This window comes from Saccoglossus kowalevskii, chromosome 10, assembly GCF_978046115.1.
Source record: "Saccoglossus kowalevskii chromosome 10, keSacKowa6.1, whole genome shotgun sequence".
Classification (NCBI taxonomy): Eukaryota; Metazoa; Hemichordata; class Enteropneusta; family Harrimaniidae; genus Saccoglossus; species Saccoglossus kowalevskii.
This window is the reverse complement of record NC_140650.1, coordinates 33,247,606-33,391,784: the sequence shown is the minus strand read 5'-3', so window position 1 is coordinate 33,391,784 and position 144,179 is coordinate 33,247,606. Positions and strand designations below refer to the sequence as shown.

At 35.2% G+C, this 144,179-nt stretch overlaps 6 protein-coding genes and 5 long non-coding RNA genes across 11 annotated transcripts; 3 read left to right on the top strand and 8 right to left on the bottom strand.

Annotated features, from left to right (window-relative positions):
• Positions 1-42,147: 42,147 nt before the first annotated feature.
• On the bottom strand, positions 42,148-53,092 carry LOC100370223 (oxaloacetate tautomerase FAHD1, mitochondrial-like). The gene is made up of 3 exons (XM_002737386.2): positions 53,011-53,092; positions 46,542-46,638; positions 42,148-42,666 (listed from the first exon to the last, which is right to left on the bottom strand). The coding sequence occupies exons 1-3, from the start codon at positions 53,076-53,078 to the stop codon at positions 42,181-42,183; spliced, it is 651 nt and encodes a 216-aa protein (XP_002737432.1). The 5' UTR covers positions 53,079-53,092; the 3' UTR covers positions 42,148-42,180.
• An 816-nt stretch (positions 53,093-53,908) lies between these two features.
• Positions 53,909-54,862, top strand: LOC144359485 (uncharacterized). Its single transcript, XM_078012679.2, has one exon. The coding sequence runs from the start codon at positions 53,909-53,911 to the stop codon at positions 54,860-54,862; it is 954 nt and encodes a 317-aa protein (XP_077868805.2).
• A 1,690-nt stretch (positions 54,863-56,552) lies between these two features.
• Positions 56,553-83,071, bottom strand: LOC144350433 (oxaloacetate decarboxylase, mitochondrial-like). Its single transcript, XM_085504527.1, has 3 exons — positions 82,881-83,071; positions 80,376-80,472; positions 56,553-58,029 (listed from the first exon to the last, which is right to left on the bottom strand). Exons 1-3 carry the CDS (start codon positions 82,946-82,948, stop codon positions 57,541-57,543), a joined length of 654 nt encoding a protein of 217 aa, XP_085360653.1. The 5' UTR covers positions 82,949-83,071; the 3' UTR covers positions 56,553-57,540.
• LOC146738023 (uncharacterized) lies at positions 68,395-69,257 on the bottom strand. Its single transcript, XR_014930734.1, has 2 exons — positions 69,011-69,257; positions 68,395-68,532 (listed from the first exon to the last, which is right to left on the bottom strand). It is a non-coding gene; the product is annotated as an uncharacterized LOC146738023 (long non-coding RNA).
• LOC146738022 (uncharacterized) lies at positions 72,949-73,811 on the bottom strand. The gene is made up of 2 exons (XR_014930733.1): positions 73,565-73,811; positions 72,949-73,086 (listed from the first exon to the last, which is right to left on the bottom strand). It is a non-coding gene; the product is annotated as an uncharacterized LOC146738022 (long non-coding RNA).
• On the bottom strand, positions 77,173-77,982 carry LOC146738021 (uncharacterized). Its single transcript, XR_014930732.1, has 2 exons — positions 77,790-77,982; positions 77,173-77,310 (listed from the first exon to the last, which is right to left on the bottom strand). It is a non-coding gene; the product is annotated as an uncharacterized LOC146738021 (long non-coding RNA).
• A 3,505-nt stretch (positions 83,072-86,576) lies between the features above and the next one.
• Positions 86,577-88,691, bottom strand: LOC144350435 (uncharacterized). The gene is made up of 3 exons (XM_085504677.1): positions 88,657-88,691; positions 87,999-88,027; positions 86,577-87,792 (listed from the first exon to the last, which is right to left on the bottom strand). Exons 2-3 carry the CDS (start codon positions 88,013-88,015, stop codon positions 86,577-86,579), a joined length of 1,233 nt encoding a protein of 410 aa, XP_085360803.1. The 5' UTR covers positions 88,016-88,027; positions 88,657-88,691.
• A 4,785-nt stretch (positions 88,692-93,476) lies between these two features.
• LOC102808338 (uncharacterized) lies at positions 93,477-94,208 on the top strand. The gene has a single exon (XM_006815583.2). The coding sequence runs from the start codon at positions 93,477-93,479 to the stop codon at positions 94,206-94,208; it is 732 nt and encodes a 243-aa protein (XP_006815646.2).
• Positions 94,209-94,407: 199 nt separating this feature from the next.
• Positions 94,408-98,349, bottom strand: LOC146738020 (uncharacterized). The gene is made up of 2 exons (XR_014930731.1): positions 95,433-98,349; positions 94,408-94,949 (listed from the first exon to the last, which is right to left on the bottom strand). It is a non-coding gene; the product is annotated as an uncharacterized LOC146738020 (long non-coding RNA).
• Positions 98,350-101,505: 3,156 nt separating this feature from the next.
• On the top strand, positions 101,506-102,094 carry LOC146738019 (uncharacterized). The gene is made up of 2 exons (XR_014930730.1): positions 101,506-101,570; positions 101,849-102,094. It is a non-coding gene; the product is annotated as an uncharacterized LOC146738019 (long non-coding RNA).
• Positions 102,095-107,776: 5,682 nt separating this feature from the next.
• LOC100366908 (uncharacterized) lies at positions 107,777-126,108 on the bottom strand. Its single transcript, XM_078008624.2, has 8 exons — positions 125,987-126,108; positions 120,322-120,651; positions 119,748-120,047; positions 119,115-119,444; positions 115,680-115,709; positions 109,472-109,948; positions 108,398-108,439; positions 107,777-107,961 (listed from the first exon to the last, which is right to left on the bottom strand). The coding sequence occupies exons 1-8, from the start codon at positions 126,054-126,056 to the stop codon at positions 107,882-107,884; spliced, it is 1,659 nt and encodes a 552-aa protein (XP_077864750.2). The 5' UTR covers positions 126,057-126,108; the 3' UTR covers positions 107,777-107,881.
• Positions 126,109-144,179: the final 18,071 nt, after the last annotated feature.

Genomic DNA, 144,179 nt, shown 5'->3' with positions numbered 1-144,179 from the left:
GTTACACTTGCTATAAGCTACACCACTATAATTTGTAGTGTTCCACTTGCTATAAGCTACTCCACTATAATTTGTAGTGTTACACTTGCTATATGCTACTCCACTATAATCTGTAGTGTTCCACTTGCTATAAGCTACTCCACTATAATTTGTAGTGTGACACTTGCTGTATGCTATTCCACTATAATTTGTAGTATTGCACTTGCTATATGCTACTCCACTATAATCTGTAGTGTTCCACTTGCTATAAGCTACCCCACTATAATCTGTAGTGTTCCACTTGCTATATGCTACTCCACTATAATTTGTAGTGTTCCACTTGCTATATGCTCCTCCACTATAATTTGTAGTGTTCTACTTGCTATATGCTCCTCCACTATAATTTGTAGTGTTACACTTGCTATATGCTACTCCACTATAATCTGTAGTGTTCCACTTGCTATAAGCTACTCCACTATAATTTGTAGTGTTACACTTGCTGTATGCTATTCCACAATAATTTGTAGTGTTACACTTGCTATACGCTACTCTACTATAATTTGTAGTGTTCCACTTGCTGTATGCTACTCCACTATAATTTGTAGTGTTCCACTTGCTATATGCTACTTCACTATAATCTGTAGTGTTCCACTTCCTATAAGCTACTCCACTATAATCTGTAGTGTTCCACTTGCTATAAGCTACTGCACTATAATTTGTAGTGTTACACTTGCTATATGCTACTCTACTATAATTTGTAGTGTTACACTTGCTATATGCTACTCCACTATAATCTGTAGCGTTCCACTTGCTATAAGCTACTCCACTATAATTTGTAGTGTTACACTTGCTATATGCCACTCCACTATAATTTGTAGTGTTCCACTTGCTATATGCTACTCCACTATAATTTGTAGTGTTCTACTTGCTATAAGCTACTCCACTATAATTTGTAGTGTTACACTTGCTATATGCTACTCCACTATAATCTGTAGTGTTCCACTTGCTATAAGCTACTCCACTATAATTTGTAGTGTTACACTTGCTGTATGCTATTCCACTATAATTTGTAGTATTGCACTTGCTATATGCTACTCCACTATAATCTGTAGTGTTCCACTTGCTATAAGCTACCCCACTATAATTTGTAGTGTTCCACTTGCTATATGCTACTCCACTATAATTTGTAGTGTTCTACTTGCTATATGCTCCTCCACTATAATTTGTAGTGTTACACTTGCTATATGCTACTCCACTATAATCTGTAGTGTTCCACTTGCTATAAGCTACTCCACTATAATTTGTAGTGTTACACTTGCTGTATGCTATTCCACAATAATTTGTAGTGTTACACTTGCTATACGCTACTCTACTATAATTTGTAGTGTTCCACTTGCTATATGCTACTCCACTATAATTTGTAGTGTTCCACTTGCTATATGCTACTTCACTATAATCTGTAGTGTTCCACTTGCTATAAGCTACTCCACTATAATCTGTAGTGTTCCACTTGCTATAAGCTACTCCACTATAATTTGTAGTGTTACACTTGCTATATGCTACTCTACTATAATTTGTAGTGTTACACTTGCTATAAGCTATTCTACTATAATTTGTAGTGTTGCACTTGCTAAAAGCTACTCCACTATAATTTGTAGTGTTACACTAGCTATATGCTACTCTACTATAATTTGTAGTGTTACACTTGCTATAAGCTATTCCACTATAATTTGTAGTGTTCCACTTGCTATAAGCTACTCCACTATAATTTGTAGTGTTACACTTGCTATATGCTACTCTACTATAATTTGTAGTGTTACACTTGCTATAAGCTATTCCACTGTAATTTGTAGTGTTCCACTTGCTATATGCTATTCCACTATAATTTGTAGTGTTCCACTTGCTATATGCTACTCCACTATAATTTGTAGTGTTGCACTTGCTATAAGCTACTCCACTATAATTTGTAGTGTTACACTTGCTATATGCTACTCTACTATAATTTGTAGTGTTACACTTGCTATAAGCTATTCTACTATAATTTGTAGTGTTCCACTTGCTATATGCTATTCCACTATAATTTGTAGTGTTCCACTTGCTATATGCTACTCCACTATAATTTGTAGTGTTCCACTTGCTAAAAGCTACTCCACTATAATTTGTAGTGTTACACTTGCTATATGCTACTCTACTATAATTTGTAGTGTTACACTTGCTATAAGCTATTCCACTATAATTTGTAGTGTTCCACTTGCTATAAGCTACTCCACTATAATTTGTAGTGTTACACTTGCTATATGCTACTCTACTATAATTTGTAGTGTTACACTTCCTATAAGCTATTCCACTGTAATTTGTAGTGTTCCACTTGCTATATGCTATTCCACTATAATTTGTAGTGTTCCACTTGCTATATGCTACTCCACTATAATTTGTAGTGTTGCACTTGCTATAAGCTACTCCACTATAATTTGTAGTGTTACACTTGCTATATGCTACTCTACTATAATTTGTAGTGTTACACTTGCTATAAGCAATTCCACTATAATTTGTAGTGTTCCACTTGCTATATGCTATTCCACTATAATTTGTAGTGTTCCACTTGCTATATGCTACTCCACTATAATTTGTAGTGTTCTACTTGCTATATGCTCCTCCACTATAATTTGTAGCGTTACACTTGCTATATGCTACTCCACTATAATTTGTAGTGTTGCACTTGCTATATGCTACTCCACTATAATCTGTAGTGTTCCACTTGCTATAAGCTACTCCACTATAATTTGTAGTGTTCCACTTGCTATATGCTACTCCACTATAATTTGTAGTGTTCCACTTGCTATAAGCTACTCCACTATAATTTGTAGTGTTACACTTGCTATATAAAGCCACTCCACTATAATTTGTAGTGTTCCACTTGCTATATGCTACTCCACTATAATTTGTAGTGTTATACTTGCTATATGCTCCTCCACTATAATTTGTAGCGTTACACTTGCTATATGCTACTCCACTATAATTTGTAGTGTTGCACTTGCTATATGCTACTCCACTATAATCTGTAGTGTTCCACTTGCTATATGCTACTCCACTATAATTTGTAGTGTTACACTTGCTATAAGCTACTCCACTATAATTTGTAGTGTTCCACTTGCTATATGCTACTCCACTATAATTTGTAGTGTTCTACTTGCTATAAGCTACTCCACTATAATTTGTAGTGTTACACTTGCTATATGCTATTCCACTATAATCTGTAGTGTTCCACTTGCTATAAGCTACTCCACTATAATTTGTAGCGTTACACTTGCTATATAAAGCTACTCCACTATAATTTGTAGTGTTGCACTTGCTATATGCTACTCCACTATAATCTGTAGTGTTCCACTTGCTATAAGCTACTCCACTATAATTTGTAGTGTTCCACTTGCTATATGCTACTCCACTATAATTTGTAGTGTTCTACTTGCTATAAGCTACTCCACTATAATTTGTAGTGTTCTACTTGCTATATGCTCCTCCACTATAATTTGTAGTGTTACACTTGCTATATGCTACTCCACTATAATCTGTAGTGTTCCACTTGCTATAAGCTACTCCACTATAATTTGTAGTGTTACACTTGCTGTATGCTATTCCACAATAATTTGTAGTGTTACACTTGCTATATGCTACTCCACTATAATTTGTAGTGTTCCACTTGCTATATGCTACTCCACTATAATTTGTAGTGTTCCACTTGCTATATGCTACTTCACTATAATCTGTAGTGTTCCACTTGCTATAAGCTACTCCACTATAATCTTAGTGTTCCACTTGCTATAAGCTACTCCACTATAATTTGTAGTGTTACACTTGCTATATGCTACTCTACTATAATTTGTAGTGTTACACTTGCTATAAGCTATTCTACTATAATTTGTAGTGTTCCACTTGCTATATGCTATTCCACTATAATTTGTAGTGTTCCACTTGCTATATGCTACTCCACTATAATTTGTAGTGTTGCACTTGCTAAAAGCTACTCCACTATAATTTGTAGTGTTACACTTGCTATATGCTACTCTACTATAATTTGTAGTGTTACACTTGCTATAAGCTATTCCACTATAATTTGTAGTGTTCCACTTGCTATAAGCTACTCCACTATAATTTGTAGTGTTACACTTGCTATATGCTACTCTACTATAATTTGTAGTGTTACACTTGCTATAAGCTACTCCACTATAATTTGTAGTGTTACACTTGCTATATGCTACTCTACTATAATTTGTAGTGTTACACTTGCTATAAGCTATTCCACTATAATTTGTAGTGTTCCACTTGCTATATGCTATTCCACTATAATTTGTAGTGTTCCACTTGCTATATGCTACTCCACTATAATTTGTAGTGTTCTACTTGCTATATGCTCCTCCACTATAATTTGTAGCGTTACACTTGCTATATGCTACTCCACTATAATTTGTAGTGTTGCACTTGCTATATGCTACTCCACTATAATCTGTAGTGTTCCACTTGCTATAAGCTACTCCACTATAATTTGTAGTGTTCCACTTGCTATATGCTACTCCACTATAATTTGTAGTGTTCCACTTGCTATAAGCTACTCCACTATAATTTGTAGTGTTACACTTGCTATATAAAGCCACTCCACTATAATTTGTAGTGTTCCACTTGCTATATGCTACTCCACTATAATTTGTAGTGTTATACTTGCTATATGCTCCTCCACTATAATTTGTAGCGTTACACTTGCTATATGCTACTCCACTATAATTTGTAGTGTTGCACTTGCTATATGCTACTCCACTATAATCTGTAGTGTTCCACTTGCTATATGCTACTCCACTATAATTTGTAGTGTTACACTTGCTATAAGCTACTCCACTATAATTTGTAGTGTTCCACTTGCTATATGCTACTCCACTATAATTTGTAGTGTTCTACTTGCTATAAGCTACTCCACTATAATTTGTAGCGTTACACTTGCTATATGCTATTCCACTATAATCTGTAGTGTTCCACTTGCTATAAGCTACTCCACTATAATTTGTAGTGTTACACTTGCTATATAAAGCTACTCCACTATAATTTGTAGTGTTGCACTTGCTATATGCTACTCCACTATAATCTGTAGTGTTCCACTTGCTATAAGCTACTCCACTATAATTTGTAGTGTTCCACTTGCTATATGCTATTCCACTATAATTTGTAGTGTTCTACTTGCTATAAGCTACTCCACTATAATTTGTAGTGTTACACTTGCTATATGCTATTCCACTATAATCTGTAGTGTTCCACTTGCTATAAGCTACTCCACTATAATTTGTAGTGTTACACTTGCTATATACAGCCACTCCACTATAATTTTTAGTGTTCCACTTGCTATATGCTACTCCACTATAATTTGTAGTGTTGCACTTGCTATATGCTACTCCACTATAATTTGTAGTGTTGCACTTGCTATATGCTACTCCACTATAATTTGTAGTGTTCCACTTGCTATATGCTACTCCACTATAATTTGTAGTGTTACACTTGCTATATGCTCCTCCACTATAATTTTTAGTGTTCCACTTGCTATATGCTACTCCACTATAATTTGTAGTGTTCCACTTGCTATATGCTACTCCACTATAATTTGTAGTGTTACACTTGCTATATGCTCCTCCACTATAATTTGTAGTGTTGCACTTGCTATATGCTACTCCACTATAATTTGTAGTGTTCCACTTGCTATATGCTACTCCACTATAATTTGTAGTGTTGCACTTGCTATATGCTACTCCACTATAATTTTTAGTGTTCCACTTGCTATATGCTACTCCACTATAGTTTGTAGTGTTCCACTTGCTATATGCTCCTCCACTATAATTTGTAGTGTTACACTTGCTATATAAAGCCACTCCACTATAATTTGTAGTGTTCCACTTGCTATATGCTACTCCACTATAATTTGTAGTGTTCCACTTATGTGCAAGCAACGTCCCACATACATACTGCGGTCAGCTATTGTTGAATAAAAATGCTCTCGGTGGAAGCAGGGGCAATTCTCAATATACCAGTAGTATTTGCTGTGACAAAATGCAATGAGACATGTAATTGGCAAATCAAACAGTAGCATCAATGTGAATCACCCCTGAGGGTGAATGGCAAACAGTTAAAGCATATGTCAGAATAACTGGCATGTCAAAAAAAGACACTAACATTAAGAGCAAGCTAGGATAGGCCAGATTCAAAAATGTCTAAGCATGTCCAATCACGGAAGGTACTAAATTAGTAACTTCCATGGTCCAAGTTATCACATTTTAAACAAACAAGATGGCCGCCAGTCTGCCATATTTGATCGAATTGCAAATTGAATTGACATATACCCATTTATGACATGCTAAATATCAATGAAAATGATACATGGGTGACAGAGATGTAGTAATATGGCCAAAAATAAAAATAGCCTTTATTCGGCCATCTTTTATCTGATTATGAAACAAACTGACATGTATGATGTATGTGTCAAATACACATGAAAAACGTACATAAATCTTGGAAATATAGTTGTAAGGCCAAAAAGTCAGATGGCTGTCAATGGGCCATCCTTGATTCGATTTTGAAACAAATGTCATGGACATGTATCCTAACATGTAAAGTATGTGCCAAAACTGACAAAGCATGTCCAAGATAAGTACCACATTTAAAAAAACGAGATGGCTGCCAGTCGGCCATTTTGAATCGAATCGCTAAACATATGACCCACATAAAGTACTTGGCATATGCAAAGAATAAACAAAATTGGTCCAAAAGATTCCGAAATATGACTGGATGGACAGAGGACATATATCCTAACATGTATAATCTATGTACCAAATTTGAATGAAAACTGACAAAGCATGTCCAAAATACAACATTTTTAAAAACAAGATGGCTGCCAGTCGGCCATTGTGAATCAAATCACTAAATCACTGCATGTGCACATGTCCCACATAAAGTACTAGACACATGCAAAGAATGAACGGAATCTGTCTGAAGGATTCTGAAATACAAGTCCCCGTTTTCAGACTTCGTCCGAATGGGGACTAATAAAGGACCTGTGTGAATGGCCAAGTACACTAGATTTCAGTGTTGAAAGAGCTCAATTACGTTCCAGAATACAAGGGATGTCCAGCATCCACAATGGATATACAATACATATAAAATTGAATACGAGGTTTATGGCGATATGACGATGCACAACTGTATTTATTTGACAATTGGTAAACTCGTTAAATTACACGAATAATAGAAAACAAAAATATACTTTTAAGACGAGGATATTTTGTTGATATTCCCACAATGCACTAACAATTCAATGGTTGTCAGTAAACACAAGGGTCACTAATACAATCTTGTAATATAACAATATAGACGCGTTTTCAACAATTTTGATCTTGGCGCAACATATTGTGGATATCGCTACCAGTACTTCTAATTTTGATCATGTTATATTTATTCAATTAATAAAATGATTTAAAATTTACAATATATTTTTAGGTGGAGTTTCCTTAAGAAAATCAAATTATTAATATTGATTGCAAACTTATTTACTCGACACGTCAGTAGTGTTACTTAGAACACTGTTGCATTTATTAGTCACTTCGCAGCTTAGTCACTTTGTGGTTCAGTGATGACTCAAATGAAATATTTCATATTTAATTACCGGTAGCATTTCTCTGGATTTGTTTCCATTAAGTTTCGGTAGCACGTCAAAATATTGTTAAGGTAAGCTCAGTAGAAATGAAGTCATAACAAGTGTTCATCCAATAATAAACAAGTTACAGTTCTACTCAATTCACTACTGGTTCAAGAATAAATACTCAATGTCTACAGAAAAAGCACATTTTCGTTTATTAAAAACAAATACAATTCTTGCTAAAAATGGCAAATAAACAGCCGTCTTATTCAGAATCTGAAAATTCATACATATTAATCACTGTAAGAACATTCTTTTATTCAACTGCACTTACAACAGTGTTATAATTTATGTAGGCCTACAGTCTCAATTTAATACTTGTTGCAAGTCACTATTAAACAATTTATGCATATTCTTTCATGAACTCCAACAAATTTATTGGAAGCTGTCATACATAAAATGATACAATAAATTACTTTTTCAAAACATCAATGGATTTGTGAAATAAGTTTAGTTCGTGATTCAGGAGTTTTCAGTAATCCGGTTAGGTTATTGATCCATATATGGTTACCACTCACATCTTTGCATTGTTAATGTGATAACTCTGCTTCCACTTAAAGTTAAATAGTTAATTGCGGCACCTGATATTACATCATTTTTTGTTTTGCCAGCAAAACTTGATGTTCATTTGGAATAATTCTAATTATGCTTGCCACGAGACATTTTCAAGCATTGAACCTATAACACTGCTATTCACTACACTGCTTCAATTCTCAACACACTTTGTAATAATTCACTGAAGTTGAACTTGCCAAGTACCAAGACAGTCAGAGAGGGATATTATTTGAAACATAGCTTAACTTTTACAACCTTGTCCATGGAGGACCTAGACTAAATATCAAATGTGTGGATGGATAACAAACAATGCAACACTTTTCCTCCCATGGCAAAGGAGAGTATCCGGAAAGAATGCAAGAACATTATCTAAGCATTTTTGCATGGAAAAAATAATTAATATCCATGTTTCTCAAATAATACTACACATACTGTATTAATCTTAATGTTCCTTATAGAATAACACAACATGAATTGTATAAAACTGCCTAAAAAATAATAGTACAGTATAATATCTGAGCAAAATTAAGCAAGCAAAATACAATGTGTTCAAGTAATACTACATACACTTTATTACTGATAAGACAGCATGAATTGTTTAAAAAAGAAAAGTTCCCAATGGTGCAGTAATATTTTTATGCAAAATAAAATACTAGCCAGATTTGAAAATTTTGATTTTTACACTAATAACATTGGTTTACCAGTTATCTAATTGACAGATCTTGGAGAGCATATTAATAACATCGGGTTCTATTTATCAGCATTATGGTTTCAATGTGTTCATTTATTTCTACGTCTAAAACTAAAACTACACATGTTGAAAATTGCACTAAAAACTGTTGTAACCACAAAAAGAAAGTCTACAACGACAACAAGTTTACCTTCATATACATTGCTTTTCATTTACAATAATACAGACAAGGTAAAAACACATTGGATGACTTAACAGGTTCATACATTCATCTACCTACAATATCAATACATTCCAGTGCTTAAAAAACTTCAATTTAAAACACAGTACAGTTTATACAGTTGTATTCACGTATCAGGTTAAACAAATTATTTTTAAGAAAAAAACTACAATTTGAGCCTACTTGTACCAAAATGTATTAAACTTTAGCCGACTAAAATTGTTTTTAACAGGAAAAATATTTTGGGGTAGATATTTCAATTTTAGGTTGATGTTGATATAGATTTTGATTCAAGTCGATAACAGTTTAATTTAACCAAGGACACAATGTGTCCATTGCATGCAGCATTCTGCTAAGAAATGTGTAACACGTGATACCTACATGTATCAATTCTGCATTTGCAGTTTATTATTTACTGCTGTATCTGTGTAAGGCAGTCAAGCATTCCCCAGTCAGCATGTACAAGAAAGTGTCACACTACTGCATTTGCTATATTAGTAACATATGCAAATTACAGAAAGGTTTTTATATGGTCAGAATAAGTAACATTTTAAAGATTCGGTACATAACAAATGTAATTTCTGGTTTATATGTGCATCAAATGCACTTCTTATTGAGCAAATATGGTAATACAGTCCTGGGAGGACAAGAAGCAAATATGAAGGCAGAATTTTTAATTTATGATAAAATAATTGTTTAAATACTAATGACAACCGCATATAAATATATATAAATAATAGCAGGAAGAGTCTTTGTTCAAAAATACTTTCAGGTCACAATTCAAAGTTCACAAAGGAAACCAGATTTGAATATTAAGTTACTGCTATTCATAGATACAACATTGGTTATGCGAGTCAAAATGGTTCCACAAATGTCAATGAGGTCAACCATTTTATATTTACCATAAACATTCAGATAACCACATATTAGCTCTGTTCTCACTTGAAAACTAGATAGATTTGAAACTGGGCATGCATGCTCTAGAACCTGCGTAGGAATATTTTGAGCAGAATCGGCCAACTTTTGCAAATACGGTAATTGAAATTACTGGTATGCAGGAACATTTTCAATTTTACAGATTTTCTAGCAAACCATGTATTATCTATCATAACTGATTTTGCCATCAAAAAATTATGGAGCCCGAGATGAATTCTACTTTAATTTTGTGTGATAATTAGGTAAATTCACCGTGACATTCATAGATTGTACATAGTAATTTCAAATTTCTAGTATTGACATTTGTCAACTTCTGTTCTACTTTCTGTCAGGGAATATAACCATTGTTGGTGGAGTATGTTACTTCATCACTGCGGCAAATGAAGACACTATGCCAACTAGGTCTTCTTCCCGATATGAATCCCCACACAAACATGATCAAAGATTAACTCTTGATCCGGACAGTGAGAAAACAGCTAATCAGTTTGTGCTTTGAAAAACTATTTCAGAAATTTACAAAAGTACAGAAAATACAATTCTACTTTATGATTAGTAAATACAATTACCAATTTAAAAAAAAATGGAAAATTTATAAAAGTACATTCTATTTACTAAATTTATTTTACTACAGAGGTAATGTAACACCTGAAAGAATGTCTAGTATTCCTACTTGGGAAACCAAGATTCAAGTGTTCAAATCACTACTATAAAGTGGCAAATTATTTGAGAAAAAAACAGCCACAGTACAACAAAAGACAAACATTATTCACTTAATAATTAGCTTCATTCCATGGCTGCAAATGTCTGAAATGATGTCGCTGATATTCTTCGGCAACGTTGAAACCTCGTTCACAAAACTTACAGATATAAGGCATCTTTGTTTTGTTCTTTTTCTGTGCATTCTTCAGTACCAAATTGTGGACCTCTGAGTAGGGAATTGTGAGAATTTTTTCTTCCTCCACTTCTTTCTTCTTCTTTCTTTTCTTTTTCTTGACTGTCCAAGGGCAATTCTGCTTTGCTCTGGGTCTTTTACTTGACTTTCTGTCAGTTTTCCCATCTTGAGGGGCACTTGAAGGCTCTGTTGTTGGGTTCAAATTACCAGCACTTTTATCAACACATGTTACATCAGCTGTGGAGTCAGAAAACAGTACGGAAGGTTCCTCAAGGATCTTTTGTTCTTGAGATGTCATTGTGGCTGGCCTGTTCAAAAGATTTATACACGGTTCAATCACACTCTCATTAGATTTGTTCTTCTGATGAACTACCTTCCTCCTTTTTTTTTTTCTCCCACTAGATAACCATGGACAGTTTTGTTTTCTTCTTCTTCTTCTTGGTGCCAGTCTTTTTGTACTAGATGTTTCAGATGCACTGGTCAGTCCACTATCAGACTGCCGGTTTGAAGTGTTACCTTCCTCATCACAATTTGAACTTTCTGCAAGAGTCTCTGAGGAGCTTTGCAGCGAATCTCCAATTAGCGCATGCCTGGTTTTCTTTGAACCTAAACCTACAGAAGGTGGAACAGGATCTGTCTTGGCAAATTTCCTCTTTATACAGAGTCTAGGAATCTGTTTTCTAACCATTGGAGAATCACCATCAGATAGTGTGCATTGAGTAAACTGTGGTGAACCGGCATGTTGGTCATTCATACCAATGTTATCAGTGGTCAAAGACAACATTATTTCAGGAGAACTTGAGAATCCACTGTCACAATGCCCATAATTAGCTTTCGTTTTCCTCTTGAGAACTTTCTGGTGCAATGCAGAAGGTTTACTTTTATGCTCTGGAAATGCTGAAAGTGTAGCAGTATCATGCACCTTTGAATGACTTGGGGAGCATGCACTTGTAACTGTTGAACTTCTTTTGCTTGGAGTTCCAGTTTTCGACAAATTCCCATGTACCACATTCCTTGTTTTCACTTTAGTATCCTTTATCATATTCCTCCTACTAAGATATGTAACTGATGAATCAGGTGGTGAAGTTGCATGTAGAATTTTATGTCCATCTAGAATGATTTCACTATCAACAGAGAAGAGGCATATGTCACACTTATAGAAGAAATCGTCACAATGCAGTTCCTGATGTTTAACTACAGCAGCCAGCTGGGGTGCCTTATATGGACATATCTCACACTGTATTTTATCAGCATGATGGGTAGCCATGTGCTTCTCATAATGATCAACTCCAACTACGCTGATCTTACAGATTCTACAATGCATCAGTCCATCATTCTTTATATGTTTTTTCTTGTGAGTTATCAGCTCTTTTATGGAGCTCAATGGCAGGCCACATTGGTAGCAAGAGGGAGAAACTGTTGCCTGTTCTACGGGCGGTGTTTCACAGTGTATTTGTTGATGTTCCAAGAGATGTTCTTCACTACTACAGTAGTAAACACATTTATTACATTTATGTGTCTTACATGTTCCATCCTGGGTCCAATGTTTCTCCAACTCTGATACTGACTGAACTTTGAAATTACATTCTTCACATCGAAATCCAGCACTTATGTCAATTCTCACAATATGTTCAGATACAGCATCTCCGTGTTTAATGTGTATATGCCGGTTAAGCTGTGTCTGTGATTCGAACAGCAATGTGCATTTCGCACATGCTATAGTCTTTAGAGAAGTGTGATTCATTTCCATATGCAGATGAAATTTGTCTTGCACCATTGTACAGTATGTACAGAAATCACATTCATAAACAGGGGCATAATGCTTGACAAAATGTCGACGCAGATTATGCCGGTATGAGGTACCATAGTTGCATTTTTCACATCGAAAAGGCTTTTTGCTTTGATGATTTGACTGTAAATGTTTTTCATAAGACCACCTCTCAGTTGTGGAGAAGCTGCAGTGTTTACATTTGTACAACTGGCCAGTCCTGTGCTGCTGTTCATGCTTAATCATTCGGTAGGGTGATCTGGTAGAGTATGGGCAGAACGGACACTCTATGCTTCGTCTGTGAGAAGATTTAGTGTGTGTCAAATATTTTTTGAGTGAGTAACTTCTAAATGAACAGTATGAACATTTGTGAAACTTCTGATGTTTAGCTCTCACATGAAGGTGGAGAGATTTCTCTGAGGTGGCAAGGAAGTTGCACTGGCTACATGGGTGTTTTGGTTTTGTTATATTCGTTGCAGCTGAAGTGATCGAGTCCTTCTCCGGTGCTACCTTAGCAGTTAGTGAGTGTTTTGTTTCAACCAGATGAGCTATCAAAAGTGATTCTTTGTCAGTGGTGAACGGACATTCTTTACATCCATATTTATGCAGCGTACCAATATGTTCAAATAATTCCTCTTTGTCTTTGGATACAAAGCTGCAAAAGTTGCACAATAAACCTATGGTGTTTACATGAACTTTCTCATGGTCCAGAAACTCTGACTTATCATGAGTACTGAAGGTGCACATGTTACATTGAAGATCCAAGTCCATACTGTGTTTTTTCTCATGCAACTCTCTTAGATAGTTGATGGAAAATGCTGCTGGACATTTACTGCACACAAATTTCTTCTCATTGTGAAGATGCAACACGTGTGTCACTAATGCACCGTTGTTTAAAAACTCTTTTCCACAATATGTACACCAGCATGGACCTTTATTTGGAGACTTTGTGTCATTTACCTTTTTGGGGTTTTTCACAGCATCAGGATTCGCTACGGATTTAGCATCAGGATATTCCACGGACTTAGCATCAGGATACACCACGGACTTAGCATCAGGATACTCCACGGATTTAGCATCAGGATACACCACAGATTTACAAGGCTTTTCTGTTTCGATAGTTGACATTTTTCTTTTATCACATTTGTGATATTTCATGTGTCTAGCATATGCAATCAGAGTATCTGCATAAAAAGAACAAAGCTTACATGGGTAGAACTTCCTAGAGCTAGCACCTGTTTGGGCTGACCCTTTATGTGTTCGCATGTGCCCTGCATATGCATGATGGCCAACTGAAGAAAATGAACATAACAAGCACTGGTAGGTTCTAAGTGAACTCTTGAGTGAGTGAACAGATGTCTTCTTTCTCCGTGTTTTAAAGCCAGTTTCTTTCACAAATGCAGTTTTTGTTGAAGATGAATTTACTTCCTTCACAGTTGTAGTTTCTGTTGGAGATGAATTTACTTCCTTCACAGTTGTAGTTTCTGTTGGAGATGAATTTACTTCCTTCACAGTTGTAGTTTCTGTTGGAGATGAATTTACTTCCTTTACAGTTGTAGTTTCTGTTGGAGATGAATTTACTTCCTTCACAGTTGTAGTTTCTGTTGGAGATGAATTTATTTTCTTCACAATTGCAGTTTCCATTGGTGATACATTTATTTTTTTTACAATTCCAGTTTCCACTGGAGTTGAATTTACTTCCTTCACAATTGCAGTTTCTGTTGGAGGTGAATTATTATTACTTGCTATCAGCACATTTCCTTTCTTGACAGGAGACTCATTGTAATTTTTTTTATGGATCCTCATATGACCAGCATATGCCACTTGAATCACTGTCGAAAATGAACACTCTGTGCAATTATATACTTTGCCGGAATGGTTTGCGATATGTCGCTGGTAACTATGATTTGTATAAAACCCTTTATCACAAACTTCACAATAGTATGAATAGTATTTCATCTTCTCTTCTCTGTTTTTAAAAATCTTCGGTTTGATCCAAAGCTTCTCAATAACAGCGTCCGTAACAATCTCATTTGTGCTCACTTTATTTTGACGATTCAATTGATGTACATTGCTCATGTGCCTCTGTACAGTGTCAAAATCCCTGAACCGAAGTGGACAGAACTCGCATAGAAATGGACAGACAGAAATGCTATTAGAAGAACTAACATCACTTGAGATAAGATCAGCAGATAAACTGTTTTTATCTGCAGAACTTGTAATGTCAAAACTTGCTTCAGATGAATCTTCAGTTTTATGTAGAGGTATTTTCCTCACTTCCTGTGCATTTGTCAACTCACTATCCTCATCTATGTCAATGCATACAACGGTAGATGGCAAATTACTGTGCATCGTCTCAAGATGTTCCTTCAACCGTGAATGATAAGGAAAGCTCTCACAACACACTTTACATATAAACATCACTTTGTTGGTTTGGGGATCTGTCTTCACCCTTACCAACTCGGACACTAGTATTTTGCCAAAGTCAGTACGTATGTTTTTTCTCGTAACACGTTTAGGACTCTGTTCAACAACTGGTTCTTCGTTTACAGGTGTATCTAGAGTATGTACTTCAAGACTCTTTTTAACAGTTACTTCTTCTATTTGAGGTTCATCTTGTATGTTCTCCTTAACTAGTTTAATACATGATTGTACTACTGGTTCTACTTTTTCTGGTGAATCTAAACAGATGAGTTCTGGAGAACTGGTATGATCAACCTTTGCTGGACAAGGTTTACTTTTACCCCCACCAGAGTCAAGATCTTTTATACCACTATCCACACCAATGACAATTACATCTTCTGAATCTCCAGGATCATCCATCAAAAGACTTTCTCTCTTCCGTTCTGGCATATCAATTATTACGCAATCATTTTTATCATCATCATCATCATCATCATCATCTTGAATTGAAACAGGTGGCACATTTATGGGTTGTGATGATTTTTCAACAACTGCATCTATTGCAATACTACTCTCTATCAGGTCACCATTATCTTTGAAAACATCAGATGTTTGCAACTCTTTCTGGTTTGAGATTTCCCTAACAGTGGATTTAGTCTGATTTGTGCTGCTATCTGTTTTAGGTTTAACAGTGAAAGGTTGTAAGACATGGTCCAACATGGGTAAAACCAGTTTTTTTACAGCACCAGCTATGTCTTCATCTTTCACTGTACATTTGGGAATCTGCAACTTAATTTCTTTGTGGTACACCTTGCTTTCACCTTCTTTTTTGATGGGTATTTTTACTGTGATGTTGAATATAGAAGTAAGTTTTTTCACATGTATTACAGTTCCCTGAGGGAAGCTTTTTCTTTCTGCCATTGGTTGTACATTATGCTTTATACAAGACGAAGATGACAGATCTTTGAATCCTGACGTGTTTTCTGTACAAGTTTGATCATTTGTAATGTTTTTTCCAAATTTACTTACAGGTGGTACACCTAATGATAGTGTGTGAACATCATGCTTACAAGTATCTTTGTCAGTGGATCCTGCTTTCTTTGAATTGTTGATCTTGGCTATAAAACCTGATTGCTCCACCTTACCTTTCTCTGGTAATTTGTTAGATCCATGTTTTGAGTCTTGCGTAATTTGACTGTCTGGCTTACAGATTATGACAGATTCATTAGAGTCATGGCATGAAGGAGCTGTACTAGATACAGAAGTCTTCATAGCAAGTTGTGACATACTTCCTCTAGAGTGAGACAATGAGGGACTGCTTGAAACTTTTGTAGCTGACGATAACTTCTTGGTTGCTGAAGGCTCATCAGATAATTTAGTCTCAGGTTTTTGTGATTCAATTTTTGAATCAGTTAGCATCTCAGTTGATGTTGAAGAGCTTTCCAACAGTTTAACATTAGAATTTGCAGATGTGCTTCTGCAGATTTTAGTTGTTTTATAAAATGGAGAAACAAGAGGAATTATCGGTGAGCTTCTGCCAGAGGCTGATGTCCCATCAGAAGAAGAATTAGACGAGTTACTATGACTACATTCTTTTAAGCAATTTAAAGAATCATCCACATCAACAGTTACACTCGTAGCCTGCAAAATCTTTGCTTCACCTACGTTTGCTATTTTCTCACTGGCAGAGGGTTCGTCTATCGCATGTGAGCTGCATCTCTCAGCTGTTGGTGTATCATTGTCTGGCAGCTTTGTACTTTCAGTGTGAGAAGGAGGATGTTCTATAGACAATTTTGAATTTAATTCTTTGTCAGGAAATTGTTTTGCTTCCTCATGACAAATCTTTTTCTTTTCTGGATCTTTCAAACTACAATGTTTAACTTGGGATATCTTGGCAGTCAGTGTCTCTCCAGAAGTTGCTTCAACACTCCTCTCAATAACATGCTCTTTAGCTGCACAATCTTGTGCAATACCAACTGACGAACTATGAACTTGGAAAGAAGTAACTGATGCTGCAGATGAATTACTGCTTCCCAGAAGGGGTGGAGTAATAGTAGCAGGAACTGGCAATTCCTGCTGAATTGATTCCTTTTGTACGTTGCTTGCTTCTTTCTTGCGCCGCCTTCTTTTTTTTTCAGGCACAGTGTCTTTTATGATGATTATTACTTCAGTGGTGGTAATTTCCTGACTGCCTGAATGCATTTGTAATCCATCAGGGATATCAACACCAGGCATCAATAGTTGTTCACCAGAATTTGCATCTTGGTGACCTACTGGGACCCTGTCTTCTAGTCCTTGGAGATCGCTCTGCGAAACCAGAGATCCAGATGATGCATCTAGTGATGGAGTTTTTGATTTACGCATCAGAATGGCTGGCTTTCTTCTACTTCTCCCATCAGCCATCTTACTTGCTAACATATACAGTTCAATTCAGAATCACAGAATCTGCTGTAAAAGAGAACGAATAATTAGGGTATGAGTGTAAATAGATTGTACATTTAACAAGCAGCCTGTCGGCTGAGATAGCTCCGCTGTTAGCAATGCACATTTCAATTAAAGAACAGAAGACATCATTAGAAAATGAACAATATGTATAGTATCAAAGCAATCGGACTTGCAGTTTTTAACAATAAGTCGAAAATATCACTTTCTACCAAAAATGACAAAAATATTCACCAAAATTAGAGAATTGAAGATATCATCAGGAAATGAACAAATCTGAGAAAGGTCTACATGTAGTATCTATATATGTAATATCAAAGCAAATGAACTTTTGGTTTTTAACAAGAAGTCGAAAATATCACTTTTTACCAAAAATTACAAAAATATTCACCAAAATTAGAGAATTGAAGATATCATCACAAAATGAACAAATCTGAGAGAGGTCCACATGTAGTACCTATATATATAATATCAAAGCAATCGGACTTACAGTTTTTAACAAGAAGTCGAAAATATCACTTTTTACCAAAAATGACAAAAATACTCACCAAAATAAATTAATTAGAGAATTGAAGATATCATCACAAAACGAACAAATCTGAGAAAGGTCTACATGTAGTATCTATATATGTAATATCAATGCAATTGAACTCTTGGTTTTTAACAAGAAGTCAAAAATATCACTTTTTACCAAAAATTACAAAAATATTCACCAAAATTAGAGAATTGAAGATATCATCAAGAAATGAACAAATTTTAGAGTGGTCCACATGTAGTACCTATATATGTAATATCAAAGCAATTGCACTTGCGGTTTTTAACAAGAAGTCGAAAATATCACTTTCTACCAAAAATGACAAAAATATTCACCAAAATTAGAGAATTGAAGATATCAACATGAAATGAACAAACCTAAGAGAGGTCTACGCAAGGTACATATACACCAAGTATCAAAGCATTCAGGCTTGTAGTTTTCAAGAAGAAGTCGAAAAAGTAAAACATTGACACGGACGGCGACGACGGACGCCGACGGACAATCACTCATATGATAAGCTCCGCTCGACAAAGTCGACAGCACAGCTAAAAATCATATACAAGCATAGAATTATGTTGTTTGTTATAAAGAGAGAACTGTAAAATCTGTATTAGAAGCTGTGGCTTCTATTAAACTGGTACAAATGTGCAACCCAACACAGGCGATGCAGCTTCTATTAGAGCATCTATACATATGAGAAATGGTGAATTTTTGGTTCTCAATTGTTCAAAAGGAATGGGTGCGACTGCTAATACAAATTTTACGGTAATATCTAAAATATGTAAAATACTTTATTTTAGCTGGACTTCGCTGAAAAGAATTTGGTTGATTTATTATGAGTTGAATGTAAAATAAAAGAAAAAAAGTATTTTCACTGCATTTTATTTTCACTGATTCATCCCTTCCATGTTCCAATTGTGCAATCAGACTCCTTACTCTTTTAAGTATCATGTTTCTTATGAAATACCAACATTATCAGTTGTGAAATAGCAAAATTACAACATTGAGAGTGCCATCTGAAAAAAGTAAGATCGTCGAGCATGTGTGCTCTAAGGGTGTGAGAGGAACATAAAGTAGAAATTGGAATATTTAAAATTATTTGAAAATTTAAGATTAGCCTTTCAAACAAGAACCTGTCACCTAATATAGCTATGCTCTACTAAATGCAGAATCTGAAAGAAATCTGTTCCACAGTATTGAAATTTATAGTACACACATAAAACTCAAACCTAGTTTACAATACATGGTGTATTCCAAAGCACCTATGAACAAAGTACAGCTACATGTATCAGGAATACTTAATTTTCACTATTTTCCTTCCTTCAGCGAAAAAAACAAAACAACGAATATACCTTTTTTTTCATATTTCACATTCAACTCGTCAAAAATCAGTGAAAACAAGCCATGCATGGCACAGTCCCCGTTAGTTATCAAACTTAAGATATATAATTTTGTTTATAGTAATATAGTTCAAACATAAACATGTCAGATATGGATACAGAAGCTATTTTTTAGCCATCTTGTATCTGATCGTCAAACAAGTACTAGTCCATTTTGAGATATTGCTGTGAGACAGCATTACCCCATAAAAAACAAAATAGCCACAAGTCGTTCATTTTGAATACCTCTGTATATCTACAACATTATGTAGAATGAATATATAAAATTTTAACATAATCAGTCAAATAATGTCAGAGATACGGCTCTAGAACCACAGTCATTTAAACAAGCCGGTAGGCTGGTTGGCGATCCACTCCGCTCAAAAACAAGCAATATGTTTTTGGCTGTTTCCATGGTGTGACATAAACATGAAGCTAACATCGGTTTATAACGAAATGGGCCCGTATACGAAGTTCTTAAACACCATTCAGTCTTTAGAAGTCACTTACGGTAGTTTATTACTAGGACCACAGTCACTCTACGAGTAGAGTGATTGTGCTAGGACATATTCTGCTGTTACATTTATTATTTCCAACCGTTTTGCGATAGGATTTTCTAGAATGAAGGCAGCATTTACGATTCATTCAAAGTTCCAAGTTGTGTTGGGATTACGTTGATACAGTGTAACAATGTCGGCGCCGGTGATCTCCTACCAGTGGGCATCGTAGCCAAAATAAAAAGCATGGTCATTTGAACACTGCTATCACAAAACTGGTAGGAGGCAATACATTTGGGGCGAAAGTATTCAAAAATCAGTTTTTGGATGTTGCAATGGCAGTGGTGGGCCAGATTTTTTTTCAATTAGTGACGGTACAACCTACCTGTGAAGTATGAACAAAATCAGCCGAGCCGAAAAATCACAGAGGAGTTAAAAGCCGTTGCTGGTGAAACATTACCCCAACTTTGGGGTCAAATTGTTCGGTAATGAAAAAAGAAATCAAAAATTCAAATAGTAACTTTGTGCCCACACTCAAGCTGAGTAGAATGAGCTATGTCTGAAGTGTTTTATCCTGAATTTGTCGGAGGAGATACATTTGGTGCAAAGCTATCCAAAATTCAGTTTTTTGGCTGTTGCTATGGCAACAGTGGGCCAAAACAAATTTTCTGATTTTTTCTAATAACTAGGGTATAGGTGTGACCTACCTGCCAAGTTTGAAAGAAATCGGCCAAGCCAAAAAAAACACAGAAGAAATCATATGTGAAAACACTGAAAATCACACAAACAGACACACACACAAAACAACAAGCCGGTAGGCTGGTTGGCGATCCGCTCCGCTCAAAAACAAGCAACATGTTTTTGGCTGTTTCCATGGTGTGACATAAACGTGAAGCTAACGTCGGTTTATAACTAATACGAAGTTCGCAAACACCACTCAGTCTTTAGATGTCTTTAGAAGTCACTTAGTTTATTACTAGGACCACAGTCACTCTACTAGTAGAGTGACTGTGCTATGACGTATTCTGCTGTTACATTTCCAACTGTTTTGCAATAGCATTTTCTAGAATGAAGCGTTTCCTGTAAATGCTGGAAAGCGAAATAATGAAATAACGAAGTAGTAAATATTTACCTAAATTGCAGTGTGTTGACCTTCATAACAATATACTTCATAATGCAAAACACTAGTCACGGTGAGTTATTTAAATATACGACTCCTAATCGAAAAATATGACCACAGTCCAGAATTTCAGACGGATATTAAGCAATGTAAGAGCATATCAGAAGCATTTACTCTAAAATATAAAAAAGAACTGCAGTCAAAAGTCAAGAATGCCAGCAAATAAAGAACTCTGTCCCACAATCCTTTGTGCGTGTTATTACGGACACGCGCAAAAAACTGTACCACGCTTGTCAAATCTGGGTCAAATATACAGAACGCTACTATCTTGCCACAGATTGTTTAGTAGTGGAGTGTTCGGTGACCATTGAATTAGCCCGTGATTCATATTTTATGTGTATTAATTTATTCATCAATTTTCGTGACGGACAGTACTGCCCAAATTGTAGTAAAAAAAAAACGCAACTGGTGAAACGGAAGAACATCGCCAGGCGATGGACGCGGGGCTCTTTGGCAACGACCGCATAGAGGTCAAAATACGCGTTCTATTTTTACGCGTTAAATTTGGCTCTTCCGTTTCGCCCCCTCCGGAATGTTCTACTTTCGCAGCCTAATCGCAGGTTTTTCGAAAAACGTCGAAAAAAACCAAGAATTAGTAGAAATGTTCCTGTTTTGGGCGGATTATTGATAGAGAATAATGTCTTTATTACAAAAATGCTGAAAAACCGTGAGTTGTTGCCTTAGTTATTTTTTTATTGGCGAAAAACTGCGAACTCGGCAAATTTGGTTGCACAACTTCCCTTTGTCATATACACCCAGCGACACCGATGCCAGCTGACTGTGTACAAAACTGGTAGGAGGTAATACATTTGGGGCGAAAGTATTCAAAAATCAGTTTTTGGATGTTATAATGGCAGTGGTGGGCCAGGATTTTTTTCCAATTAGTGACGGCACGACCTACCTGTGAAGTATGAACAAAACCAGCCGAGCCGTTGCTGGTGAAAAGTTACCCCAACTTTGGGGTCAAATTTCTCGGTAATGAAAACAGATATCAAAAATTCAAATAGTAACTTTGTGCCCACACTCAAGCTGAGTAGAATGAGCTATGTTTGAAGTGTTTTATCCCAAATTTGTAGGAGGAGATACATTTGGCGCGAAGCTATCCAAAAATCAGTTTTTTGGCTGTTGCTATGGCAACAGTTGGCCAAAAAAAATTTTCAGATTTTTCCTTATAACTAGAATGAAGGTGGGACCTACCTGCCAAGTTTGAAAGAAATCGGCCAAGCCAAAAAAATCACAGAAGAAATCATACGTGAAAACACTGGAAATGTACACACACAGACACACAAAACGACAAAAGTGATTATAAGGGCAATCCTAGCGGAGCGGATCGCCAATAACAAGATACGCATCATTCTTCTGTAACATGTGTGAAGTCACATTCGGAACATAATGTGCGACGGTCTGTTTGTAAACAATTCTTTGTCTCGGACCAGGGCGCACAGGAAATATAACAGGGCACTGTTGATTTAAACAGAGCACCAATTTTAGATAACAGCATGTGACACACCGTTAAAACCCCTCGTAGAGAACACTGTATGTGAATGTCTATCTGCAATAGTGATCAGTTTGCCATTTTGAGTAAAATTAGTGAAATAAATTATATATAAATAAGTTTACAACACTATAATGGTATTATAATAATAATTGCTACTGCTCATGGAAACATAAATAGTGAACCAAATACCTTACCTTTCATTTAAGTTAAAAACAGATCTATGCCAACTTACCATTTCAAATAAATTCAATGTTTCTTTTTACATAACAGGTTTGGATGAACACTGTGGGATCGAATGAGAATTGTAGAAACACATTATTAATGGTAATATTATTATACATCTGTCACGGTAATGCCGCAAGTAATTCGTATTTTCATGGACACGAATTCCAAATATGGAACGATTTCGTGCGTAAGCGTCCTCTAATACAGTCAAACCTGTCTTAGCGGTCACCCTCAGAGAACGGTCACCTCTACGGAGCGGTCACCCTGCAGCAGTCCCGTGCAATTTGCCATGTAATTGACACTGCATAGAACGGCCACCTCCACAACGCGGCCAGCGGTCACCAAATATCTAGGTAACCGGCAGCCACTACTGTGTATAACGGCCAGTGTTTTGGTCCAAAGCAGTAAAAATGGGGAAGAGACGATAAAAATGCGTTAAATCAAGACGGTCTCTCGATTACTAGTATACAATGAACAGTTGCACTGACCGGCGACCGCCGTCAATCATGCAGTTCATTTCACACGTAGGGTACTTACACTAGCAGGGAACAGACTGTTTATTTCCTCTGACATGCCAGTTTGTTTCAATTGAGTAGCCCATTTGTAATTAGGTGTTTTAACACCTGAAAACAAAACCTGAACAGTGACGGGAATTATAAAAACAATGACCACGCTTTTACTGTTGACTGGCATTGTTCACGTGATCAATATGCTAATTTGGATTGTAAGTACGAACAAAACATCAATGTTTACATTAACATAACGATGTCTAGAGTGTAAAAAAATTTAAAAATTACGTTGAATCAAGAATATGGCGAAAATTTTTAGGAAGGCACTGACGTTTACAGAGAAGGTTGAAGGTTGAAAGAAATGGCTGTAAAGAGGTATGCCTAAGGTACGACAGGGTCACGACCATTCCAACGCTACTACGGCAGTGCTAAACAAGGCCGGGCAGTCTGTTTTATTTCCGTTGAGATGTCTACCACATGGGGGATTAGTTATTATTGGATGTTTTAACACCTGAAAACAAAGCCTGACTTGTGACAGCGATCGCAAAGTTTTACGTTTGAAAGACATTGTTCACGTGATCATATGCTAATTTGGCTCACACGTAAGAACAAAACATGTGAACAAAACGATATCTTCAAACTTCAATCACTTTATTATTTACTCTCTGGCTTACAACATCTACGTATAACATTGAATCAAGAATATGGCAAAAATTATTAGAAAGACGCTGACGTTAACTCAGAAGGTGGAAATGATAAACCGTTTCGAAGCAAGTGGTGGTTCCTTGGGATCGCGTAAATTGGCTGTCGAATATGGTGTTGGTCGCACCCAGATACAGAATGTGCTGAAAAGGAAGGCCGAAATTCTTGATGAATACGAAAATAATGCACCCGGGAATCGTAAACGAAAGGTTCGAAAGACCGGCAATGAAGAAATAAATCGTCTGACTTGAGAATGGTTCAAGGATGCCATGGCAAGAAAAATTCCAGTCAGCGGGCCTTTGATGCAAGAACGCGCTCTTTCCTTCGCAAGCGATCTCGGAGTTGACGACTTCAAAGCATCGAATGGCTGGTTGGACAGTTTTCGAAAGCGTCACAACGTTGTATTTAGTATGACTGGCGAAAGCGGTGACGTGAATAATGAAATTGTCGAACAATGGAAAGATAAATTACCATCACTACTAGATGGCTATGAACCCAGAGACATTTATAACATGGATGAAACTGGACTTTTCTACCGGGCGACTATGAATAAAACTTTATTTGTGAAAGGCGAACAGTGTCGTGGTGGAAAGAAATCTAAAGAGAGACTGACAGTTATGTTATGTGCAAACATGGTAGGCGATAAAGAGAAGCCATTAGTTATCGGAAAATCCACCAAGCCACGCTGCTTTAAAAACATCAATCTAAAGAATTTACCTGTTGATTATTACGCTAATAAAAAGGCATGGATGAACTCGAAAATATTTGAGGACTGGCTTCGCAAATTTGATCGCAAGATGAGACGCCAAGGAAGAAAAATATTGCTCTTTGCCGATAATGCGCCATCACACCCAACGATCAACCTCAAGAACATTAAACTTCAATTTTTACCAGCCAACACTACGTCTAAATCACAACCGATGGATCAGGGGATTATTCAAACCACTAAGCTGAAATACAGAAAACGTCAGCTCCGTCACATCGTACGAAGAATGGACGAAGACAAGGCAAAGTATGGCAGTGAATTTTTGAAAGAAATTAACGTGCTGGATACAATCATGTGGATCAGCCAGTCGTGGAAAGAAGTTGAAGTCTCAACTATAGAAAAGTGCTTCAGTGCCTGTGGTTTCACCAGCAATGCAGAAATTACTGGTAAGTTATTTTTTCTTTTTATATTTTAATGTTTTTTTTTGTGTGTTGTTTTTTAAATTCGTGGACATTGTTCACTATGTTGGTTTATAAACTCAGGAGACAATAAGAAACAATGGTGATTTTTCAATAGAAATTGACTTGTGTTGTGTAATGCTATTTTGCATAAATTAAACAACAGAGTTTACCTGAAACAATAGAATATTTGCCTCACTTTTCCTGGACACAGGGAACTGATCAAATGTTTTCCAGAATCATTAACATGTTTAACCTCCATGGTAGAATGGAACACAGTTTCATATCAACATGATTGGTGCTATGAATATTTTTCCCCACTTGGCAGGTTTGTTTCATATTTCATTAATTCCCCCTAAATGTCGCCATTACATTTTTTTAATCTTTAATTTGAATTTTCTCTCTGCAGATGAATCCAGTAATGATGATAACACAGAGATAGCACAGTTGGATGAATTGTCCCATGAGTTGTTTGGATGCAGTTTAGATGAGATTGTCAATATAGAAAGAGACCTAGCAACATGCAACACAGACAATGTTAACTGGGAGCAATCAGCAGTTGATATTTTGAGCCAGATGGAAGAAGATGATACAGGTGCAGAAGATAGTGATGATGAGAACACCCCACCACCACCACCAAACCCAGAGAAACCATCCATCAATGATTACAGCCAGGCAGTCCAGTCAGTCTCTATCTTGAAAGATTTCATGTTGAGACAAGGACTGGATGACATGCTACTTGCTATAGCAGACATTGAAGATATTTTGGGCAAAAAATATGTGGAGAAAATATCATCTGCAAAACAAACAGTTTTGGATTTTTTTGAACCTGCCAATGACAATGGACAATAAATGTACTTTATTACCTGTACGTGTATAGTGAGCCATTCAACTACAAATACATTTGTATTTTATTTACAAATATTTCATTTTGATCCTATTATTTATTTGGTTATCATTTGGTTATTAATTTCTTTATTCATTAATGACATGTGTATGTAAATATATTATCCCAAGACTTAACACATTTATGTCAATAAAACAGTTTAAATTGTACAACTTTTTGTCTCTTGACACAGAATGCCCCGCCCACTTTGAAAAAAAAGTAAAATATACCCAACCTCTACAGAAAGGCCACCTTTATATAGTGGTCACTTTAGCCTGGTCCCTTGGGTGACCACTATACACAGGTTTGACTGTACTAAAAAACAAACATGGCTGCCCCTAGGGTTTGACAAAGATGTTTGCTAAATCTGTTCTAAACTCAAGACAGTATGAGGTAACATCAAGGTGCAACAGGGACGAAATGAGAAGTCTATGTAACATTATGTTGCACTTTCTATTTATTGTTGGTCAAAATTTTCTGTGTAGGATGGATGCATTTGGTGTGTATTTCAGTTATTTTCCCAAACCAAGTGCAAGGTAAAAATGACATCATACATTTAAATAACCAGTACCCGGTATGAGTGATGGACTATAGACAATAGATCAAATTTTCATACTGACTGAAGCAATTCAAATAAGTAATTGCATTACATAGTCCCACAAGTTTGAGAAATATATAAAGTAACATGGTAGATATGGTTAAAAAACTGCATTCACTCAAAATGTAATTATCATAATTTAAGTCAATAAATCAAATACGAGTTAAAAATTTTTTTTTTCAAGTGTTGACTGCTGTAAAGAATGTCTTTTTTTCACTGATTTTGTTTGAGATCTTGGATAGGTCAAGTAACTGGAATCTCATCAACATGTCTAGCACATCGCCATGCGTCAAGTCACTGCTGTCATTGCAATTTATGTCATTGTTGTCTGTAGATTCATGGTTTTCTTTGGCTGCAATAAAACTAGCCGTCATGCGTTGCTTCAGTCAGTGTACATTCATCAAAATTGAGGTATTCGTCAATGCTACACTGTGTTTGCCGGTCTGCAACTTGCTGAATGAGGTTTTCAATTTCTTCATCGTCGTTGACCAAAAACAGAATGACTGAAAGTCCGAACTTGTGCGATATTTACCAAAATAACACATCTGCATCATTATGAAACAAGCCATGACATGGCACAGTCCCGTTAGTTATCAAATTTAAGATATATAGTTTTGTTTACAGTAATATAGCTGGAATATAACCATGTCAGGAATATGATTAAAACATTAAAATGATTGACATTTGTATCTGATCGTCAAACAAGTACTTGTCCATATTGAGAGATACTGCTCTGGAACAGCATTCAAAATCAGCCATTTTGAATACGTGTATAAATATATAACATGATGTATAACAAATACATAAAATTTGAATATAATCAATCAAAGCATTTAAGAGATATGGCTCTAGAAGACCAATCATTAAAACAAAATGGCCACCAGTCAGCCATTTTGAATCCAATCTGAAAAATAAAATGATGTGTATCAGGAACCTGTAATTTCTAATTACAAGTTATAAGTGTGAACGAAATCCATCAATAAATGCCAGAAATGCTTGATATTTGATGATTGTTTAGCACAAAAATGACCACCATTTGGCCATTTTGAATAGGATCGTCAAACCAATATATCTGTATATCTATGACATGATCTATAATGATTATTTAAAATTTGAACACAATCAGTCAAAGCAAGTCAGAGATATGGCACTAGAACCACATTTATTAAAACAAAATGGCCGCCAGTCGGCCATTTTGAATCTTATCTGAAAAACAAAATGATGTGCATAAAGATTCTATAATGTGTATAACGTATATACCAATTTTGAACAAAATCCATCAGTAAACAGCCGAAAATGCTTGATTTTGATGATTTTTAGCACAAAATTGGCCGCCATTCGGCCATCTTGAATCAGATCGTGAAACAAATCGACGTGCATATGTATAATATCATGTATGATGTATGTGTGAAGTTTGTTTGTGATTGGTCCAGGCATTTCTAAGATACAGGTCCAGACGCACGCACCGACAGACGCACGAATGGACGGACACACGAAGGTCAAAACATAATTCCCCGTTTTCATACTGCTTCCGAACAGGGACCAAAAAAGGAAATGCAGTGTCTTTTGCTCGCTGAAGAGGTGATAACGCTGATCATTTGTCCGGGGTCATTATACTGTCCAGACACTGTGACGTTCACAGTAAATTGAACACAATGCATAATTTTTAGGTCAGGCAGACCAGATTACTAGACAGGTGATGTGAAGCAACTGGTCAGTTGGTCGATGTATCCAGTGTGAATATTGGACTTGGGACCGATCAATGCATGTTCGGAGTAGATGGGGCTACATAAATCGGTCGGTTCTGATATAGGTTTATCCAGGGGTCAATTTTGACAGATTATACTGTATAATATTATTTTCTTTATCATAGTTGGTTTCAATATGAATATGCATTGTCATAATTAATTTTGAGTACAAACAAGTTTTGGGGTTGAAACGGCAGTGGGAAAGCAGTATATCAAAATTGCTTGATTGATGTCAACATCTTACAAAAACATTGGTGCCTAATTTAAATCTCATCGCAGAAAAGTGCTGCATTTAAACCTGAACATAATCTTGAAGCATGCAAGATAACAGAAAATCTTAGCTGTTTTTTGTATAGGTATTTCTGTCAAAAATTTAATGATTTACTGAGACAAATATGAACTGCTTCATTATATTCATTGTTCGATGACTGTATTATTTGAAAAGCAAAAAACGCCCTCTATGGATAACAATCACATTACAAGCTCTGCTTTGTATGCAAATCAACTGTAAATGTACCATGTTATCTAAAATTAGTTGGTGTTCAGTGGAGAAAGATGCTGCCTAAAGCTAAGAATCTACATCTTCAAATACTGCAATTTTTGTCTTTAAAGTGTTTTTGAATTATTATTATTATAAAAGATTTAAAATTGTGTTCTAATAGCTGAAACAAATTCCTGTAAGTTTAGATTTTCTAAATTTATATACTTTGACATTTCTTTGTCGAATACATATTTTAAGTACCGGATTCTGACGTAAATTCACCCTGGGTCGTTAAACGGCAGTTGGGGTTTTTAAAAAAATGAAATGGGCGATTTTTCGTCAGTTTTTAATTTAAAAAAAAAATATTTTGGCTTAATTTTTCAGACATTTCAATCGTTCCCGACGCCTAAAATAGTCCATCAAGTTTTTATTCAAAAGTATGTTCATTGTCATTAGCGTGAATGGGTAAGCTTTCGTTTCGACAATGAACTGTTATCACTGTAAACAATGTTAATTATTCTTCTAATGCTCAGTTTATCTTTCGAAAACAAATATATTTTTTTTATTTGAAAAAAAAAATCATGTCATTTTTCCATCAAAATCCAAGCCAAAAGATTGTACTACAACATCAGAAAATCTCTTCCGCGTTGTGTTCAATAACATTAACATATTTAAATGAGCTATGGTAATTTGAACACGTTGGCATCGTCCAGCATTTTGATTGGTTAATTAGCGATTTTACCAATTAGGTCATTTCTTGCAAAAGATGGCGAATACCCAAGGGCATCGAGCGGAATACGACCGAAATCATTTGCTTACGATGAAACTAAGTTGCATTTTATTTGCATTTCATAACAATTCAATGAATTTATTTTTTGTGCGTTATATAATCACTACTGAGTAATAATCAACAATTGTGTAACGCAGCATGACTGCAAATGTGATCGTTTGCAACTACGCAATGCAGTTGTTTTCGTTTTTTATTTGAAACTTCGTTTAGAATATACTTTCGTTACCAATAAAATTTTAAAAAATGTATTTGAAAAATGACACTGGGTGACATTGGAATGATATTTCAGGTGGTCTACTTTTTAATTTAGCAAGAGAAAAAAATGTATCAAATTTGAGATTAGTTTCTGCAATACTTCTTTCGTCTTGGGTGGCCCAACTGACGGCGTAGTTGGATTTTTCAATGAAAATAGAAGTCCCTGAAACATTTTTGATGATTATTTGTCAAAAATTTGTTCCCCAAATAAGCACCCACCGGCCAAAATTTTTTTGGATGGGCGAATTTATGGCAGAACCTGGTAGTTAATATAATTTTTAATACATGAAATGCACAAAAATTTTATTGAATTTCCAAAAAAAAAAAAATCCGACCGACCGACCGATTTTTCAATTTTCCGACTTGAGGGCAACATAATTTTTTTGGCTTAATCGCCAATCTAGTTGTTTTGGTTTCAAAGTCACAGTAAAGAAATAGTATACAAGCCCCAAGTGAGTGCATTATACAGACTTCCTAGAGTTTACGACAACCCTAACCTAATAATACCGATGTCGTCAAAAATAATATTTGTGCTATGATAAATTGATTTTCTTACTTATTCATTGAATCCAACATTTTCATTCTAAATTTAAAACAAATCCTTGTCCAATGTACTAATAAAACTAATACAGTCACAAGCAGTCTGTGAAAAGTGGAACAAATGTACTAACACTATGAATAAATTATGCAAATTAGTAACATTTGCCTCTTGGTTTATACTTTTAAACATTCTCACAAAAATGTAAAGAAATACAAATTATAATACAAATGTAGAATGAAAATTCAAATGTGTTTGTTCAAAAATTTGAGTACACTATCTGCACCACACGAGGAAGAAAATACTTCATGTTTCTAGTTCCATGTAGATGGCTAATTGTCTCATACTTTCTAAACTAACAAAACATTTCTGCCCCACATATTCATTTTCCAGTGGGAATATTCAAATTACATGCTAATTAATATGTGCTCTCATACAGTATGTGGTAACATCTCTGCTATGTGTTGTCAATACTAATGTTTTATTTTGTTGTATCCTCCATAACAAACAAACTTGATCCAACCATAGACCTAGGGTCTATGATCCAACTTTGATTATAAACCAATGCATCATGGGTAATGTCATTTGAATGGCTCACCCATTCTCATTTTTACTACAATGTATGTATACTGTGCTAACATCTTATACTCATTGAGTATAAATCACTGCCTTCAAACAAAGCATTGCAAAAAATAGTGATATTGATTTCCACGAATCAAAATTTGTGTATTTCGAAAGTATGTAATTTGTAATCATGTTTCAATTAAATGAAAAAAAGTGAATAAGTACAATTATTAACAAATGAATAAATTCTGGGTATTTGAAATCATGAGTAGGCTTCTACCCCAATTCAAATATTTAATAGAGATTGGCTAAACATTGTTTATGTCCATAATTCGTACAAGCCTTCACCTAACATAGCCCACTTATTCAAAATCAGGACTGATTGGATAATGTTGAACTATAATATTAAATAACGATGATGTCACAATACCATTTCTGGATTTCTATTTTGATTTTTAAAAATGTATATTTATATAGAGGGGGGGGGCAAGGGTTATTTTCGTTCAACGTAATTGCAATATTTTTTTGTTCGTACAACGTAAATAGAAAAAATAAATTCCGTAATTCTGTAATCACAGGCTAGACGTACAACGTAATCAATCAAATATTTTTTTCGTACACAGTAAAAATGTGTCATTTTTCTCGTACGTACAAGAATTTACATCCAAATAAAACAATCGTAAAAAATAATCCAGGGAAATTACATTTCAGAAACTGTAAAACGACTAGATGACACAATTCACTACAAAATTGAATGTCAAGACGTAAAAGGCCCTCTAACCGAATGAAGAGCATTACGAGGGTAATATGCGCATGCGTCTCTACACACGGCACAGTAATGGCGGAGAATTTGAGTCGGAGAGCTCTTCGGACCATTCAATTTTCAATTTTTTAACACTGTAAACTGTAAAAACGTCTTTTTTTCCTTGTAAATTGTAAAAAGCCCTTTTTATTTCTCGTAAAACCATACCAGCTACCCCCTTGCCTCCCCTCTATATAGGCATTTTAAAAGTACTCCATACAATCTGACTATCAAAAAGAGCCATTTCAGGAGAACTCTCACTAGATAAATCTCCATGGAGTGAGATTTGCATACTAAAATCTGGTCGCCATCTTTCCTTTTATATGCCCCCGAGGAAGCAGTTTAAAAATTTGCATATTCTCCATCCATTTGGACAAGACGCCTTGCATCACGTGATCAGGGCGCCAATTCAGAACATTCTCTGACAGATTTGCGTGTCAGAATAAAATTCACATGAGGAGATACTCTGAACACTAAATGGCTACACGGTGTGTACTTATTGACGTAGTCGCAACACACGAGGTGACTCTTGGGCGTAATGCACACACTGTTTACAAATGCCATCAGCTGAGTAGCCATTGTCATAATAATGGCGACATTGAATTTCAGCAGCCATCGAGTGGTATCGACGCTCTGCTACGCTTAAAACGTGGTTTTCCATTTTGTATAATCGTGATTAGGTTTTAGCTAACCATCAACATGTTATATTTGGTGGACACCTACCTTTTAGACGCAGGGTTTGGCAACGAATGTGCTACCTGCTATTGACAATCAAATCTGACCGTGCTGTCGAAAGTAGCCGCCGCCATGATTCTTCTTAAATTTACCGAAGTACCCGGATGTTGTGCAATTTCGTTTGTTTTTGGTATGCGCCTATCGTTTTCATCGGAAAGACCAAGCTTTAAAGGAGAAAGAGTGTATGTACGTCACTTTGTTTTTACAATTGTACACTGAATTCTGCCGCGCTTATTTTTCTCCACTCGCAACACACAAACTGATGTATTTATTTCCATAACCTGTCACCCAGAAAGCTAGTGATGGCGCTGTTCAACGCGTTTTGCGAGGGACATTTGAAAACTAAATATCGGTCACTGAGATGCCTCACGGACATATTGTTATGTGTAGAAGGGTAGTGATAAACACGTACAACTGTTATTTCGTCACAACAATGCATGTAATATCATGTAATTTGTGTAATTTCACAAAACAGTGTTCTTTTTCGCCTCGTAATGTATGCAATTGCAGTACTTGAGAGCGATTCATCATAATACAACTTGAATATATATGTGGGTGCAGGACTAATTTTAAATACTTTATTTTCGCTGGAATAAATTTTCACTGAAAAGGCTTTTTGGTTGTTTTGTATGGAATTTATTTTTACTGATTTTTGATGAATTTAATGTGAAATATAGGGAAAAAGTATATTCACTGGATTTTATTTTCACGGAATCATCCCTTCAGCAAAAATAGCGAAAATAAATTCCAAGCGATAATTTAGTATTCTACAGTATACTGCCCAAGTGATACATGTGATAGCTCTATAACTATAATATAAAAAAATGAAACCCAGGGAATAGTTAATGCGTTTACTGTATTCTCGCCGTGAGTATTCTCCAGTAGTAGTAGATTTTATTAAATCTACAAACGCAACACATTTACCATCTTGTTAGGGGGGGCAAGGGTTATTTTCGTTCAACGTAATTGCAATATTTTTTTGTTCGTACAACGTAAATTGAAAAAATAAATTCCGTAATTCTGTAATCACAGGCTAGACGTACAATGTAATCAATCAAATATTTTGTTCGTACACTGTAAAAATGTATCATTTTTCTCGGTACGTACAAGAATTTACATCCAAATAAAAAAAATCGTAAAGAATGGTCCAGGGAAATTACATTTTCGAAACTGTGAAACGACTAGATGACACAATTCATTGCAAAATTCAATTTTCACTGTTAACTGTAAAAACGTTTTTTTTTTCTTTGTAAATTGTAAAAAACCCTTTTTATTTCCCGTAAAACTGTACCAGCTACCCCCTACGCCCCCTCATTGTTACTAACGAGTCCGCGGCCTTTCCGAGATAGGTACTAGTATGTCCCACTGTTGACATCGTAATTCTCGCGGATTTGCCACACTGTGTGTAAATTAACGAATGGTAGCGCCTGTGATTGCAACAATGAGAGCCGTTCAACGGCGACGTTGTTGGGCAATAATCATTCGCTGCATCCTTGCTTGACTTCTTTAAGGTTGTTGAATTCGACCGGACAATTTCCGCTTTATTTTCGACCGCGCAAGCCCGGAAATATCACCGACCACTCAATCGCTCGCTTGCATTTACAATTCAGAATATTAAAAATGTTCTCAGGTTCACATCGATCTATAGTTGTCTTTCTGGTTTTCATAGACGTTGAATAGCCGTCAGAAATTTTATACTTTTTGTTTTTAACTATCTATAATTATAAGATAAGATAAGATAAGATAAGATAAGATGACTTTATTGACATTATTCTTTCTATAGAAGATGAACATAGTCAAGTAAAATAAAATAAAAAGTAAAGAGGATAATCAAAAAATTAAAATAACAGATTAATTAAAAGGCAATTACAAGGTAGTACAGAATCAGGTGTTTTATTAATACATACCTGTTTGCATTATAAACACACCAAGCTTAATGTGACAGTTTGTCATAATGTAAATAAATTTATCGGGATGATCCATTGAAGTAAAATTAGGATTATACTTATGTAAGTCTGTAAAAAGTATCTGCCTCATTTTATTGTGCTGTGAACAGTCCATAATGTAATGGTACTCATCCTCAACTGAGTTATTGTCACATCTTGTGCAGTTTTGTGTTTGGTCTAGTATACCTCCCTTTCTCAATCATAAGCTGATGGTCACTAACTCTTAATTTCAAAATATATTTTCTATATTTTGAATTATTCACATCCATCAAATACTTTTCCAGTTTGAAGTTTGTTTTAAACTTCCTGTAGGTGCGAAGTTTGTTGAGCTCTCCTGAATCAGATTTTTCTAAATTAATGTAACTCTTCCGCTTTTTAGCTCCGCTGTCGACAAAGTCGACACTAACAGCGGAGCTGTACATATTACTGATTGTCCGCCGTCGTCCGTCGTCCGTCGTCGTCAACTTTACAATATCAACTTCTTCTTTGAAACCGCAAGTCAGAATTTTTTTCAAATTTGATATGCAAGTACGTTGGATGGTTCTTTCTCAGATTTGTTCATTTCATGTCAAAATCTCAAATTCTCTAATTTTGATGAATATTTTTGTTATTTTTGGTAAAAAGTGATATTTTCAACTTCTTGTTAAAATCGGCAAGTCCGATTGCTTTGATATTACATATATAGGTACTACATGTGGACCTCTTTCAGATTTGTTCATTTCGTGATGATATCTTTAATTCTTTAATTTTTATGAATATTTTTGTCATTTTTGGTAAAAAGTGATATTTTCAACTTCTTGTTAAAACAGCAAGTCCAATTGCTTTGATATTACATATATATGTACTACATGTGGACCTCTCTCAGATTTGTTCATTTCGTGATGATATCTTTAATTCTCTAATTTTGGTGAATATTTTTGTCATTTTTGGTAAAAAGTGATATTTTCGACTGCTCGTTAAAAACCGCAAGTCCGATTGCTTTGATATTACATATATAGGTACTACATGTGGACCTCTCCCAGATGTGTTCATTTCGTGATGATATCTTTAATTCTTTAATTTTTATGAATATTTTTGTCATTTTTGGTAAAAAGTGATATTTTCGACTTCTTGTTAAAAACAGCAAGTCCAATTGTTTTGATATTACATATATAGGTACTACATGTGGACCTCTCTCAGATTTGTTCATTTTGTAATGATATCTTTAATTCTTTAATTTTGGTGAATATTTCTATCAGTTTTGGTAAAAAGTTATATTTTCGACTTCTTGTTGAAAACCGCAAGTCCGATTGTTTTTATATTACATATATAGGTACTACATGTGGACCTCTTTCAGATTTGTTAATTTTGTGGTGATATCTTCAATCATCTAATTTTGATGATTATTTTTGTCATTTTTGGTGAAAAGTGATATTTTTGAATTCTTGCTGAAAACAGCAAGTCCCATTGCTTTGATACTATACATATTGTTCATTTTCTAATGATATCTTCTGTTCTTTAATTGAAATGTGCATAACAGCGGAGCTATCTCAGCCGACTAGCTGCTTGTTTGAATAATCATCTTCTATTTTTTCTAAAACTCCCTTCACACTTTTACCATCCCCCTTCCAGTAATCATGTACATTATCAACACCAGTTATTTGACTGATTGTTGTTGCCTCTTTGTTTTGTTGTCGATATTGTAAGACATTGCCTCGTGAATTAAAGTGTTTTCTTTCACAGTGCATGATCTATGCCAGTATTTTATCATCATTTTATTAATAAATACTGACAGTGGATGTCTACCCAGTTCTCCTCTTACAGCCAAATTTGTTGCAGACTGGTTAACTTGGAGGAGTACAATTTTATGTTAATTTTTTCGATGACTGTTTTGTCTGTATACTTTTCTATCCCCCAAATCTCACAGCCATATATTAATATAGGCCTAATAACATGATCAAAGACATTCAGCCAAGTTTTTATATTAATTTTGGTAGACCCACTAAGAGATTTTTTAATAAAGAAAAATGCTTTGACTGCCTTTTTATATAAATTTTCTTTTGCCAAATCAAACTTTCCATTTGGCTTAAACTCCATACCTAAATATTTATAACTACTGACAATATCAATTTCTATATTATTATAATAAAAATTGTATTTATAATTGAGCAACCTGCCATTTTTATTAAAGACGATTACTTTGGTTTTGGGAGTGTTTACTTCCAAATTCCAATCAGTGCAATAGGAATGTAGCTTAGTAAAACAATTTTGTAACCCTTCCTCTGTTTCAGAGAGTAATACTAAATCATCTGCATAAAGTAGGCTACTTATTGATGACTTTCCAATTTTAACAGGCTGACATGTCTCATCCAATTTATCTGGGAAATCATTTAAGAAAAGATTGAACAATATGGGGCTAATGTTACAACCTTGTCCGACACCTCTGAGTGATTTAAACTGTTCAGTAATACCATTATTTAGTTTTATGTCATAGTTGACATCTTCATACATATTTTTAATTACATTATATAATTTACCATTGATATTGTTTTTTAGCATTTTATAATAAAGCCCTTTACGCCATACACTATGAAAGGCTTATTTAAGATCTACAAAACCAACAAATAGTTTACTACCCTTTTTTTTTATTCTCAGTATTGTTGATATATTTGTCAATGGCAGTTTTAAGAATAAACATGTTATCAGTTGTTCTGTACCCAGGCCTAAATCCAGTTTGACAAGGGCTCAGAATATTGTTTGCCTCCACATATTTATGTAAACGTTTGTTTAGTACAGATGTAAATAATTTTGCTAAACAGCTCAAAAGAGCTATCCTTCTATAATTATTTGGGTTATTTTTATCACCCGATTTAAAAATAGGCTTAATGGTACTAGTACGCCAACTATCCGGAAACTTGTTTGCATTAAAAATATCATTGAACAATTTTTTAATTGGCTCTAACAGAACTGATTGACCATAAATAATCATTTCATTTATGATTCTATCTTTACCAGCGGATTTTTTCTTTTTAAGCTGTTTAATAGCCTTAATAATTTCATCTGAACTAATATTAATGTTAGTTTCATTATTTTTCAACCCATTTATTTCTGTATCTATTTTGATTTGAGAAATGATTCACCCATTCTTCTACACAAATACTATTACTGATATCACTATTGGAGGGTAATGCACTATTAGTTTTTAACTCCTTGATTGTATTCCAAAATTCCTCAAGATCATTTTTCTCAACTTCTATAATTTTATTTATAAGTTCCTCTTTATAATCCCTTTTTTTGTGTTTAACCAATTTTTTATAATCTTTCTTCAACTGGAAATATCTATTTCTAACATAGGGTTCTCTGGGGTACTTAGTTAGAAGCTTACCCATACCAATAATCTCACGTCTTAAAATATAACATGACTTGTCTGACCTTTTTTTAATTTTCTTCATATTTTTCTTATCATTGGGACCCGTTTTTAATGATAGGTCAGCTGCACTGTAAATAATCTCATTCAACCCCAAGACAGCATCATCAATATCACCCGTCATGTAATTCATGTGCAAGTATTGGGTTAATTTTGAGCTGATAGATGGATTTTGTAGAGTCCCACATATATTAGTCTTGAAATGGTTTTAACCCTGTGTTTAAATCAACATTATTGATTTTATCCTTCACTGTCAGTGAAAATGACAATGGACAGTGATCAGACAAATGGGTCATTGAATGCACTCTCAGGTACTGGATTTTAGGAAACAGGTTTATTTGTGCGATTACATAATCAACCAGACTGGAGCCATTGTATGCATGGCAAGTTAAATTCCCATATAAATCTCCTATTTTTCTTCCATTCACTATTTTCATATCGGTTGACAAACAAAGATCAATAAGCTTTTTACCATATGAATTAGTTGTGTTATCCTTATTGAGTCTTTTTCCAAAGTGATACATTTTATAAATATTTGGAAGTGGAATATGGTCAATAGTGTCATCTGATATATAATCATCTAGTTTTACTGATCGTGCATTCAAGTCTCCCATTATAATTACATCCCCATCAATAGAATTGTTAATGATCTCTTTTTCAATGTCTTCAATTCACAATTCCTGAACACATGATTGGTAAAATGGGAAAAAAAGTGGAATTGTTAGAAAAAAAGAAACTCTACTACTAACATGGCTGTATTGACAGTATTATACACCATTTTATAGAATTTATAACATTTTTTTCAAAAAGTTAATTAATGTATAAACTAACTGACCATCTTTATTCTCTTCATAGCCATATCGGTATCTGTTTTTACTGTTGAACTGTCGGCCATCAGTGTTCTCTTCATTGACATACTGTGTTCTGTAGTTGAGTTGTCATCTGTCATTGTTTTCTTCAGTGTTGTATCTACCTCTTCTGTTGAAATGTTGTCGTCTGTTGCCATTATCTTCAGTGTTGTATCTGTTTCTGCTGTTGAATGGTCTGTTCTCACTTACTCCATTGTGTCTACTTCTGTTATTTGGTCTGCGCTGGAAATGTTTGAGTTGATTCTCTCTATGGTATTCACTGTTGTGACTTTGCTCTTCTTTCTTTGATGCCATTGATCGTTCATGTCTGCAACCAGAAGTTTTACACCATCTTTCTCAATGTGGATACCATCCTTGGCAAATAATTGTCTACTTTCTGATAATTTTCTGTGTGCTATAAACACAAGTGACTCATCCTTATTACAGTATTCTTTGATGTTATCATTAATATATTTAATATCATCATCGACTGTATCATCTCCTCTGTGCAGTATGGATGATATTCCGATTTTAGCAGCTGGAAATTTGGTTTTTGAAGTCGTTGCCATCTTCTTGAGTGAATTAATGATAGAGTCCCTGTCTTGGTTTATTAAATCATTAGTTCCCACATGACAGATCAATGATGTTACCTTAGAGACGACGTCAAAAGATTGATGTCAGATAAAAAACATAATTCCTTTAGTTTTTTTCAAAAACCCCCCACCCCCCACTGAAACTTAATTGATAAATATTGGTCATGGAGTCAGACTACATTCACCATTAAATACAAATTGATAATCGGACAGTAGTATTGCATAGCAGTTGGTTGTTGGGTGGGTGTAAAAAGACTTTACAAATGCACCTCATTTGACGCACATATTTAAACTCAGACCAAACCATTTTCTCGTCTTGGATGTTTGTTTTTGTAGGATGAAAACTTTTTGAGGTCAAAACCCCCCACCCCAAACTAAAGCAAATAAGTTTTTTATCCGACATGGATCTTTTCATGTCGTCCCTTAGTATTGTCAAGTGGCACATTTTCCAATTTCTCATTAGCTGCTTTCACTGTGTAGGTGGTATACTTGATACCTGTTTTTGGTCTATACATTTTGTCAATGTTAACATTTTTTATAATGGAGTCACCAATCAAAACACTCTGTATTTGTGGTGTAATTTCTTGTGGTGCCATAGAGACATCTACCTTCTTTTCCGCTACTGGAGTTGATTTTGTTGTTGGTGCTATTTTGATAATCTCATTCGGTAGTTCTTCATTTCCATCATCACTGACATTTTTTAGCACTTGAAAACTGTTGTTGAGTTGAATGTCTTGTGATTTCTCTTCAGGATTATTGTTGGCCTTTACTGGATTGTGGGGATTTTCATATGCTTGGCTGTTTAACTCACTGACATGTAATGATAACTGTTCATATGCTTGGCTGTTTAACTCACTGACATGTAATGATAACTGTTCATATGCTTGGCTGTTCAACTCACTGACATGTAATGATAACTGTTCATATGCTTGGCTGTTTAACTCACTGACATGTAATGATAACTGTTCATATGCTTGGCTGTTTAACTCACTGACATGTAATGATAACTGTTCATATGCTTGGCTGTTTAACTCACTGACATGTAATGATAACTGTTCATATGCTTGGCTGTTTAACTCACTGACATGTAATGATAACTGTTCATATGCTTGGCTGTTTAACTCACTGACATGTAATGATAACTGTTCATATGCTTGGCTGTTTAACTCACTGACATGTAATGATAACTGTTCATATGCTTGGCTGTTTAACTCACTGACATGTAATGATAACTGTTCATATGCTTGGCTGTTTAACTCACTGACATGTAATGATAACTGTTCATATGCTTGGCTGTTTAACTCACTGACATGTAATGATAACTGTTCATATGCTTGGCTGTTTAACTCACTGACATGTAATGATAACTGTTCATATGCTTGGCTGTTTAACTCACTGACATGTAATGATAACTGTTCATATGCTTGGCTGTTTAACTCACTGACATATAATGATAACTGTTCATATGCTTGGCTGTTCAACTCACTGACATGTAATGATAACTGTTCATATGCTTGGCTGTTTAACTCACTGACATGTAATGATAACTGTTCATATGCTTGGCTGTTTAACTCACTGACATGTAATGATAACTGTTCATATGCTTGGCTGTTTAACTCACTGACATGTAATGATAACTGTTCATATGCTTGGCTGTTTAACTCACTGACATGTAATGATAACTGTTCATATGCTTGGCTGTTTAACTCACTGACATGTAATGATAACTGTTCATATGCTTGGCTGTTTAACTCACTGACATGTAATGATAACTGTTCATATGCTTGTCATGATAACTGTTCATATGCTTGGCTGTTTAACTCACTGACATGTAATCATAACTGTTCATATGCTTGGCTGTTTAATTCACTGACATGTAATGATAACTGTTCATATTGGTTGGTCATAATGATGTATTTTTCGGATAAGGATTCAACCACTTTCCTTAGATCATTGTTGTCTTTCCTTAGTGTATTTACAGTGTTCGTATTAGATTCACTCTCCATTTTAAGTTTGTTAAGTTCTTTTTCTAAGACCATATTATCTGACCCTTTGACTAGGTTTGGAGGTCTTAAACACTATTCTGACGTGACATACTGCCACAAAAATACAACACAAAGAGTGAAAGAAAATATGCGTATGTTTAGTATGACAATATCTAGAAAAATCTTGTATTTCGATTATAATTTGTTTGGAATACCTATCGACCGTGTCCCGGTAATAATTTTTTTGAAATGCCGACTGCCGTTGAGTTGTCCATATCGAGTTTAGGAAGGCAGTCGGTACCGACGTCTGTCATTCAAAACAATCAGCCGAGACAGGACAAACATTGACCGTAATTTGTGGAGATCATATTCAGTAACTTGAGGGCTGAAAACACAAATAATTAAACAAGTACTATTTATTATATATATATATTCTTTTGTTTTTCATCACAAAACTACAGAAGACTTGTCCTGGTGAAAATGTCGCCTTATATTTGCTTGGCGAAAATTTTGGCAAATTCATCATTATCCCTAGACAACCAAAGTAACATCTGCATAAATCAACTTGATTCATTTGCTTGCTTATATATCCACACATAAATAAATAAAAGATCAACACACAATAGTTACCACACCATAGTTACCACACCATAGTTACCACACCATAGTTACATTCAGAAGAACTGTTTTATTGCACTTATTTATTTGTTAACAGTGAATGTCATTGTTGCCAAGCCAGTGAGGCCACATGTAATAACATCACCCGGTGATACCGGACCAACACCAGATGGCGTTCCAGTTAAAATCAAATCACCAGTCTCCAGCGTCATGAACTGGCTAATAAAACTGATCAAAAATGGAACTTTAAAAATCATATTCTTTGTATTCCCCTGCTGCTTCATTGCATCATTGACCTTGAGCCATATTTCAATGTCATGAGGGTCAGGAATTTTATCAGGTGGTATGAATGAACCTATGGGACAAGACGAGTCAAATCCTTTGGCCAGCGTCCAAGGTAGTCCTTTTTTCTTCATCTTATCCTGGATGTCCCGTGCCGTCATATCAAGGGCTAATGTATAGCCACCAATATGCTCCATAGCAGTAGACTCTCTGATTTGAAATCCCGGCTTTCCAATTACAACACCAAGTTCAACTTCATGGTGTAGATTGTCACTACCATGTGGGAACTGAAACAGTGGAAAGTTATAAATTAGACTGTTAGTGAATTAAGTAAATTGATACATAATTCAAAGATAATATTGAACATTACAAAACCTGGCCTTTTGTATAAATCTAGAGATGGCCTGCCTAAAAGACACCTAAAAACAAAGTCAAATTTTCAAATGAATTTCAAAAAAAATTACAGTCTTGTGACCTTATATATATTTATATATAAGGTCAGATATATTTATAGAATGAACACAAATTTGAAGTGATGGTACTAGAAGCAATGCACAAACACAAAAGTCGACATCTTGTCTTTCATATCCCAGGAATTTGGTATATGTGGTTGGCTTTAGTGCCTTGTCAAGTTCAAGTGTAAATTGATTTTAGACAAATGATAACAAAGGGAAAAATCACAAAAATTAATTTGGCACTTACTGAAAACAGACTTTGGCATAGTCAAAAACACCCATCACAGGTCATCAATGACAAAATTAAGAATTAGTGCTCACAGACTACAAATAGAAACTGGGAGATATAATAACACAGATATATATTTGACAGAAAGTAGATGTATTCCAATGTTTCCAGTCTACGCAAATTTGCATACTTTTTAAAATTCACATCTTAACGTATCTCAAAAATCCAATTTGTTTCAATGCATGCATTGATGTGTTCCAAGTCAATGTTGAGTGATGATTTGTTTACAATAATTTCAGATTCCTTGTGAATGTGGTCACGACTGCCATATTCAATCCCCATACTTGATTCAATAGACAGTGATGCAAAAAGAAATTTCAATAACAAATTTCAGCCTCTTATTAATCCCTATTCAGACAAAGTCTGGAAAGGGGGACTTATGGATTGACCCCTGTGTGTCTGTGTGTCCATGCGCCTATTTGTCCATGTGTGCGTCCAGACGTATATCTTAGACATGCCTGGACTGATTACACTCAAACTTAACACATACATCATACATAATACTATACATAATGGCAGCCATTTTTGTACTGAAAAATCATCAAGATCAAGCATTTCTCGGCTGTTTAAAGATGGATTATATTTTAACTTGGTATACATACACTGGTCATTATGGGACCCTGTACATATTTTTAGTCCCTGTTTGGTTGCAGTTTAAACTTGGTACATATGTTGGACATTATGGGATCTTAATGCACAACATTTTGTTTTTCAGATCAGATTGAAAATGGCCGACTGGTGGCCATTTTGTTTAAGTGAATGTGGCTCTCGTGCCATATCTCTGCCATGCTTTGACTGATTATGTTCAAATTTTATATATTCACTATACATCATGACATAGATATACATATGTATTAGTTTGACAATCCGATTCAAAATGGATGACCATTTTGTTTTAATTACCGTACTCGACCGCTTTAGCGCCCATGCCCGGGCAAGCGCCCACCACCCACTTTTGCACAATTTTTATATTTGGGGTCACATTCGGCAAAGCGCCCACCTCTTCAAAATGCAACTAATTTAAAACTTGGTTTTGCATAACGAGTCCTGGTAATCGTTTTTATATGATACAGCATGGATATCGACCGCTGTGAACATGTTGTGAATGCGTAGAACACGGTAACCATGCGTAAACTACGCTTTGACAATGACCTGTTAATACAAGTAAAATGCGGTAAATATTTCATGCCATATTCAGTTTACCTCTCAAAAATGGCGAGTTACTAGTTTTTTGAAAAAACCATGTCGTTTATTCTCTGAAATCAATTCCAATAGATCATACTTCGACATCGATAATTCACTTCCGCACTGCGTTACCCGAAAGTCTTCGGGAATTTCAGAAGAATTGCATCAGTACAACACAGCATTTTGATTGGTTAATAACCAACATGACCCATTAGGTCTAAGGACGCTGCTGCAGGTAAAATCTGCAAATGCATCATGGCGGAAAGCGACTTTCATCGAGAGTTTGCGTACGATCCAACACCTTCGTCAGTGGAGATAATATGACAATTTTGACTTCGACTGTGTTCCAACAGACTCAAATGTTTTTAATTTCGTAAATTCTGGTGGTACGTAATTAATATTGTAATAAAATGTGCATATTTTTTGTGATCATTTCTGTTTCTTCATTGTGAAAATCAATGACGACTCAACTAATTTCGTAATTTGATTTTCCCTCAAAGACGTAATCCGTCACTTGATGAATCAAATTTTTCATTTGCACTCTTTTTCGAGGGGGGTGCTCGGGTAAGCGCCCACCCCTAAAAAAAAACGTGATTTTCTGAATTGAGGCCCCTGGGCGCTAACGCGGTCGAGTACGGTAATGCTGTTCCAGAGCAATATCTTTCAATATGGACAAGTACTAGTACTATAAACAAAACTATATAAATTAGATTTGATAAATAACAGGGACTGTGCCATGCATGGCTTATTTAAATTTACATTGATAAATATATATATAAAGCTACTGTAAAATATATTTTTGGGAAACTAAATGTAGTGTAGTTTAGTTAAACTTCTGTGAAAAACCATATATAATGTATTAGCTTTGAGCTCAGAGTCTTGGTAACAATTTGCATATATTTTAATCTGGTCCTATTTTGAAATAAAAGTTTAACAGGTTGGACATAGTAAGGAATCCAAATGGCCAACACTTGCAATCAAATACGATATATAGTAGATATTATTTGGCAATAGTCCTAATTAACTATTCAAAATATCTAGACGTTTTGAGCAATGGCGCTTATTTATTTACTGCAATTGAATACATTTGTCCATTATCATCATATCCAAGAACACAGACACATTCCATTGCCGATTTTATATCTCAAATAGCCACTAGGTGATTAAAATTTATGCGCAAATGGCCAAATAAAAACCCAACCTTTGCCAAGATTTTACATGCCAACATTGTATTTTTTATGGCCAAAAATGCCCATGGAAGGTGTTCATCCCCTATTTGTAGCTGCACACAAAAATTGCAGTGGATGAGACTGTACATGTACACATTGTTTGCACAATGCACCTGTATACAACAGTCACACATGAATTGCGCCATTACAGATTCATCACAGAATCATTGCATTATAGCTCAATGGTGGTGATCAAACCAGAAGAATTGTAACACAGTACCAGTCAATAAGACCTTTCTTCAGTAGTAATCCATTATGAAGAAAAATCATTATTGTTTAGTACTCGACCAGTATTGGAATGTTATGTTCATTTTACAAACTTTTAAATGACTGAATCAGCTGATATATTATTGAAGGGTCGACACTGAAATTAATAAAAACAAAATAGTCACCAATCGGTCATTTTTGTTCAAATCTCAAAGGAAAATATGTACATGTATAATCCAATATTCATAATCCTAGTACAAAATTTGCATAACATAGCCCATAGCACCTCAGAGAAATTGTTTCGGACACGTTCACTGACTACAATTTTATGATTTACGACAAATTATATGTCAATAAAATAGATCTGTTCATCATGTATTGTCTTTGTCAATACATGTCTGAAAAATAGATGAGTGGATGAACGGAATTAATGACCAGAAGTAGTCATCAAGAGACATTAAACTGAGAAACAATTGTCGGGATTAATACCAGTAGTTATCACCTGCCTTCTTTGGTTTTGTTTACAATGCTATGAGTGACTATTTATTATATCCAACTGTTGTTTACTATGTTTGCCAAATAATTTTCTTTCAGTCACAGTGAGCAAATACAGACATGATATGTTCTTCTGTAATTTACATGTGTCCTGAAGTTACTAATATTAAAAAGCTTAATTTTGGCTATGTTACACTATTTTGCATATTAGTCATGTGACAATGGTCAAAAGAAGACAAGGTTTTTATCCGGACTACCCATGTGTGGTTTATGATTGATACACATTTAATAGATATACTCACTGTAATTGCATTGCCTTCTTTAAGATATGAGGTAGTTGGTTTCAGAAAAATGACTGGTTCTGTGGGAACTTTATTGCCCAACTCGGCAGCATGTTCGCTGAAATATACAAACAAATAAATTCATAATTTCTATTTTGGGTTTGTGCTTTATTCAAAAGCATATATAGAACACCTCACATTACTAAAAGATATGACATTCTTGTGAAAAAAAAAATTAATTTCTTATATTATTATAATTACATATACCGGTAGTTTGATTGTTAATTGATCACATGTTCTTTTGTTGTTAAGCACAAGTCCATTACGTAGTCTCCATTAATAATTTCAGTGTAGAGGTTTCACACATGGACTTTGATGATCTAAAGCATTAACAGCATTACCCGCCTTGGATATAGCAAGTAAATTAAAGTGGAAATAATCTTCATTGAACTCGTATCCTCATTGGGATTTTGATCACATAACACCAATTTAATTTTATGGATGACATCCGCGCGCGCATTAGTTTTCGCCTGTTCTCAAAAAAAAAAAAAAAATCTCCTACGACGAGTCTCCACAGATCGGTTTTCTGTCCAGAACTTGCCGACTCATATTGTCGCAAAGCGCCGACTTGTCGTAAAACTCGTTTTGGACTACCTCAAAACTTTGCTGGTTCCCGGCGTCCTTTGCGAATGGTAGGTAGGACGCAGGTAACTAGTAATCGCCATATTGTTCCATTTGGGCCGGTTTTCCGGCCGGAAGGCACGTGACTGAGTGACGTAATTTGAAAACATTCCAAGTTTCGTTCTGAGTAAACATGTCTATAATACTACAATAAAGCCATGCTCAAACATACTGCCTGCTTAGATTTACACATTTGAGATGTTTCTGACATTCCTCGCTGTTTCTGTGAAAATTTATAACAAAAGAAACAGTTTTTTATTCACCCAACTTTCGAAAGTAAAAGGAAACCCCTGAATGGCCACGAGCGTAAGCGCTGCCGTCAGGTAACCAAGGGAAATAGAACAAGCAACGAGAAAGTGACGGACCAATCAGAATGCCGGATTCATTACTAGTTACCGGCCTCTTGTGGCTTGGTACGCCATGACACTTGAGGCGGGAACTAGCCAACCTCAAAACCAAACTCCGCACAGTTAGATGCGCGTTACGTAAAGCGCAAAGACCTATGGGAAAGAGATTGCCTCAAAACATGCAAATTTTGCCATAAATGATCCAACATGGCAACCACACCACCAAAATACGTGAGCATAAAAGTTCAGAGGTGAAACGGAGGGATTGTTGTAGACTGGTACGCAATTGACATTGGCCAGGGAGACGTTTTTACAGCTATACGAGAGGTCGGTAGCGGCAAGCGAGTTTCGCCCAGACAACTTTGAGAACATATTGTCCAGAGTGGCTGTCCCGCGTTTCTTCTGCAATGTCGAGAGAAATGGGAGAGGAGTGGAGGTGTATGGTGGCCTAAAAGTCGGTCAGGCGACAAATCAGTTCGGTTGCTTTGTCCGCATTGAAGTCGACAAAACTGCAACGAAAGCAGCAGAAGCTCCTTGGCCAAAGTCCCCTTACAGGGTGAAGAAAATTTTCTTCTTATTTTTTTTTCATTTTCTGATTCGGATAATTTGCTTGCACACACATTCAGTAATATTTTGATCATATGACGCATTTTCATCAAGATACATGTATATAATTTTCTGCATCCAAATTTTTGTTGACTCTCTGTTGGTGTTTTTTTTCAATATCGAGCCTCTTATAATTTGTTACAGAGTTGAAGTAGTTCTTGAGCATTTGTGTCTACACTTAGTCTATCTGAAGTGTCACTTTAAAAGCTGTAGTTTGAATGTCAAAGAAGTTAATTTCCAGGTTGCTGTTGACAAACGTATTGTTCATTTTTAATTATTTTTTTTTCAATACAACACAGTAAGTTTTTCTTTATTATTGAGTTGATGTATATGCCTTTGGCAAAGCTAACATCTGCCTTACCCTATTACCTTTTCAAAATCAAAGGTGATGATACCTGTGACAGTAATACAGTACGAAATATGTACATCAACATGTGCCTCCTACAAATAAAGACTTGTTGTTTTTTTGATACACTGTGGTTAAATTCGTAATAATAGCTCCGTAGTCTTGTGGTCTTAGCAGCATTTTTTTTTTGGGGCCGAATTTTTTTTTTTTCGCCCTCTCGCATTAGTTTTGGGGTCTTCAGAGGATGTCATCCATAAAATTAAATCAGTGTGGCCTAACAATAAAAAAAAATCAAAGAAAGCTTAGAAAGAACTCCCGTGTGCTGAGAAGTATTGAAGACACATTAAAAATTAATTCAAAATTACCTGTACATGAGATATTGATAGAAAAGCTGAAAACTAATTATGTACATCAGGTAACTAATATGAACAGAACAGAACAAAAAAATTATGAATTATTATGCTAATTAGAAAATTAATATGAACAAATTTTAACCCAAAATTAATCAGGCCTGTCTATTGTCGTAGAGCATTTATGTACCAAATTTTATTCAAATGTGATGATCAGTAATTGAGATATCAGTGTTAATTAATTATGTTAATTAGGTGATTAATAAGCATAAATATTTACCAAAAACTAATTGGGTTTCTGCATAGTTCTCTTTAAAAGTTTCATTAAAATCCAATTTGTGGTTCTTTATATATCAGTGGAACATTATGCAAATTAGGTAATTAATATCCAATTAAAACTAATTAGGTCTCTGCATAATCCTAGAAGATCTATGTAGCAAGTCTCATTGAAATATGATGATTACTACTTGATATATCAAAAGCTGAAAATTAATTAATTATGCAAATTAAATAATTAATATGTACTCATATTACCCTAAAAACTATCAGGTTTGTGCAGTTTCCTATGACATCTATGTACCAAGTGTCATTGAAATGTGATGATTACTACTTGAAATATCAAAAACTGAAAATTAATTAATTATGCAAATTAGCTAATTAATATATACTGATATTAGCCTAAAACTATCAGGTCTGTGCAGTGTCCTATGATGTCTATGTACCAAATTTCATTGAAATGTGATGATTACTACTTGAAATATCAGAAGCTGAAAATTAATTAATTATGCAAATTAGGTAATTAATATGTACTCATATTACCTTAAAAACTATCAGGTCTGTGCAGTGTCCTATGACATCTATGTACCAAATTTCATTGAAATGTGATGATTACTACTTGATATATCAAAAGCTGAAAATTAATTAATTATGCAAATTAGGTAATTAATATGTACTCATATTACCTTAAAAACTATCAGGTCTGTGCAGTGTCCTATGACATCTATGTACCAAATTTCATTGAAATGTGATGATTACTACTTAAAATATCAAAAGCTGAAAATTAATTAATTATGCAAATTAGGTAATTAATATATACTGATATTACCCAAAAAACTATCAGGTCTGTGCAGTGTCCTATGACATCTATGTACCAAATTTCATTGAAATGTGATGATTACTACTTGAAATATCAAAAGCTGAAATATAATTAATTATGCTAATTAGGTAATTAATATGTACTCGTATTACCCTAAAAACTATCAGGTCTGTGCAGTGTCCTATGACATCTATGTACCAAGTGTCATTGAAATGTGATGATTAGTACTTGAAATATCAAAAGCTGAAAATTAATTAATTATGCAAATTAGGTAATTAATATGTACTCATATTACCCTAAAAACTCTCAGGTCTGTGCAGTGTCCTATGACATCTATGTACCAAGTTTCATTGAAATGTGACAATTACTACTTGAAATATCAAAAGCTGAAAATTAATTAATTATGCTAATTAGGTAATTAATATCTACTGATATTACCCTAAAAACTTTCAGGTTTGTGCAGTGTCCTATGACATCTATGTACCAAGTTTTATTGAAATGTGATGATTAGTACTTGAGATATTAGTGGAAAAGCCGAAAATTGATTAATCATTATGCAAATTAGGTAATTAATATTGCACAGATTTTTACCCAAAACTAATCAAATCTGCGCATTAGTTTAGAGCATCTGTGTGCCATGTTTCATCAAAATCCAATGAGTGGTTCTTTAGATATCAGTGGAACAGTCATGAAACAGCTAAAAATCAGCTAATTATCATGCAAATTAGATAATTAATATGCATGGATTTTTACCAAAACCTAATCAAATCTGCGCATTGGCCCAGAGCATCTATGCACCAAGTTTCATCAAAAACTGATGTATGGTTCTTGAGATATCAGTGGAACAGACGGACACACATACACACACACACACATACACACATACAGACACACTAACTGCAAAGACTCCCTTTTTGTGCTTCGCACACAGGAGTAAAAAAAATAACGAAAATAACAGGAAATCAAAACAGAACAAAAAAACAGGTTCAAAATAGTCATCATTTCAAATCATAAAAATAAATATAGTGACATGATCAGTGATAGTTATTGTGCCCTGGCTGAAGGATTTACTTTGGCCAAAGACACAATAACAAACATGCTAGGCTAAGGCATTCATTTAGCTTGATCAAAACATGATCAAAATCAGCTCAAAGTCAGCAATATTAAATCAAATCAAGTGCTTCTGTGTAACCCATCATAGGTGCATGTCAATACAATAAGTTTGAATGCAAATTATCGGCCCTGGCCACAGTAATCTAGCTGGTATCACAATGCTAACTGTGTATAAGATTGGTAGGTTAATACCAGTGTTACCAGTAGACTGTGATCATAATGTCTTTGCATCAACATTCATTTAACACATTCATTAAAACAAAATGGCCGCCAGTCAGCCATTTTGAATCCGATCTGAAAACAAAATGGAGTGCGCATAATGTCTAATATATGTACCAAGTTTGAACAAAATCCATCCATAAAATATCGAGATCCAGTTCTGGAATGCCAGAAATGCTTGATTTTTTGACATAATAATGGCCACCATTCGGCCATTTTGAATTGAATCATCAAAGCACTAAATCTGCATATCTATGTCATGATGTACAATAAATATACAAAATTTGAACATAATCAGTCAAAGCATGTCAGAGATATGGCACTAGAACCGCATTCATTAAAACAAAATGGCCACCTGTCAGCCATTTTGAATCCAATCTGAAAAACAAAATGATATGCATCAAGGTCCTATAATGTTCAATGTATGTATTGAGTTTAAACAAAATCCATCTGTAAACAGCCGAGATCTGGCTCTCGAATTCCAGAAATGCTTGATTTTGATGATTTTCACCACAAAAATGGCCGCCATATGTATTATACATATGTATAATATTATGTATGATGTATGTGTGAAGTTTGAATGTAATCAGTCTTTCAGTCAGTCAGGCATGTCTAAGATACAGGTCCGGACGCTCACACGGATGTATGCACAGAGGTCAATCCATAAGTCCCTGTTTTCGGATTGCAATTAAACAAGGACTAAAAAGCGCTTTATTCCAACCATTCATAAAATTGACATTTCTAATTTGGTCACATTCAAATATAATATGCTGATGGATGTAGCTGTAATATTGAATTTAAAACTGTCAAGGTATACAACTGTCGACATCTGCCTATACTGATACTCTTAGGAAGTTAATCATTATCTATTGAATACAATTCAAAGTCCAATTCAACTTAAGGTGAACGCCTCTTTAAAAGTTGGTCATAAATGGCATGACAATGTTACTGGTTATTATGTACAACCATGAAGGTATACTTGAATGAAACAGCATTTTTTTGCAGACCAGGATTTTTGAGGAAATAAGCCAAATATATTTCAAAAATTGTTATTTTAGAACACAGAACACAATGTTGAAGCAAAATAAAATTGTTTATTACTTTTAACATGTCATTGCTTTTTCAACATATATCACTAGCCTACTACTCCAGACCATTCGTCTCAGTGTTCTCGCTATCATCCACACGTGTGTAACACTGGGACAAATGGTCTTGGGGTACTTGCTTACAGTTTGAGATGGGGTTTAATCTCTATCTGAAGCAATTAACAACCAAATTGCCTTCATTGACTAAAAACTGCAATCATCTTCTCTAAACATAAGCACCTGATCGCATCGAGTACATTTTTAGGTTGAAATAGATAATTTTCATTCATATGCTTCCAGCTTCCATGAAAACTGGACGTGCTGGGCAAGAACTTTTACGACCCCCTCTCCCCATTATTTGTTTTGAGGGGCCTTATTATTTAGATTACCAGGGGTGACAAATCATTTTCAGGATACCTATAGATATGGTCGTCGATGATTCCCTGGATGAGCCCGATTCCAATACAAACAAAGGAGATAGAATTTACTACCAATACTTTACTAAACTAAATTAAAGTTCAATGTCGGACGGCTTCCATCATCTTGTGTCCTGTAGCTCATGTGCACGACGAAATAACCTGCTGTCGCACTGGGTCCGGGCCATGAGGTAACATGTCGGATTTTGAAATGCGGTAAGGGGAACTAACCTGTAATTCCTGCCAACACACACTATTTTCCTGCCCAGTTCAACAAACCTCGATAACCCGGAAGCCATTTTCAGCCGTTTGGCTGAATGAAAATTGCGCCGCTTACGGTGGAAAGAAAACCCCAAACATTCTTTCGTTTTGGAGAAAACTAATAAAAACGTCAGTAAAAAAACTGTTTCTCCAATATATAAATAGGTCCATACTAACGTTTTTAGACAGGGTGAAATAATCATGTTGGTAACTAATTTTTTGTTGAAATTTGAATAACAATTACTAAGATTAATGAAAATTTCACAATCTGATTGAATATAATACTAGTATTTTTGTTGCTATTGAAATTTCAATGTTTCTTGAAAAATGTATACAACAAATTGGTAAATAACCTTATTATGTTTGTGGCTTACCCCAGAGAATCTATGTAGTGAGTTTCATTGTAACCATACGATCAATTCCTGACATATCAGCAAGACAGAAAAAAAATTAACAAACTTATACAAACTAAGTAATTTATCATCAAGAACTAATCATTTCTGTCTCATTTAAATTATTTAAGTAGATCTTGAGATATCAGAATGTTGCCTAATTTATGCAAATTAGGAAATTAATTGGTACAGATTTCACCCCTTAAAATAATTAGGTAAGCACATTATGCCTAGTTTCAATTAAATCTGATTGGTGTTCTTGAGATATCGACAAAACGCACACACGGACAGTGACAGCTAGGGTATTTTCAAAAACACCCATTCTGTGATTTGCACACAAGATAAATAAAACAGAGTTTAACAATTATTAACTTTGCTCCTATTCATAGATACCAGGTAAAGTTTACAAGGAATGAATTTAAAGAGCAAATTCCAGTAAGTATTTGGAGAGTGCAAGAGAAGGGCTGATGAGAGAGATGTTGTATGCTGATGACTTGGTCTTGATGGGTGACACAATGGAGGGATTGAGGGAGAAGTTTGTGAAATGGAAAAAAACATTTGAGAGTAAGGGTTTGAAGGTAAATCTGGGAAAGACAAAAGTGATGGTGAGTGGGACAAAGGAGAAAGCTTTGGTGAGTAAGGTTGACCCATGTGGCATGTGTGGAAAGACGGTAAAGGTAAATTCAGTGCGGTGTGTGAAATGTGGGAAGTGGATACATGGGAGATGTGCAAAGATAAAGAGGGTGACCCAAAGATTGGCAAGGGATTTTGCGTGTGGAAGATGTAAGAATGGAGCTGGAAGGGTGGTGGAACAGGAAGAAAAGTTGTGTGATGAGGTTGAGACAGTGAAGGAGTTTATATACCTGGGGGACAAGGTAAGTGTGGGTGGTGGGTGTGAGGCGGCTGTGACAGCTAGAGCAAGGTTTGCTTGGGTGAAGTTTAGGGAATGTGGAGAGTTACTATATGGGAAGAGATTTCCCTTGGAGATGAAAGGAATAGTTTATAAGAGTTGTGTGAGATCAGCATTGCTGTATGGGAGCGAGACATGGTGTTTGAGTGAAAATGAGTTGGGTATTTTAAGGAGGACAGAGAGAGCGATGGTGAGAGTGATGTGTGGGGTGAAGTTGATGGACAGAAAGAAAACTGAGGACTTGATGCAGATGTTGGGTTTGAAGGAAGCGGTAGATCGGTTGGCGAAGGCAAATGGGGTACGTTGGTACGGGCATGTGCTGAGGAGGGAGGATGGGCATGTATTAAGAAGGGCCCTTGATTTAGAGGTGAGCGGTCCAAGGAAAAGGGGAAGGCCAAAGAAGACGTGGAAGATGCAAGTAGAGGAGGAGAGTGAGAAGGTTGGGATAAGGATGAGGGATGCTTTAAATAGTGCAAAGTGGAGGGAGGGGGTAAGAGCGATTGCCACTAGTTTAAGGTGAATCCGGCCACCCTCGTCTTCGGGGACCAAACCGGATTTAAAACTCTGGACTACTACATTTGAGAGAAGTGTTGGCCCAAAGTAAAGATTGATATGGGACTCCTAGAAACATATACAACATGTAAAATACATTGGTTGTATACATGAAATTCACACATGCTGCGCGACACCACCACCCATTAGCAATTTATAAATATCAAAAGTGAGTTTATCAGTTTTGACCAAAATGCTTGAAAATATGACGGCAATCAGTAAATGTATATACAATTATTCTGTTGGCTCTCAAATTAATTTAATGTACAATATACATGATAAAACCCATACATGTTTTCAAACAACATAATGAAATTTTAAAAATTTGGCAGTAAAATTACTGGTATAATCTGATTTCAGGGACTAAAATAGGATATTACCATGGTATAATAAAAAAATACCAGGAAAAATAACAAGAAACATTTCCCCCTCATATGCCAAGAAAAACCTTGCAGGACAAATACTGGACAAAGTTGTTTGAGCTGTTTTAACCTCCCCTAAAGAATTTGTTTGAGCCACACCTTATTGTAGATTCCAAACTGGTTGATTATTAATTATGAAATTTATAGAAAATTGAATTTAAAATGTTGAGTTATTAAAAGTACAAAAGAATAGTTTATGACTGAGAAAACACCAACATTTACAATCTCTTGTTTATATACCCCAACAAATTGGGTCAGAAAATACTGGCCATAATTGAGCAGGATGAATATTACAGTAATCATAGTGGAAGGGTAAAATAATCACAAAAAATAGAAGAAAGGAGAAAAGTAGAGGCAATATTAGGCTTGGAATAAATACTAATCAAAATTGGAGGGCAAAATAATCACCAAATTTCAGTTAGGAAAACTACTTTTAGCTGGAACATGACTCATCAAAATAACACATCAGGTTACTGCACTATTAAAATAACAGACTTTGGACAGGAATTGACCTTAGTAATCTTAACATCTGAATCTTAATGCTGTAAGGGACGACGTCAACAGATCGATGTCGGATAAAAAACTTATTTGCTTTAGTTTGGGGGTGGGGGGTTTTGACCTCAAAAAGTTTCCATCCTACAAAAACGATTTTATTTTTTAATGAAGTCAAAAAAAATCTTGAAGTATTGGCAGTTCGTTTTTTTTCTATCCAACCGAAGACGAGAAAATGGTTTGGTCCGTGTGTAAATATATGTGTTAAATGAGGTGCATTTGTAAAGTCTTTTTACACCCACCCGACAACCAACTGATATGCAATACTACTGTACGATTATCCATTTGTATTTAATGGTGAATATAGTCTGACGCCATGACCAATATTTATCAATTAAGTTTCAGTGGGGGGTGAGGGGGTTTTGAAAAAAACTAAAGGAATTAAGTTTTTTATCCATCATCGATCTATTGGCGTCGTCCCTAAATGCCTTCACTGTTGTCCATACATATCCATGTTTGAAAAAAAACAATAAAATAAAAATGTTGAGTTATTATATTTCCCAAATATTATAAAAAAATATACATGCAAATCACAGCAAAAATGTACTTGGTTGAGAGTTCATACTGGTTAACAACACGTTTCACTTTAAAACTATTCCAATAAAACCACTTTGAGTTATTGTAAAACAAACAGAATTGTAGACATAACAGTAAGCTGGAGAATAAAAATGGAAAATACAAAAATTTGATTTACTAAAAGTTTATTTGATTTATTTATCATTACAATTTACAGATATACTTGACTTTAACTTAACTTGACAAGGAGCCTAATGATTACAATTTGACTTCTTTTGGTCTGAATCAAATGTTGAATTGATTACAGAGAAAATGATCAACAAGAGAAAGTATTGTAATAATGTAAATTAATTTAAATATAATAACACTTTATTTCAGAAAATTGTTGAATGCATTGATGTCAGTAGCTGTCATACTACCGGTATTTTAAATTGGCATTGCTTAGTATAAAGCTATTTATAATTTATTAGCCAGTGAGGTTTTCTTTTAGTCAAATTATCATTTCCTGTTATTATTACAAGCTTTCTCATTAATAACATAAAGTTATTACGGTATGAGAATATTACACAAAGACTGCATGGTTTTGAAGAATGCATAGCGACAGTTGATGTGATCCTGAACTGCCTAAGTTCATACTTTGCGTTTTTCTCTTGATAACCTTATTATATATTATAATGTCATGTGATACACAACTAATGTTTCACTATCAGATGTATAATAAATAATTTTCTCTTATTTTCTGTGTGTTTGTTGTCATGCTTGAATTTGGCATTTATCTTGAATACTCCTTTGCATTTGCAAAACTGTAGTAATTTAATTTTTTGAAATAATGTACTATTGTACTATCAAATTAGAGAGAATTGATAATTTACCATAGCAACCAAAGTAGTCAAATAGGTTCATTTCACTGTAGAATGCTTGCCCCCCCCCTCACTATAACATGATTACATTTTTATAGGAACTATAATAGAATGGAAAACTGGATGAAGTAGGGAATGGACTTTCTTAAAAATATTATTCAGCAAACAACATTAATTGAAAACTGACATGGAAAGTATTTGTTATTCCACGTTGAAAGTCACTTCAGCTACTCCAGGTACATGCATACCACAGGTGATGATATCACCAGGTTTGACTGGTCCAACTCCGGCAGGTGTTATTCTACTTTGAAAGTCACTTCAGCTACTCCAGGTACATGCATACCACAGGTGATGATATCACCAGGTTTGACTGGTCCAACTCCGGCAGGTGATCCAGTTAGTATCAGGTCACCTTCCTCCAGCGTGATGTACTGACTCATAAAACTTATTAGTTTAGGAACGTCAAAAACCATGTCTTTAGTGTTGCCATCTTGTTTCATTTCACCATTAATTTTCAACCATAGTCCAAGATCCTTAATGTTCTCTATCCTGTCTTTAGGAATAAAGTCACCAACTGGACAAGCAGTGTCAAATCCCTTACCAATGGTCCATGGTAAGCCTTTCTGTCGAGCTTCAGCCAACATATCAGCGGCTGTCATATCAAGAGACACAGTGTAACCACCAATGTGTTTCATGGCATTGGATTCAGTGATTTGAAATCCTGGTTTACCAATGATCACTCCAACTTCAACTTCATGGTTGAGCTTCTTACATCCTAAAGGAATCTAGTGCAGAAACAAAAGGTTTCAAGTGAAATAGTTTTCATTTGGAATGCAACGTTTGGTTGTATGAGGACTTTAACAAAATAAGATAAATTTCTGCACTTTATTCTGCTAAAGTTTAGCTGCAAATTGAACACATTTTCATCATTGTTCTCTGATTGCTACCCAGTATGGTAATTTAAAAAAAAAAATATTTTGTAGGTATTATCAGAGATTTTTTGAGAATGATGATCCAAATATTTGAAGACCCTAAGAATAATTAATCATGCTTGCATGTCAGTAAGACTTGCTCTAACTTATTTATTTATCACTTTATTCAAAATGCAGAGCCAAATTTTACACATTGGATCTCTAGCTCTGATGAGGGCTGAGATGTCAGAATAGAATACTAACAAATTGTGATAAGGAAACATGGGTCATTTACACACACTGAAAACAGGAGCGACAAACTCGGTAACTATTTTCACTGAGAAAATACTAGTTCAATTAAATATTAATTTTGTTAAATGATGACACCTTAATTGGTGTGCTCTGTGTAATGTATGCTGACAGTGGTTTTATAAATACTATTGGTTGCCTTACCTTAATTGGTATGCCCTGTGTAATGTATACTGACAGTGGTTTTATAAATACCATTGGTTACCTTACCTTAATTGGTGTGCCCTGTGTAATGTATACTGACAGTGGTTTTATAAATACCATTGGTTGCCTTACCTTAATTGGTATGCCTTGTGTAATGTATACTGACAGTGGTTTTATAAATACCATTGGTTACCTTACCTTAATTGGTGTGCCCTGTGTAATGTATGCTGACAGTGGTTTTATAAATACCATTGGTTGCCTTACCTTAATTGGTATGCCCTGTGCAATGTATACTGACAGTGGTTTTATAAATACCATTGGTTACCTTACCTTAATTGGTGTGCCCTGTGTAATGTATACTGACAGTGGTTTTATAAATACCATTGGTTACCTTACCTTAATTGGTGTGCCCTGTGTAATGTATACTGACAGTGGTTTTATAAATACCATTGGTTACCTCACCTTAATTGGTGTGCCCTGTGTAATGTATACTGACAGGGTTTTATAAATACCATTGGTTACCTTACCTTAATTGGTGTGCCCTGTGTAATGTATACTGACAGTGGTTTTATAAATACCATTGGTTACCTTACCTTAATTGGTGTGCCCTGTGTAATGTATACTGACAGTGGTTTTATGAATACCATTGGTTACCTTACCTTAATTGGTGTGCCCTGTGTAATGTATACTGACAGTGGTTTTATAAATACCATTGGTTACCTTACCTTAATTGGTGTGCCCTGTGTAATGTCTACTGTCAGTGGTTTTATAAATACCATTGGTTACCTTACCTTAATTGGTGTGCCCTGTGTAATGTATACTGACAGGGTTTTATAAATACCATTGTTTACCTTACCTTAATTGGTGTGCCCTGTGCAATGTATACTGTCAGTGGTTTTATAAATACCATTGGTTACCTTACCTTAATTGGTGTGCCCTGTGTAATGTATGCTGACAGTGGTTTTATAAATACCATTGGTTGCCTTACCTTAATTGGTGTGCCCTGTGTAATGTATGCTGACAGTGGTTTTATAAATACCATTGGTTACCTTACCTTAATTGGTGTGCCCTGTGTAATGTATACTGACAGTGGTTTTATAAATACCATTGGTTACCTTACCTTAATCGGTATGCCATGTGCAATGTATACTGACAGTGGTTTTATAAATACCATTGGTTGCCTTACCTTAATTTGTGTGCCCTGTGTAATGTATGCTGACAGTGGTTTTATAAATACCATTGGTTACCTTACCTTAATTGGTGTGCCCTGTGTAATGTATACTGACAGGGTTTTATAAATACCATTGTTTACCTTACCTTAATTGGTGTGCCCTGTGCAATGTATACTGTCAGTGGTTTTATAAATACCATTGGTTACCTTACCTTAATTGGTGTGCCCTGTGTAATGTATGCTGACAGTGGTTTTATAAATACCATTGGTTGCCTTACCTTAATTGGTGTGCCCTGTGTAATGTATGCTGACAGTGGTTTTATAAATACCATTGGTTACCTTACCTTAATTGGTGTGCCCTGTGTAATGTATACTGACAGTGGTTTTATAAATACCATTGGTTACCTTACCTTAATCGGTATGCCATGTGCAATGTATACTGACAGTGGTTTTATAAATACCATTGGTTGCCTTACCTTAATTGGTGTGCCCTGTGTAATGTATGCTGACAGTGGTTTTATAAATACCATTGGTTGCCTTACCTTAATTGGTGTGCCCTGTGTAATGTATACTGACAGTGGTTTTATAAATACCATTGGTTACCTTACCTTAATTGGTGTGCCCTGTGTAATGTATACTGACAGTGGTTTAATAAATACCATTGGTTACCTTACCTTAATTGGTGTGCCCTGTGTAATGTATACTGACAGTGGTTTTATAAATACCATTGGTTACCTTACCTTAATTGGTGTGCCCTGTGTAATGTATACTTACAGTGGTTTAATAAATACCATTGGTTGCCTTACCTTAATTGGTGTGCCCTGTGTAATGTATGCTGACAGTGGTTTTATAAATACCATTGGTTACCTTACCTTAATTGGTATGCCCTGTGTAATGTATACTGACAGTGGTTTTATAAATACCATTGGTTACCTTACCTTAATTGGTGTGCCCTGTGTAATGTATACTGACAGTGGTTTTATAAATACCATTGGTTGCCTTACCTTAATTGGTATGCCTTGTGTAATGTATACTGACAGTGGTTTTATAAATACCATTGGTTACCTTACCTTAATTGGTGTGCCCTGTGTAATGTATGCTGACAGTGGTTTTATAAATACCATTGGTTGCCTTACCTTAATTGGTATGCCCTGTGCAATGTATACTGACAGTGGTTTTATAAATACCATTGGTTACCTTACCTTAATTGGTGTGCCCTGTGTAATGTATACTGACAGTGGTTTTATAAATACCATTGGTTACCTTACCTTAATTGGTGTGCCCTGTGTAATGTATACTGACAGTGGTTTAATAAATACCATTGGTTACCTTACCTTAATTGGTGTGCCCTGTGTAATGTATACTGACAGTGGTTTTATAAATACCATTGGTTACCTTACCTTAATTGGTGTGCCCTGTGTAATGTATACTTACAGTGGTTTAATAAATACCATTGGTTGCCTTACCTTAATTGGTGTGCCCTGTGTAATGTATGCTGACAGTGGTTTTATAAATACCATTGGTTACCTTACCTTAATTGGTATGCCCTGTGTAATGTATACTGACAGTGGTTTTATAAATACCATTGGTTACCTTACCTTAATTGGTGTGCCCTGTGTAATGTATACTGACAGTGGTTTTATAAATACCATTGGTTGCCTTACCTTAATTGGTATGCCTTGTGTAATGTATACTGACAGTGGTTTTATAAATACCATTGGTTACCTTACCTTAATTGGTGTGCCCTGTGTAATGTATGCTGACAGTGGTTTTATAAATACCATTGGTTGCCTTACCTTAATTGGTATGCCCTGTGCAATGTATACTGACAGTGGTTTTATAAATACCATTGGTTACCTTACCTTAATTGGTGTGCCCTGTGTAATGTATACTGACAGTGGTTTTATAAATACCATTGGTTACCTTACCTTAATTGGTGTGCCCTGTGTAATGTATACTGACAGTGGTTTTATAAATACCATTGGTTACCTCACCTTAATTGGTGTGCCCTGTGTAATGTATACTGACAGGGTTTTATAAATACCATTGGTTACCTTACCTTAATTGGTGTGCCCTGTGTAATGTATACTGACAGTGGTTTTATAAATACCATTGGTTACCTTACCTTAATTGGTGTGCCCTGTGTAATGTATACTGACAGTGGTTTTATGAATACCATTGGTTACCTTACCTTAATTGGTGTGCCCTGTGTAATGTATACTGATAGTGGTTTTATAAATACCATTGGTTACCTTACCTTAATTGGTGTGCCGTGTGTAATGTCTACTGTCAGTGGTTTTATAAATACCATTGGTTACCTTACCTTAATTGGTGTGCCCTGTGTAATGTATACTGACAGGGTTTTATAAATACCATTGTTTACCTTACCTTAATTGGTGTGCCCTGTGCAATGTATACTGTCAGTGGTTTTATAAATACCATTGGTTACCTTACCTTAATTGGTGTGCCCTGTGTAATGTATGCTGACAGTGGTTTTATAAATACCATTGGTTGCCTTACCTTAATTGGTGTGCCCTGTGTAATGTATGCTGACAGTGGTTTTATAAATACCATTGGTTACCTTACCTTAATTGGTGTGCCCTGTGTAATGTATACTGACAGGGTTTTATAAATACCATTGTTTACCTTACCTTAATTGGTGTGCCCTGTGCAATGTATACTGTCAGTGGTTTTATAAATACCATTGGTTACCTTACCTTAATTGGTGTGCCCTGTGTAATGTATGCTGACAGTGGTTTTATAAATACTATTGGTTGCCTTACCTTAATTGGTGTGCCCTGTGTAATGTATGCTGACAGTGGTTTTATAAATACCATTGGTTACCTTACCTTAATTGGTGTGCCCTGTGTAATGTATACTGACAGTGGTTTTATAAATACCATTGGTTACCTTACCTTAATCGGTATGCCATGTGCAATGTATACTGACAGTGGTTTTATAAATACCATTGGTTGCCTTACCTTAATTGGTGTGCCCTGTGTAATGTATGCTGACAGTGGTTTTATAAATACCATTGGTTGCCTTACCTTAATTGGTGTGCCCTGTGTAATGTATACTGACAGTGGTTTTATAAATACCATTGGTTACCTTACCTTAATTGGTGTGCCCTGTGTAATGTATACTGACAGTGGTTTAATAAATACCATTGGTTACCTTACCTTAATTGGTGTGCCCTGTGTAATGTATACTGACAGTGGTTTTATAAATACCATTGGTTACCTTACCTTAATCGGTATGCCATGTGCAATGTATACTGACAGTGGTTTTATAAATACCATTGGTTGCCTTACCTTAATTGGTGTGCCCTGTGTAATGTATGCTGACAGTGGTTTTATAAATACCATTGGTTGCCTTACCTTAATTGGTGTGCCCTGTGTAATGTATACTGACAGTGGTTTTATAAATACCATTGGTTACCTTACCTTAATTGGTGTGCCCTGTGTAATGTATACTGACAGTGGTTTAATAAATACCATTGGTTACCTTACCTTAATTGGTGTGCCCTGTGTAATGTATACTGACAGTGGTTTTATAAATACCATTGGTTACCTTACCTTAATTGGTGTGCCCTGTGTAATGTATACTTACAGTGGTTTAATAAATACCATTGGTTACCTTACCTTAATTGGTATGCCCTGTGTAATGTATACTGACAGTGGTTTTATAAATACCATTGGTTACCTTACCTTAATTGGTATGCCCTGTGTAATGTATACTGACAGTGGTTTTATAAATACCATTGGTTACCTTACCTTAATTGGTGTGCCCTGTGTAATGTATACTGACAGTGGTTTTATAAATACCATTGGTTGCCTTACCTTAATTGGTATGCCTTGTGTAATGTATACTGACAGTGGTTTTATAAATACCATTGGTTACCTTACCTTAATTGGTGTGCCCTGTGTAATGTATGCTGACAGTGGTTTTATAAATACCATTGGTTGCCTTACCTTAATTGGTATGCCCTGTGCAATGTATACTGACAGTGGTTTTATAAATACCATTGGTTACCTTACCTTAATTGGTGTGCCCTGTGTAATGTATACTGACAGTGGTTTTATAAATACCATTGGTTACCTTACCTTAATTGGTGTGCCCTGTGTAATGTATACTGACAGTGGTTTTATAAATACCATTGGTTACCTCACCTTAATTGGTGTGCCCTGTGTAATGTATACTGACAGGGTTTTATAAATACCATTGGTTACCTTACCTTAATTGGTGTGCCCTGTGTAATGTATACTGACAGTGGTTTTATAAATACCATTGGTTACCTTACCTTAATTGGTGTGCCCTGTGTAATGTATACTGACAGTGGTTTTATGAATACCATTGGTTACCTTACCTTAATTGGTGTGCCCTGTGTAATGTATACTGATAGTGGTTTTATAAATACCATTGGTTACCTTACCTTAATTGGTGTGCCCTGTGTAATGTCTACTGTCAGTGGTTTTATAAATACCATTGGTTACCTTACCTTAATTGGTGTGCCCTGTGTAATGTATACTGACAGGGTTTTATAAATACCATTGTTTACCTTACCTTAATTGGTGTGCCCTGTGCAATGTATACTGTCAGTGGTTTTATAAATACCATTGGTTACCTTACCTTAATTGGTGTGCCCTGTGTAATGTATGCTGACAGTGGTTTTATAAATACCATTGGTTGCCTTACCTTAATTGGTGTGCCCTGTGTAATGTATGCTGACAGTGGTTTTATAAATACCATTGGTTACCTTACCTTAATTGGTGTGCCCTGTGTAATGTATACTGACAGGGTTTTATAAATACCATTGTTTACCTTACCTTAATTGGTGTGCCCTGTGCAATGTATACTGTCAGTGGTTTTATAAATACCATTGGTTACCTTACCTTAATTGGTGTGCCCTGTGTAATGTATGCTGACAGTGGTTTTATAAATACTATTGGTTGCCTTACCTTAATTGGTGTGCCCTGTGTAATGTATGCTGACAGTGGTTTTATAAATACCATTGGTTACCTTACCTTAATTGGTGTGCCCTGTGTAATGTATACTGACAGTGGTTTTATAAATACCATTGGTTACCTTACCTTAATCGGTATGCCATGTGCAATGTATACTGACAGTGGTTTTATAAATACCATTGGTTGCCTTACCTTAATTGGTGTGCCCTGTGTAATGTATGCTGACAGTGGTTTTATAAATACCATTGGTTGCCTTACCTTAATTGGTGTGCCCTGTGTAATGTATACTGACAGTGGTTTTATAAATACCATTGGTTACCTTACCTTAATTGGTGTGCCCTGTGTAATGTATACTGACAGTGGTTTAATAAATACCATTGGTTACCTTACCTTAATTGGTGTGCCCTGTGTAATGTATACTGACAGTGGTTTTATAAATACCATTGGTTACCTTACCTTAATTGGTGTGCCCTGTGAAATGTATACTTACAGTGGTTTAATAAATACCATTGGTTGCCTTACCTTAATTGGTGTGCCCTGTGTAATGTATGCTGACAGTGGTTTTATAAATACCATTGGTTACCTTACCTTAATTGGTATGCCCTGTGTAATGTATACTGACAGTGGTTTTATAAATACCATTGGTTACCTTACCTTAATTGGTGTGCCCTGTGTAATGTATACTGACAGTGGTTTTATAAATACCATTGGTTGCCTTACCTTAATTGGTATGCCTTGTGTAATGTATACTGACAGTGGTTTTATAAATACCATTGGTTACCTTACCTTAATTGGTGTGCCCTGTGTAATGTATGCTGACAGTGGTTTTATAAATACCATTGGTTGCCTTACCTTAATTGGTATGCCCTGTGCAATGTATACTGACAGTGGTTTTATAAATACCATTGGTTACCTTACCTTAATTGGTGTGCCCTGTGTAATGTATACTGACAGTGGTTTTATAAATACCATTGGTTACCTTACCTTAATTGGTGTGCCCTGTGTAATGTATACTGACAGTGGTTTTATAAATACCATTGGTTACCTCACCTTAATTGGTGTGCCCTGTGTAATGTATACTGACAGGGTTTTATAAATACCATTGGTTACCTTACCTTAATTGGTGTGCCCTGTGTAATGTATACTGACAGTGGTTTTATAAATACCATTGGTTACCTTACCTTAATTGGTGTGCCCTGTGTAATGTATACTGACAGTGGTTTTATGAATACCATTGGTTACCTTACCTTAATTGGTGTGCCCTGTGTAATGTATACTGACAGTGGTTTTATAAATACCATTGGTTACCTTACCTTAATTGGTGTGCCCTGTGTAATGTCTACTGTCAGTGGTTTTATAAATACCATTGGTTACCTTACCTTAATTGGTGTGCCCTGTGTAATGTATACTGACAGGGTTTTATAAATACCATTGTTTACCTTACCTTAATTGGTGTGCCCTGTGTAATGTATACTGACAGTGGTTTTATGAATACCATTGGTTACCTTACCTTAATTGGTGTGCCCTGTGTAATGTATACTGACAGTGGTTTTATAAATACCATTGGTTACCTTACCTTAATTGGTGTGCCCTGTGTAATGTCTACTGTCAGTGGTTTTATAAATACCATTGGTTACCTTACCTTAATTGGTGTGCCCTGTGTAATGTATACTGACAGGGTTTTATAAATACCATTGTTTACCTTACCTTAATTGGTGTGCCCTGTGTAATGTATGCTGACAGTGGTTTTATAAATACCATTGGTTACCTTACCTTAATTGGTGTGCCCTGTGTAATGTATACTGACAGTGGTTTTATAAATACCATTGGTTACCTTACCTTAATCGGTATGCCATGTGCAATGTATACTGACAGTGGTTTTATAAATACCATTGGTTGCCTTACCTTAATTGGTGTGCCCTGTGTAATGTATGCTGACAGTGGTTTTATAAATACCATTGGTTGCCTTACCTTAATTGGTGTGCCCTGTGTAATGTATACTGACAGTGGTTTTATAAATACCATTGGTTACCTTACCTTAATTGGTGTGCCCTGTGTAATGTATACTGACAGTGGTTTAATAAATACCATTGGTTACCTTACCTTAATTGGTGTGCCCTGTGTAATGTATACTGACAGTGGTTTTATAAATACCATTGGTTACCTTACCTTAATTGGTGTGCCCTGTGTAATGTATACTTACAGTGGTTTAATAAATACCATTGGTTGCCTTACCTTAATTGGTGTGCCCTGTGTAATGTATGCTGACAGTGGTTTTATAAATACCATTGGTTACCTTACCTTAATTGGTATGCCCTGTGTAATGTATGCTGACAGTGGGTTTATAAATACCATTGGTTACCTTACCTTAATTGGTGTGCCCTGTGCAATGTATACTGACAGTGGTTTTATAAATACCATTGGTTGCCTTACCTTAATTGGTGTGCCCTGTGTAATGTATGCTGACAGTGGTTTTATAAATACCACTGGTTACCTTACCTTAATTGGTATGCCCTGTGTAATGTATGCTGACAGTGGGTTTATAAATACCATTGGTTACCTTACCTTAATTGGTGTGCCCTGTGCAATGTATACTGACAGTGGTTTTATAAATACCATTGGTTACCTTACCTTAATTGGTGTGCCCTGTGTAATGTATACTGACAGTGGTTTTATAAATACCATTGGTTACCTTACCTTAATTGGTGTGCTCTGTGTAATGTATACTGACAGTGGTTTTATAAATACCATTGGTTACCTTAACCTTAATTGGTGTGCCCTGTGTAATGTATACTGACAGTGGTTTTATAAATACCATTGGTTACCTTACCTTAATTGGTGTGCCCTGTGCAATGTATGCTGACAGTGGTTTTATAAATACCATTGGTTACCTTACCTTAATTGGTGTGCCCTGTGCAATGTATGCTGACAGTGGTTTTATAAATACCATTGGTTACCTTACCTTAATTGGTGTGCCCTGTGAAATATATAATGACAGGGTTTTATAAATACCATTGGTTACCTTACCTTAATTGGTGTGCCCTGTGCAATGTATGCTGACAGTGGTTTTATAAATACCATTGGTTACCTTACCTTAATTGGTGTGCCTTGTGTAATGTATACTGGCAGTGGTTTTATAAATACCATTGGTTGCCTTACCTTAATCGGTATGCCATGTGCAATGTATACTGACAGTGGTTTTATAAATACCATTGGTTGCCTTACCTTAATTGGTGTGCCCTCTGTAATGTATGCTGACAGTGGTTTTATAAATACCATTGGTTGCCCAATCTGATTAAAATCTGATGTAGTGTACGGGCTTTAATTATTTTGGCTATAAACTTATTTTAATTTTATTTTTTATTACTTTTGTTATTAATGCGCTTTTATTTTATTATTTTACTTTGATTTTGATTTTGTGATTTTTTTTAATTCCGCCCTACCTACATCTGATCCGACGCCTATGTAAGTCCCGTTCAAATCTCGTGTAAGTAACAGCCAATCACAGTCCCCCTTTTATACAGGCTGTCGGTTGCTTACTTTTCAGTGTATACGGGCAATCTTTCTGTACATTTATATTTTGCCCACTTGAATAAACCATTAATAGAAAATTGCTAGTATATTTTTATTTGAGAAAGAATTTCCACAGCATTTTACAATTTTTGTCATTTCATTGAATATTTTTTTCACTTCCAACAAATGTGTACACTTCCAGATACATCTTCGCCAGCCAAGGTTCGTTCATTCATTCAGTCATCGCTTCAATTTTACATCACTGAGCATAATTATCTAGAATGGAAGCAAAAAAAAAGTAAATCGTAATGATTAAAACACTGTAAACAGCTATAGTAAACAATGCAAACTGATTTTAAATTGTATAGCATCGACGCAGAAAATTGGAGCAAAAAAAATATTTTCTGATCAATTGCGATGTGTTCCAAATAAAAAATATTTTATTCCAGTCCAAATCAGCTCAATTACTTTAATAAAGTGTTATTGTATAATGTACAAAATGTTGATACAATTTGATGAATATTTACAGCTACGGCTTCAATACCGTAGACGATTTTGGCCCGATCGTCAACAAAACATCACCCGTCTCCAGGGCAGGCGACTGGAAAAAGACACTGGTGTTCGGTCGAACCGGTGGAAACAAAATCGTCACTCCCAGAATAACTATGCAAAATAACGATCTAAAGTCGAACCATTCGAGCCACAATATTAACATAAAAATGACTTTCGTTGCATTTGACAATGATAAACTTACCGAAAAGCCGTGTTTTTCTCGGTCGGTATAATCCGCCATTTTATTTGAGTGCGTTTGCCACCAGGCTCTGCCCGGTGACGTCATCATGTGCGCTTCAGAAGGAGGTCTGTGGTTCATTGACTAAAATCGTCGATATTGGGTCTCGTTGAAATTTCGTTACATAGGCATCGGCTCAGATGTAGGTAGGGCGGAATTAAAAAAAATCATAAAATCAAAGTAAAATAATAAAATAAAAGGGCATTAATAACAAAAGTAATAAAAAATAAAATTAAAATAAGTTTATAGCCAAAATAATTAAAGCCCGTACACTACATCAGATTATAATCAGATTGTTGTTACCTTACCTTAATTGGTGTGCCCTGTGCAATGTATACTGACAGTGGTTTTATAAATACCATTGGTTACCTTACCTTAATTGGTATGCCCTGTGTAATGTATACTGACAGTGGTTTTATAAATACCATTGGTTACCTTACCTTAATTGGTGTGCCCTGTGTAATGTATACTGACAGTGGTTTAATAAATACCATTGGTTACCTTACCTTAATTGGTGTGCCCTGTGTAATGTATACTGACAGTGGTTTTATAAATACCATTGGTTGCCTTACCTTAATTGGTGTGCCCTGTGTAATGTATGCTGACAGTGGTTTTATAAATACCATTGGTTACCTTACCTTAATTGGTATGCCCTGTGTAATGTATGCTGACAGTGGGTTTATAAATACCATTGGTTATCTTACCTTAATTGGTGTGCCCTGTGCAATGTATACTGACAGTGGTTTTATAAATACCATTGGTTACCTTACCTTAATTGGTGTGCCCTGTGTAATGTATACTGACAGTGGTTTTATAAATACAGTTGGTTACCTTACCTTAATTTGTGTGCCCTGTGCAATGTATGCTGACAGTGGTTTTATAAATACCATTGGTTATCTTACCTTAATTGGTATGCCCTGTGTAATGTATGCTGACAGTGGTTTTATAAATACCATTGGTTGCCTTACCTTAATTGGTGTGCCCTGTGTAATGTATACTGACAGTGGTTTTATAAATACCATTGGTTACCTTACCTTAATTGGTATGCCCTGTGTAATGTATGCTGACAGTGGTTTTATAAATACCATTGGTTACCTTACCTTAATTGGTGTGCTCTGTGTAATGTATACTGACAGTGGTTTTATGAATACCATTGGTTACCTTACCTTAATTGGTGTGCCCTGTGTAATGTATACTGACAGTGGTTTTATAAATACCATTGGTTACCTTACCTTAATTGGTGTGCCCTGTGTAATGTATACTGACAGTGGTTTTAAAAATACCATTGGTTACCTTACCTTAATTGGTGTGCCCTGTGTATTGTATACTGACAGTGGTTTTATAAATACCATTGGTTGCCTTACCTTAATTGGTGTGCCCTGTGTAATGTATGCTGACAGTGGTTTTATAAATACCATTGGTTATCTTACCTTAATTGGTATGCCCTGTGTAATGTATGCTGACAATGGGTTTATAAATACCATTGGTTACCTTACCTTAATTGGTGTGCCCTGTGCAATGTATACTGACAGTGGTTTTATAAATACCATTGGTTGCCTTACCTTAATTGGTGTGCCCTGTGTAATGTATGCTGACAGTGGTTTTATAAATACCATTGGTTGCCTTACCTTAATTGGTGTGCCCTGTGTAATGTATACTGACAGTGGTTTTATAAATACCATTGGTTACCTTACCTTAATTGGTGTGCCCTGTGTAATGTATACTGACAGTGGTTTAATAAATACCATTGGTTACCTTACCTTAATTGGTGTGCCCTGTGTAATGTATACTGACAGTGGTTTTATAAATACCATTGGTTACCTTACCTTAATTGGTGTGCCCTGTGTAATGTATACTGACAGTGGTTTTATAAATACCATTGGTTACCTTACCTTAATTGGTGTGCTCTGTGTAATGTATACTGACAGTGGTTTTATAAATACCATTGGTTACCTTAACCTTAATTGGTGTGCCCTGTGTAATGTATACTGACAGTGGTTTTATAAATACCATTGGTTACCTTACCTTAATTGGTGTGCCCTGTGCAATGTATGCTGACAGTGGTTTTATAAATACCATTGGTTACCTTACCTTAATTGGTGTGCCCTGTGCAATGTATGCTGACAGTGGTTTTATAAATACCATTGGTTACCTTACCTTAATTGGTGTGCCCTGTGAAATATATAATGACAGGGTTTTATAAATACCATTGGTTACCTTACCTTAATTGGTGTGCCCTGTGTAATGTATACTGACAGTGGTTTTATAAATACCATTGGTTACCTTACCTTAATTGGTGTGCCCTGTGTAATGTATACTGACAGTGGTTTTAAAAATACCATTGGTTACCTTACCTTAATTGGTGTGCCCTGTGTATTGTATACTGACAGTGGTTTTATAAATACCATTGGTTGCCTTACCTTAATTGGTGTGCCCTGTGTAATGTATGCTGACAGTGGTTTTATAAATACCATTGGTTATCTTACCTTAATTGGTATGCCCTGTGTAATGTATGCTGACAATGGGTTTATAAATACCATTGGTTACCTTACCTTAATTGGTGTGCCCTGTGCAATGTATACTGACAGTGGTTTTATAAATACCATTGGTTGCCTTACCTTAATTGGTGTGCCCTGTGTAATGTATGCTGACAGTGGTTTTATAAATACCATTGGTTGCCTTACCTTAATTGGTGTGCCCTGTGTAATGTATACTGACAGTGGTTTTATAAATACCATTGGTTACCTTACCTTAATTGGTGTGCCCTGTGTAATGTATACTGACAGTGGTTTAATAAATACCATTGGTTACCTTACCTTAATTGGTGTGCCCTGTGTAATGTATACTGACAGTGGTTTTATAAATACCATTGGTTACCTTACCTTAATTGGTGTGCCCTGTGTAATGTATACTGACAGTGGTTTTATAAATACCATTGGTTACCTTACCTTAATTGGTGTGCTCTGTGTAATGTATACTGACAGTGGTTTTATAAATACCATTGGTTACCTTAACCTTAATTGGTGTGCCCTGTGTAATGTATACTGACAGTGGTTTTATAAATACCATTGGTTACCTTACCTTAATTGGTGTGCCCTGTGCAATGTATGCTGACAGTGGTTTTATAAATACCATTGGTTACCTTACCTTAATTGGTGTGCCCTGTGCAATGTATGCTGACAGTGGTTTTATAAATACCATTGGTTACCTTACCTTAATTGGTGTGCCCTGTGAAATATATAATGACAGGGTTTTATAAATACCATTGGTTACCTTACCTTAATTGGTGTGCCCTGTGCAATGTATGCTGACAGTGGTTTTATAAATACCATTGGTTACCTTACCTTAATTGGTGTGCCTTGTGTAATGTATACTGGCAGTGGTTTTATAAATACCATTGGTTGCCTTACCTTAATCGGTATGCCATGTGCAATGTATACTGACAGTGGTTTTATAAATACCATTGGTTGCCTTACCTTAATTGGTGTGCCCTCTGTAATGTATGCTGACAGTGGTTTTATAAATACCATTGGTTGCCCAATCTGATTAAAATCTGATGTAGTGTACGGGCTTTAATTATTTTGGCTATAAACTTATTTTAATTTTATTTTTTATTACTTTTGTTATTAATGCGCTTTTATTTTATTATTTTACTTTGATTTTGATTTTGTGATTTTTTTTAATTCCGCCCTACCTACATCTGATCCGACGCCTATGTAAGTCCCGTTCAAATCTCGTGTAAGTAACAGCCAATCACAGTCCCCCTTTTATACAGGCTGTCGGTTGCTTACTTTTCAGTGTATACGGGCAATCTTTCTGTACATTTATATTTTGCCCACTTGAATAAACCATTAATAGAAAATTGCTAGTATATTTTTATTTGAGAAAGAATTTCCACAGCATTTTACAATTTTTGTCATTTCATTGAATATTTTTTTCACTTCCAACAAATGTGTACACTTCCAGATACATCTTCGCCAGCCAAGGTTCGTTCATTCATTCAGTCATCGCTTCAATTTTACATCACTGAGCATAATTATCTAGAATGGAAGCAAAAAAAAAGTAAATCGTAATGATTAAAACACTGTAAACAGCTATAGTAAACAATGCAAACTGATTTTAAATTGTATAGCATCGACGCAGAAAATTGGAGCAAAAAAAATATTTTCTGATCAATTGCGATGTGTTCCAAATAAAAAATATTTTATTCCAGTCCAAATCAGCTCAATTACTTTAATAAAGTGTTATTGTATAATGTACAAAATGTTGATACAATTTGATGAATATTTACAGCTACGGCTTCAATACCGTAGACGATTTTGGCCCGATCGTCAACAAAACATCACCCGTCTCCAGGGCAGGCGACTGGAAAAAGACACTGGTGTTCGATCGAACCGGTGGAAACAAAATCGTCACTCCCAGAATAACTATGCAAAATAACGATCTAAAGTCGAACCATTCGAGCCACAATATTAACATAAAAATGACTTTCGTTGCATTTGACAATGATAAACTTACCGAAAAGCCGTGTTTTTCTCGGTCGGTATAATCCGCCATTTTATTTGAGTGCGTTTGCCACCAGGCTCTGCCCGGTGACGTCATCATGTGCGCTTCAGAAGGAGGTCTGTGGTTCATTGACTAAAATCGTCGATATTGGGTCTCGTTGAAATTTCGTTACATAGGCATCGGCTCAGATGTAGGTAGGGCGGAATTAAAAAAAATCATAAAATCAAAGTAAAATAATAAAATAAAAGGGCATTAATAACAAAAGTAATAAAAAATAAAATTAAAATAAGTTTATAGCCAAAATAATTAAAGCCCGTACACTACATCAGATTATAATCAGATTGTTGTTACCTTACCTTAATTGGTGTGCCCTGTGCAATGTATACTGACAGTGGTTTTATAAATACCATTGGTTACCTTACCTTAATTGGTATGCCCTGTGTAATGTATACTGACAGTGGTTTTATAAATACCATTGGTTACCTTACCTTAATTGGTGTGCCCTGTGTAATGTATACTGACAGTGGTTTAATAAATACCATTGGTTACCTTACCTTAATTGGTGTGCCCTGTGTAATGTATACTGACAGTGGTTTTATAAATACCATTGGTTGCCTTACCTTAATTGGTGTGCCCTGTGTAATGTATGCTGACAGTGGTTTTATAAATACCATTGGTTACCTTACCTTAATTGGTATGCCCTGTGTAATGTATGCTGACAGTGGGTTTATAAATACCATTGGTTATCTTACCTTAATTGGTGTGCCCTGTGCAATGTATACTGACAGTGGTTTTATAAATACCATTGGTTACCTTACCTTAATTGGTGTGCCCTGTGTAATGTATACTGACAGTGGTTTTATAAATACCGTTGGTTACCTTACCTTAATTTGTGTGCCCTGTGCAATGTATGCTGACAGTGGTTTTATAAATACCATTGGTTATCTTACCTTAATTGGTATGCCCTGTGTAATGTATGCTGACAGTGGTTTTATAAATACCATTGGTTGCCTTACCTTAATTGGTGTGCCCTGTGTAATGTATACTGACAGTGGTTTTATAAATACCATTGGTTACCTTACCTTAATTGGTATGCCCTGTGTAATGTATGCTGACAGTGGTTTTATAAATACCATTGGTTACCTTACCTTAATTGGTGTGCTCTGTGTAATGTATACTGACAGTGGTTTTATGAATACCATTGGTTACCTTACCTTAATTGGTGTGCCCTGTGTAATGTATACTGACAGTGGTTTTATAAATACCATTGGTTACCTTACCTTAATTGGTGTGCCCTGTGTAATGTATACTGACAGTGGTTTTAAAAATACCATTGGTTACCTTACCTTAATTGGTGTGCCCTGTGTATTGTATACTGACAGTGGTTTTATAAATACCATTGGTTGCCTTACCTTAATTGGTGTGCCCTGTGTAATGTATGCTGACAGTGGTTTTATAAATACCATTGGTTATCTTACCTTAATTGGTATGCCCTGTGTAATGTATGCTGACAATGGGTTTATAAATACCATTGGTTACCTTACCTTAATTGGTGTGCCCTGTGCAATGTATACTGACAGTGGTTTTATAAATACCATTGGTTGCCTTACCTTAATTGGTGTGCCCTGTGTAATGTATGCTGACAGTGGTTTTATAAATACCATTGGTTGCCTTACCTTAATTGGTGTGCCCTGTGTAATGTATACTGACAGTGGTTTTATAAATACCATTGGTTACCTTACCTTAATTGGTGTGCCCTGTGTAATGTATACTGACAGTGGTTTAATAAATACCATTGGTTACCTTACCTTAATTGGTGTGCCCTGTGTAATGTATACTGACAGTGGTTTTATAAATACCATTGGTTACCTTACCTTAATTGGTGTGCCCTGTGTAATGTATACTTACAGTGGTTTAATAAATACCATTGGTTGCCTTACCTTAATTGGTGTGCCCTGTGTAATGTATGCTGACAGTGGTTTTATAAATACCATTGGTTACCTTACCTTAATTGGTATGCCCTGTGTAATGTATGCTGACAGTGGGTTTATAAATACCATTGGTTACCTTACCTTAATTGGTGTGCCCTGTGCAATGTATACTGACAGTGGTTTTATAAATACCATTGGTTGCCTTACCTTAATTGGTGTGCCCTGTGTAATGTATACTGACAGTGGTTTAATAAATACCATTGGTTGCCTTACCTTAATTGGTGTGCCCTGTGTAATGTATGCTGACAGTGGTTTTATAAATACCATTTGTTACCTTACCTTAATTGGTATGCCCTGTGTAATGTATGCTGACAGTGGGTTTATAAATACCATTGGTTACCTTACCTTAATTGGTGTGCCCTGTGCAATGTATACTGACAGTGGTTTTATAAATACCATTGGTTACCTTACCTTAATTGGTGTGCCCTGTGTAATGTATGCTGACAGTGGTTTTATAAATACCATTGGTTACCTTACCTTAATTGGTATGCCCTGTGTAATGTATGCTGACAGTGGGTTTATAAATACCATTGGTTACCTTACCTTAATTGGTGTGCCCTGTGCAATGTATACTGACAGTGGTTTTATAAATACCATTGGTTACCTTACCTTAATTGGTGTGCCCTGTGTAATGTATACTGACAGTGGTTTTATAAATACCATTGGTTACCTTACCTTAATTGGTGTGCTCTGTGTAATGTATACTGACAGTGGTTTTATAAATACCATTGGTTACCTTAACCTTAATTGGTGTGCCCTGTGTAATGTATACTGACAGTGGTTTTATAAATACCATTGGTTACCTTACCTTAATTGGTGTGCCCTGTGCAATGTATGCTGACAGTGGTTTTATAAATACCATTGGTTACCTTACCTTAATTGGTGTGCCCTGTGCAATGTATGCTGACAGTGGTTTTATAAATACCATTGGTTACCTTACCTTAATTGGTGTGCCCTGTGAAATATATAATGACAGGATTTTATAAATACCATTGGTTACCTTACCTTAATTGGTGTGCCCTGTGCAATGTATGCTGACAGTGGTTTTATAAATACCATTGGTTACCTTACCTTAATTGGTGTGCCTTGTGTAATGTATACTGGCAGTGGTTTTATAAATACCATTGGTTGCCTTACCTTAATCGGTATGCCATGTGCAATGTATACTGACAGTGGTTTTATAAATACCATTGGTTGCCTTACCTTAATTGGTGTGCCCTGTGTAATGTATGCTGACAGTGGTTTTATAAATACCATTGGTTGCCCAATCTGATTAAAATCTGATGTAGTGTACGGGCTTTAATTATTTTGGCTATAAACTTATTTTAATTTTATTTTTTATTACTTTTGTTATTAATGCGCTTTTATTTTATTATTTTACTTTGATTTTGATTTTGTGATTTTTTTTAATTCCGCCCTACCTACATCTGATCCGACGCCTATGTAAGTCCCGTTCAAATCTCGTGTAAGTAACAGCCAATCACAGTCCCCCTTTTATACAGGCTGTCGGTTGCTTACTTTTCAGTGTATACGGGCAATCTTTCTGTACATTTATATTTTGCCCACTTGAATAAACCATTAATAGAAAATTGCTAGTATATTTTTATTTGAGAAAGAATTTCCACAGCATTTTACAATTTTTGTCATTTCATTGAATATTTTTTTCACTTCCAACAAATGTGTACACTTCCAGATACATCTTCGCCAGCCAAGGTTCGTTCATTCATTCAGTCATCGCTTCAATTTTACATCACTGAGCATAATTATCTAGAATGGAAGCAAAAAAAAAAGTAAATCGTAATGATTAAAACACTGTAAACAGCTATAGTAAACAATGCAAACTGATTTTAAATTGTATAGCATCGACGCAGAAAATTGGAGCAAAAAAAATATTTTCTGATCAATTGCGATGTGTTCCAAATAAAAAATATTTTATTCCAGTCCAAATCAGCTCAATTACTTTAATAAAGTGTTATTGTATAATGTACAAAATGTTGATACAATTTGATGAATATTTACAGCTACGGCTTCAATACCGTAGACGATTTTGGCCCGATCGTCAACAAAACATCACCCGTCTCCAGGGCAGGCGACTGGAAAAAGACACTGGTGTTCGGTCGAACCGGTGGAAACAAAATCGTCACTCCCAGAATAACTATGCAAAATAACGATCTAAAGTCGAACCATTCGAGCCACAATATTAACATAAAAATGACTTTCGTTGCATTTGACAATGATAAACTTACCGAAAAGCCGTGTTTTTCTCGGTCGGTATAATCCGCCATTTTATTTGAGTGCGTTTGCCACCAGGCTCTGCCCGGTGACGTCATCATGTGCGCTTCAGAAGGAGGTCTGTGGTTCGTTGACTAAAATCGTCGATATTGGGTCTCGTTGAAATTTCGTTACATAGGCATCGGTTCAGATGTAGGTAGGGCGGAATTAAAAAAAATCATAAAATCAAAGTAAAATAATAAAATAAAAGGGCATTAATAACAAAAGTAATAAAAAATAAAATTAAAATAAGTTTATAGCCAAAATAATTAAAGCCCGTACACTACATCAGATTATAATCAGATTGTTGTTGCCTTACCTTAATTGGTGTGCCCTGTGTAATGTATGCTGACAGTGGTTTTATAAATACCATTGGTTACCTTACCTTAATTGGTGTGCCCTGTGTAATGTATACTGACAGTGGTTTTATAAATACCATTGGTTACCTTACCTTAATTGGTATGCCCTGTGTAATGTATACTGACAGTGGTTTTATAAATACCATTGGTTACCTTACCTTAATTGGTGTGCCCTGTGTAATGTATACTGACAGTGGTTTAATAAATACCATTGGTTACCTTACCTTAATTGGTGTGCCCTGTGTAATGTATACTGACAGTGGTTTTATAAATACCATTGGTTGCCTTACCTTAATTGGTGTCCCCTGTGTAATGTATGCTGACAGTGGTTTTATAAATACCATTGGTTACCTTACCTTAATTGGTATGCCCTGTGTAATGTATGCTGACAGTGGGTTTATAAATACCATTGGTTATCTTACCTTAATTGGTGTGCCCTGTGCAATGTATACTGACAGTGGTTTTATAAATACCATTGGTTACCTTACCTTAATTGGTGTGCCCTGTGTAATGTATACTGACAGTGGTTTTATAAATACCGTTGGTTACCTTACCTTAATTTGTGTGCCCTGTGCAATGTATGCTGACAGTGGTTTTATAAATACCATTGGTTACCTTACCTTAATTGGTATGCCCTGTGTAATGTATGCTGACAGTGGTTTTATAAATACCATTGGTTGCCTTACCTTAATTGGTGTGCCCTGTGTAATGTATACTGACAGTGGTTTTATAAATACCATTGGTTACCTTACCTTAATTGGTATGCCCTGTGTAATGTATGCTGACAGTGGTTTTATAAATACCATTGGTTACCTTACCTTAATTGGTGTGCCCTGTGTAATGTATGCTGACAGTGGTTTTATAAATACCATTGGTTGCCTTACCTTAATTGGTATGCCCTGTGCAATGTATACTGACAGTGGTTTTATAAATACCATTGGTTACCTTACCTTAATTGGTGTGCCCTGTGTAATGTATACTGACAGTGGTTTTATAAATACCATTGGTTACCTTACCTTAATTGGTGTGCCCTGTGTAATGTATACTGACAGTGGTTTTATAAATACCATTGGTTACCTCACCTTAATTGGTGTGCCCTGTGTAATGTATACTGACAGGGTTTTATAAATACCATTGGTTACCTTACCTTAATTGGTGTGCCCTGTGTAATGTATACTGACAGTGGTTTTATGAATACCATTGGTTACCTTACCTTAATTGGTGTGCCCTGTGTAATGTATACTGACAGTGGTTTTATAAATACCATTGGTTACCTTACCTTAATTGGTGTGCCCTGTGTAATGTCTACTGTCAGTGGTTTTATAAATACCATTGGTTACCTTACCTTAATTGGTGTGCCCTGTGTAATGTATACTGACAGGGTTTTATAAATACCATTGTTTACCTTACCTTAATTGGTGTGCCCTGTGCAATGTATACTGTCAGTGGTTTTATAAATACCATTGGTTACCTTACCTTAATTGGTGTGCCCTGTGTAATGTATGCTGACAGTGGTTTTATAAATACCATTGGTTACCTTACCTTAATTGGTGTGCCCTGTGCAATGTATACTGACAGTGGTTTAATAAATACCATTGGTTGCCTTACCTTAATCGGTGTGCCCTGTGTAATGTATACTGACAGTGGTTTTATAAATACCATTGGTTTCCTTACCTTAATTGGTTTGCCCTGTGTAATGTATGCTGACAGTGGTTTTATAAATACCATTGGTTGCCTTACCTTAATTGGTGTGCCTTGTGTAATGTATACTGACAGTGGTTTTATAAATACCATTGGTTGCCTTACCTTAATTGGTGTGCCCTGTGTAATATATACTGACAGTGGTTTTATGAATACCATTGGTTACCTTACCTTAATTGGTGTGCTCTGTGTAATGTATACTGACAGTGGTTTTATGAATACCATTGGTTACCTTACCTTAATTGGTGTGCCTTGTGTAATGTATACTGACAGTGGTTTTATGAATACCATTGGTTACCTTACCTTAATTGGTGTGCCTTGTGTAATGTATGCTGACAGTGGTTTTATGAATACCATTGGTTACCTTACCTTAATTGGTGTGCTCTGTGTAATGTATACTGACAGTGGTTTTATGAATACCATTGGTTACCTTACCTTAATTGGTGTGCCTTGTGTAATGTATGCTGACAGTGGTTTTATAAATACCATTGGTTACCTTACCTTAATTGGTGTGCCCTGTGTAATGTATGCTGACAGTGGTTTCATGAATACCATTGGTTCAGTAGGTGTTGGCAAACCCCATGCAGCAATGAGGTCTCTGTGAAGAAAGAAACAATACAATACAGGAATAATTTCACAACACATAGCTTGCACATCCTGGTATTTCCTCGCGATCAAATTTAAATTTATTTATAGATATGAATTTCTCAATTGTTTTTCAGAAAAGATGTAAAGAAGTTGTCAGTGAAGATCAAAAAATGTATCTATAGGAAGTCATCATTTTTGATTCTCCTACACACAGGTATAGGCATGAAGAAGATAGATTGAAAGTATTATTTGAATTATTGTTGATATTGGCTGTTTCAGAGGATAGTTTATTGGTTCTTTAATGTATTCAAATGCATTATTGAATAAATATTAAACATTGAACATATTACTAGGTTATTACAAGGATACCCCAAAGTGTGCACGAAGACAGGACAGAGGGTCGATGCACAAAATTCTGTCTGAGTGCATACTTTGAGGTATCCTCATAATAACCTTATCATTCTACATCTTTTCCTTCTAAGGATACATCATGGGAATGCCGAAATTCAAAAAGTTTAGAACAGAATCAGCGAACTTCTTTGTGTGGAGTCCGGTCAAACCCCGATGGTAGCCATGTTTGTTTTTATTATTAGAGGATGCTTATACGTACATAATCATTCCATATTTGGAATTCGCATTTCCTTATATGGTAGGATAAAAATACCCCATAAAATATTGCAAAATTACGGCCCAATGTAACTCACGGTGTCAGATGTGTAATAATAAATCTTAAAACAAATTAAACAAATTTAATTTCAATTTTTTTTTACTTGAACAAGAAGTTCTGTCAAATGTATTGGTATTTTGATTCAACAGACAGCATATTTGATCCATATACTGTGATATCCTGATACGTGTGGTATGGAACCAGCTGCAAGAACCACCAACCATTAACATAATTGTAGTGATACAGCATCAGATGAATCAAGATTAATTGAATGCTAGTGTTGGAAACCTTTACACAGCCAGCTTCGGAACAGTACAACAACATCAGCACTAGATGATATGATTTTCATTCTTTTACCACCATTGTATATGTTAGTGATTTGTTGGGATAATAACAAACTCATTGCAATTCAGTTAATTAATATTTAAGGTAGCAAGAAGATTTTAATTTTTTCTTGACTTTTTTTGACTATGATACATTAATTGTTCTAGCTTATCAGAAAAATTAAATTTTGGCTAGATGCTGTTCAAATGAGCATTTTAAAATCACAAACAACTACTATAAAAAAATCTGTATTAGAAGCTTTGACTTCTATTAAAATGGTACAATGCAACAGAGGGGATGAGGCTTCTATTAGAGTATCAAAAAGAATGGGTGCAACTTCTATTGGTAGGGATCTATGTGACTTCTATTGGTAGGGATCTATGTGACTTATATTGGTAGGGATCTATGTGACTTCTATTAGTAGGGATCTATGTGACTTCTATTGGTAGGGATCTATGTGACTTCTATTAGTAGGGATCTATGTGACTTCTATTGGTAGGGATCTATGTGACTTCTATTAGTAGGGATCTATGTGACTTCTATTGGTAGGGATCTATGTGACTTCTATTAGTAGGGATCTATGTGACTTCTATTGGTAGGGATCTATGTGACTTCTATTAGTAGGGATCTATGTGACTTATATTGGTAGGGATCTATGTGACTTCTAATACAGATTTTACAGTACTGCAGTTTCATTGGTATTTGAATAATGTTAATCTTTGCAACAGCATAAACAAGACTTCTTATCTGTATACTCGGTTGTTGACAATTCTGATACAATGGGGAATAACCTTCCTGTTACAAACAATGTGTTTATCTAATATTCATTGTCAGCATTATTTCAGCTGAGACTCCATTGAAGAAACACCTAACTTGACGCAAGTTATGTTTTTCATAATTTTTTCTCTTTTTTTCAAATCAGGTGAAGAGATCAATAATAGGCGAAAAAGATGATGGGTCATAATCTAACCTTATAACCCCTTGCAAATAAGAATGTAAACATTTCTGCATGAAACATTATTATGTTCAATAATTTCTCACTTATGTTTTTGCCATTTTGTAAAAGTGAATTAAAGTGTGAGGATTAGAATTCGTGTTTTTCTTTGAGCCTCCATTTCAATAATGACGTCAAATCATGATCTGCAAATCAACGCACGCCAGATGTGTGATTACCCAGCGTCCTCGGTCAAATAAGGTAACCTTTGACATCGCAAAACTCCGAAAGGAATTTTTGTTAAGTAATTATCGTACAGTTACTTTGATTACACAGTTGTACAATATTAACATGTACAATAGTCATTACTGATATACAATAGTCCACGGAGCTAAACAATCAAACAAAAAACAAATCCCGCTCCACGAATATAATATAGTTCACCACAGTCCCTCTATCTGATAGAGGGACTGTGAGCTCACATATTACTGACCTGTAATTTGCACCAACGCCAAGTATTTTACGACTTTTCTCCACAAATCTGATTAGTCCAGCGGCCATTTTACACTTCTCAGTAATAAATACACGCAATTGAACTGATTAACAGCGCAAAGTCATCACCTAAGATCGACAATTTGAACACAGGCTTTTGACAGCGACCCAGCTGATTTGACTGAACAGCGCCACCACAAGGTGACTTTGTGAACTTGTCCGACTTTCTTGACCTGGTGTTATAAGGAGTTTCCGTTTGTAAAATACTGGAGGTCTTTGTTAATAAAGAGTATGTTGTGAGTGAAGGAGAAGAAAATGTTAAGGAAAAAATTACAATGAATTTAATTAGGCATAAATTATTGTTATGTTAATATATAAATGATTTACCCCGTGTTACCACGGGAGCCCAGAAACAATGATCAACTGTACGCACTCCTTATGAGCAGGGGGGGGGGGATATTGGCTGGTATCTAGTGTAAGAAATAGACAAGGGATGAAGGCTCCAGCCAGCTCATATTATTTAAACTCTATAAATAATACCAGGTTGAAGAATAATAGTTGCTCTTTCAAATTACGCCAAAGCCTTACCTATATTTTACCTATATCTGCAGAATAAATCAACAAAACTACAGCCGATACCCCCTCCCCCCGCGCTCATAATAGCTGATAATAGTTCCTGGGCCCCTGTGGTGTTACATTTAAATTAACCTGGTATCCAGTCATACCAAGTACACATGCTGTTAACGAAAAGGTAACCCAACCAGCAGTTTTGCAACCAGCAATTTCCCTGTTCTTCATACAAAAATAAATGTTTTGCATACATACAGGAGAATTTCACTAATAAAGGTCCTAAATCGTACACATATTCTACAATAATTTATACCCAATTTATATTCGATGTTGAGGCCAAATATGGACAACATTGAGTTAATTTTATAAACCTGTTACTTTGTCTGAAAATCATAAGTATATTGCGAAACAAAATCAGTGTCCCTGCATGAAATGAAATCGCGATAATAAATAACGTTCATCAGTAACCCACCATGTGTAAAGAAAACAGTTTAAATGTCTAGAACACATGAAAATTACCATGGCCACCAGTCGACCATTTCGAATAAAATTAAAAAAAAACTGAGTAAGCCACCGTGAGTGATGTTCATTCCGAGTTTGAGTTAAATCGACACAGCATGGCTGCGGAAATGTTGATAACATATTAACTGAAACGAACAAAATACCAAATTTAAACACAATCGGTAAAAGTGTATCTGAAAAACGGGTAGAATATTTGAGTTTGAATAAAACCGACCGAGGCATGCCTGATAAAAAATGGATAACAATAAAATTGGAAATGCTACCTGCCGAGTCAATTCACTTGAAATTAAATAAGTCTGGTCACAAATGGGAACAGTTGGGTTAATAAATACAAACACGGGTTTGTTCACCCCTGTGTATATGCGATACGATCTATTGATTTTATTGACCTCTACATATCGTTTCATATAGCAATTTACACTCACAGAGTTGTGTGTTCAGTTCAATATCCCGTTAAGATTAAAGATGTTAGGGTACAGAGAGTTATTAGCCCTTATTTCCATTATGAAACATTATGTGTATGTGAGATATTGTAATCATTTTATACATCAAAATCCTACCCTTATTTTACAGTATAGACCCCATAATCTCTACCTGTAATGCAGTTAGAAATGTATATTATGAGAAAATGACATACAAATCTTCAATGTAACATTTTGTTATTATAATTTTAGCTTGAACTTTTATTTGTTTATTGGTCATTTATAGTCTGTGTATTGTAATTTAAACCAGACACTGACAACTAAGTAAATGCATTAGGCATGGGACTACGAACCACAAAGATCACTCACCACCAGCTGGATCGCGCAGACATACCAAGCCACCAACTAGGATTCTGTTTCAGGTTTTATGTATGATTTTACCAATATGTCACAGGTTTGTATTTGTTTTTTGAGTATATGATGGCTCGATGAATGAATCGTTGGATCTACGAATGGACAATTAATGATATAAACGAATGAATCAAATCAATGTATCAAAACAATACAACTAATGAATGAAAGAATAAATAAAAAGAAAGAGAGAATGAATCAAATAAATGAATGGCTAAATAAAACGAATGAATCAAATCAATAAAATGAATAAATGGATAAAACGAACGAAATGAATGATCAGATAAAATAAGTGGAACAAACAATGGAGCTAAGAATAACACCGAATAATCTAGACTATGCCTGTCACCAACAAAAATATGCAATGTAGCACACGTCTTTTACGTTATACTGCTTACATAGTGGCATTATTATTTGGGTTTACTGAGTCAAGGTTTTTGTCATATGTATGAAATAACATATACCAAACATCCATTTCTCTTACACAATCAACAACATTAAACATATACCAATATTCAGCAATATAAGTTTAATTTTTACAGCAACCAAGTGAATTGTACATGAAAGAAAACTTCCAAACGTAAGACGAAATCTCAAAATTGTGTTTTCACTGGTGTTGTTAGCTCCACTCTGGCATTGATGTCCATACAATGTATATATTTAAACCGAGAATCGAGATAATATTAAATTGGTTGGTTGGTCAAATAATATTTTTAAATAAGTCATTATTAATTATGGCAACCATTGACACAGTATACTCCATTTTTAGAAGCTATGTTCTGGTATTATACTATATTGTATTTTGTTTATATATATATCATCTGAACTTAGTTCCCAAACACTGCCACCAAGACATTGTATTGTTTGCATAACAATCGATGTTTATAGTAGACTATTGCTTCGTGTATTTTGCCTGAACAGTCATCTATATAATCCTTCACATTATTTCCCACATGTGTATCCCATCAGCTATTTCTATTAAAAACAACGCATTTATTTCATTTCATTCGGTTGATGTTATATTCTTATCCAGCTTATTTCAAGATTTATTGAGGAGGTTTTTGTGTTTTAATATGATGAGGCATAGGACTAACATGTCAGAAATAATTTGAATAATTGTCATTATGCGAGTCACATATTCAGCCTATTGTCATACACTGCAATCTATTCTGAACATTAGTTTGAAAACTGTCAGCAAGAACTGCACTGCTTTATGTTGGATCAGGGCTAATACCGTACATACGTCTTTTAATGTTAGAGTAAATTGTATATTGGAACATGAAAATTACATAAATATACGGAAATTACACTGTTTACACATTTCACTGGAAATGTATTTTACAGCAATCCCGGGAAGATATTTTAATTTTATGGAATGTCACCTGACACGTGTCACCTGTCGTCAGATGTCGAATGCCTAAACACCAGACGACAGGTTCGTTTGCAAGCAGAGACACGCGTATTTCTCGCTACCAACAAACATAAATATTTCTTGCGATGACAGTTAACACTACTGGTCTTTATTTTAATTTAATTTCAAGTTTAAACGTACCTGACTGAAGGGAAACACCATAGAGTAAAGTAAAACAAAAACAAACATTAACATTCAGTTCCTGAAATACGATAAATTTGACCTCCAATAGGAGCGCACGTTTGCCAAATACGTAAGTGCATGTGCTTCTAATAGAGGGAATACGGTACTGCTATGTATGATTGTCAAATAATCTTTTCCCCACAGTTACTGACTTGTTAGATCACTTGTTAGATCCTTGCTACCTTACACAGAACTGTATAAATTCATCGTGAGATTCTTTGGCTGCTGTACAGGTCATAAGACATTTTTTTAACCTCTGTGCTCTTGTGAAAGCGAGATCATATTTCCGCAGTACTCCCCGTATGGCATTGTTCCACGTGTCTATGTCTATTTCGGCTGAAGTGTTAGTTTTGCCAACATCAACAATCATATGTTCAGCTTCATCAGGAAAGTGTGTTTTCAAGTAGTCGGCTAGACCAGAATTCTTAGTAACCAAGACAGGTAGGCCAGTTGCTATGGCTTCCATTCCAACCAATCCAAATGGTTCACTTCGAGAAGCCATAACACAGAGATGACTTTGTTGAAGATCTTTTCGAATCTCATCTTGAGATCCATATGGATATAAGTTGATTTGGAGTTGGTCAGATTTGATGAAAGTGCGCAGAAAGTCCATGGTTTTATGATGCTCTTCCTTTGGAACCCCACGAATGTTCCAGACAGGCACTTCGTCATCGGATTCATAGAAATGGTCAACAACTTTGCTAAGTGCTTCAGTGACCAGGTCATAACCTTTCAACCTCTCCACTCCAAGAATGCGACCGAATGTGATTACTTGTATTTTATCTTCTTCTTCCGGTTTCTGAATTTGAACATCAAAGAACTTTTCATCTGGTTTGGGAAGAAACAACTTGTGTATAACCTGTTGGTGTGCTCTATATTTGTTTTTAAAATGCTTGAACATGCGAGGACCAACAGAGAATACCACATCTGCAGTACTGGCTGCTTTAAACATTTCGTTTTCTCTTTCTTGTACCCTTTCTGCGGTCCAATTCTTTTTATGGACTTCAATATCTTCAGGAATAACATGGTTGAACAGAATTAGCTTCGCTGAAGGGAAAACCTCTTTTCTCAAAAGCCCGGCAGCAACACCTGTAATCGGAAGATGTCCCACAATTGCATGTATATTCGTGATGTTATCACAAAGATCTGGGAAATAGTCGCGGTGCTTGACGAACCAATCTAAGTCTGGTTTCTTGTTCCCAAGGGCTTCACTGTTTCGTGGCTCAATAAGGTGTATACCACGCCCTAATGCATCGTCTCTATCTTCTTTGTTTGCGCTTAAGGTTAGTGCGTATACTTCATATGATGCTTCTTTAATCAATCTTGCAGTCTGACGATGTATTGTAGAAATGCCTCCCTTTGCAGTTCCCCATTCATCATTAACCAGTAAGACACTACGGAAAAAATACAACAATAAACAAATGATGATATTGGCAATTACAATAATGAAAATTAATAATTTGACGCGAACGCTGTTTATAGAATTATACATTGTTTGGTTTAGAGTGAAATAGTCAATGCACTTGATGTTCTATGGAAGAGCAATGTGTGCCTAGAACATTCATGAAATCTGATACTGTAACAATATTACTATACTTACGTGTTATTCCTTGCCATGTTACACGAACTCTAAAATTAAAGAACAAAATAATTTGGTCAAATAATAACTAACATAGTATCAAAGGTTAACATTGCATATGTAACAATTGACAGAGAAAACAATTTATGAACCTTAACCTTCTTTGCAATTATTTTAGTGTTGCTGACTGTATCATACAATCCATTATTCCTTCACCCTCATCCTCGATGTATACAGAAAATACCAGGATTTCTCTAAACAATAAATGTATGTAACTACCCCCCTTAAATACAATATAACTTGACCCAATTACAAATCAATACATTTATCAAAGAAGGGATCAAAGGGCCTAGCGACGTGTTATAACCAGCATAGCTGTGTAACAAGGTAACTTCACGGATCAATCCAATACATTATCTAAACACTACATGATTCGTTAGGATTTGCTAAGACGAACGAACAGCAATGAACGAACAAACATATGCCCCTGTATTTGAGTCTATACTAATATGATTGCACTTTTTACGACAGCATTAAGTGAACATATCCCTCAAATTAACAGAGTGCTTTTTTGAGAATTATGTCAGCCAGTTTTAGAATGAAAGCCACTCCCAGGACTTCAGTCTGTATGACCGTAATGTTTAAATATAATGAACATAATGTTGAAATGGTTACTCACCTAGCTATTTGACCCGAAGTCAAGAACTGCCATTCTCTTCTGTAAACTAAATGAACAATGTCCTATGTAATAAGGTACCTGGAAATTATCGAATGATATCATATTCTATGTATAGCTCTGTGTCATAAGATAACAGAAGTATGTAGTTTCGATTGAACTTTGTGGCAGTGTTATCGTTCGATTCCGATGTGAATTATAGGGTCTATAATCCACCCACAATGCTGCCTAATATCGTGCTCCGTTATAATATTACTGACCATGCACTATTAGGAGACATATGAATAAATGGCATTGTTTGTAGTGTCGGACATTTTGCCATGTTTGCTATTATTTCCACAACTTCGTCGCTGATATTTACTGTAATGAATCTCAAATGGCGGTGGTCGTCGCGCCGTGCATGTGCGACACTTGTGTTGATAAACATTGATTTTCCCACAATTCAATGCTCTGATGAAAATCACAAGTACGAGATTTTACCAGGGCGCGACGTGCACTTAGTACTGTCGATGACTCCTTGGATACCTTTCAATCACCAAAGAAATTACCATGTTAAAGCTAGGTGCCGTCAGTTTGTACTCTTTAGTCTGAGCAACAGTCAAAATCGCCATCTTTGTTTCTATGAGAATCATACATGTATCTCGCATGCGTGGCGCGACGACCATCGTTTTTTGCATGAGCACACGCCGATGTATATGTTGTTCTACATTATCGAATGTGCAACAACGAGAGGCGCATTCAGTCGTTTAGTGCATTTAGACTAAGACGACTTTCCTGAAAATCGAAGATGCGCACATGTCGTTTTGGGTGTAACGTAAATTTGCACGCGTGATATTGTGCTTCTGAGTCACAGAAATAAAAATTCTCTTCTATCGACTATCAGCAAACTGATATGTTTTTTTTCAGCCTGACAAAGCAAGAGAATTTTTGCACCCCAAATCTTGCTATTTCCGGGAAAGTCGTCTATTGAGTCGTTATACGAACATGGGACAAAGCAACATTCCTCTAAAACTTCAGATTTGTATACTAATTAACTTTTCGTTTTTTAGATTTGAACATTTTATTCTTCTAATTATGCGTCTTTGTTACCTCTGAGCTCGGTTGCCATTTGGAAATGAGAAAGTTACATATATTTGATCACGTGCATAATATCTTAGCCCGTGCTAAGAAGCTTTGCGTGAACGCAACTAATTTAAAGACTTTGTGTATCGTCAGTAAATATTTACTAACAAACAAACAGATGCTAATTTTATAAAATTGACTAGTATTGTTTATAAGCCGCTACCAAATCGTGTTACTAGGTCCGTTGTTTGCAAATTCTAATCCACGACTGGCAGGACGCGTCCTGGTCGCAAGCGTTTCCGTGACGAGATCTCTGCATAATATATGGGCCAACTTTATAATACTGTTACAGTATACTACTACTATAATAACAAGAAAGATCCGGCAACCTGGCGTGACTTTGTAAAGTCATTGTGTTAGGCATGAATAATTAACATACAGGTATGTATTCAAGTTTTAGGCAGACGAGGACGTACTAATTATTAATAGACTACTAGTACTTTTATTCCTTGGGACTAAATATACAAATGACGCCTGACATGTTGCAGCTGATTATTAACCTAATATTATGAATGTGTATTGTATTGTAACTATATCTCACAGTGCAGTATATCATCAAAATGTGATAAAGCAGAAAATACAATTCCCAATTAAGAAAGTAATTAAACTAATTATTATGTCTGAAACTGTAATTGAAACTAATGAGTTGTGTGAGCATAGTGTGGAGTGGAATTTACACTTCCGGTTTACATTGGACCACATCTATACAAGCTAGTTTTTCAAAGTTACCACCACCGTTACAATTACCATCAAGCTGTGTATACTGCATTTCCATTACCAACGAACGGTCACTGCAGCACTAATAATTTAAACCAGCCACGACCACTACACTACACTACACCTGTTGAACTGTTGAATATTATTAAATTTTGAGCTACTTAAAGTTGTATTGTCTCTTATTTTAATTTGAAGGCCTTTGAAAATGTGTCAATTTGCTACATCAACCAATTAAAACAAGCGCGGCGTTCGCGTAAAATCGCATTTTCTTTCTTGCGAAAAATGATGCTCAGAGCCTAAGTCATTTTTAGTCTCGAGACTATAAATCCCATGATGCAATGCTGCTTAGTGTACTGCCGATTAATATAATGAACAGTTAAATCAAACTACAATTTCGTCGAGAAAACATGTTAACAGAACGGAAACTTACCAACTGTTTTACGGAAGCCATATCTTATCGTCTGCTACACAAATCCGTGTCCCGGGCAACTGTATAATGAAGCTCCCTAAGCTGTTGAATGTGGAACCATAAACAAATGTCCGGATACGGTCGGAAATTTTCGGAAGAAGGAGCGAGAAATAAAGCGAAATTTTCACGCTTTCAACTTAGGTGGGAAGATTTTAACATAGGCCATTGAAATAAGCACATCAATACATTTCTATAATATTTTGGAGACAATACAACTTTAATGTAAATTGACGCCATGAAGACTGGAACAGCCACTGTTTGCGCTGTATACAATCGGAACCAACTTAAGCTTGTCAACGCTCATGCCTGCGAACGGTGTAAAAAGCAAAGACCAGTTTAGCATGTTAGAAAGCGTGTACAGTCTTTAAATAACTCAATCGACAGAGTAGGGTCAGACCGAATATACGTGATTAATTGCAATTTCAAATAATATTCATGAGATATGTCTACATCTTAACCTCGTTAAAGTTATTAGCACATTCTGTACGCAATGCATACGCTTCTGGACCCTTTTCCGTATTCCATAATGTATCGGTGTGTCATTGCATTGAGGCCAAATGCAGTTTTCAGCAAGGTAAGGATTTGTTGTTATTTTTCAGTTCCATTTTATTACACGTTTCTTTTCTCAGTTAGTGTTGCGATGTTTGTTGACAAGTGATTTTCCATATTTACATCTACATACACTTTCATTTAGTGAGATGATCTTTATGTTCAATGGAATATCTCACAATCATCATCCATTCATTCATTCATAACTCCATTCACAACCATGTACCATGAAAACTCGCCACATACGACACGATCATTAGTCTTATACTCTCATTTTCAGTTCTTCCTCTACAATGTTGGCACAATATCTAGTGTGATATGCTGCCCTAATATAGACATTACATTGACATTACTATTCCAATATTATTGAGTTGCTTGGACTTACATTGGGCAGCGCCATCTTGAGTTTATTATTGTTATCGTATACAATCTCGTTGTTATTGTTACTTCTTAAGCCATGTTAGAGGCAGGTGGCAAGGGGAATAGCTGGTACAAGTTACAGGAAATAATAAAAAAAAACATTTTACAAGAAATAAAATGAAAGTAAATTCTTAATTACATTTTATATAATTTGTGTTTAAGAATCAAAATTGCGTAAGAATTATGACATTTAATGTGGAAAATGCTTTATACGCTTACGAAAAATAAGATCTTTGTACAAATTACTGACAAATATAAGGAGTCAGTCAGAATCAAAATCAGCCTTGACAGCAAAGATTGGACACCAGCAGATGTTGACTCGAAATACTCGACACAAAGAAGTTGTTACAACCAACCGTGGACAAACCATTAATCACAACAGGCGAATGATGAACAAATAAGCATAGAGAGTAATCATCGTTCGACCATATTCATCCACCAATAACAAGTCGTCAGATGTTCAACTAGCAGAAAATGTTACCAGGTCAGAATGAACAACCAATAGACATAACAGATAATTCCTAATCAACACCGGATGCCCAAAAAGAACATCTCAGCACATTTCAAAACATCGAGCTTGGATACAGACTTTATTGTTGTAGCTAACAAGTAATGAGCAGCAGAACTGGAAACAAAGGTGTAATAGACTGTCCTAATATAGACATTACATAGACATTGCAATTTCGATATTATTAAATTACTTGGATTACATTTTAGAGTTTATTATTGTTATCGTACACACTAGAACATGCTTGTCTACTTTAATGAACTTCACCAATTTCTAATTCCTGTTTCCCATAATTATGAATACCGCTAGTTAAGAGTAATGTTAGTAAGAGTGGGGAGTTGGTAAACAGTTTTTGGGTTTTGAGCTTCTTTAGTTATGACAATGGACACATGTAGCCACTACATCACGGCAAACGATACTAAATAAAGTAGAGCACTGATTGAACATCTATATATAGAATGGTGTAAGATATGATTGTTATGCATCTTTAACGAGGTCTTTAATGAGGTCACATGTCCATATTATATGGTTATTAAAAATAATGACATGTGATCAATTTCTTGAATAAAGTACTATCTGAAGCAATCTGATTAAAGTCTGACGGGCTTTAATTATTTGGGCTATAAACTCATTTTAACTTTATGTTTTATTATATTTGTTATTAATGCCTTTTTATTTTATTATTTTACTTTGATTTTGAGTTTTTTTTTAATTCCGCCCTATCTACATCTGATCCGTCGCCTATGTAAGACCCGTTCAAATCTCGCGTAAGTAACAGCCAATCACAGCCCCCCTTTTATACAAGCTGTCGGTTGCTTACTTTTCAGTGTATACGGGCAATCTTTCTGTACATTATATTTTGCCCACTTGAATAAACCATTAATAGAAAATTGCTAGTATACTTTTATTTACAAAAGAAATTCAACAGAATTTTACAATTTTTGTCATTACATTGAATATTTTTTTCACTTCCAACAAATGTGTACACTTCCAGATACATCTTCGCCAGCCAAGGTTCGTTCATTCAGTCATCAGTTCATGGTTCTTGTAAAACTCAAAGTGGGACTGTTTGTTGAAGACTTGTCAGATAGGTTTGCTATTAGCCCGAGCAAATTTTCAAGAATATTTACAACTTGGGTTAACTTTTTATATCATGAACTTCGGCTCCTTTTCCCATTTCCTACACAGTCACAGATCAGGGAGAATTTACCTCCAGAGTTCAGACAATATCCCACAACCAGAGTTATTATTGATTGTACTGAATTATTTGTAGAGGTTCCATCATCATTGTTAGCACAGAGTCAGACGTGGTCAAACTATAAGCACCACAATACTTTTAAGGCATTAGTAGGGATCTCTCCAAATGGTGCTGTTACTTTTATTTCAGAGTTGTATGGGGGGAGAATTTCAGATAAAGAAATTACACGCAAGTCTGGTTTGTGTAATTTGCTAGACCCTGGTGACAATGTTATGGCAGATAGAGGCTTTGAAATCAAAAGCATTCTGCCCACGAATGTTGATCTAAACATTCCTCCATTCAAGGGAACTCGGGCACAGCTATCTGCCAAGGAAGTACAAGACACCATGGACATTGCTTCTGTCCGTATCCATGTTGAGAGAGCTATAGGCAGAATAAAATGTTTTCACATATTAGATGGTGTTTTACCTTTAACATTAGCAAAGGTTTCTAATCAAATTTTCACAGTTTGTAGTTACCTTATCAATTTCCTTCCTCCACTTTTGGCACCAGAACAGTGGAAAAAAATGTAAAGAGCATGTAGGCATCACTAGTTTGGAATTCACTGATTTTCATTTTATTACACATCTCACGAAACTGGAAACATTGACAACTTAAAAGGGTTAATTCTCTAGAGGGAATTGTGACTATTACACATGTGTACTTGTTTTCTCATTTTAAATAAGATGTAAAAAAAAATGAATTTGTATAAATGCAAGACTTAAAGGATAATTCATTGCACACTGAGATTTATTTTTCAAATAAATATGGAATAAATTTATGTAAATATTTACATCAAGGTGTCATGAACTGTATTATTTAAAAAAAAAAAAAAACTGTGTGTTGAACATGTACATGTTGTATGGGTTGCTGTAAATGAAAGAAAAATTATAACTCCCATAAGTTGCATATAGCCGACAGTGACATTGTCGGAAAGATCGTGAACAGAGTACTTGGCGGAAACCACAACAAGATAATGGTATAACTGAAAAAATGTTAACGCAGGCATCAGTCGCAAATCTGTTGACCATGTCTTACCATTAGTCACAGAAAGTAGACCATCTACAGAACAAGATAATGGTATAACTGAAAAACTGTTAACGCAGGCATCAGTCGCAAATCTGTTGACCATGTCTCACCATTAGTCACAGAAAGTAGACCATCTACAGAACAAGATAATGGTATAACTGAAAAAATGTTAACGCAGGCATCAGTCGCAAATCTGTTTATTCAGTCATCGCTTCAATTTTACATCAAACACTGAGCATAATTATCTAGAATGGGAGCAAAAAAATAAGTAAATCGTAATGATTAGAACACTGTAAACAGCTATAGTAAACAATGCAAACTGATTTTAAATTGTATAACGGTCACCGGCCCACGGCATCGACGCAAAAAAATATTTCCTGATCAATTGCGATGTGTGCCAAATGAAAAAATATTTTATTCCAGTCCAAATCAGCTCAATTACTTTAATAAAGAGTTATTGTATAATGTACAAAATGTTGATACAATTTGATGAATATTTACAGCTACGGCTTCAATACCGTAGACGATTTTGGCCCGATCGTCAACAAAACATCACCCGTCTCAAAGGCATGCCACTGGAAAAAGACACCGGTGTTCGGTCGAACCGGTGGAAACAAAATCGTCACTCCCAGAATAACTTGGCAAAATAACGATCTAAACTCGAACCATTCGAGCAACAATATTAACATAAAAATGACTTTCGTTGCATATGACAATGATAAACTTACCGAAAAGCCGTGTCATTCTTGGTCGCTAATTATAACGTCGGTATCATTGACGCTGCAGTGTTTGTGCTGGGACAGCGCTTCCGGTGACGACGTCGGTATAATCCGCCATTTTATTTGAGTGTGTTTGTCACCTGACTATAAAAGGAGGCCTGTGATTCGTTGACTAAAATCGTCGAAAGTGGGTCTTGTTGAAATCTCGTAATACATAGGCATCGAATCAGATGCATGTAGGGCGGTATTAAAAAAAACCACGAAATCAAAATCAAAGTAAAATAATAATAAAATAGAAAGGCATTTAATAACAAAAGTAATAAAAAAAATAAAATTAAAATAAGTTTATAGCCAAAATAATTAAAGCCCGTACACTACATCAGATTTTAATCAGATTGTATCTGAAGTAGTGCTCTTGATAATATAGCAATGCATGTTTAATGAGACCACATAGCCATGTATGACGTTGATCAAACCATATCCAGCATAAGGTGGTGATCCTCTCAAGATTTGTTATACTTAATATCATACATCATGCTTCATCATGTTTTATAAATTTTCTGCAGCTTTTATTTCTCAAGCTGTCATAGTATGCCTTTGTAAATTTCACTATTGTAAACACAGTGAAGCCTTATTCTTGATTTGGTTGATTTGCAGTTTTTGTAGCTTGAATACAATTGTTGGCACCGATTTAGCAACACATCTATCTTTATGTCTCAGTTCCCACTTGCATAATGTACTATACAAAATATTAAATCTCTTTTCTTCTCTTGCTTAGCCACGATAAAATGTTGGGAAAAAAGTTCTTAAGAGTGTTTATCCTGGAACAATCCCATAGATCTATCACTTTCACCTGGAGCAAGATAATATACTCTTTGCAAATCACCATCTTCGTCATGTTGCGGTATTCGAAGTGTATATGAATTTCCTGCAGGACGATCTTCAAAGTTTACTGCTTCTGTCCAGTTATCATCCTCATTATCACTTCATTGCTATTCTCAATTTTAATAAGATTGACATGATTTGGGTCATCGTCATCTGCAGATATTGGGTCATTTTCATTCACAGACATGGCATCAAATGGATTACATTATTTCCTTTAAAGAATTTGGGTTGATTTCAGGCAGTACTGTGTGAAATGACATGTTGTTAGCCACAGCACAGGGAGGCAGTTCTGAACGTTTCAAATATGAATAGCATGTATTACACAGCAAATGAGAATTTTCATTGTCAACCCAAGAATTAAGGATAGATAGATAGATAGATGATTCTCAGCATTATTGTTCTTCACAAAACAATGTAATGTCTATAAAATTTACTTGGTTTGAAAAAAGGAACTAGGAAAATCCGAATCTCCCAAAAATCACAAACAAGTTACAAATCCCAGTATCTCGTCAGCACTGTAAATAAACTGGCTTACCCTATAAATACACGTTAGGACAACTTTAAAGGGCGATGGTCGTCGCGCCACGCATGACTGTTGACTGTTGAGCAAACCAACAAATACAACCTGAGACATTACTAAGCGTTAATTATCTAAAAGAATCAATGGCGGTAATAAGTGCCATTGCACCCAGCTTAAAACTCGTTAACACAGACTTTTAACACAATTCAATTCATTCACAAAATACCCTGCAAAAACGGAGTGCCCATATCAAACGCCACCATCTTGCTTGGTGTGGGGACGTCATTGTGTTAAAAATCACGTTTGTTTTACTTCGTTCATTTCTGAAAATGACTAATTGCTCGGTATTTTAAATAATAATAAGAATTACGTTTTTTGTCATTAAATGGACGAAGGCAAGACATGGAGTTGACTGGTAGTTGTAACGCGTTTCTTATAATTACAAGCATTTTCCTAGACTGTCAACAGTCTGGCATTTCCCATAAAAAAAGCCGACCGACCTGGCGATATTTTAGTTTGCATGCCTTAGATATAACAGTTTTTAGACCAAATAATAATCGTCAAAATGCAAGTTGTACGCATGGAGCGAACAAAATACATGTATGATGTGCATGACTCGTGATTATACTGTTTTGTACAAAACTATTTAAAGAGAGAGTCGGGCCCTGAAAGTTTTTGTTTATTTCGAATAAACAGTATCAAAAAATGCAAGCTTTTTCAGTTTCACATATCGTAAAAAAATACAACATATATCCATTCATAACATCTCAAACGTGACCTACAGAGGCTTTTTTACATGAAACAAAGGGCAATCTGGGAGTCTCAAACTGTACACATGCCATGATCACCACAAGTGGACGCTCACATATTTGTACAGTCTTGTAAAGAAACGCATAATAATTTAAACATTTACAAAATGTAGTTAAAGGGCGGTGGTCGTTGCGCCGCGCATGTGCGACATTTTCACGAGTATGTGTTTCGACCAAGGCACGTAAGCTAATTACCACAGATGACCCCTTCTATACCGTCACCAAAGAAATTATACAGTTGAAGCGTAGTAACGTCTCAGTTTGTACTCAGTAAAAGTAGTCATCTTTGTTCATATTAGTTCCATATCTCGCGCATGCGTGGTGTAACGACCACCGCCCATTAAAACTGTAAACTTCACTCAGAAAATATAAAAGGAGGTAGAATCACGCCAGGCAGTCCTTGGCTGATTAATACAGTTAATAACTTATTGCCGGTAAATCACAGTCTAGCTAAATAAATAAAATAAATACAATAATAAAAATTGCAATAAAAGACACAAACGTTGTATTTACAAATATCACTAAAATGATTCAAAAATATTCAAAAGCATAACAAAATTACAAGACGACCGGCTTCACTGATAAATATACAACCACTAGCTTGACATAGAAGAACAGGTAACAGCGTCCGGATTACTTTCGGAAATTCCGTCGCGTTTCGGAAAGTTTTAATTTTCAAAACTTTTGAATATTTATTTGTGCTTTTAGGTTAGTGAGAAGGTTATAATAATTCTTCATTTCACTTTAACACTGTTTTTACACCCCTCAGACCCCTTTAAAAAGTCACATCTGGCCATTATAATGGCCACTATTTTCTTAATGGCCAGAGTATTGACCAGAATTTTTTAAGTGGCCAAAATATTTACTAGTGTTTTTAAAATGGTGGTTTTAATGACCCATGTTTTTTATACTGGTCAGAATAATTACAATTGCTTTTTGAATGATGGAGTTGATGAACATTTTTTTTTTATGGGCAGTAAAATGGTCATTTTATTTTTCATTACATACATAAAATGACCAGTATTTTTGTTCATGTCTCTAAATATAATGGCCCAGAAAACAGCCTCAATATACGTGTGGGAATTTATTTTTCCCAAATTTCACTGGCGCTTCCAAGTACACTTAAATGAAATTTCGCGAATATTGCCTCGATCTCCAGTGAAATTTCATAGTAACGCTGATGCCAGTGACTGCTGGTGGACTGCATAACCTGCGGAGTATTTAGATGGTGTTGAATCATAGGACGATTGCAGTACTGCAACTGGCACATCAAGGTATGAATTTGTAATTATTTTACCATTTTACAATGACTTCAATACAATATTAGATACTTTTGTTGTTGTTTATGTAGCAGGATAGTCTTTTGGGGCTTTCGTTTTTGTTCAGTCATGGCACACTGTGTAAGTAATGCTTCATTATTATTCATAATTGTCAAACAACAAGCTCAAGTAGGTGTTAATGAGGATTAGCTCCTATGTTTGTTAATACAAGAAAAGTATAAACAAAGGTTATTTCCAACTCCTGAAATCTGCAAAAAAACATCAACGTAAATTTGTTTCCATTCATGGCAATGTTTTCAAATTATTTTAATAAAATAATTTAACTGACTGCAAAATGTTTGTTTTTTTAAATTTTTGAAGACTATGTATATTGTTTTTTTTTTCTCTTCAGACAATACCAGCAATAGTGTACTGTACACTGGGAAATCTAATTTAGTAATCATGTATTAACTATACATGTATATATTATGCCCATAACATCAAATACCATACAGAATCCCTTTTTCCTGTAAACTAGTATGGATGATATATGCCTACAGTGTGCAACAGTTCATTTTACTTTGCGCACAAAAGAAAAAAGTAAAACTCATACTCAAAATAACTTTTAATTTAGCATGGATTTAAACTAAATTTCCATTAAATCTAATATTCTTTGCTCATCTTTGAGCCCAATTTGATTTGAATGAGTTGTAGAGATCAATATAAAAGGTAAGTGAACCTAAATGTATGCGCCTAAGGTAGGAATAAACAGAAGACACTTATTCGTAGCATTCACGTAGAGCTCTTTAGCAAAGGCTAAGAGGTCCAATACCTTAACCTGTGCTAAAAAAATTTGCATGAATACAGGCTAAGAAATACTAGGTACAGAGTAAATCTGGTCAGTCCAAAGCCTTAGCACAGGCAAAACAAAACATGCATGAACGCTTAGCTCAGCTAAAAAAACCATTGTATTTAATGTTCATTTATGAGATTTACTACTATATTCATAACTTTTTATTTTGGTGTGCCATTTCCTGCATGACAATCAACGCTAACACATATAGAGAGATTGACTCAAGAAAAAATGTACCGATGATGAGATACTGTGCTACTTCCTGTTATTCTGCAGTTTGCACTTTCTGAATTTGCTTTGGTATTGTTTTATAACTGTAGAACTAACCTTCCTACTTACTCATACTGAGCACTCATAGTTAAAATTTCTGAAGATTTTGCCTATTCTTAATAAGTTTGGGTGTTCCTTACCCCGTGCTAACCATTGTTTCCTTCTGTGCATGAACTCAAACATATGAGATTAGCTTAAATCTTAGCCCGTACTTTGTGTAGCATGAACACTACTATTGAAGATACAGGGGGCAAATGGGCAAGACTTAAACAAAATATAATGAAGGTGTAATATGCAGTCAGTAAATGTCCTAGGCATTTCTGGGTCAGCCAAATTGATCATGGGTACTCTTGCTCAACTTGGACAAAAAAATATTTAGTCATAGACCTTAGAGAACAGGGACATGTTACTGTGGCTACCCCTTTCATGTAACCTTAGTTATAATCCCCCTACCCAAATTAACACCTTAGAGAAACTGATAATAAATCTATGTCAACACCACTGTTACATCTTCTCCTGTTTCATAAGCCAAACATGGCTGCCAGGGTGTAGCTACACAAAATGAGACAATTTTGTGGTTGGAATATAATCAGAAAAATTAAATTTGATCAAAACTTGAATAGCCAAGTCCATTCTATTGATGCGAGTGAAACTAAAAATTAACAATTTTTATTCCACTATGAAATCAGGAAAGGGAAACAAAAATGGTAAGTTTTCTCTGCAAGGAAACAAAACTGCCTAAAAGTAAACAATGACCTGTGGAAATTTGTGTCATTATAACAAGTGGATTTTTCATCATATTTAGAACAGATATAGCATAGTGCACTTGTTATACACTGACTAATAGGAATACTAGTAAAAACTGTTTCAGATGTATAAATCTTCTAGGTACATGTATATGTATTAATGAGATTATACAGGAGGTTATAACCCACATTGCACATTGTCTCAGACAGAAGTTGCATGACCCTGTTTTCTAAGGTCATGCTTAAATCATAACCATCTGAATACCATTATTTCACTTTTCAAACTAAACTGTTTTTATATTTTTAATATCATTATTTTGATTTTGAAAAAAAAATATAGAAACAATATTACACTTAACATAATTACTCTATTAGCAGCACATGCGCTTAGGTAAATTACAGGGATCTTCAATGGTCGAAATATGTAATATTTTCATGATTTAGTATCCACAAATGTAATTTTAGAGCAAATATGGTATTGTATTGGATCATAATTATAATACAATTATTTATTTTGTGAAAGTACCTGGGGATCGATGAAGTTGTACATGCATGGTGGCATTCCCATTGTGGAGGGACTCTATAATTTTGTATGTACACAACTTCCTACTTTGAAAGACAAAATCATGCAGCTGCATTGTTACATAACATTCTTTTGTCTCTTGTAGGAAGTTAAATCCCCCTATTGTTCTCAGAAATTAGGTTCCAAGTACAGCAATGTACTGTCCACAGAGGGACTTGTACTGTTCTAGTCTCTCAAGAGATGAACTGTGTGTATATATGGCACAACCCCTTAATATATTCGGTTAGGAAACAATTTGATGTTATTCTGTTTTATTTGATATTTATATTTTTTCAATCAGAATGTACCGGGTATCATCTTTTTGGAAGTATATCTGAGTTGCATAGGGGAAAAATTGACATATCACAAGATGTCATTTTATCCACATTGTTATTAGTGAGGACAGAAATATGCCAGAATACACAGACACCACCAATTTTTGTTTCCAAAATTGATTACAAAGTGTCTTAATTAAAAACTGGTCATTGTAAGCTAATAGCAATCTGAATTATTTTTTGCAGATAATGACAATTTAAAAAAAGGAAATACTATATAAATGGAACGTAAGAAGTTGAAGAACCAGAATTTATGGACGTTAAGGGGAAAAAAGAGTTTAACCAGTATTGATGGATGCAATGGTTTAGCATTTGCATGTTTATCAGTTTTACATTTGCACACAGATTTTGAAAGTTCCAAGTGTGTAGAGTTACTGTACATTCCTTTTTTTATGTTTTCCCACAAATAAAAGTGACATCTTTCATCTGGTATTTCATGATTTTCAGCTATCTTATATAGTTCTTCTTGCTGACCCTTTTGTACACACCCACACTCACTCCACAATCTTTCATCTTCTTAATAATAATTAACAGGAAAATATTATTGAAAAAATCCTGTAGAGATCAAAAACATGAACAAATTTGACACGCCTACATCTTTGAGAAAAAATATTTTACACTAGAAAAAGAATAGCACAAAAACAAAGAGGAGAAAAAACATTTTGCACAGCCCCCTCCTTAAGCTAATCGCCTCTCAAGAAAACTTGATGAATATCTGGAGGAGTATGACATTGCAAACCTAAAATATTATTATCCACTAAAACAGTCTGTATGGCTGTGCACTACATCATGATTTTTCAAAAACAAAACAAAATATTGCTTACATATTCTTGTTTTGTCTAATGTTTTCATTAATTATCCAATTTCTGTACTTTATGTGTTTGTACACTGAGCTGAATAATTAAGATGATGTTTTGAAGCACAGTGATAGAGGGACTGTGTTTGAAGCAATGTTTTAACCCCCCTCCCCCCATATGACATTTTTACTTTGCAAAGCTGTACCTCCCAGATCTTTAGTTGTTTATGCACAGATGGTCTTTGGTTATAAATTATTTACTTTCCAGTCATTTTTGAAGTGTAAACCTTTGTCATACTTTCTGCTGTGTTGACTTCCTGTCACTATGCTTTTGTTTCCCTTTGGTTAGCTAAACATATGAACGCTTGTTGAAAATCACACTTGGAAGTAAGAGTTTCTAATGGAATAGCAAGTAATCTAATCTATTCCTGAAATTGTTAAATTATATACAGTGTTATTTGGAAATGTCAAAATAAACTTCTAGGAATCTGTTATTCAGTTCAAAAAATAAACTGGTTGCATGCAGAATCTCAGAGAAACAATTGCATGTACATGCAGGAATGGTCGGATGTTGCAGCAGCAGAAGTTTGGGCCTGGACATTCCAGTCACATTTTTAAAATGATTTTAAATAATGTACGTATTCTTAACAAACTGTTACATGAGAGGGGGCAGAGCATGAAATAATATTTTAGTTTTGGAAACTATGCAAAGATGTGTGTTCAGTAATTCAATACCTTTGATGAGCCATTATTAATAGCACACATTAGGTTAGATTTGAATAGATTCCTAGTAAGATTGGTGCATTCTTAATTCAAAAAAACTTAAAAAGTTTTAATACTACTAAATTATACATATGTTTGATATAATTTATTGTAAAACATTAATGTTGTTGTGAAAATAGTTTCATACAAAACGGTGAAAATTTGCCAAAATCCTTGTATGTGTTGCCAGTGATATGCTAGTTTCCATTGTTATTTAAATGTACTCATCAGGGAGGTAATCCATTACAAAACATCATTAATCCACAGTAGTCTGGTTTCAGGCTACACCAAGTCATAGTCATAAGAGGGACTTTGACCAAGTACAGGCTAAGATATAAGTGAATCCCAAATGTTTGCATATCAGCTATACCCAATTGTGTTCACTCACAGGAGGGCCCAACAGTTATAGCACAGGCCACAGTGTTGAGGGTCTGTGCACTGGCTAAGAACACCCAAACTTGTTTCCCAAGGGAGGCAGCAATTATGAACAAACAATTAAACAGCAATGGTACAGTTCTATAACTACACTGTTAACCGAAATAAACCAACCACAAATTATCGAAACAACCACCATATATTTTTCTCCCTTAATATTTTTTTTTTCATTCCTTTTCCATGTTTTATTGATTTATAATGCTTATTTTTTTTCATTAATATCATCACCAGTTTTTTCAATTGTTTTTTTTTAAACCATTGTGGTGCTTCCGATACTAGTTTGCTGATAGTTGTTAGAAGGGAATTTTTGTGATGTTGATTGGTACACTCAAAAGCAATATCACATGTGCAATTTACGTTACACTCCAAAACGGCATGCGTGCGCATGCGAAACACCATATCTTCGACTTCTGGGGAAGTCGTCAACTAGTATCCCACCAGTCATTAATTACTCCGTACACGCTTCCACACTGATTGGGTCGCTGTAGTAGAGCATACAACAACGCCAATTTGGTTCGCTGTCTACGACATGCACTAATAAAACTCTGCATTCTGTAACGCCGTTATATACTGTTCCTGTGCATCCAAATAAATCTGTCTGTCTACGCTTGTGTTCCAGTGCACTTCGCTTCATAAATTAGAATGAAACTTGTCAGCATCAGAAATTTTGCGTTCGTAAACAGCGCCCCTTAGCCCGTGCTAAGGACTGGCCCTCCCAATGCATGGATGCAATTGGGTCTAGTCAAAATGCAAACATCAGCTAAAATCTTAGCCAGTACTTCATGTAGCATTTAAATCTGGGTTTGTTAAGGAGGGGGGCAGCACAATAGTACACACAGAGACGGTGTTTGGGTACAGTAGGGGGTATTTATTACTAATCTAAAAACTCACATTACTACTACTGATGAAATCAGTGGTCTGCCCCTTTAACAACTAGCGTTGGAAATGTCAAAGGTGACAGTTCAAAGGTGATATATAAATCACTTGTAAGGCTGATCCAGGGGAGACCACTGGTAACTGTTGTATGTACTACAAACCGAAAACACTACGAATGAAATTCCCCAAAATACCCAAACACCATTAGTGAGTAGGGAGGTTGGATGCAAAGCGCTGTGATGTTTCAAGACGGAGTAGAAAAGAGGGGTGGAGATATTTACGGAAAGCATCACTTTTCCAATCACCTAACAATTTTATGAGCTCAGATGGGATACCAGACCGTAATGCCCATGAGGCCCCTCCCCGCCGAAAGCTGTGGGTGGAAAATTGCGAGATGTCAGACACTAAAGGTGTCAGCAAGGAGACAAGACGCTTGGTAAAAAGTGGGGCAGTGACTGGGTGGGGGGGGGGGGGGGGGGGAGGTAGCAAAAGGCTGGGTTCTCAGGGGGGGGGCAGGGGTAATGAGGAAGGCCGATAATATGGCAGCCGCAGGGCAGAGAGGATGGTTTGGGACCATTGGTAGTGGAACTAACAACAGGCGCTCCTTAGTTTGAATGCATGTCAGCAGCAGAAATTTTGCGTTCGTAAACATCGCCCCTTAGCCCGTGCTAAGGACTGGCCCTCCCAATGCATGGATGCAATTGGGTCTAGTCAAAATGCAAACATCAGCTAAAATCTTAGCTAGTACTTCATGTAGCATGAACACTATTATTGTGCAGCATTATAATACCGTGAACAAACAAACATGCCATTCACTGCTAAGTAGCTAGCTACACACATGGAGCTCTATGCTAGACCCCCCCCCCCATATAACTTACTGAACCACCCAACACCGTTTTGTACACATGCAGTAGTCGTGGAATATTTTCACAGATAATTTTCATATCACATTAAACCATTCATAATAGAGAAAATAGCAAAATATAAAAATAAAGCAGAGCATCATGGGTATTTTTTAGTTGACTATGTCTTAGCCACTTTAAAATCACCTTCCATCAACCCTTCAACATAAACTTCTACAGTTTATAACACATGTTATGAAAAGTTACTGGTTAAGTATTTCAATTTAAAATGTTATAGTTTGGGTGTATTTGAAGACTAAACTTTAGTTTTTTGTCATTATTAAAATGGGAATTTTGTTTATGTTTGAGCTTAACCCCACTCATAAAGACAGGCTTTTTTTCGGATTAATAACTCGCTGTTTATGTGACTTTTTGGAGTAACTCCCTGTGACTTTTTGGAGTAACCAGCTGTTTATGTGACTTTTTTTGGTGGAAAGTCAGTTGCTGAGTATTTTTGGGGTTGCACACTTTTCAAAGGTTCAGTAGTGAATGTCGTGTTTGTTTGTTCAAGGTATTAAAATGCTGGATATTGCCTTTATAAGAACAGGATGTAGTACAGAGTCTCATTGTCAGTCCATTTTTATCTCAAGAATAATGTCACAGAATGTGCTTGTATTGATTGTCAAGTTTAGTATCGTTATGAATAAGAATAGTTATGAATATAATAGTTAAATTTTCAAATGGACATCAAGTACAATGGAATTTTGGGTGATTAGCCTGGGCTCAATGTTTGCACACACTTCATTAGCACCCGTGATAAGGGTCTAGACAGAATTTTGAAAACGGGTCATCTTCTATGTTCAATAACCTATTGCATTATACTATATATTATTAAGTCAACAGTATCAAGTGCATGATTTGTTGTGATTTTAAAAACAAATTAATCCAAAACGTTATATTTTTTCAAGATATATAATTCCATATTTCAAAATCTTGTATTTTACGTTTACCTACAATTGTACTGGCTTAAAATTGAAGCAAACTGAAGCGAGTGAGGAAAAAGAGGAGAGCTGTCAATCCCCATGTGCCATTACCGGGTATATCTGTGACATGAAAAAAAAAATGACCATTTTATTCATGTAATGAAAAATAAAATGATCATTATAATACCCATTAAAAAAATAGATTGTCACCCACTCCATCATTAAATAAAAAATTACTATTATTCTGACCAGTGTAAAAATAGTGGTCATTATAACTACCAGTTTGAAAATACTGGCCAATATTTTGACCATTAAAAAATTTCTGGTTGGTATTCTGGCCATTAAAAAGATAGTGGCCATTACAATGGCCAGAAGTGACTTTTCAAAGGGGTCTGAGGGGTGAAAAAAACAGAGTTAAAGTGAAATGAAAAATTATTATAACCTCCTCACTAGCCTAAAAGTATGAATAAATATTCAAAAGTTGTGAAAATTAAATCTTTCCGAAACGCGACGGAATTTCCGAAAGTTATCCGGACGCTGTTAGGTATTTCAATGAATTCATTTTTCACATTGTTATCCTCCTAGGTCCCTATTACCACATTCATACATTTGTTGAAAAAGCGGCTTACTATTTTAGCGAATTGTGGTAAATGACGTAATAGCAAAATGTTAATTTAGCGAACCTCTCTTGTCTTTGTTGATTTCCTGTTTTCACAACACTATGTGTTGTCGCCTGCCAAAACAAATGCGCAGTTATCACCTCCATAAAAACTGTCAAACTGTAATAAGGAAGCGCTCCAAATTATTACGTTTTCTGTGCTGTTTACAAAGTGTGTGTGTGGGGAAAAAGATGTTGTTTGGCCGCCATTTTGAATTTATAATGAGTCATTAGCGACATCTTAAATTAGCGAATTAGTTCTGTCGCTAAATTCGCTAAAAAGACATGCTTTACAGTAAGCTGACACAGCCTGCTGCATTGTGGGAATTCTTTCTAAAAAAGCAGTCAGAAAATTGAGGTGAACAACCCTGGAAAAAAATACTAAATGGGTATATACTTCTGCCAAACCTTGATCAAATGTTCAGATGAATGTGGCGCTTCTTCACGCCAAGTTTCAACAACAAAGTATTTTAAGATAAAACTGGGAAGAATTGGACGCAACACACATGTACACAGAGAAGGTAACTTCAATGCCCTCACTGTGCTATACGGGAGCAATACAAATACACACTAACATGATTTTGGTAATTGGCAGTTACAACTACACTATTCAAAGTAAGCGGAAATAATTATCTGTCCTCATTTGTCAACAGAGAAAATGATGAATTAAATAGCTAATACCACGTTTGGAACATTATAAAAACAAGCTAATGTTAGCAAATTCCGTAGCAAAGTATTAGTCTAAAACTCCATAACACAGTCTCAAACTTTGTAACTCTGTATTGCAGTATCAAAGTCCATAACAATGTAACACTGATACAATCATGTATACATTTACATATTACTGTAACTTCAATACATCGATAACTATACAGAGAAGTTATGTTGTACCACGATATATAGCCCACAAATCACCACCAAAAACGACGTTACATTTGTCCGTGTGCCTGTAATGTGATCAATGTAAAATATGGTTATTAAAATCGAACAAAGATATTTATGTTTTTGGTCATTTCACACGTCAAAGCTTTATTTACTCGATTTTTGTTAGAAGTCAAAACAAGTTTAATTTCGAAATGATAGTAAAAATTTAATGACAATTTTGAAATTAGAATGTGTGCGTGCAACTCAAATCAAACAAAACGCGTCGCGGCTAACTCCGCCCTTAGGAACGTGTTACAAATGCACCCATGCGTGAGACTCACATCGAACACAACGCGTCCCGATTATAATCCCACCCCACCCTTAGGAACGCTACATACACGTCCATGCATGAGACTCACATGAACACAGCACGACGCGGCGAACCACTCTTTAATATATCAAATGACATAATTATTCAAAAAGAAAACCGAACAGTGATGTTCCCATCCTAGTACATACCTTTACTTATGCAGCCATCGTTCACACTACAAGGCGCTGGCTCTAAAAATTCAGAGAGAGAAAAATGTTATGCATGTGATATACATGAAACAAAATTTGTGATCAATATGTGAAAGAGCAGGTACCGGTATTTATGTACGTTGCTTGTGAAAAATGTAGTTTTCTGTCCGTACTGACCCAATCATATACACTAAGAATACTTGTTTCATGATAATATCAAAGAAATTTTGATGATATATCTCACCATCACAATCACAGTACTAGTTGCATGCAGTGTAGCAATACGTCTGATACATTAGTGATATATTTTATTCAATTACCTTCATTATATCATTGGTTACATGTCACTGTGCAGCAGATCTTAAATTGAAAGTATGCTTAATAATCAAGGCACATGACCATATATGACCATATGATGTGTAAGTCATATTCCTTACCCTGTGCCCAGAATATTTCACTGGTTGCATGACACTATCTGCAGCAATGCCTGAGATATTACAGTTATGTATATTAACGAAGTCATATGACCATATATGGACATGTGATATGTTAGTCATATCTCTTGTGCAATGCATTCATTATAGCACAAGTTGCATATCCTTATCTGTATCTGCTTGAGATATTAGTTATGCATAATAATTACAAAGTAGATATATGATATGCATGGATTTCAACCCTGAATTAAACAAATCTGTAAATTATCCAAACAAACCTATGTACCGGTACCAACTTTCATTGGAATTTGATGAGTGGTAATCAAAATATATATATGGAATACCTATTAAATAATTAATTTATGTAAATTAGGTAAATTAGATATTTTCTTTCCCAGTTGAATTTTAAAGTTTAAGCCTTTTTCGGACCATAACAATATTACATGGATATTATTAGCTTGACTGAGTCTTATTTAAACAATGTAAAACTAGGGTTTTATGTATACATTGACAGTAGTGAGAACCAAATGATTAGTGTTTTAATGTCATATCAAACCTGATGCGATACGACAGGAGGAGCCCCACCCCCACCCCGTTACCAAATTTCTGGGTCCGCCAGTGCTGATATATGAGTTCTTACCAACAACGTCTTCGGATATACAGTATTCAACTTCGGCATCACTATCATTCTCTGTGACGGCGAAACTGACACTATATCTTGTAAAGCCAGGCATTTGTCGAAAGTTGTTGTAGATGATGAGCGTTTCAGGACTTTCTATACCTTCTAGAATCCTTAACGTGTCATAATAATAATGCAATGTAAACTCTTTCATTTCGTTAGTTGGAAACAAATTTAACGTGTTTACAATCACTCTGTCTAAAAGTGGGTCAAACTCTTCCAGTCCATACCGCTCTATCACTACTGAAGAACTGTCTAGAACGATTTCGAAACGATGAACGCTTTCTTCTCGTGATGCATCAAAAATCGTCATTAGCAGGTTCTGTGTTGCGTTGACCCGGATGTTCACAGACCATCGGTAGTCGTTGTCCCTTTCTGTTACTGTTACCGGTGTCGGTAGATTGGTTAGATAAAACGTCTTCCATGACGTACAGGAAGCTAGCAAAACAAGAGAGTTAAAATTAAGCATGATTTAGTATTACATTTGAATGGTGAACATATCGTATATGACAGAATATTTCAAATTTAACCTAATCTTATTCGCAAACAGAATGTCGCTGAAATTTGCGGTAATATAGTAATACACTCTACTACATTGGAGCTTATCAAATGGTATTTTGAATATTAGTCTGTGTTTAACGCAACTTGAGCATTCATAAAAAGCACTGGATAAACCACAAACACTTTTACGCCGGCCCTAGCCTAGCCTAGCCTAGCCTTTACAGTGGCCTCTCCCACCAAACATGTGTTTTCTATAAATCCACGTACATATATCATGTGTTTGTAGATGTATTCTGTCTACCGGTATGTGTCATCTACATTATTTTCAGTCATGTAACATTTGTCTACATTCATGTACAAGTTTATCTACATCTACAGAAATTTTCATCTACAAATTGGAGTGTCTCCTCCTATATTTGTCGCCCTCTATCATTAATTTGTATGTTTGGATACAGCGTGATGTACATTTTGCAATAGGTAATAAACATAATTGAATATCAAAAATTGAAACAAGCAATGTTGATGTGAATTGTGTTGTATGTCATCAGCATATTTGAGGACACTTCAAATGCTTTATTTCATTTACTAGGTTAAACCATATGGAGTTGTGTAACTTTGGTTTGCTTACTGGACTGTTAGTACATAGTACATTCAGTGATCACGTTTTGTCTTGAATAATAACCAGCATTTGACTGATCTTTGCAAATTAGAAACATTTTACTATATTAGATTTTTTTTTGTATTATATTTTCAAGGTAAAAAAAGACTATCATTTTGGTTATGCGATTCAAGAGTCGGGTTTGGACAGATTCCTAGTCTACAGTCGTCTTCAAATAAGTCTACAATAATTCCAAAACAAATCTACACAGGTCTATATTACCCTATTATATGTTCACAAAAGAAGATCAAAATGTAAATCTGCATGTTTGGTTGCGTGACCTCTAATTCATGTGACCAAGCCAATTGGCGATTCCTAAACATGCAAATAGAGACACCTGTACCACTCAGTGTCAAATAGAGACACCTGTACCACTCAGTGTCAAATAGAGACACCTGTACCACTCAGTGTCAAATAGAGACACCTGTACCACTCAGTGTCAAATAGAGACACCTGTACCACTCAGTGTCAAATAGAGACACCTGTACCACTCAGTGTCAAATAGAGACACCTGTACCACTCAGTGTCAAATAGAGACACCTGTACCACTCAGTGTCAAATAGAGACACCTGTACCACTCAGTGTCAAATAGAGACACCTGTACCACTCAGTGTCAAATAGAGACACCTGTACCACTCAGTGTCAAATAGAGACACCTGTACCACTCAGTGTCAAATAGAGACACCTGTACCACTCAGTGTCAAATAGAGACACCTGTACCACTCAGTGTCAAATAGAGACACCTGTACCACTCAGTGTCAAATAGAGACACCTGTACCACTCAGTGTCAAATAGAGACACCTGTACCACTCAGTGTCAAATAGAGACACCTGTACCACTCAGTGTCAAATAGAGACACCTGTACCACTCAGTGTCAAATAGAGACACCTGTACCACTCAGTGTCAAATAGAGACACCTGTACCACTCAGTGTCAAATAGAGACACCTGTACCACTCAGTGTCAAATAGAGACACCTGTACCACTCAGTGTCAAATAGAGACACCTGTACCACTCAGTGTCAAATAGAGACACCTGTACCACTCAGTGTCAAATAGAGACACCTGTACCACTCAGTGTCAAATAGAGACACCTGTACCACTCAGTGTCAAATAGAGACACCTGTACCACTCAGTGTCAAATAGAGACACCTGTACCACTCAGTGTCAAATAGAGACACCTGTACCACTCAGTGTCAAATAGAGACACCTGTACCACTCAGTGTCAAATAGAGACACCTGTACCACTCAGTGTCAAATAGAGACACCTGTACCACTCAGTGTCAAATAGAGACACCTGTACCACTCAGTGTCAAATAGAGACACCTGTACCACTCAGTGTCAAATAGAGACACCTGTACCACTCAGTGTCAAATAGAGACACCTGTACCACTCAGTGTCAAATAGAGACACCTGTACCACTCAGTGTCAAATAGAGACACCTGTACCACTCAGTGTCAAATAGAGACACCTGTACCACTCAGTGTCAAATAGAGACACCTGTACCACTCAGTGTCAAATAGAGACACCTGTACCACTCAGTGTCAAATAGAGACACCTGTACCACTCAGTGTCAAATAGAGACACCTGTACCACTCAGTGTCAAATAGAGACACCTGTACCACTCAGTGTCAAATAGAGACACCTGTACCACTCAGTGTCAAATAGAGACACCTGTACCACTCAGTGTCAAATAGAGACACCTGTACCACTCAGTGTCAAATAGAGACACCTGTACCACTCAGTGTCAAATAGAGACACCTGTACCACTCAGTGTCAAATAGAGACACCTGTACCACTCAGTGTCAAATAGAGACACCTGTACCACTCAGTGTCAAATAGAGACACCTGTACCACTCAGTGTCAAATAGAGACACCTGTACCACTCAGTGTCAAATAGAGACACCTGTACCACTCAGTGTCAAATAGAGACACCTGTACCACTCAGTGTCAAACAGAGACACCTGTACCACTCAGTGTCAAATAGAAACACCTGTACCACTCAGTGTCAAACAGAGACACCTGTACCACTCAGTGTCAAATAGAGACACCTGTACCACTCAGTGTCAAACAGAGACACCTGTACCACTCAGTGTCAAATAGAGACACCTGTACCACTCAGTGTCAAATAGAGACACCTGTACCACTCAGTGTCAAATAGAGACACCTGTACCACTCAGTGTCAAATAGAGACACCTGTACCACTCAGTGTCAAATAGAGACACCTGTACCACTCAGTGTCAAATAGAGACACCTGTACCACTCAGTGTCAAATAGAGACACCTGTACCACTCAGTGTCAAATAGAGACACCTGTACCACTCAGTGTCAAATAGAGACACCTGTACCACTCAGTGTCAAATAGAGACACCTGTACCACTCAGTGTCAAATAGAAACACCTGTACCACTCAGTGTCAAACAGAGACACCTGTACCACTCAGTGTCAAACAGAGACACCTGTACCACTCAGTGTCAAATAGAGACACCTGTACCACTCAGTGTCAAATAGAGACACCTGTACCACTCAGTGTCAAATAGAGACACCTGTACCACTCAGTGTCAAACAGAGACACCTGTACCACTCAGTGTCAAACAGAGACACCTGTACCACTCAGTGTCAAATAGAGACACCTGTACCACTCAGTGTCAAACAGAGACACCTGTACCACTCAGTGTCAAATAGAGACACCTGTACCACTCAGTGTCAAATAGAGACACCTGTACCACTCAGTGTCAAATAGAGACACCTGTACCACTCAGTGTCAAACAGAGACACCTGTACCACTCAGTGTCAAACAGAGACACCTGTACCACTCAGTGTCAAACAGAGACACCTGTACCACTCAGTGTCAAACAGAGACACCTGTACCACTCAGTGTCAAACAGAGACACCTGTACCACTCAGTGTCAAATAGAGACACCTGTACCACTCAGTGTCAAACAGAGACACCTGTACCACTCAGTGTCAAATATAGACACCTGTACCACTCAGTGTCAAATAGAGACACCTGTACCACTCAGTGTCAAATAGAGACACCTGTACCACTCAGTGTCAAACAGAGACACCTGTACCACTCAGTGTCAAACAGAGACACCTGTACCACTCAGTGTCAAATAGAGACACCTGTACCACTCAGTGTCAAACAGAGACACCTGTACCACTCAGTGTCAAATAGAGACACCTGTATCACTCAGTGTCAAACAGAGACACCTGTACCACTCAGTGTCAAACAGAGACACCTGTACCACTCAGTGTCAAACAGAGACACCTGTACCACTCAGTGTCAAATAGAGACACCTGTACCACTCAGTGTCAAACAGAGACACCTGTACCACTCAGTGTCAAACAGAGACACCTGTACCACTCAGTGTCAAACAGAGACACCTGTACCACTCAGTGTCAAATAGAGACACCTGTACCACTCAGTGTCAAACAGAGACACCTGTACCACTCAGTGTCAAACAGAGACACCTGTACCACTCAGTGTCAAATAGAGACACCTGTACCACTCAGTGTCAAACAGAGACACCTGTACCACTCAGTGTCAAATAGAGACACCTGTCCCACTCAGTGTCAAATAGAGACACCTGTACCACTCAGTGTCAAACAGAGACACCTGTACCACTCAGTGTCAAACAGAGACACCTGTACCACTCAGTGTCAAATAGAGACACCTGTACCACTCAGTGTCAAATAGAGACACCTGTACCACTCAGTGTCAAATAGAGACACCTGTACCACTCAGTGTCAAATAGAGACACCTGTACCACTCAGTGTCAAATAGAGACACCTGTACCACTCAGTGTCAAATAGAGACACCTGTACCACTCAGTGTCAAATAGAGACACCTGTACCACTCAGTGTCAAATAGAGACACCTGTACCACTCAGTGTCAAATAGAGACACCTGTACCACTCAGTGTCAAATAGAGACACCTGTACCACTCAGTGTCAAATAGAGACACCTGTACCACTCAGTGTCAAATAGAGACACCTGTACCACTCAGTGTCAAATAGAGACACCTGTACCACTCAGTGTCAAATAGAGACACCTGTACCACTCAGTGTCAAATAGAGACACCTGTACCACTCAGTGTCAAATAGAGACACCTGTACCACTCAGTGTCAAATAGAGACACCTGTACCACTCAGTGTCAAATAGAGACACCTGTACCACTCAGTGTCAAATAGAGACACCTGTACCACTCAGTGTCAAATAGAGACACCTGTACCACTCAGTGTCAAATAGAGACACCTGTACCACTCAGTGTCAAATAGAGACACCTGTACCACTCAGTGTCAAATAGAGACACCTGTACCACTCAGTGTCAAATAGAGACACCTGTACCACTCAGTGTCAAATAGAGACACCTGTACCACTCAGTGTCAAATAGAGACACCTGTACCACTCAGTGTCAAATAGAGACACCTGTACCACTCAGTGTCAAATAGAGACACCTGTACCACTCAGTGTCAAACAGAGACACCTGTACCACTCAGTGTCAAATAGAAACACCTGTACCACTCAGTGTCAAACAGAGACACCTGTACCACTCAGTGTCAAATAGAGACACCTGTACCACTCAGTGTCAAATAGAGACACCTGTACCACTCAGTGTCAAACAGAGACACCTGTACCACTCAGTGTCAAATAGAGACACCTGTACCACTCAGTGTCAAATAGAGACACCTGTACCACTCAGTGTCAAATAGAGACACCTGTACCACTCAGTGTCAAATAGAAACACCTGTACCACTCAGTGTCAAATAGAGACACCTGTACCACTCAGTGTCAAATAGAGACACCTGTACCACTCAGTGTCAAATAGAGACACCTGTACCACTCAGTGTCAAATAGAGACACCTGTACCACTCAGTGTCAAATAGAGACACCTGTACCACTCAGTGTCAAATAATGTTTGTGACGAGTTTGTATGTATCATGCTGAATTGTTGGGGAAGTAGAATACATTACAATAATAATAATACGTTTTCAGTGTAAAATATTACTTACGTTGTTTAATTGGCTTTTCATGCTCCTTAACTGAAAAAAATAACGTAAAGTGTAAAGTTTGACGTAATAGTGTTTTCAGATTATTCGTTGTAAAAATAATATTCAATAATAGAACTTTCCTAATATGCATATGATGTGATGTAAATATGACGTCAATAGGTGTTAGCTATGTCATACAAAGGGACAACTCTGTAGCTGTATTGCAGTTCATCATTTATTTGCATCTCTCATTCAAAGAAAGCTTAGAAAGAACTCCCGTGTGCTGAGAGTATTGAAGACACATTAAAAATTAATTCAAAATTACTTGTACATGAGATATTGATAGAAAAGCTGAAAACTAATTATGTACATCAGGTAACTAATTCGAACAGAACAGAACAAAAAAATTATGAATTATTATGCTAATTAGAGAATTAATATGAACAAATTATAACCCAAAATTAATCAGGCCTGTCTATTGTCCTAGAGCATTTATGTACCAAATTTTATTCAAATGTGATGATCAGTAATTGAGATATCAGTGTTAATAAATTATGTTAATTAGGAGATTAATAAGCATAAATATTTACCAAAAACTAATTGGGTTTCTGCATAGTTCTCTTTAAAAGTTTCATTAAAATCCAATTTGTGGTTCTTTATATATCAGTGGAACATTATGCAAATTAGGTAATTAATATCCAATTAAGGTAGCGAGACTATTATTTGCATACTTGTATTCATCTTCTAATTGTGACTAAATGACTACAAATAGACCCGGGAAAGTATATATTTTTAGAATCGCCAGACTTCAAGCTTTTCACAAGTGTATTTTGCATGCCCGTATCTGCATTCTACGACGCGTTACTCAATCAAAGGTGAAAAATTACTTTTTCTGTAAAAAAAATAATTACGCATTTACACTGGCGATAAGAAGTATTTTTTTCACTTTTCCTAGTTGTTCAATAGTCTGGTAAATTGAATGTGTCTGGTCAGTTTTATTCAAGCAACGTGTTTTAAAAAATAGTGTGCTGAATTTCAATTACTGTTTTAGTCACAATGCCCCCAACTCAAACCACAACTCGTTGGTAAACGATGAAATAGTTTGTCTGGACACATTCAAGTTCCTCTCATTGTCACCTTAAAGCTGTGAAAATTTGGTGTTAATCCGACGACAATAAGTATACGTTATTTTTTGTTAAAGACCTTGTATTTTGAAAAACATAAACTCTTAGAAAACTTCCATGAAGTAACAGCAAAGATTTTCAAGCTTGTTTATCGGCACAATCAAATTGTTTTCCCAATCAATTTGTTTTCAGTGGCTGTGTGACCTTGTGTCTGACACATTCATATGCAAATGACTAATCTGTGAAACAAACAGGGGCGGAGACAAACCACTCGAATGTTTGGAAACACTCATTGTGTGTCAGATAGCTACTGATAACACATCCTAACATTGCTTTGTCTTGAGTTTATCTTTGAAACTTATAGGCACACAGATTAAACCTGTATTGTTGATTTTGGAAAACACTACTGAGGCTGCCTTGCTTCCCTTCAGAAAATATACATTTTAACCAACTTACATGGCATTCTATGTTATGTTGACTTTATCATATGAAAGTTTATAGTGCATTTCATAAATGTGAAAATCGTTATTTTCAACAAAAATAATAGTCTCGCTACCTTAAAACTAATTAGGTCTCTGCATAATCCTAGAAGATCTATGTAGCAAGTCTCATTGAAATATGATGATTACTACTTGATATATCAAAAGCTGAAAATTAATTAATTATGCAAATTAGATAATTAATATGTACTCATATTACCCTAAAAACTATCAGGTTTGTGCAGTGTCCTATGACATATATGTACCAAGTGTCATTGAAATGTGATGATTACTACTTGAAATATCAAAAGCTGAAAATTAATTAATTATGCAAATTAGCTAATTAATATATACTGATATTAGCCTAAAACTATCAGGTCTGTGCAGTGTCCTATGATGTCTATGTACCAAATTTCATTGAAATGTGATGATTACTACTTGAAATATCAGAAGCTGAAAATTAATTAATTCTGCAAATTAGGTAATTAATATGTACTCGTATTACCTTAAAAACTATCAGGTCTGTGCCCTGGTCTGTGCAGTGTCCTATGACATCTATGTACCAAGTGTCATTGAAATGTGATGATTACTACTTGAAATATCAAAAGCTGAAAATTAATTAATTATGCAAATTAGGTAATTAATATGTACTCATATTACCTTAAAAACTATCAGGTCTGTGCAGTGTCCTATGACATCTATGTACCAAGTTTCATTGAAATGTGATGATTACTACTTGAAATATCAAAAGCTGAAAATTAATTAATTATGCTAATTAGGTAATTAATATCTACTGATATTACCCAAAAAAATATCAGGTCTGTGCAGTGTCCTATGACATCTATGTACCAAATTTCATTGAAATGTGATGATTACTACTTGAAATATCAAAAGCTGAAATATAATTAATTATGCTAATTAGGTAATTAATATGTACTCGTATTACCCTAAAAACTATCAGGTCTGTGCAGTGTCCTATGACATCTATGCACCAAGTGTCATTGAAATGTGATGATTAGTACTTGAAATATCAAAAGCTGAAAATTAATTAATTATGCAAATTAGGTAATTAATATGTACTCATATTACCCTAAAAACTATCAGGTCTGTGCAGTGTCCTATGACATCTATGTACCAAGTTTCATTGAAATGTGACAATTACTACTTGAAATATCAAAAGCTGAAAATTAATTAATTATGCTAATTAGGTAATTAATATCTACTGATATTACCCTAAAAACTTTCAGGTTTGTGCAGTGTCCTATGACATCTATGTACCAAGTTTTATTGAAATGTGATGATTAGTACTTGAGATATCAGTGGAAAAGCCGAAAATTGATTAATCATTATACAAATTAGGTAATTAATATTGCACAGATTTTTACCCAAAGCTAATCAAATCTGCGCATTAGTTTGGAGCATCTGTGTGCCAAGTTTCATCAAAATCCAATGAGTGGTTCTTTAGATATCAGTGGAACAGTCATGAAACAGCCAAAAATCAGCTAATTATCATGCAAATTAGGTAATTAATATGCATGGATTTTTACCAAAACCTAATCAAATCTGCGCATTGGCCCAGAGCATCTATGCACCAAGTTTCATCAAAAACTGATGTATGGTTCTTGAGATATCAGTGGAACAGATGGACACACATACACACACACGCATACACACATACACACACACAGACACACTAACTGCAAAGACTCCCTTTTTGTGCTTCGCACACGGGAGTCAAAAACATCATATTTTTCCAACCGTCGAATACGAATAAAAACAATATAGATGCTTGTAACAGCAGTAATACGCCCAAAAAGCAGTATTGGTTTTTGATTGCATATTGTCGGTCTTACCACTGACGGAGATACTTGAGTAAGGCGACACGTAATACTGGTTTGGGTTCTGTGGAATTGTGAACTCAACCTTGCATTTATATGTGGTCGCCAGAGATGACGTCACGTTGTAGAGCACAAACCATTGACCAGTAGGTGAAAACAGAGCATCTGGAACGAAATCACCATTGATGTCGACTTCCACCTTCTCCATTTGGCCACGTCTAAGTTCAGGGTACTCGTTCAGTCGGTACCAAACTACATTCTGGAGATTCAGGTCAAGCCATGGTAACCAGCACGACAGGGCTAGTGATTGGCCCCTAGCAACGGACACATCACCGGAAGTCGCCACTAAAAGATTGAAAACACCAAGAAAGAAACAAGATAAGTATGGCATATTCAATCAACGGTTAACAATGCCATATTAGATTGTTAAAGAAAAATAATATAATAATAACAGTAATCCAAGTATGCGATCTGCTTCCTTTGTATTGCAATTGGTAAAATCATTAAACACTATGAAATTACATTTCAGCATACAGCTAGATAACCTGGTGGCACATACAAAAGTATGGTAGTATTTATTAAATTATGCAATAACTGACAACATTGTCGCCCAAAGAACTCTGGGAAAAGAGATGAGTCTAGCAGTACCTGTTGTAACCATCAAATCCAGCATTTCTATGTTTCTAATACTCGAATCCATCACGTCCTGACTGGTACATGCGTAACGTCCTGCATCTGTTGCTGAAACATGTTCAATCGTGATAGGCAGACTCACTACTGGATTAGGACCTTCGTTAAATGTCATTCTTTTAAGTCTGTTGGAAGAGGCTGGACCAGACACGGTCAAGTTGGTCGACGCCACCAACGATTGGTATTGTACAGCCATACATGTTAAAGTTATCGTTTCGCCGACATCAACGACGACATAGTTCTTTGGTTGCCAATGTGCTATTGATAATAAACAAAGTAAATCGTATGAGCAGCAATACAGAGCTAGTCAGACAGTGCATGCAAGTTCCCATGGTAATGTACCGACGACATGGAAACAGCCAATCAGAGATGACACAGAACTCTGTGCCGACTGCGTAGTAACATGTCGATTTACCAGGCATTCTAGAAAGTACTCGGAATGTCTGGATTCCAGGCTAGTGTTTTCACTATTGTTTGAAGACTTGCTATAATGTGAAAATTTCAAATATCAGTGTTTGTGTTACTAACTGACCTGCTGGAACGATCACTTCGACATATTTTCTTATATCAGTAGGTTCGATTCCATCGAGTCCAACGCCGTATCTCCCAGACAAATGTTCAGATATATCAATCAAATGGAAATCCGTTGACGAATTACCGCCCTCCTCTAGGATGCTGTAAACGTCCACCTTGCCTCTTGGCACGTCAAATATGGGTATGAAACCAGGGGGGAAGTCAAAATATGCTTGATCTACGTGAGTGTGCAGTGACCGATTTACAATCTTTTCCCCATATATATAAAACGATATGGTAATGTTGGTATCAATCCCTGCAACCACTGGACCGGAAGGGTCTGATTTGACTGAGAAAAGAACGTATATCAGTTGACGTTAGGAATGGATCAATATCTTAAAGCGGGAGAGTCGTCATCTGCGCATACGTCAGATGGCCATAGCGTATCATTGTTTACAAACAAGCATCTACCCATGAGCCTTTGCGTTTTTAGCGTGTGTTGTTATCGTCGCTTGGGACTCAATTCCAGCGTGCGCGCAGGTGGCGATTCTCCCGCTTTAAAGGTGGTGGTTAGAAGCAGTAAAAGGTAATTATTGCCATAGGAAAAGGAATGGAGCTGGAGTACTTTCCTGGGAAAATGTTCTGCAGTGGCACCAGTACTTTCAGATTATTACCCCTTTCCGGGTAGCCAAAAGGACATCCCTTTCATACAAATTGTCTTACTCCTTTTCAGACTATGGTTCTATTTGGACATAGGTAATGTATGATATGGGCTAATTTCATCAGAATTGAGGATTACACTCATATTCTCAATAAAGAAAACTGAGATTGTCGAACAGGCAATATTTAGTAACTCGAATGTTAATTAACAGTTACGGTAAACATAAAACGTTAAACAGAACCAAAATATATGTTGCCCATAACATAAGTTCAGTTAACTGTTAATTGAAGTTTGAGTTACTAAATGTGGACATTAAATAACATTAACACTTTATGTTGCTCGTAACTCGAAGTTTGGTTAACTGTAAATAGTGTTACAATTTGGGCTTAGTTTCGGAAAATTTGGGCGTGATCATTTTTGTAAATTGATGTTTTCGTAACTCCGAGTCGATGCTCATAACTCGATGTCCGTAACTCGAACAATTCAGCGTCTCGAATAAACTACTCTTTGATATCTGTAAGCAGGCTCACTGAATTTATTTACACACTTAATACTTTAACATACAGCCAGTTAGCAACACCTCCATAATTCTGCACGCGGAGCTTTGCGAAGGCTTTTGTGGAGAGTCCATCTCCAGTAGACTTGGCCGAAGCGTGGCTACATTGTTCAAGGTGGACGGACGTTTCGGCCCCAGCTTTTTCGGCCGCGGACGTTTCGGCCGCGGTTGTTTTGAGTATAATGTACTTGCTAATAACGTAGCAGATATAAAACACATAAATATTTCATGCTTTTAATGAATCTAAACAAATAAATATAAATTTGCCGTGTTAATACCGTATGAGATTATAAGGAAACAAATACAAACGACCAGGCGGTCAAAAGAGTCCAGCTATACTATATTAGCATTGTGGAAGTCGCTGTGTCTTCCTTGATGACAGCGGAGCTAATACTAGTAAAGATAGTGTGTTTGTAACGTACCAGTTGCAAGTCAATAAATAGGCAACGCTCCCAGTGAATCTAGAAGTGAATCAATATAAACATGCCGTGCTCGTTACCTTCGTGATACGAGTAAATACATATAAACATGCCGTACGAGTCGTCACGTGCGCATGCGTCAGATGGCCATAGCGTGTCATTGTTTACAAACAAGCATTTTCAGCCTTTGCGTTTTCAGCGTGTGTTGTTATCATCGCTTGGGACTCAATTCTGCACGTGAGCAGATGACGCTCTCAGTGAATCTAGAAGTGAATCAATATAAATATGCCGTGTTCGTGACCTGTGAGATACGAGTGAATATAAATACGCCGTAATAATAATAATATTTATTGCATCTTTAGAAATACAGTATTTCTATCAGTACAGAAGCAATAAAAGTATAACAAAGTATAATAATAATAATGAAATAATAAAGAAAGAGAAAATATTATAATGTTAAGTATAAAAGTAAAATGTAATGTGTTAAAAATTTTTACTAATACTAATAAGTGTAATAATAATAAAACTAAGACTAATAATAATAAAATTCAACTATCTATTCTTTCTTGAAAGGCTTTGTAAATAAACTCTGAAACCTTTTTTATAATTTCACATTCATCTGCACTGAGCAATCAAATGAATGTATTGTGTGCATCATGTGATAGAAAATTAAATTCAGACATAAGTTGTTAGCGCAAGTTTCCATATTTTGGACGCATCATGAGAAAGTGAAATTCATCCTCAATCACATTCATTTTGCACAGTTTGCATTTTCTTTCATTTACTGGTGTTTTAGGGTGTGTGTACCTGCCCTTTTCAATTTCACGTATGTGTGTGCTTGTTCTCAATTTTAGTAATGCATTTCTATGGTTAATGTTTTGTAGTGTCAAATACGGCTCAAAAGAGTATTTAAATTTGATTTTTGCAAATGTTCTAAGTTTACTATTATCTTTTGAGATTTGTGACTTCCACTGGTTTACATATTTTTGTTTTATATTTGCTTCAATGTTATTTATAATCTTATGAATGTTTCATTTTGGAATACCTGTTGTAAAATTTATTAATGATGTGTAATAATTATTTTTAATATTTTATTTACTAATGATAACCATGTACATTGCTGTGATTTTCGTTGTTCATAGTATGCTTGCTTGGTAAGGTTATCCTCTGGCATATCTTTTAGTCTTAACCAGTATTTTAATAGCATTTTTTAAATTTCTATTAATAGTGGTAGTTCGCCTATTTCACTCCTACATGCTGCGTTGCTTGTATATCTGTTTAAACAAAGTGTTCTCTTACGAAATTTTAAGTGCGTTTTTTCAATTGGACATTTCTCCCATTTTCCAAAATCCAAAATGTCTGATCCCCGGACATCTGCACCATAGAGTAAAATGGGTTTAATGTTTGAATGAAATAATTTCAGAAAGAGTTTGATGTCAGTGTTCCCTTCCAATGTTTTATTCAGTATAAACATAGCTTTGCATGCTTTCTCTGCTAATGTTTTCTTTGCTTCTATAAAATTTCCAGATGATGAGATTATTATCCCAAGATAAGTATAACTTGTCACACAGCAAATAATTGTATTTTTGTAATAGAAGTATTCAGATGTTTTTAATGATTTATTCCTAAAAATTAAGATTTTTGTTTTAGATAAATTTATTTCTAGGTTCCATTCAGAACAATACGTCTCCAAAATATTTATTAAATTTTGCAAACCGTGTGCTGTTTGAGACATAAGAATTAAATCATCTGCATATAATAATGATGATACAGTTTTATCATTCAGTATGGCTGGATTGAGTTGTTCATGACTGGAATTGATTGATGTACTTAAATCATTTATGAAAAGATTGAAAAGCGTTGGACTCATCACACAGCCCTGTTTTACTCCTTTTTTAATTTCGAACATACGAGTGATTTTGTGCCTTGATTTTATGGTTGCGTATGTCAGAAGATACATGTTTTTTATAACTAAATATAGTTTACCATTAATACCAGCTTTTAAAAGTTTATAAAATAGCCCATTTCTCCATACATTATCAAAAGCTTTTTGAAAATCTACAAAGCAACAATAGAATTTTTTATTTTTTTTAAGATATTTTTCAATTATTGTTTTAAGTATAAATATTTGGTCTGTTGTGCAATGATTTCTTCTGAATCCTGCTTGATTATTGTTGATAATTTTGTTGTCCTCTAAGTATTGTGTAAGTCTTGAGTTTATGATGGAGCAGAACGCTTTGCCGATACTGCTGGAGACAGAAATTCCCCTGTAATTATTTGGATATTTCGTATGTCTGGAAATATACCTGCATCTAGTATTAAATTGAATAATTTTCTTAGTGACTTAGTTAAATAATTTGAGCCATGTTTCAATAATTCAGGACATATACCATCATAACCAGCAGATTTTTTAGATTTAAGACAGTTTATTGATAGTTTAGTTTCTTCTTCTGTTATGTTTTTATTTATATTGAGGTCATGTGAGATATTTTTTCCTAGATTTGTTGTTTTAGTATGTATGTTGTTGTCACTATTCTGAGTGGTATTTTCATTTAAAATTGTGTAGTATTGTAACCATTTCTCAGGTGATATTGGGTTGTTGCTATCTTTCTTTGAATCTTTCATAGCATTTATAATTTTCCAAAATTCTTTTGGGTTGTTTGTTTTGCGATTTGATAGTTTGTTTAATAACAAATTTTGTTCCTCTCTTTTTTTCTTTTTAATAAATGGTTTGAATTTTTTCTTTTTACTGTAATATGTCTCACGAAGGTTGTTATCATATGGAAACTTGCTCAGCAACTTAGCTGTTTTTATGAGATCATTTTTTATTGTTTGACATTCTTTATCAAACCACTTTTTCTTTCTTTTCTTTGACTGTGGTTTACATTTGTTTAATATTGGTGTTGCTGAAGTATCTATTATTGAGTTAAATGCTTTTACTGCTTCATTAACCCCATCATTATTTTTTTCAGTTTTTCTCTCTAGAAATAAATAAATTTTTTGTTGTACCCTGTCTGAGGGCAATGTATCTTGATATGTGAAGGTGTACAATAGATTCCATTTCCATGTTTTGGGTAGACAGTATAATTGTTCGTTGTTTGTGTCATTATCGAATGACAAATGTTCTGGTAGTTTAAGAAGACAAGAAATTTGGCAATAGTCTGAATAAAAGGTAAAATCATGAACTCTGAAATATTCAAACTGATTCAATAAAGATGATGAAACGACTGTGTAACCTACTGTACTGACCCCATTATAGTGGAAACATGTAACATTTCCAGTTGAATCACCAGGGATTCTACCATTTAATATATTCAAATTACAATTTTTACATAAATTTATCAACATGTTTCCATAAGAGTTGACAGTTATATCCTTATTATGATGTGGGTCATTATCATCTATGTTGTAAGAATCTGGTAAAGGTAAAAATCTAGAGGTATCATTTTCAATATAATCTGGCAAAATTCCATTTCTACTGTTAAAGTCTCCTTGAATTATAACATCACCCAATTTAGAATACTCTGTAATCTAAGATTATAAGATTATCAAAGAATTTTTTTTAGCATATGTTGAGTTAATAGGAGGATTGTAAAAAAAAAACAAATATAGATATCAGTTGTGGTATTGAAGAATCGTTATTGAAACGTACGAGACATAAGAATATAAATATGAACATGTCTTGTTTGTAACGTACTAGTTATAAATATGCCGTGCTCCTAGTAAATAGGTATAGAATAGAAACCCAATCTACTAGTATATAGTTGAGTTCAAACGTTGTAACAGGAAAGGGTTGTAAGGGCATTCAAAATGTAACGGCTCGTACAGATACACACACCGATTAATCCCTGACGAATTATAGAAGTACATTGTGTCTATAACGGGTGAACTGTGTTTCTAGTGCATAGGACAGCAAATCAAGGTCAAATCCAAAGGCAGCGTGTCTATCAACCGAAAATGATAAGTGACGCGGACAGTAAATGAGATACTCCCAAGCGATATAGCCTTATATATCAGCATGGTATTGTTAACGACAGCTAGTACTTACTGAAATTATCGGCGACAGTTATCACGGGACAAAGAGCAGCGAAAAACATCGCCAGTTGTAGTGTGGCCATCTTAGCGAGAATCAAACATCCGCCACCGTCATTGTGGAAATGACGTTAGTTGTTGTTTACTATTATCTTATCGGGCGAAGGAGTCATCTTGTATACAAAGAACGCCCTCTTTGGTTAAACAGCTTGTTTATGCCGCTTTCTTTTTCATTGTAAACGAGGTTTTTGTATTTAAACACAGAGCCTGTATCTATGAATTTAACTATACAATATTCGTATGCATAAAACAGTGGTAAACATGCACTGAGAGACTAGGGGAAGTATTGAATCATGTAGCTATGTTAAACCCCTACAATAAGCCTAATCAACTGCATCAGTGTCCTGTTGTCAATAAAATGGCCTTATGTTGGCATTATGCCATTATGCAGTGAATTTAATGCCCACGTGAGGGAAAAAACAAGAATTTTTTGTCTCAAAACCCTGAAGATTTAATATTATATTGCATTTTTTATTTATCGTTGATCGAAATGTACCTTGCGCGATGAATTTAGTGTGTAATTTTAGTTTATTTTACCAAGTTGTTGCTCAACTTTTTTAGCTATTATTTCCAAAACCCTGCCAAGCGACGAACAAAAGACAATCGTTTGATTTGCATACTGACTGAAACTGTTTCATACAATAAAGAATCTTGAATAAAATACTTTAGCAAAAACTCATAAATAGACATTTAAAAAGTTAAGCAAAATTTCACTGATTTATTTCTCATATTTTATTCTACATTTTCCAAAACAAAAATTGGGGTATCCAATTTAATTTTCTCACAGTACTCATTTGAAAATTCGATAAATGATTTATTCATATAGCAGTCACATGACTTCATGAAAGTTGTGTCTAATGCAACATCGATTTTAACTGAGTGTGAAATATGAGCTTTCAATTCATACATAGTTTGATATGGTTAAAACAATTCTTCTATGATAATAATTAGTGGGAATTTAACTTCCTGAAAATCTCTACTCAGGTGCAGCCAATAGAGCTGTTCATCGGAAAAGCTGTTCTAAGGGATTTTTGTTGAAGGCAAAAGATTTTTCTATTATTTTGTAGGGGGCGGGAAAAATCAGTACCCCCAATGGGCTGGGCAGATTTCTAAAAGAAAATACTAGGACAGGGAAACTTTTTTTTAGTGGGTAGGGTGGGCAAAACAGCCTTTAGGGCAGGGTATAATAAAACAACGCATTTCAAATTTATTGCTCGTTGGCTGCACCTGTCTAGTACTACATCCTCAATAACCTTGGTTATGCCGATGACATGTGCGTGATTGCTCCCTCTATCAAGGGTCTCAGAAATCTTATCCATGTTTGAAGGTACCCATCATGACAATACAATCTAACCAAAACGGTCTTAAACACATTACTTCCAGTTATTATAACATAACATAACATGACATCAGCTTTGTTGAGAACGTGCCCAGGTCACAGATTGACTAAACGACAATATAGAATTAAACATGAATGCACTTAGCGTCTGTTATAATGCGGGACTGTAGCGCTAGTACTATTGTTTGTTACAAACTATATCAACTCTATTTTCGAGTATTTATAAATATCTCTTTTTTAAATTTAATGAACGTCTGCTTTCAAGCCTGTTTAATACTGATGTGTGATTCCAACACTGGAATAAGTTATTACATTTATTGTTATTTTTTGTTCTGTTCTTGACATGGATCTTAAAGTGTGAATGTAAGTATAGCACAACATATAATATACAAATAATTACTTTGGGTTGAAATCTGTACATATTTTGTACAAATTAGCCAATTTCAGCTTTTCAACGGGTGCCAAGAAACTGGGTCAAAAAAGTGTCTGCGATAATCCACAGACCTGCTTAGTTTAGGTTAGGTTAGGTTAGGTTAGGTTAGAAAAACATGTTTATAATTACCATAGATATCAGAGAGTGTGATGACAATATAATGTACGAATGCAGTGATGATATTATGTAAATATTTTATTTAAGCAGTGTAGTGACACTATAATGTAAATATTACATTTAAGCAGTGTAGTGAAACTATAATGTAAATATTTCATTTAAGCAGTGTAGTGACACTATAATGTAAATATTTTATTTAAGCAGTGTAGTGACACTATAATGTAAATATTTCATTTAAGCAGTGTAGTGACATTATAATGTGAATACTTCATCCAAGCAGAGCGTAGTGACACTATAATGTAAATATTACATTTAAGCAGTGTAGTGACACTATAATGTAAATATTTCATTTAAGCAGTATAGTGACATTATAATGTAAATATTTCATTTAAGCAGTGTAGTGACACTATAATGTAAATATTTCATTTAAGCAGTATAGTGACATTATAATGTAAATATTTCATTTAAGCAGTGTGGTGACACTATAATGTAAATATTTCATTTAAGCAGTGTGGTGACATTATAATGTGAATACTTCATCCAAGCAGAGCGTAGTGACACTATAATGTAAATATTACATTTAAGCAGTGTAGTGACACTATAATGTGAATACTTCATTTAAGCAGAGAGTAGTGACATTATAATGTAAATATTTCATTTAAGCAGTGTAGCGACACTATAATGTAAATATTTCATTTAAGCAGTGTAGTGACATTATAATGTAAATATTTCATTTAAGCAGTGTAGTGACACTATAATGTAAATATTACATTTAAGCAGTGTAGTGACACTATAATGTAAATATGTCATTCAAGCCGAGAGTAGTGACACTATAATGTAAATATTACATTTAAGCAGTGTAGTGACACTATAATGTAAATATGTCATTCAAGCCGAGAGTAGTGACACTATAATGTAAATATTACATTTAAGCAGTGTGGTGACATTATATTGTAAATACTTCATTTAAGCAGTGTAGTGACATTATAATGTAAATATGTCATTCAAGCAGAGAGTAGTGACACTATAATGTAAATATTACATTTAAGCAGTGTAGTGACATTATAATGTAAATATTACATTTAAGCAGTGTGGTGACATTATAATGTAAATACTTCATTTAAGCAGTGTAGTGACACTATAATGTAAATATTTCATTTAAGCAGTGTAGTGACACTATAATGTAAATATTTCATTCAAGCAGTGTAGTGACACTATAATGTAAATATTTCATTTAAGCAGTATAGTGACACTATAATGTAAACACTTCATTTAAGCAGTGCAGTGACACTATAATGTAAACAGTGTGGTGACACTGAAATGTAAATATTTCATTTAAGCAGTGTGGTGACACTATAATGTAAATATTTCATTTAAGCAGTGTAATGACATTATAATGTAAATATTCCATTCAAGCATAGTGTAGTGACACTATAATGTAAATATTTCATTTAAGCAGTGTGGTGACACTATAATGTAAATACTTCATTTAAGCAGTGTAGTGACACTATAATGTAAATATTTCATTTAAGCAGTGTGGTGACACTATAATGTAAATATTTCATTTAGGCAGTGTAGTGACACTATAATGTAAATATTTCATTTAAGCAGTGTAGTGACACTATAATGTAAATATTTCATTCAAGTAGTGTGGTGACACTATAATGTAAACACTTCATTTAAGCAGTGCAGTGACACTATAATGTAAACAGTGTGGTGACACTATAATGTAAATATTACATTTAAGCAGTGTAGTGACATTATAATGTAAATATTACATTTAAGCAGTGTGGTGACATTATAATGTAAATATTTCATTCAAGCATAGTGTAGTGACACTATAATGTAAATATTTCATTTAAGCTGTGTGGTGACACTATAATGTAAATATTTCATTTAAGCAGTGTGGTGACACTATAATGTAAATATTTCATTTAAGCAGTGTAGTGACATTATAATGTAAATACTTCATTTAAGCAGTGTAGTGACACTATAATGTAAATATTTCATTTAAGCAGTGTAGTGACATTATAATGTAAATACTTCATTTAAGCCGTGTAGTGACATTATAATGTAAATACTTCATTTAAGCAGTGTAGTGACACTATAATGTAAATATTTCATTTAAGTAGTGTAGTGACACGATAATGTAAATATTTCACTTAAGCAGTGTAGTGACACTATAATGTAAATATTTCATTTAAGCAGTGTGGTGACACTATAATGTAAATACTTCATTTAAGCAGTGTAGTGACACTATAATGTAAATATTTCATTTAAGCAGTGTGGTGACACTATAATGTAAATATTTCATTTAAGCAGTGTGGTGACACTATAATGTGAATATTTCATTTAAGCAGTGTAGTGACACTATAATGTAAATATCTCATTTAAGAAGTGTAGTGACACTATAATGTAAATATTTCATTTAAGCAGTGTAGTGACATTATAATGTTAATATTTCATTTAAGCAGTGTAGTTACATTATAATGTAAATACTTCATTTAAGCAGTGTAGTGACACTATAATGTAAATATTTCATTTAAGCAGTGTAGTGACACTATAATGTAAATATTTCATTTAAGCAGTGTAGTGACACTGTAATGTAAATACGTCATTTAAGCAGTGTAGTGACACTATAATGTAAATATTTCATTAAAGAAGAGTAGTGACACAATAATGTAAATATTTCATTTAAGCAGTTTAGTGACACTATAATGTAAATATTTCATTTCAGCAGTGTAATGACACTATAATGTAAATATTTTATTTAAACAGTGTAGTGACATTATAATGTAAATATTTCATTTAGGCAGCGTGGTGACACCATAATGTAAATATTTCATTTAAGCAGTGTAGTGACACTATAATGTAAATATTTCACTTAAGCAGTTTAGTGACATTATATTGTAAATATTTCATTTAAGCAGCGTGGGGACACTATAATGTAAATATTTCATTTAAGCAGCGTGGGGACACTATAATGTAAATATTTCATTCAAGCAGTGTAGTGACACTATAAAGTAAATGATTCATTCAAGCAGTGTAGTGACATTATAATGTAAATATTTCATTCAAGCAGAGCGTAGTGACATTATAATGTAAATATTTCATTTAAGCAGAGTGGTGACACTATAATGTAAATACTTCATTTAAGCAGTGTAGTGACACTATAATGTAAATATTTCATTTAAGCAGTGTGGTGACACTATAATGTAAATACTTCATTCAAGCAATGTAGTAACACTATAATGTAAATATTTCATTTAAGCAGTGTAGTGACACTATAATGTAAATATTTCACTTAAGCAGTGTAGTGACATTGTAATGTAAATATTTCATTTAAGCAGTGTGGTGACACAATAATATAAATATTTCACTTAAGCAGTGTAGTGACATTGTAATGTAAATGTTTCATTTAGGCAGTGTAGTGACACTATAATGTAAATATTTCACTTAAGCAGTGTAGTGACACTATAATGTAAATATTTTATTCAAGCAGAGCGTAGTGACACTATAATGTAAATATTTCACTGAAGCAGTGTGGTGGCACTATAATGTAAATATTTCACTTAAGCAGTGTAGTGACATTGTAATGTAAATATTTCATTCAAGCAGAGCGTAGTGACACTATAATGTAAATATTTCATTTAAGCAGTGTAGTGACACTATAATGTAAATATTTCACTTAAGCAGTGTAGTGACATTATAATGTAAATATTTCATTCAAGCAGAGCGTAGTGACACTAGAAGGTGAATATTTCATTGAAGAAATGTAGTGACACTATAATGTAAATATTTCATTTAAGCAGTGTAGTGACACTATAATGTAAATATTGCATTTAAGCAGTGTAGTGACATTATAGTGTAAATATGTCATTTTAGCAGTGTAGTGACATTATAATGTAAATGTTTCGTTGAAGCAGGGCGTAGTGACACTGTAATGTAACTATTTCATTTAAACAGTGTAGTGGCACTATTGAATGTAAATATTTCGTTCATGCAATGTAGTGACACTATAATGTAAATATTTCGTTCAAGCAATGTAGCGACACTATAGTGTAAATATTTCATTTAAGCAGAGCGTAGTGACAATATAAGGTGAATATTTCATTGAAGAAATGTAGTGACACTATAATGTAAATATTGCATTTAAGCAGTGTAGTGACACTATAATGTAAATATTTCATTTAAGCAGTGTAGTGACACTATAATGTAAATATTGCATTTAAGCAGTGTAGTGACATTATAATGTAAATATTTCATTTAAGCAGAGCGTAGTGACACTATAAGGTGAATATTTCATTGAAGAAATGTAGTGACACTATAATGTAAATATTACATTTAAGCAGTGTAGTGACACTATAATGTAAATATTTCATTTAAGCAGAGCGTAGTGACACTATAAGGTGAATATTTCATTGAAGAAATGTAGTGACACTATAATGTAAATATTGCATTTAAGCAGTGTAGTGACACTATAATGTAAATATTTCATTTAAGCAGTGTAGTGACACTGTAATGTAAATACTTCATTTAAGCAGAGCGTAGTGACACTATAAGGTGAATATTTCATTGAAGAAATGTAGTGACACTATAATGTAAATATTGCATTTAAGCAGTGTAGTAACACTATAATGTAAATATTGCATTTAAGCAGTGTAGTGACACTATAATGTAAATATTTCGTTCAAGCAGAGCGTAGTGACACTATAATGTAAATATGTCGTTTAGGCAGTGTAGTGAAACTATAATGTAAATATCTCATTTCGACAGTGTAGTGACACTATAATGTAAATATGTCATTTAGGCAGTGTAGTGACACTATAATGTAAATATTTCATTTAAGCAATGTAGTGACATTATAATGTGAATACTTCATCCAAGCAGAGCGTAGTGACACTATAATGTAAATATTACATTTAAGCAGTGTAGTGACACTATAATGTGAATACTTCATTTAAGCAGAGAGTAGTGACATTATAATGTAAATTTTTCATTTAAGCAGTGTAGCGACACTATAATGTAAATATTTCATTCAAGCAGTGTAGTGACACTATAAAGTAAATGATTCATTCAAGCAGTGTATTGACATTATAATGTAAATATTTCATTCAAGCAGAGCGTAGTGACATTATAATGTAAATATGTCATTCAAGCAGAGAGTAGTGACACTATAATGTAAATATTACATTTAAGCAGTGTAGTGACATTATAATGTAAATATTACATTTAAGCAGTGTGGTGACATTATAATGTAAATACTTCATTTAAGCAGTGTAGTGACACTATAATGTAAATATTTCATTTAAGCAGTGTAGTGACCCTATAATGTAAATATTTCATTCAAGCAGTGTAGTGACACTATAATGTAAATATTTCATTTAAGCAGTGTGATGACACTGTAATGTAAATATTTCATTTAAGCAGTGTAGTGACATTATAATGTAAATATTTCATTCAAGCATAGTGTAGTGACACTATAATGTAAACATTTCATTTAAGCAGTGTGGTGACACTATAATGTAAATACTTCATTTAAGCAGTGTAGTGACACTATAATGTAAATATTTCATTTAAGCAGTGTGGTGACACTATAATGTAAATATTTCATTTAGGCAGTGTAGTGACACTATAATGTAAATAGTTCATTTAAGCAGTGTGGTGACACTATAATGTAAATATTTCATTTAAGCAGTGTAGTGACATTGTAATGTAAATACTTCATTTAAGCAGTGTAGTGACACTATAATGTAAATATTTCATTTAAGCAGTGTAGTGACACTATAATGTAAATATTTCATTTAAGCAGTGTAGTGACACTATAATGTAAATATTTCATTTAAGCAGTGTAGTGACACTATAATGTAAATACTTCATTTAAGCAGTGTAGTGACACTATAATGTAAATATTTCATTTAAGCAGTGTAGTGACACTATAATGTAAATATTTCATTTAAGCAGTGTAGTGACACTATAATGTAAATATTTCATTCAAGCAGTGTGTTGACACTATAATGTAAACACTTCACTTAAGCAGTGCAGTGACACTATAATGTAAACAGTGTGGTGACACTATAATGTAAATATTTCATTTAAGCAGTGTGGTGACACTATAATGTAAATATTTCATTCAAGCAGTGTAGTGACATTATAATGTAAATATTTCATTCAAGCATAGTGTAGTGACACTATAATGTAAATATTTCATTTAAGCAGTGTGGTGACACTATGATGTAAATACTTCATTTAAGCAGTGTAGTGACACTATAATGTAAATATTTCATTTAAGCAGTGTGGTGACACTATAATGTAAATATTTCATTTAAGCAGTGTAGTGACACTATAATGTAAATATTTCATTTAAGCAGTGTGGTGACACTATAATGTAAATATTTCATTTAAGCAGTGTAGTGACATTATAATGTAAATGCTTCATTTAAGCAGTGTAGTGACACTATAATGTAAATATTTTATTTAAACAGTGTAGTGACATTATAATGTAAATATTTCATTTAGGCAGCGTGGTGACACCATAATGTAAATATTTCATTTAAGCAGTGTAGTGACATTATATTGTAATTATTTCATTTCAGCAGCGTGGGGACACTATAATGTAAATATTTCATTTAAGTAGCGTGGGGACACTATAATGTAAATATTTCATTCAAGCAGTGTAGTGACACTATAAAGTAAATGATTCATTCAAGCAGTGTAGTGACATTATAATGTAAATATTTCATTCAAGCAGAGCGTAGTGACATTATAATGTAAATATTTCATTTAAGCAGTGTGGTGACACTATAATGTAAATATTTCACTTAAGCAGTGTAGTGACACTATAATGTAAATATTTCATTTAAGCAGTGTGGTGACACTATAATGTAAATACTTCATTCAAGCAATGTAGTAACACTATAATGTAAATATTTCATTTAAGCAGTGTAGTGACACTATAATGTAAATATTTCACTTAAGCAGTGTAGTGGCACTATAATGTAAATATTTCACTTAAGCAGTGTAGTGACATTGTAATGTAAATATTTCATTCAAGCAGAGCGTAGTGACACTATAATGTATATATTTCATTTAAGCAGTGTAGTGACACTATAATGTAAATATTTCACTTAAGCAGTGTAGTGACATTATAATGTAAATATTTCATTCAAGCAGAGCGTAGTTACACTATAATGTAAATATTTCATTTAAGCAGAACAGTGACACTATAATGTAAATATTTGTATTTAAGCAGTGTAGTGACACTATAATGTAAATATTTTTATTTAAGAAGTGTAGTGACACTATAATGTAAATATTTGTATTTAAGCAGTGTAGTGACATTATAATGCAAATATTTCGTTCAAGCAGAGCGTAGTGACACTAGAAGGTGAATATTTCATTGAAGAAATGTAGTGACACTATAATGTAAATATTTCATTTAAGCAGTGTAGTGACACTATAATGTAAATATTGCATTTAAGCAGTGTAGTGACATTATAGTGTAAATATGTCATTTTAGCAGTGTAGTGACATTATAATGTAAATGTTTCGTTGAAGCAGGGCGTAGTGACACTGTAATGTAACTATTTCATTTAAACAGTGTAGTGGCACTATTGAATGTAAATATTTCGTTCAAGCAATGTAGTGACACTATAATGTAAATATTTCGTTCAAGCAATGTAGCTACACTATAGTGTAAATATTTCATTTAAGCAGAGCGTAGTGACACTATAAGGTGAATATTTCATTGAAGAAATGTAGTGACACTATAATGTAAATATTGCATTTAAGCAGTGTAGTGACACTATAATGTAAATATTTCATTTAAGCAGTGTAGTGACACTATAATGTAAATATTGCATTTAAGCAGTGTAGTGACATTATAATGTAAATATTTCATTTAAGCAGAGCGTAGTGACACTATAAGGTGAATATTTCATTGAAGAAATGTAGTGACACTATAATGTAAATATTACATTTAAGCAGTGTAGTGACACTATAATGTAAATATTTCATTTAAGCAGTGTAGTGACACTGTAATGTAAATACTTCATTTAAGCAGAGCGTAGTGACACTATAAGGTGAATATTTCATTGAAGAAATGTAGTGACACTATAATGTAAATATTGCATTTAAGCAGTGTAGTAACACTATAATGTAAATATTGCATTTAAGCAGTGTAGTGACACTATAATGTAAATATTTCATTTAAGCAGTGTAGTGACACTGTAATGTAAATACTTCATTTAAGCAGAGCGTAGTGACACTATAAGGTGAATATTTCATTGAAGAAATGTAGTGACACTATAATGTAAATATTGCATTTAAGCAGTGTAGTAACACTATAATGTAAATATTGCATTTAAGCAGTGTAGTGACATTATAATGTAAATATTTCGTTCAAGCAGAGCGTAGTGACACTATAATGTAAATATGTCGTTTAGGCAGTGTAGTGACACTATAATGTAAATATCTCATTTAGACAGTGTAGTGACACTATAATGTAAATATGTCATTTAGGCAGTGTAGTGACACTATAATGTAAATATGTCATTTAAGCAGTGTAGTGACACTATAATGTAAATATTGCATTTAAGCAGTGTAGTGACATTATAGTGTAAATATGTCATTTTAGCAGTGTAGTGACATTATAATGTAAATGTTTTGCTGAAGCAGGGCGTAGTGACACTGTAATGTAACTATTTCATTTAAACAGTGTAGTGGCACTATTGAATGTAAATATTTCGTTCAAGCAATGTAGTGACACTATAATGTAAATATTTCGTTCAAGCAATGTAGCGACACTATAGTGTAAATATGTCATTTAGGCAGTGTAGTGACACTATAATGTAAATATGTCATTTAGGCAGTGTAGTGACACTATAATGTAAATATTTCATTTAATCAGAGCGTAGTTACACTATAATAATAATAATAATTGATTAATTATATTAACACTAATGTTACCCATTCAATTAAAGATACTTTCATGCAGAAATGTATTCTGGATGTAAAATTAGGCAGTTGGTTCTTATATTAATTAGTAATGTCATAATTTCATATTTTGTGCTCTGCAACAAATAATAGTCAATGAACCATGTTTGGCTTCAATTCATGCTTCTCAACCGTTTCCAATTCTTTTGGTTGTTTTATTTTCAGGTTTCCCATAATTCTTTTAAATAGAAAAAAATAGCAAATTGTAAATTGTCCATTTTAATTTGCATATTTACCTAAAATAATAGGATAATCACAATAATCGCTTAATATTCTAGATTATTTTTCAAAAATATCATGTGATATTAAAAAACAAAGATTAGTACAACATTTTGTGAGTTACTCGCATACTAGTAATGATTGTTTTATTTATTTTCAAATCATCATTCGATATTCACACCACTTCCATACTGTCATATATCATATTAAATGTTCATGTTAAATTGATTTAAGATCTAGTGATGCAAGTAAGAGATAGATATTTCCCCGGGTTATGTGAGAACTGCCATCCAAATTGGAGTGGATGGGCCCAAAGTATGTTGCCTAAGTTACGAGTCCCGAAGTCACGCATGTATTTTTCGGTGGATTTCAACAATATATTATACTGACCCATACGTTGCACATAGTTCCATGGATCGACAGTTACAGTCCCTTTAATTACGTCGTAATATGTAGTACGTGTAGGTACTTGGTCCCAGAGTGGAGACGAACTTTCACAGGCGTATTAAATATTAAATATTAGTATTAGTATTAAATAACCAACGTAACCATCTTTGAATATAGGAAAGTCGCATAGTACTTATGCGTGTTGGAAGATGTGTAACATTTTGTCCACCTCTTTCCAAGGGGAGGTACAGTGTTGCGGCAGATACCCAATGTCGCCCTTGCCAAAAGAAGTCGAGCAGCATTTTCTGTACCTTCAGAACTACGTCCGATGGCGGCACAAGGCTATTAAAGCGATACATTAACTGCGATGAAATCAGATTATTAATGATAAGAGCGCGCGTACTGTAAGACATGCTGTAAACAAAATGATTCCAGAAGTTGATCTTATTATTTACTATCATTTATTCATTTATTATCAAGCAATTCGGATTCCGAAAAGATCGACGCACAACAGACAATATCTTTATTCTTAAGACAATTATTAACAAATATCTGTATAATAGCAGCACTGCCAATAACAAAGAAAATATTAAAATACAAAAAGATAATAGTAAAAATACAAATAAAATATATGCGTGCTTTGTTGACCTAAAAAAGGCCTTCGACAGTGTCTGGAATCAGGGGTTGTATATTAAATTGTTAAAACTTGGAATATCGGGTAAAATCTATAAAATTATAAAAAATATGTATAGTAAGGTAAAATATAAAGTTAAGAGCAAAGAAGGATTAACTGAACACTTCACTTCAAGGGTGGGAGTAAAACAGGGCTGTAATTTAAGCCCAACCCTATTCAACATCTTCATAAACGATTTACCTGATGTCCTTAATAAACCTAGATGTGACCCACCCAAACTACAAAACACACCTATTAACTGTATAATGTATGCTGACGATCTTGTAATACTTTCTGAATCAAAAACAGGATTACAAACTTGCCTTGATAATTTATCGATATACACTAAAAAATGGCATCTAACTGTTAACACGGAAAAGACAAAAACTATGATCTTTAACAGATCAAACAGACTTCTAGAGAATGATATTTTCTTCTTTGAAGGTTGTGAGTTAATTACTGTAAAATCAGCCAATTACCTAGGATTAATAGTAAGCGCTAATGGAAAATTCAAGGAAGGCCTAAAAAGCATAAAAAGCATAAAAAGAAAAGCTTTAAAGGCCTTATTTTCCTTAAAGGGAAAAACAGGCAAAAATCTAAGTATACCACTGTCACTCTCTCTGTTTGATAAACTAATCAGACCAATTCTCACATATGGTAGTGATGTATGGGGAGATGAAATTTCACTAAAATCACCAATTGAAGATGTACATATAAATTATCTTCGTTTTCTTTTGGGTACATCCAAAAACACTACAACAATGGGTTTATACGGCGAACTTGGACGTTACCCATTGGAGACTTTTATCGAAAAACAAATGATAAAATATTTTAATCGTATAAAGAACTCGTCAAATCCATTACTAAAACTAGCTTTCCAAGAAAATAAAGAAATTAATAGTAAATGGTACACCAATATAGATTCCCTTTTAAATAACATCAACCATTCTTACCTGATCGACAGCGATGAAATTCTAACTGCAAGGCAATTAGGACAAATCAACAAAAATATACAAACATCATTCATATCAACTTGGAAAAGTGAATTACATAATGACAATCGATCAAAACAAAATGAAAAAAGTAAATTAAGAACATACAGAGAATTAAAAAACAATTTTGATTTCGAAACATACCTTGTTACCCTGAAAAACATTGATATGCGCGAAAATTTAACTAAATTCCGCCTCAGTGACCATAACTTGAAAATTGAGACTGGCAGACACAAAAGAATACCCCTTGCTACTAGATTATGCAACCTTTGTGATAAAAATGAAGTAGAAGATGAGTATCACCTCATGATGTCATGTAAAAGATATACCCCCGAAAGAAATGTCCTATTCGAAATAGCAAAAACCAAAATCCAAAACTTTAAAAATTTGCCGCTAAAGACTCAATTCATAGCCTTGCTAAACAACAGTGGCCTAACACTCCCCGTAGCAAGGTACCTAAAGAAGTGTTTTGAAATAAGACAGCAACCCCAGTGACAACCTTCCTTCACTATTTGAGTTTTGCATTTTGTTTTCTATCTATCGTAGTATCATAATTTTATACTAGCTATTATCTGTAATGTATTAGCTTAGATTGTTTTTTTTTGTTTTTTATTATCTATTTTCTGTTTTGTAACCTTTTATTCCTTTTTAAACTTTTGTGACCATTGCCAATCCCTCCGGGGAATGTGTAAGTGTTAATAAAATTATTTACTTTTGCAACAAGTTCAGCCCAGTTCTGATTCGTATAAGTTAGATTATTCCCAAGATAAACACCCAACAGTTTCAACCCCTCGCTGTTCCATTTTATATTGAGAGGGGAGTAGGTGATGTTGCGCCAGCTACCTACCCATAACCCTTCTGATTTTTGGAGATTGATTTTAGAGTTTGACGCAAGCTCGTAGAAATGTAACCAGCGACTTAGTAAGTTGAAATCCTTCTTGCGAGTTATGAAAAATTCCACGTCGTCATCGTAAGCGGTGAGTTTAGAACGTTGGTTTTTGCTGCGAGGTATAACCAACCCTTCAATGTTTTCATCATTCCTGATTTTATGAAGTAGTGGTTCAATGGCAATGACGTAGAGGGCAGTGGACATTGAACATAGGTGTAGTAAGGGCGCAGTTAACGCGGACCAGGGACTGGACATTGGTATACATGAGGCGAATGTAAGAAAGGAAACGGTCACCAAAACCAAAGGCACGAAGCGTATTAAAGAGGTATCCGTGATGTATCCTATCAAATGCTTTTTCCTGGTCAATGGCAACAATAGCCAGGGGCGAGTTAGTTAAGTTGGCATAGTCAATACTGTCACGAAGTAGATTTATATTGTCGTGAATATGCCTGTTTGGTATGCTGCAAGTTTGGTCTGGATGAATAATGCTGCCTAAAACACCGCGCAAACGCAATGCAAGCGATTTAGTGAACATTTTGTAATCGCTACATAACAGACTCACGGGTCGCCAGTGTTTTACGTTGGTAACGTCACCTTTTTTAGGGAGAAGAGTGACCACGGCCCTTGTGCAGGATAGGGGGAGCACATTTTTGTTTGTGGCAGCAGTAAATACATCGCACAGATCACTTCCAATGATATGCCAAAACGTTTGGTAAAATTCGTTTGGTATTCCGTCGATACCGGGAGTACGCCCATGGGGAAGTAGTTTGACCGTGGCACTCAGTTCGTCAAACGTGATTGGTTTGTCAAGGTCATCACGATCTGTTTCATTTAGTTGAGGTAGCCCTTCAAGGAGGCTATTTTGAGCTTCAATGTCAATGTTATCAGGTGTATACAGGTTATTGTAAAAGGTGTGTATGATTTTCCGTATTTCAGTTTGATTTTCAGTAAGAGTGTTATCCTGGTGCCTCAACTGAAAGATCGCCTTTTCGGTTCCCTTCTTTTTCTCTAACTGGAAAAAGAAGGAATTGCAAACATCACTTTCATTTAAAAACTGATGTCGCGCACGCGTAGCACTGCCTTTGTGTTCACGTTGAACAAGGCGTGCGAGAAGTTTTTTCTTTTCAGTGTAACTGTTTAAGAGCGGTGCATCGTGTGCAGTACAACGTTCGATGGTTTTAATTTCCATTTCCAATGCTTGTTTTTCGGTTTTGTATTTATTTTGTTTGAGTGTGCAATACTGTTGTGTGAGTAACTTTATTTTATTTTTGCCAATATCCCACCATGTCTGTATATTTACATAATTATTTCGAAGTGTTTGCCACTTCGCCCAAAAATCAGTTAAGATTGCCACATACACTTCATTGCGCAGAATTTCTGTATTCATACACCACACTGGACTTTTGTTTTTACTGTCACTAATGGCGATGTTGATGTGGACAAGGGAATGGTCAGAAAAAGCTAATGCGCCATTGCTTATGCCAATATTCTTAATTTTCCCACGCATACATTTGCTGACATAAAACCTATCAAGGCGCACAAACGTACCACGCCCCCAAGTAAAGTTTAATGTGTTCCCGTGGTATTGGCGCCATGCATCAAACAGTTTGTGATGATTCAGGACAGATTTGAGGAGCTTTGCAGTGCGCATGTCCGGTTCAGTCCCTCTATTACGGTCAATGTCGGGTTCAGTAGTACAATTAAAATCGCCTCCCATGATTACTGGGTCATTATTTAGAGAACTGATTAATTGTTCAATTTTAGTGAAGCATTCCACACGCTCAGCGCCATTAATAGGTGCATAGACATTAATTATGTGAACAAGATTTTCATTAATTTGAGCGTGCAACACGTACCCAGGCATGATCTCAGACTGTGATAAAATATTCACGGTTGCTCCTGGCGAAAACAAAATAGCCACACCCGCACGATTAACAGTGCCATGAGAAAAAATACCAAGGCCACGCCACACAAGTTTCCAAATATTTTCATCGGAGACAAGAGAGTGTGTTTCTAGTAGCATATAAATATTACAGGGATGGTCACGCTTGAGATAATTGAAAACACTGTACCGTTTGAGGGCGTCCCGGCAACCATTGACATTGTATGTTGCGCATGTTATTGTGTTTGCCATCATAAAAAGGGAAATTAAAAATCAGCGATAAAGTTACCCGTTTTGATTTGCTGTTTAATTTTTTGAATGAGTCTGTGCATGCGAGCTTTATCAGATGTGTTTAACTGCGTGGTATTGCGGTAGTTTATCAGATGTCAAACCAATATTTTAAGATTGGGGCAAAATTCAAAACACTTGTCTATAAATCTACGTTAGTGAAGTGTAGACACTAAAAAGGTTTTGATATTAGCGTTTGATATTGTTGATTCGCTGTTATCAGTACATGTTGAAACATTTGAAATGATAAACCCCTCATTCTCACTACATTCGCTGGCAGTTTCCTCCATATCATCAGCGGTTTTATTTTGTGACATAGGTGTGCTGAAAAGGTCTTGTGATTGATCAGTTAAATCACTTAAATCCATGGGGAGTTCGGATAGCGGCGAATCGCTGTTACATTGGCATATACGTGGGGAAAGGGTTTGTGGGGTGGAGGGGGTGGGGGAGGCGATGGTGGTGCAATGGAAGGGGAAGGAGGGGTTTGTACCCTCTCTTCATCAATCGGACAATTTTGTTCAACAATTTCGATTGCATTTTCATCGTTACGCTTTTTAGAACATGGTTCACATTTATTTTCGTCATTTAACTGGTCATTGTTTTGTTCTTCTCTATGAACTGGTGATCTAAAGCGCGTGCGCTTTTTGCTCATATATTTGGATGAATCAGTTATGTCATCGTCTTTGTCGTGCAATGTGTCAGGGGAATTTAAATTAGTTACTACATTCACCTGTTTTAGAGTCTGGTGGAGTGCTATTTTGGGCACTTTTGTTCATCATTTGCATATTCGTTTGAGAGTTTGGGCAAGTTTTACGTGTATGTCCCTTCATGTTTCATGAAAAACACGTCAATTCGTCAGACGAAACGTAAATATTAGATGTCTGACCTTGAAAAGTAATAGGTAATAAACCGTTGATATTGAGATCTTTTAAATATACATAAACTTGGCGGCGAAAAGACTTTACATGTTTCAGTGCAGGTCTTTTGCACCCGAGTGGGATCGCTCGCACCGCGCTCATGACACGCCCGTATTTAGCTAAGGCATCTGTAATAAAATTGTCAGGTAAAAAAGGGGGAACATTTGATAGCACAATTTTTGTAGAGGGGCGGACAAGAGGTTCAACAGAAACATGGAGGTCTCCAATGTCAAGGCCAGTGGCAGAAACCATGTCGACCCATGTAACCTTATTTAAAAAGACAATAACCGATCGGTTCATACGGGATGCAGCCACTATATTACTGGCCCCGACTAAATCTGCAACCGACTCCACATAAGTTTCTACTGGAATGCCATCAATGTTTTCACATCGTACCGCATGGTTTCTTGTAAAGTGACCTGATGGTGTTGACGGTGGCTTTGTGTGAGCGCCAGCCATCTTGGTTGCCGACCACCTTGCCAAGGCAAAGGCAAAAACACTCCAAAACCCACAATAGTAACGAAAACAACAACTATAAATTACTCACGTAAAAGGTAGACACACTATATATACAGCTGTGTAGAAACACGGGCGCACAACGAGCGCAAAAACGCAAAACAGGCAGAAAATCGGGGAGCGCTGAAAAGCACCGCGTTCACCCGATTGTATCACTATTATATTTATTATATTATCAGCGTTTTTTAACCAACAATATTTTTACAGATTAAAAGCGTGCTTAGTCACAAAATGTGGTAATATATTCCGAAAGCTCGTAAATATGTAATCAAATATTATGAATTGAATTATCTCAAAAATATCGATATAACAGGCACATGAGTTCAATCTGTTGTTGGTGTTTGTCACTTCAAATTTGGGGAAACTAACAACGACAGAATGATTTATTGTATTTTAAATTATGCTATCATGTATTTCAACCTCTTTTTCTTTAAAAACAAATTAGAAATATAATTTATATAATTTAACTGAACATAGACCAGACTTGTACTTGGATCACCCAT

Bases quoted from the DNA above. Each gene is read 5' to 3' on its own strand.
- LOC100370223 (XM_002737386.2), bottom strand. From the start codon at position 53,078: ATGGCTTCCGGGTTATCGAGGTTTGTTGAACTGGGCAGGAAAATAGTG. The intron at 46,639-53,010 runs GTTAGTTCCCCT...TGTATATTTCAG, and splicing joins TGTGTTGGCAGGAATTACAG to CGAACATGCTGCCGAGTTGG. The intron at 42,667-46,541 runs GTGAGTATATCT...CCACTGTTTCAG, and splicing joins AAGAAGGCAATGCAATTACA to TTCCCACATGGTAGTGACAA.
- LOC144359485 (XM_078012679.2), top strand. From the start codon at position 53,909: ATGTTGTATGCTGATGACTTGGTCTTGATGGGTGACACAATGGAGGGA.
- LOC144350433 (XM_085504527.1), bottom strand. From the start codon at position 82,948: ATGGCCGCTGGACTAATCAGATTTGTGGAGAAAAGTCGTAAAATACTT. The intron at 80,473-82,880 runs GTCAGTAATATG...CTTTCTTCACAG, and splicing joins GGCGTTGGTGCAAATTACAG to AGACCTCATTGCTGCATGGG. The intron at 58,030-80,375 runs GTAAGGTAACCA...TTTCTGCACTAG, and splicing joins CACAGGGCACACCAATTAAG to ATTCCTTTAGGATGTAAGAA.
- LOC102808338 (XM_006815583.2), top strand. From the start codon at position 93,477: ATGGTTCTTGTAAAACTCAAAGTGGGACTGTTTGTTGAAGACTTGTCA.
- LOC100366908 (XM_078008624.2), bottom strand. From the start codon at position 126,056: ATGGCCACACTACAACTGGCGATGTTTTTCGCTGCTCTTTGTCCCGTG. The intron at 115,710-119,114 runs GTAAGACCGACA...TATTTTTTTCAG, and splicing joins CTCAAGTATCTCCGTCAGTG to TTAAGGAGCATGAAAAGCCA. The intron at 107,962-108,397 runs GTATGTACTAGG...ATCACATTACAG, and splicing joins CGATGGCTGCATAAGTAAAG to GCACACGGACAAATGTAACG.